The 105,603-nt window shown below is 36.6% G+C and overlaps 1 protein-coding gene across 1 annotated transcript; it reads right to left on the bottom strand.

Annotated features, from left to right (window-relative positions):
• Nucleotides 1–23,083: 23,083 nt before the first annotated feature.
• Nucleotides 23,084–105,331, bottom strand: xylt1 (xylosyltransferase I). The gene is made up of 11 exons (XM_051105680.1): nucleotides 104,975–105,331; nucleotides 64,159–64,681; nucleotides 57,661–57,833; nucleotides 54,712–54,914; nucleotides 48,339–48,419; nucleotides 47,986–48,202; nucleotides 46,054–46,230; nucleotides 41,894–42,159; nucleotides 36,897–37,092; nucleotides 33,212–33,545; nucleotides 23,084–29,653 (listed from the first exon to the last, which is right to left on the bottom strand). The coding sequence occupies exons 1-11, from the start codon at nucleotides 105,239–105,241 to the stop codon at nucleotides 29,331–29,333; spliced, it is 2,760 nt and encodes a 919-aa protein (XP_050961637.1). The 5' UTR covers nucleotides 105,242–105,331; the 3' UTR covers nucleotides 23,084–29,330.
• Nucleotides 105,332–105,603: the final 272 nt, after the last annotated feature.

The following is a 105,603-nucleotide window of genomic DNA, read 5'->3' as shown; positions in this document are numbered from 1 at the left end:
AAGGCATAGCCAGACGTGCAGTGCCCAGGCACACTCCCTTCCAGCCCATTTGTATCTATTCTACAGCCTGAGTTTGCAGCTGTAGCCAATGATTTTAAAGCGTGCGCGTGTGTTGGTGTGTGTGTGTATTTGAGGCAAATATAGGCCTCCCTCAACAAACATGTAGAAGTGCTTTTATGCTTGGATGAGCATCCTCACATATTTGACTTCCATATTGAATTTCATTTAACCTGATGAAAAAACAATCCATAAGCAAACAATGGGGCGCACTATTCAAACAGCTGGGTGGGTACACTAAGGACTCGGAGGGGATCCTATATGATCACATTGTAGCAGGAGGACAGCCATTACGTTTAGGATTGTTGGATAATTTAATTAAATTTAATTTCAATGCTAAATTTCAAAAGCTTAGCAAACTGAATTAAGGTATATAGATGACAACATTTTTTTTATTGCTGTTTTGAATGGTTTTAGAAGTTGTTACTGTAAAAGCCTAACTAATATTCAGCATGTGAATTGTTACTGTATAAGCCTAACTCTGCTTAGTGTCGTTGCTGAATCACCACTTCGGGTGTGCATTATTTTCTAAGAATTCAACAGACCATTGTCAGTTATTTCGCTTATACTACGGTTACCACACCTCAAGACATCGATCGGATGATATATTTCAAGGCATTCTTCCAGTTTTTGTCCTTAAAACGCTATTGTGAGTAGGATTAATTTCTTACGCAGCTTATCCAATGCCTCCATTGCTAATTCCAAAACGTCATTTTAGACCTAGTAACGGAGGTCTAGGTTTTAGGTTTTTATCCTGTTGTTTACTTTATTTGTTTGTTCAGTGTTGCTGTGGGTTTTGGTTTTTACTGTTTTTGGCTGTAAGGACCTTTGAAATAACTCAAAATGGTTTGGCGAAGTGATATGCGGTTAAGACCTGCCTGGAACTACCCTTATGAAAATAAACCATAGTTTTATTATGGTAAAAGTTTTTTTTTTGGTGAACTGATTACCATTTGTATAACCACACTTTTACTACAAATACCATGGATAAACTATGGTTAGTGTATCAAAACCATGGTTAATCTGTGGTTACCATATACTAGTTATTTGAAGTAAAACCATGGTAATTTTGGTAAGTGTAAACATTCGCCATGGGTTTCCATGAAATTAATTGCACACCTTAGAACGTTTGTCAGCCAATCAGATTGAGGCATTCAACGGCCCTGTAGTATAAGTGAAAATATATATACACTACCGCTCCTAAGTTTAGGGTCAGTAGGACTTTTCTTTTTAAAGTTTTTAAAAAGGCGGCTGCATTTGTTTGATTAAAACAGTGTTGAGTGTAACTCCTGACTAAGTAATTAATTAACCTCTGTAATTTTATTACTTTTCCCTTTAAGAAGTAAAGTGATTACTCTTATTTTTCTGTAATTTAATTAAAGTTACTTCTTATGTATTTTAACTTAATACTGTGTATAGACTGTAGAACATTTATATACAATAAAACACAATAGTGGTTTAACATCAGAATTTAAAGTCTAACCTTAAAATATGCTTTTTATGTACCCTTCTCACTTTAAATACTTTGGTGAGTTAATAAGAGTATTGGTACAACTTTAGTGACCAGTTGGTTATTAGCATGACTATTACTGTGATATTGGCTGTTTATTATTGCTTAAAAAGCAAAACATATTAATGTCTTATTCTAGATCCTTAGTCCTACCGAATTCGTACCCAATTCTTAAACGCAATTGTCAACAACTACATTACGAAGTATTAACAAGCAGTAACTGTGGAAAAGTGTAGTTAGTTCATAGTTAATAGTTAGTTAATAGTGAGAATTGGACCCTAATCTAAAATATGACCAGAAGAATTTATGTAGTTATTTATTTGAAAGAATTAAAAGAAGTTTCATGTCTGTCATTTTACCATTCATTAACTTTGATATAGGATTTAAAAAGTAATTAGTAATAAGTAATTAAATACTTTTCAGAGAGAGAAATTTGGATGTTAAAAAGATGTAACTGGTAACTAGTATTTAAAGGAGAAGTCCACTTCCAAAACAGCAATTTACAGATAATGTACTCACCCCCTTGTCATCCAAGATGTTCATGTCTTTCTGTCTTCAGTCGTAAAGAAATTATGGTTTTTGAGGAAAACATCTCAGGATTTTTCTTCATATAATGGACTTTAATTGTGCCCCCGATTTTAGTTAACTTGTTTCGAGTCTTCGGGTTTTTTGAGTCGTTCGTTCATCTTATGGGGCTGTCACGTGATGCTGATTTTGCTAAAATTAACGAAATGACTCGAAAAAAAAATTTGTTCATTTTGCTTAACGAGACTCAAAGGTCCGAGTCGGTAAAATGATCCGAACTTCCCATCACTACTACGAATCACGTCTAAGTTCATTGTCTGTGTACTCCGGCTAAAAAAGGCGAAAAAACTCCATCTTATTTTCTCCAACTTCAGATTTGTCCGATACGTTGTACCTTTTTGTTTGTCTTACTTGCACTTTCTTAGTCTTTGCACGTTCGCTTTGTAAACACTGGGTCTGTAGATCCGCCCACGTTCAGTGTGACCTTTCCACGTGATCTGGCATGCACGTCGTGAATGTGCATGCCAGAACCTGTGCTATAAAGTATACACATTTTTATTTTTCCAAAAAAAAAAATAACCGATCGTTTCACTAGATAAGATCCTTCTTCCTCCGCTGGGATCGTTTAGAGCCCTTTGAAGCTGCATTTAAACTACATTTTGGAAGTTCAAAATCGGGGGCACAATTGAAGTCCATTATATGAAGAAAAATCCTGAAATGTTTTCCTCAAAAACCATAATTTCTTTACGACTGAAGACAGAAAGACATGAACATCTTGGATGACAAGGGGGTGAGTAAATTATTTGTGAATTGTTGTTCTGGAAGTGGACTTCTCCTTTAATTATTTTTTAGAGTAACACTGGATTATAAGTACAGTGAAACATCAATTTTGTGAAATATAGTTCCAATTTAAAAAAAAAAAAAAACCTTTTTCCTGACTAGCTTCCGTTTGGGTGCTCTCGTGTTCCAGTCTCCGTTTAAATCCATGTTAAAACGGGGTAAAAACGGGGATCAATTGAATTAATTAAACTGAAACTTTTTCAGTATAATTGAATATAAAAATGTGTGCAGGGTTAATCTGTGCTGTTGTTGGCTGCCACAGTAACAGCAATAAACTTTAAGGAATTCCTGTACAGTACTTACTTTGCGCACCAGCAAATCTGTCCGTGTGCCTTGAATAAACATTGAAAAGAAAACGAGCATGGGTTAAAGCTCTTAAGTTAAAATACTGCGTGTGAAATAATAAAATAATCATCATCATTTTGTGGACAAAATCCCACGAACTACGCCCCGATCGGGAGCTGTAGCCTATATGTGGCATCCTCTGTTTTGAAAGCAGCTAACCTCGCGTCGCTTCATGTGATCTTTCCACTCATTAAACTATTCAGGGTGAGTTACTGCAAAAACATGGTCATTGCGACACTTTAAAGTGATGAAACTATGGCGCCATGACCAAAACATTTTTATAGGCTTAATATTATATATCGACTAGGAATATACGTTAATTTGACTAGAACATAGACATACAATTAATACTTTATTGTCTGTGGACTAGAAGGACTACAGACGAGAAATGTAAAGCACCGGTCAGACGAGACATCCGCTTTCAGGACAAAGGGGCGTATTGTATAATGTATTTTATTCGTGTTATGTCAAAGCTGAATTTTCAGCGTCATTACTCCAGTCTTCAGTGTCACGTGATCCTTCAGAAATCATTCTTCTAATATGCTGATTTGAGATTTAAGAAACATTTTTTTTTATTTTCAGTGTTGAAAACAGTTGTGCTGCTAAGTATTTTTGTCAAAACTGTGCTACATTTATTATTATTAGGATTCTTTGATGAACAGAAAGTTCAAAAGCAGCATTTATTTGAAACAGAACATCATAAATATCTGTCACTTTTACTCAATTTAATGCATCCTTGCTGAATAAAAGTATTAATAAAGTATAAAATGGCCCTGGCCCTGGCTTTAACTGTTTTCAAGTTGTTATTTTGCAAGAAGAACCAGTAACCATTTCTTATCATTATTGTCCCATCAATCAAAAGAAATATTACCCATATATGGTCTAAAGAACTGTGACAGCCATGCTACTAATCAGTTTTTGTGCAGGTCATGCTGGGGTTAGCAATAAGTTATCCATTATGCTGCCGCCATCCTGGTCAATATTTGAGTGCTTTGGCCTAAATCATGGAGGGAAATAGCATGCTGTTTTTAAAGTAGAGCTCCTTTGACCCCAGCAGTGAGATCCCATTCAGCAGGGCTTCTTTTCCTGTTGTGTTATGCTGATGCGATGACTTCCCTGGACTGCTGTTCCCGCATTTAATGCAGGTCTGAGATTGAGTCAGTCAGAGTGACAGAGGACTCATGGTTATCTCAGCCACCTGTCTCATAACGACACTGAGGGGAGCCTCATATGAGGCCCTGGCACAGCAGCAAGTAATTATGCTGCCATAACAGGTGACTTGTAGCAGATTGCGGCAGTGATGTGCCGTGTGTGCGCGCATGCATGCATGTGCAAATCTGTACTCTGTGGGGCAGGTGTTACAGTGGATCCTGGCTATGCTAGGCAAGCATTTTCTTTACAGACACAAGTCTGAAATAACTGGACGTAATGACCATTTTGTAGCACAGCTCTCTCTATATAGTTATTTTAACATAATACCAATATAATATGGTCACAGTTAGATCATCTGTCAGATTAATGCACCCTTTCAGAGAATTTAGATTTTTTTTCCCCTGAACTTTTGATAAACATGAGATAAAGCCCAATTGTTGTTTAAGTGGTCTAGAGAAGGTGATTTTATTCTACCTTAGATAAACTGTTACATAAATAGTCATAAAAAAAGATTAAAATAGCATTAAAATAAAATAATACAATAAATTACGCAATTGCTACAATAAAATGTATAAAAATAAAAATGATAGTTACTAAAATGAATTATATATATAATTAAACAATATAATCTAATTACTATTGAAATAAATAATTAAATAAGCAATTAAATGAAAACAAAAATATAAACGAATAATTAAATACTAATATATTTATTAAATGAAATGAAATAAATCTTAAATAAATATAAAATAAAATAATTATTACAAGAAAAAATAAATAAAAACAAGTATTAAATAATTAAAAATAAAAACAAATGATTAGTTTTGAAATAAAAAATATATAAAATAAGCTTTAAACAAAATACATAATTACTAAAAGATATTAAAAATAATTATTATTCAAATATTAGATATTAAAAATAATTATTAAAATGAACAATAACATAATATATTATCATAATTAGTAAAATAAACATTCAATTAAAGCATAAATTAGGAATTATAAAAAAGAATTAAGTAGTAAGATTATTGATAAAGAAATAAACATTAAATAAAATAGTTAGCCTTACAAGGAAAAAATATTAATAAAAACAATTTCAACAATTGAACAATTACAGATAATTAGATTATAAGTTAACGATTAAAAAACAAGTAATTGTTTTAAAATTATTAAAATATATACATATATAAGAATTAAATAAGCATTAAACACATATATACATAGTTATTAAAAGATTAAATAAATGATTAATGATAAATGATTAAAATGAGCATATACATAATAATATAATATAATATAATATAATATAATAGCCATTCAATTAAAGAATACAAATCTTAATTTTTAAAACAAATAATTACATAGTAAGATCATTACTAAATGAAATAATTCCATAAACATTAAATTAAACATATATATTACAAGAAAAATATTAGTAAAACAATTATTGCAAATAATTAAATACGTTTTAAAATAAGTTAACAATTTTAAAAAAAAATGTTTAAAAAACACCTAATAATTTTAAAAATAAATAGAAGAAATAAATAAGCATTAAACAAAAATGCACAATTACTAAAAGATATTAAAAATAATTATTAAAATATTAGATATAAAAAATTAAAAATTAAAAAATTAAAATGAACAATTACATAATAATAATTACAATAAATCATTTAAAACAATTATTAAAAACAAAATTAACAATAAAAAAACAAATGTTTTCAAATAAAAAATAAAATGATTACAACAATTTTTATAATATAATGTTTAATTTTTTGTATAAACTGCAGTTTTACTGTTTTAGTTTGCTATTGCCTTGCACTACTGCTTTGCTTCTGCATGTGGTGTAAAACAGAACATAAATATGAAATCCCTTTAAGCATATTCAGAATGATTAATTTTGTAGAAGTGCTATTCCTGGATCAGTTTTGCCTTCTGACACGTAATGTCTACAAGCAGAGACAGATGGAAGCTGATCCTAAATGTCTCAGGGCTCCTGCTGTCTGGCACTACGGGACTATAGGCAAGCAAAGGCCGTGATAGATTCCAGGCATGGGCTCAGCTGCTGTAGTCTGTGTTGTGTATTGATCATGGCTTTAATGCTTCTCCATCTGCCAGGTGATGATGGAGGTCCAGGGTGAAGGAAGCCGCAGTACGCTGCTATTTCTGCTGGATCGGGGCCCGCTGACGTCCCTGTCTAACCAGACCAGCCGTGTCCCAACATGCTCCCTTCCAAACTCACTGTGTGTGCTGCGCGAGATAGACCGCCCTTGTTCTTATTAAGGCAGTCGATGTGTTTTTGTGTGTGCGTTAGACTGCTGAGTCAATGGGATCTGTGGTTAGCCTGCGCTGCTTGATCCTGCTGTCTGCTTTGGAGGAGTGGAGTGTCACATAACTGTGTAGCGCAGGCCGTGCGGTCGGAAAACTGGCTACGCGAGGATCTATTGCACGGCAATTGAAAAGCGCTGTATATTCAGCTGCCTGAACTGGAACATTATTAACCATCAAGGACGAGTTTAGGAATGGGGGAAGGTGTCCCGAGCTATCTTTTTCTCATTATTGTTTACATTTGAATAATAGCAACTGTCAAGGTGACTGTCTTTACTCGGAGGAGCCTATTAAATTTTCTGATGGGCCGCCAAGATTGCAGGCTGTTCAATATGCATATTCCCGCTTATAGAATAAAGGTGAACTCGTGGGTTTCAAAGAAAAGGCCTGGAATCGCTCCCTGGGGCCCTGCGAATTGACGCCTTGTCCTTTCTTTTAATGATTAATATGTGATTAATTGAAAAGACTGTCATACCTGCCCTTCAGTGAGGTGCCACAACATTCTTAACATTCTTATTATTGATTGATCATTTTATATATGCCTTGCAATTTTTAGATGTCATTTAATTTATTATTAGTTATTGTTGTATTTATTTCGTTTTTTTTGGTACACTGTAAACAACAAAATTTGTTGAGTCAGCTTAAAATAATTTGTAACCTGGCTGCCTTCAAATTTTAAGTTCAGTCAACTCAAAAAAAGTTTATTCAACTTGAAATGTTAAATTATATCTAAGTGACAACTTAGATATTTGAGTTGAATCAACTTAAAATTTTAAGGCAGCTGGGTTACTTACCCATCTGTTAAGTTTAGCAAACACAAATATCTAAGTTGTCACTTAGTGTAATTTAACATTTCAAGTTGACTAAACTTATTTTAGTTGACTGAACTTAAAATTTGAAGGCAGCCAGGTTACAAATTATTTTAAGCTGACTCAACAAATTGTGTTTTTTATTTTTTACAGTGTAGGAGAGACATTGAAATCGATGTCGGGACATTTTTTGGGGGGGATGTTAAATTGTTTGGTTTAAAAGTTATTTAATTTCGCAATGGCTGCACTCTTAAAAATAAAGGCGATGATGCCATAGAAGAACCTTTTTTGTCTAAATGGTTCCATAAAGAACCTTGGACATCTGAAGAACCTTTCTGTTTCATAAAGGTTCTTTATAACGAAAGAAGGTTCTTCAGATTATAAAAAAGGAAAGAAAGGGATGTGTCAGTAAAGAACCTTTGACTGAATGGTTCTTCGTGGAACCAAAAATGGTTGTTCTATGGCATCACTGTGAAGAACTTTTTAAAGCACCTTTATTTTTAACAGTGTACAAGCCAACAGTTTTGTTCATATTTTACTTATAATTTTAAATGACAGATGTCATATTTATTTTTTATTTTTTTTTTCTTTTGACACTTTTTCTGTGTTGACAGCAAAATGTTAAACTTTTTTTTTTTTGACAAGACAAATAAAAATAGGCTACAATTTTTGTACAACCATTTTTTTTCTCTGTAACACTTTTTCCCTTTTGTGTTGACAGCAAAATGTTAAACCAATTTTTTATCCTGACAAGACGAATAAAAAAAATAACATTTTTGTGCAGACTATATTTTTAATTATTATTTCTCTCTCTCAGTAGTGGAAATTAAAATTCTGGAGATTCTAGAAACAAGATTTAAATTTAGCAAGATCAGTCGGGTCGGGAAAAAATAATTCTGCACTGTAAAAAACAAAAAAAAACACAATTTGTTGAGTCAACTTAAAATTACCCTGCTGCCTTAAAATGTTAAGTTCAGTCAACTAAAATAAGTTTAGATAAGAACTTGAATATTTGAGTTGACTAAACAAAAAATTTGGTTTGTTAAACTTAAAAGCTGGGTTTGTTACCCAGCTGCCTTAAAATTTTAAGTTGAATCAACTCAAATATCCAAGTTGTCACTTAGTAAAACTTAACATTTCAAGTTGACTGAACAGTTAGAAAACAAATTATTTTAAGTTGACTCAACCATTTTTTTTTTTTTTTTTTTTTTTTTTACAGTGTGAGCAGACAGCGGGCAACAAAGAGTGCATATATAGTGGGAGCGGATAGGTGCGGAATATGACCTAGTGGGAGCGGGCGAGAGTGGGATTAAAAAACAGTCCTGTGCAGACCTCTACATCCAACTACAAAACACCTGCATCATTTACGAGACGTTATCGTTACAGCTGCTCGAGTATGGAGAAAATGGCAGACAGCATTTAACTGGCTGAGGGTGAAAATATGCTGATATGGGACAGTCAGTCAGTAGTTGTGGGCAGGACCTGAGCAGTGTGACGTCACACTTCACAAAAAATCTAAATGGCTTAATAATTGAGACTGTTTAGGTTTTTTGGGGATTAAAAAAAGGGAGGGATTTTTATCCACACACTGCTAAGACACATTTATATGCAAACACCATGTAAAGGTGAATTTTGCATCTGATGTCAAGATTTGATCAAAGACTTGATCAAAATGCTCTAACATCAGTTTTGAAACAATTCTGTTTGGCTGGCAGTTTCTTCCAGTGATGTTTGGGTGAAAATGGGAAGTTAATCACACACTGAAATTGGTTTAATCTAAAGTATATGTAGGCCAATATGTTTGATGTTCAATTTACATCAAATCAACATCATGTCAAATTTTTGACGTCAGTTTGATTTGCATATTTGACCTGTTTTATAGCGTCAATTTTGATGTCAATTTAAGGTCTTTTCAACATCAGTTGCCCACTGGGTTCATTTATACTTTTATTTAGCAAGGATGCATTAACATGATTACAGTGACAGTAAAGACATGTATTATGTTAATGTTCTTTTGAACTTTCTATTTATTGAAGAATCCTGAAACTAATTTCAACTAAAATATTAAGCAGCACAACTGTTTTCAACATTCATAATAATAATGATAATAAGAGGAAAGCAGCATATTAGAATGATTTCTGAAGGATGATGCGACACTGAAGACTGCTGAATATTCAGCTTTTTAAACTATATTAAAATAAAACGTAAAATAAAAAGTTAACTGAAATTTTAATAATATTTCAATTTCAACATTTTAATTTAATATAATAATTTTCAATATTTAAAATTTAAATTATTAAAATGATGAATTATAATGATTAAAATATCGTAGAGTAATGTCATGTTAAATGTATTATTACAAGTTTGTATTTTAAAACGACCAAATCTAAGTTTTGAGAATCAATGTGCACATTTGTACAATGTACAAGCCTATTTTACTTCAGTTAACAGGGTTGGAAACATTCAATGCATGATTTAACCACGCTAATGTAATCAGATCATCATAGCCCCTTTCACACATACTGTACAGTTTTTACTGGTACATAGCCGGTATAGGTACATATACCAATAAATTACCGTTAAATGGAAAGTTTACCCCAAAATGAAAATTCTGTCAATAATTATTCATCCTCATGTTGTTCCAAACCTGTAAGACCTTCGTTAATCTTCAGAACACAAATTAAGATATTTTTGATGAAATCTGAGAGATTTTTGACCCTACAACAACGCAACTGACACATTCAAGGTCAAGAAAGGTCGGAAGGACATTGACCAAATAATCCATGTGACATCAGTGGTTCAACTGTAATTTGTTGAATGAAGTCGTCGTTTTTGTTTTGTTTGTTTTTTTGCACACAAAAAGTATTCTTGTACCTTCATAAAATTACAGTTGAACCACTGATGTCACATGGACTATTTTAACGATATTCTTGGTACCTCTCTGAGTGCCATAATTTGTATTCTGAAGATGAACAAAGGTCTTATGGGTTTGGAACGACATGTGGGTGAGTAATTAATGACAGTATTTTAATTTTTTGGGTGAACTACTCCCTTAATTATCCTTTTCAAAAAAAACTGTAAATTTGTTCTGACAATTTACCGGCATGAGAAGTTGTAACATTACCAATAAATTACAGGTATGAGCACGTACAAGTTCAGAACACACTGACGTAAGACGTCTACTCTGGGCCAATCATAACATTCTGATGCAAATCAGCCAAAAGCATGAATGTGAACTTTTGACTCAAAAATAAAAACATCAACAAAAACACTGACCACGTATACCCCTCCATGTTTACAAACACAATAGGTTATTTCTGGTTAGTGATGTCACAGAATTTCCCGGTATTTTGGAACTGATGTGTGAATGGTGCTTTACCAGTAAAAAGACAGTGCATTTTTGTATTTACTGGTAAAGTTGTTTACTGGTATTTCTGTGTGAAATTACCTCATGTCTACCCACAATGACCTAGACCATGTTTTCTTGGATTTAGGTACTTTTCCAGTTGAGCCTATTCACAAAACAAGATACTTAATAGTATTGTGTCGCTGTGCCCCCTTGTCTAGGTGATCAGGATACAGGCTCCACAGGCTTCATCAGTAAGACTTCTATCAATATTGATTTTAGCGCCTCAGTAACTGTGGCTGTGGACGTCCTTGGCTGCATCTCCGTGCTGTTTGGAGCCGCTCAGGAGCAGGCAGATGACTGTACGTGGTCACGACGTCCCCTCAGTCTCAGAGGCTGATGATGGAGTGGATCCAGGTTCTGTACGAGCCCCAGGGACACCAGACTAATTCTGTGAGTCCCTCTGAATAATGACTGCGGGCACACGGGGTTGACTGAGAGGAATTGGAACATTTGCCAGTACTAGTTATATAGTACTGGGGCTGCACACTGCTACAAGGAGGGTTAATTACAAGCACATAGATAAAAGCTAATAAATCCAGCAACATAATGGAAGGAGCAAGGGACCAATCCCACCCCTCATTCATCTCCTGCCATTTAAAAGAGACTCGACTCAATGCGGTGAGAGTGAGAAGCCGTACAGCCGCTTTATGAGTTCAAAGGCGGGTTTGAAATAATCGTGACAGCGTGCGTAACTTCAAGGGCATTTTCTGTCAATCAGCTGCAGCCTGCAACATAATAAACTGTGGACTATGATGTCTTTCAAGCTGCAGACCAACACTTGCATCAGCATGAATCAATAAATCAGCTGTTGTCCAGTAAATCCTTCAGTGGCTGAATTAAGGGCCGTAACTTATGAACGCTTCATACTGAGCCAGCTGATGGATCTGTGTGTACCAGATGAGCACTGCAGCAGGTCAGTGCAAATCTAGTGTCGTTACAGTCCAGGCTGCTGGAGGCTGAGGTACTGCTCACATTTGGGCTGGTGTTTGTGATAAAAGGGCACTGCTGACTGGTTTTGACAAGAGGGACACAGGAAGTGTTAACTGCCTTGTGATGTGTTACACATTTAAAAAATTGTATGACAGAGAGCTCAAAATATAAAGGCAGCTGTATTTTTAATGTAATACACTACCAGTCAAACACTTTTTGAACAGTAAGATTTTTAATGTTTTTAAAGTCATCTCTTCTCTGCATTTATTTGATCCAAGGTACAGCAAAAACAGTACAATTCTGAAATATTTTTACTATTTAAAATAACTGCTTTCTATTTATGTCTATTTTAAAATGTAATTTATTCCTGTGATCAAAGCTGAATTTTCAGCATCATTACTCCGATCTTTCAGAAATCATTCTAATATGCTGATTGGCTGTTTAAGAAACATTATTATTATTATTATTATTATCAATATTTAAAACAGTTGAGTACATTTTTTTTTCAGGTTTCTTTGATGAATATAAAGATCCAAAGATCAGCATTTATCTGAATTTATTCAGAATTTTCTATTCATCAAAGAAAAAATATACTCAAAGGAAAAATTCTGCTCAGCTGTTTTCAGTAATAATAATAATAATAATAATAATAATAATAATACATATTTTTTGAGCAGCAAATCAGAATATTAAAATAATTTCTGAAGGCCCATGTGACTGCTAAAAATTCAGCTTTGAAATCACAGGAATAAATTACATTTTAAAATACATTCAAAGAGAAAACAGTTATTTTTTAAATAGCAAAAATATTTTAAAATGTTACTGTTTTTGCTTTACTTTGGATCAAATAAATGCAGGCTTGGTGAGCAGAAGAGATTTCTTTAAAAAACATTAAAATCTCTACTGTTTAAAAAATGTTTGACTGGAAGTTATTAATATAAATATATTAAACCTTACAAAAACAACATATGAAGAGTTCAGATGCAAAACCAGCTAAAAGCCATCTCGGTCAAAAATGAGGTAATGATACTGAGTGAATGCTCTTAACACATATTATACATCCATCAAATATTTTTACTTCAAACTTGCTAAAATTCCAGCCTCAGCCCAATCAGAAGTACCAGTACTTACATAGAAACCTATACAAAGTAGCCAGAAAGAAATGCTAATTGTAAAGAATTACGTCAGATTGATTTAGAGGCTTTTGCATCTGAACTCTTCATATATACATAAGCATTTAAAAGTTTGGGGGCGGTAAGATTTTGTAATTTTTTTTAAAGTGTCTTATGATGCATTTATTTGATCAAATATACAGTACAACATTACAATAAAAATACTGTAAGGTATTATTATTACCATTTAAAATAACTGTTTTCTATTTGCATATTTTAAAATGTAATTTATTCCTGTGATAGCAAAGCTGACCTTTCAGCATCATTACTCCAGTCTTTAGTGTCACATGATCCGTCAAAAGTCATTATAATATGCTGAAAATAGTAAGAATTGTTTCTTGAGCACCACATCAAAGTTGAAAACAGTTATGCTGCTTAATATTTTTGTGAAATATGCGATATATTTTTAGGATACTGTGACGAAAAAAAAAAGATAATAATAATAATAATAATTTATTTTAAAAAACTCTAAAATTAAAAATCTTAACTTTCAAATGTGATCAACTGCATTAAAGTATTTCATAAATAAATAAATAAATAAAATAAACTGACCCTTGTATACAGATACTGTATACAGATACATTACATTGAACACTGAAAATCTAATGCTCCTGATAGAATAAAATAATCACAAATAATCTGATGATTTCAGACCGTAAGGTAGACTAAAATTGATAAATTTGGTGAATATGAATTTAAAAAAAGGCAGCAGCTATTTAGCGACTTTAAGTGCAACTAGTGATAGATTCTATGTACACTAAGTGAAAATAGCATATTTTCTTAGTGATATGCTATTTAGTGCAAGTGGCAGATTGGCAGATATTTGCACCTTAGTACTGTAGTACATGACAAAACTTTATGAAATAATAATGTAATGAGTGTAAATTATAATTTTTATTAAAATTATTAAATGGATGCTGCCTTATTGGGACAATAAAGCCCTTCCTACACCTACCCTAACCCTAACTGATAAACACCCATGAGGCACTTTATTTTACACTTTGGGGTTATTTTTATCATTTTATTTAAGATAAATGCCTTTCTGATGTGATATGTGATGTATAAAGAGAAGAATGAGTTTGGCAAAAGGCGGATTCGAACTCGGGTCGATCGCGTCAAAAAGTCACTGCTATGTGTTTTACCACGTATGCCACCGCAGCTGTTCTTCAAAAGAGTTAAGGTCATTGCACACTGAGTCCGAAATTTTCGTATGTGTTTTTTGTTTTGTTTTTGTATTCGTCATCCTTTCCTATTTTCCTAAAATGTTTTCTGTGGATGCGAAAACATTTTTTATGTTATTTTATGTTTTTTATTGTTTTTAATGTTTCGGAGGCAGTGTGTAAATGCGATCGACACATTGTAAGGTCATATTTATTGTTTAATGTGCGAAAATTTCGTGCGAGAATTTCGTTATGCAAGAACTTTTAGGGTAATAGCCTTTGCCAGCAAGATCAAGAAACAATAATTACATTAAACTTACTTAAAGTGCACATTATCCTTCACAGACCCAGTATTACATTTTGTAAAATTGTATTTTTACATTCAGATTTTCTTACAGACGCCCTAGTTTTGCAGCCCCTATTGGGTTAGTGGATATAGTGGCCTCCTTCCATCACAGGCTCTGATGACACAACACATTTACATCTCATGTCATAAACTGGAACGCTTTGCATTTTACAAGGATTTACATTCAAAATGTATATGTGGAAAATGCATTATACAGCCATTATGCCACACCGAGACATCTGGCTGCAGGCTTTGCGACTCCATGGGGAGGTGCTGTGAGGCCTCCATTGAGAAACAGCAGAGCTTTTCCTATTTTCCTACAGTAATGAGCATTTCTGTACTTTCATTTTAAAAGTAGCAGTTTGGCTTAAGCAATCAGGCCCCCCCAAAAAGTCCCACTACGTCTTTTTCAAACTAGTGCCACTGTTTGACAAAATGCCAAAACTTGCAGAACAAGCTGCTTTTCTGAAATATATGTCGGTATAGTTTGCCGCCTTAACGCTCGTCTTTAGGTGGCATGTGATAAACGGAGGAGTTCTCAGTGTTGCTTCTCAGTGCTGTCAGAGCGAGGCACTGTGCTTAATACCTTGTTTAATATGCCAGCGCGCCAGTGTGTGCCCTGATATCACTCTAATTGATGCTGCCGTGCGATGCCACATTTGCTCTGTTGATAAATTGTTAAATAAGCAGGGCTCTCCGGCGCCCCCACCCCCCTCATCTCGGGCTTTGTTTGTGTGCCAAGCGAACGCTCTGCTCTGACAGGCGTTCTGCTGGGGGATTTGAGTTCGTGCATGGCTGGTCAACCTTATTTGTATTGTTTGTCACGAAGACACTGTTGTTCTAAGGCTCTGCAGGGAGTTTGTTCGGCCTCTATCTCCTCTCTGTCTTTTATCTCTCTATTCGCACACTTCCACAGAGCGCGCCGCCGGAGCTGAGATCCACTGTCTGTTGGCTCTGTGATGATATTGTTAGGGATTGCAGAATCGCATCCTAGAGCTGCGACTTTCATCCAAACCCTGAAAAAGGAGCGCAGAGACACTGAACATGGAGTACTCCGTCTCCATCGGGGCGGACGCGCTCGCATTGCACTTGGATTGTCGGTCGAGGTGGAAAGAGTCTCATTGTGCTTTGCTTAAGTGTTGGCTCAGTGAAGGGGATTATGGGGTTGCCCTGACTTCCTGTTGGCCCCTGAATGAAGTGAGACTGATTTCTTTTCCAGCTCTGTCTGTGTCTGTGCACTTCGAACACTTGAACAGTTCACTAACCTGTGACTAACACGAATGAAGTGTCTCAGTTTTCTTTGGGGTTGATCCTAAATGTCTTTTATTTGGTCACAAATTAAAATTTTTAATGCCAAATACAGGCCTCATTTGTCCTTTCCTTAAAATATAAAGGTTGCTATAGTAAATGGTGTGATAAAGTCAATAAATTGGCTTTTATATTCATAATTCACTAAAGGCAACCTGAAGAGAATTCAATTTAAAATTATTTTAATGTACTTTTCACAATAAATATATTCCAAAGCAGTTTTACAGTTGTCTGACAGCCTGGAGAGCACATAAATATGACAATCTTAATCAGTTTTCTCCACCAGTATAACTACACACAAATTACATAATATATAAACTAATTAGTATGATTATTATGGCAATTATGATATCATAAAGACAATAAAATTATTTTTCCCCAAAACTAAAAAAATGGATTTTATATTTTATCTGCACTGAAGCATAAAATAAAATAAAATAAATCCCTAAAACGAAATAATTGTATTTTATTTTTTATCTGCACTGATAAAATAATCCCTAAAACGAAATAATTGTATTTTATATTTTATCTGTACTGAAACTATATATATATATATATATATATATATATATTTTTTTTTTTTTAATTTTTTATTTTTTTTTTAACTAACTAGTTAGTATGATTATTATGGCAATTATGATATTATAAAGAAAAATTGGACTTTGTATTTTATCTATACTGAAGTAAAAATAATAATAAAAACATATAAAAACATTTCCCTAAACTAAATAATTGGATTTTATATTTTATCTGTACTGAAGCAAAATATTTATTTATTTATTTATTTATTGCCACAACAGCCTAGTTGTGTGAATTAGCTTGGTGAGGTCATCAATAATAATAATAATAATAATAATAATATATATATATATTAAATATATATAAATATATTAATTATATAAAATAAATAAAAAAATTATATAAAATAGAATAAAATAAATAAAATAAAATGGAAATTTCCCTAAAACTAAATAAGTGATTTTTTAATAAAATGGATTTTACATTTTATCTATACTGAAGTAAAAATAAAATACAATTTCCCTAAATTAAATAATTGGATTTTATATTTCATCTGTACTGAAGTAAAAATAAAATAAAAATTTCCCTAAACAAAATAATTGGGTTTTATATTTTGTCTGTACTGAAGCAAAATAAAATAAAATAAACCAAAATAATAAAATAAAATAAAATAAAATAAAATAAAATAAAATAGAAATTTCCCTAAAAGTAAAAAAATATGTTTTTATATTTTATCTTCACTGAAGCATAAAATAAAATAAAATAAAATAAAAATTTCCCTAAAACTAAATTATAATTATATAATTTAGCAATATATATATATATTTTTTTTTATTTATTTATATATATATATATATATATATATAATAAAATAAAATAGAAATTTCCCTAAAACTAAAAAGATTATTTTTATATTTTATCTGTACTCAAGCAAAATATAAAATAATAATAATAATAATAATAATAATAATAATAATAATAATAATATTTTCACTAAAACAAAATATCTGCATTTTATATTTTATCTGTACTCAAGCAAAATATAAAATAAATAAAAAAATCCCTAAAACTAAATTATTTTATTTTATTTTTTTATCTGTACTGAGGCAAAATATAAAATAAAACAAATTATAAAATTTAATTAAATGTGGAAAATATTGATTTTCTATAAAAAAATTTCAGTTAATTTTATTTGTAGTGTGCTTTTCACTGTGGGGTCCAAAGCCGTTTGTCAATCTTTCTTTTTCACTCAAAATGGAGCCCATTGTGAAATCCATGATTTTCTTCATCATCTGTTTTCACCACCCACAAATGAACATTATTTATATCCTAATTTAATTATATACAAATTATATTAAGCATGATAATATAATTAAATTATATAATTATATAAATTATATAATAATATAATATAATTTTTTTTCCCTTAAATGATTTTATATTTATATTCTTGCTGTACAAATTATTAAATTATTATCTGGAAAATACAAAATTTATCTGTATTATTTGTACTGTACTTTTTTACAATAAAAAATATCTACAAAGCAGTTTTTTTAGTTTAAAACTACATTTGATAAAAACATGGACCCTGAAAACCCCTGATTTAGGTGAATATGAACATCTTTGTTAATCTGATGTACCTACCACTACAATTACAAAACTAAACTAGAGCTGACGAGCTGAAATACACTTTGTAGTGGAAATGCCACAAGGACGAAATGAGCGATATCAGCCGGCACGGGTGAGTGACCTCCCTCTGGGCATGTGTGCACCTTGTTAGGACTCCCGCATGATTTTACATTACGTTATATGTGTTTCAGGCTACAGACAGAAACCCTTGCTAAACTACTTCCCCTAGAAAGCAAGTTTTTATTTTACTAAGCTGCAACAACTTTTAGACCTCCACTGAGTACAGACACCAAACGCGCCCAAACTTGTTCCGAAAAAGATTAAAACTAAAGCCTGTTCCCTTTAAGAGTCTCTCATTTCGAAGCAGCACAGCACCCTGATTGTGGATTTTGCTGTGGTAGAGCCTCTGAACTTCACTTCAAAGTCAGCAGACTGCTAGGTGATCAGAGATGTCAGGACTTCAAAGCTCCAGCACGTCTATGTAATAACGTCGTCTTTATTAAAACATCTTCTCCCAAATTTAAAAACACAGCACAACAGAGAGGCTGCTATTACTACAGAGATTATTAAGACCCTTTGTGGCTTCACAAACAGAGCTGCTCCAGATGCACCTAAAAACAAGCCACGCGCTTTGAGTATCAGGTCAAGTAAATTTAGCAAGTGGTCCCTGCACACAGGGAGGTGTGCGGTGTAAAGTGGTGTGTGCTTACTTGTTTGAGGTTTTTACACGGCAGCCTGAAAGCAATGGGCTCTCTGCTGGAGCAGACCCCTGAGAGGCCGTGCATTAGTGTGCTGTGTTGGTGCTGCACTCAGATGACCAAGACCTAATGGAGGTCCGGGAGCACGGCGGCACACGCTACGACGGGGCGTCTAGAGACACGTCCAGCTTAGCGCACATCAGTGCAGCCAGAGAGAAGAGCTCAGAAAAGGGGCTTGTGAGGGACACGCTGGCAATCTGTTGTGCTAAGTGGCCGTGTCCTCTGCTTCCACTGTGTACAAGAGAGAATAACATCATGATTCTTGGAAGTAGTGCAGATGCTCGAATGCTTTCTGAGAAAAGTCAATTCATGGAGTACACTTTAGCCTTGAACTTGAGAACATAAGACATGTGGAGATGTAACCATCAAGCAAAAGGATTAAGTATTACTATACATCTGAGTAAAATAGCGGTGTGATAGTACATGTATTCGTCACGGTTCGATGCATGCAGTCAGACAGTGAATACAGTCAGTCATAGGCAATCAGTCCAGAAAGGGGCACGCACAGTAATGCAACACTAACCGTCACAAGAAAGACCAGAGGAACAGACGATTTAAGCATCAACCCAAAATAAGAATGGCGAGTTCAAATGACACAAGTGCTTGAAGAGCTGCCTGTTTGTTTTAAATCAGCAGTACAGGACATTTTTGTTTAGAGAAGCGGCTATAAATCGGAACTGGTTATTAGTTTTATTTTGGCCGATCTCTATTCTAGAATTGCACGCAAACAGCATTGCAATCATTTCCCAAAATGTCATTTGTGTGGAATGTCTAGAAAGAGGAGAAACTTTTGTGCAGGCAGATCAAGCTCACTGTTCACAATGCTCGAAATACAGGAAGACAAATATGTATACAAAATATTTATATGAATGTGACTCAGACCTTCAAAAATATTTCAGTGGCATTTTCTTTTCCTTTATCTCCATATTATTAGTGATCAACCAATATTGATTTTTTTGATACCAATACATTATTTGCATGTTTATGTGCCCAATAACCAATATGCAGGACTAATATTTATTTACTGTTATAAAGTAAATGACTGAGTGAAGTCCATACTTCACTTTGTTTTTTTCTTCCTTTCAGTCATCTTTAAAAAAAGTGTTGAAAATAAGCTGTCTTCTGTGTTAAATTTAATCTTCGTATTACAAAAATAAAACATTTTATTTATAAAAAAGCATCAGCTGCAACACAAATAAATGTAGAATGTCTGATGTTTTAAAATGGAGAAAATAAATAAAGGATTCCAACAGGGGGGGACAATAAACATAACATTTCTCAAGAGCAATTTTTTACGGGGACACAAATAATACAGACAAAATTGTACTTGTAAGGATAGATATATGTACACAGCACGAAGACTGTTTAAATATGAGTTGGGTTCATAGGTTCACCACGCGGTCAGATTGTGATTATTAATTTATTTTGCGTCCTCGTAGTATTTTAGGTTTTCTGGGACTGAGGACGTATCTTATTTAAGCCGCAGCAAGCCCACTGATCTGCCACGTAACACCATATTGAGCAAAACCCTAGGGCTGGGAACCGATTCCAAAAAGAATCGATTCCTCGATTCCAAGGCATTGGGAATCGAGAGTCGATTCCAAAGGTTGGAATCAGTTCCGTCAGGGGGAATCGACTCCCCATTCAGAGCCGTTTTCAGTTCAACAAAGCTTATATATGGGCGCCTCTCAACGAACGACTGCATCAAACGAAGGCTGCACATCTCGGCTGCTGTCATCAGACGTCGCTGAACGTCGACTGACGAAAATAAACTGAATAAAGAGTCGGTACTGAGCACGTTTGAGGATGCAGCCTTCCGTTAACCACTTATTAATTTGCCTCTTACTTGCTAATAGATTATAAGTCTGATTCGTTTCCACGAAAAGGTTCTTTCGGATACATCGTTTTAATGAACCAGTTCAAAAATGATTCAGAAGTTATTTTAAGGTGGAACTGGCTGATATTGTCCACATGAGCGCTGCACAGCAGATCATGACGTGATCGAGGGTCTTGATCCTATTTCCATGTTAAATAAAATGCTATTTTTAACATTTCTATCAGCCTGTGATAATTCTGAAAGAAACCACTGAGAGCACAGATAAGTGGCGGAGACGAGAGCGCGCCTGACTGACAGATAAACCACGAGCTCTTATATCAATGTTGTTGTTAATGTTCTGGTGAACTATACACGTCTTGTTTCATTCTGGCAATAGACGCACGTACACTGCTGAGCTGTGGGCTATTACTAATTTCATGGACAATGCAGATAAAAATAATTTAAATACAGAAATATATGATAACTTTTTTCTTTTAAAAAAGCGTTCATATTATGAAAAGGTTACTTTCTAAGACATTTATATCCTACAGTCATGGCAAAATTAGGTTGCTACCATCTAAAAAAAAAACAAAAAATAGAATCGAAAAAGAATCGAAAACAACAGCGAGGAATCGATTCTTGGATTCAAATCCCATCGATTCCAGAACCAGGAATCAGACTCGATTCCAAAATTTGCGGAACCGCACAGCCCTACAAAACCCAACACAAGGGTAACTTATACGATCTGTCATTTTTTTAAAACAAACTGAAAATTTCTTTACTTTTTAACCTCAAATGCTCGTCTTGTCTCGTCTCTGTGATGTACGTGTCTGTGTAATCCGGGTCACTACAGTTAGGGTATATGGAAAAACTCCCGTCTCGTTTTCTTCTTCAACGTCAAAATCATCCTATATCGCTGTTTTACCGTTTTTTTGTAAAAGGCGTTTGATCTTTTCTGCATGTTCACTTTGTAAACACTGGGCTGGTTCTTCTGCAGCGATGTACGACAATTTTGAAGTTGGGAAAGAAAACGAGATGGGAGTTTTTCGATATACCCTAACTGTATTGACCATATTGAACCAAAAAAAAAAAAAAACAGTTTGAACAGACTAGCGTTTGAGGATAAAAAGTATAGAAATTGCCAATTTGTTTAGAAAACGACCAATGGTTTTGCTAGATACGACCCTTCTTCCTCGGCTGAGATCATTTAGAGCCATTTGAAGCTGCATTTAAACTACATTTTGAAAGTTCAAAATCGGGGGCACCATATCAGTCCATTATATGGAGAAAAATTCAGGAATGTTTTACTCAAGAAACATAATTTCTTATGGACTGAAGAAAGAAAGACATGAACATGTACAGTGTTTATGAAATAGAAATGTAATATGTAATTTAATGTGTCCTTGCTAATTAAAACTATTGATTTCTTTAAAAAAAAAAAAAAATTGATTTCAAACATTTGTAGATAGTGTATATTATTACATATTAAATAATTATACACAATTATGTTAATAGTATTAATTGGTATTTTTATATTATTTTAAAAAAAGGCTTTCTTTGGTAAGATATCATGTAATAAAGGCCATTATTTTTCTTATATATATAGTATTGTATTAGATTATAAATTATAAAAAAAGAAATTGTAATAATATAAAATTATACTTTTTAAAATAGCTACATAGCCTTTTTTCTTTTCCAATGATTGTTATTGCAAAATAAACCCCTTCAGGATGATACCTTTCCACCGCAAAGTTCCCGATAACCCTTTTGGGCGTTATTTTGGGGTGGTTTCAGCTGGTTGTACATCATCCCCTATGTGCCGCATGGTCTACATTCTTTCAGTGTTGCATGTTGTAGCATTTGCGACTGATGTAGTCATACACCACTGTTTTATCTCTCCATCTAGATTAAAAATCACACACATTGTTAAAGAAAGCATACAGGTACGTGCATCTTAAAGCGCCACTGCCAGGCTGCAGATGGAGGGTGAGGGTGGCAACAATTAACTACCCATATCAGTATCTATTTAGCCCTGCTGGATTATATCAGCACACACTGTCAAAACAGTGACAGACAGACTAAAATGGGTACAGCTGTGCTTCCAAGCTGCAGGTGAGACAGGTGTGTGCCGTGTAGCCGCTAATTAGACTGCCTTTTCCTATTCAGTAAGTCGGTGGAAGCAGCACAAGATCGATGGGCTAAAAGTGGCTCTTTGATCCCGGATAGAGGGATGCGGGGAGTCCTGAAATCAGCCTCTGGGGACCACACACAGCTTTAGGGACCCCGTCAGCACCAGATTCTCATCTCCACCCTCATGTCTTGTAGCGGCGTTAAAGTGCAGCGCTCCACATGTCAGCTGCCTTATCTACTGCAGATGTGACTGTCTTTAGAAGTAGAAACACCTTGCAGAAGTGGTTCTCCTGCCTTGTTACTGGAGTGATATTGAAGCACTGTGTCTGAACAGGAGAAATGAGATGACAAAGGTGTTTTTTTTATTCAAAAATTCAGTATGAAGAAAAGAACAGCAAAACCAAAAGAACATTGATACAGAAGGCATTTACAACAGCAGTTTTTTGGTTTCGTGAAGAAATGAAAGATACAGACATGACATGTTTGATGCTTACAGACACAAAGGTTGGGAACAACAGCTAAGGCACAGAGGTCCCCTCCGACTGAAGAGTTTAAATAAATTGTGCAACAGTTGCTCAACAAAACATTCCAGCACAGAGATCGGCAATCTGGCGTAAGATTCTCTGAAAGGCAAAAATGTTCATTAAGAGCCCGAACCACACACTCAGACTTGTACAGCCCTTCACAATCCCTTCACATGAAAATGTAGACGTTCTATACAGTGCCACTCAACACACCAAAACCTGACCCACTTCTGTTTAAAAACAAGGTTATTTACAATACTTTATGAACGTCAGTCCAATACAAAATACTTTACATTGTCATTCCTACCAAAATAGCTATAGTACAGAAGAGATGTCTGAGTGATGTGGTAATAAATATCATTTTAATGTGAACATTAGATTAGATACTTCTGTGAAAGTCATGTGAAAGAAAGAGGTATGTTGCTGTATTTGTGAGGTTAGATTCACCCACTGCAAAGATCTTAAAAGATAAAAAAAATCGCTGTTTTAAAGCCCAGTGACTTTAACTGCACTGACAAAAGTAACATTTTTCAAAAATCTTAAGGAAAAAAAAGTTGAAGCAGAAAGTAAATCATGACAGAATTTTCAGTTTTGCCTGAACTATGCCTTTAAAGGTGAAGTGTGCAATTTGTGTAGCAACAAACGTAACTGCAAATATTATTAGATGTGTTTGACGTCATGCGTACTTTGACAATTATGCCTTCGAAGTACTACAACAACATTTCGAAAGCAGTCTTCACAGTCTGTGCAGCTTCTCCAGAGCAGCTCCTGCATTCACCAATGAGAACAATGACGTGTTTCATATGTATTCTGACACCGTCAGTTGCTCATAAATCTGTTTTTGTAACAGTAGAAACTCTTTCATGTTATGTTAATGTTATATTGTGCAATGTTTATCAAAATAAAACTGATTTTAAAAAAATATATAGACGTCACTTTACTGTTTTTAATAGTGTAGGCTTATGTTGAACTTTTTTCTTGTACACAGGCTCTATATTAAGCATTACATGAAAATGTCTCCGTATTTGACAAATATTGCGTCTAATCCACTTCATCTGTAATAAACAACACAAACAGAGCAAGCAACTCTACAGTAAGCTAAATGTGTTTGACTTGACGTCTTTGTTTTTCCTTGACTACAAGCGGCAAATTTGAGTTTGAGCATCGTCTTATAATGTGTGCACACCAAATGCTCAGTTTACTTGCAGGTTGTTTTTCACGTCACTAGTTCAAATAAAAACATAAAAACAATAATAAAAAATCTGATACAACCGGACATGTCAAAGCTCTTCGTTGATTGGCTTGCATGACTACGTGTCATGTGAATTAAGGATGCGACGATTCTTTGATTCTATTCAAGTACTCGATTAAAAGTAATAGTCAATTAAAAGTTGTCAAGTAATTGGCAAAATACCGGAAGTGGCGCATTATACATATTAAACCCTTAAAAATCATAATAAAGCATAATGCTATTAAGAATTCACAAACGCTACAATTCAATTAAATAAATATATGCGGTGCAGGTTTAATATATGCGTTTTATTTACATGCATGTAGGTTATGTACTCAGCGGGCTCTGTTCACAGTAAATGCCACAAACTGTTATCGTTTACATGTGTGGAACGTTTCAAAGTTTGGGTTTATTATAACGTTCATCTGGGAATGGAACATACACAATTTCATCAGATTTGTAAGGTAAATAATTTATAAACCTTTGAAAACACAGGAGAGTACATCAATATCTTTCTCAATATGCTAACTGTTCATCGCAATTTCAAAATAAAAGTTTAAACTCTCATCTGAGTTTACTCGGATGTTTATTAAATGTATTTTAAATCATTGTAAAGGATACTGTTCTCTTAGGTCTATTTTTATCGCTACAAAAAAAAGTATAATTATCCAGAATAATTGACTGATTACTCAAATACCAAAATATTCATTAGTGACAGCCCTAATGTGAATTTTCCGCTCAAGCTGAAATTTGTAAACTTGCGTAGAACATGCGATTGAGGTGTATATCGCACAGTCGCATCTATTCGCATCTTTGCATTTGTGTGTAATCTACTCGCACAAATAATTAAATTCGCTTTTGGTGTAAACACACTATTAGGCCACACCCCATCTCCCACCATTCATAAACAAGAAGCCCCGCCCCAAACTCACGCCATTGTTTAAGCCAGACTCAAGCAGTTTAAGAAAAAACAGTGTTTGCACTCATTTGGAAGAATTTGCACACGAAATTGGAATAGGAGATTATCTGAACATGACACACTTCACCTTTAAGCGTAAAATGGTAATTAATACTATCCAGTGGCTGAATCCTCACTTACAGCCAAGATTGTAAGTCAGAAGTCAGTGAAATGTATGTGAGTAGATAATTTCATATAATTTCTCTTTTAAGAATATCAAATAATTTCCACTTTCACACGTACAGTACGGATGTAACACCACTTTAGACAAGCATTAGACGCTCTATTAAAAAATTTAAATAACAATGCATTCCCGCTTCGCATCCCGCTGGGAACGTATGAATGACAAGAGTGCTTTATTGAAAATTTAAGGTCGCATCCTCCTTTGGATCACATGACAGCAATGACATTTCGCTGTTTGCGCACCCCGGGCGGGACGCCACATCTCCGAGGACCAGATCACAATCAGATTGCATACAAAGTGATGTCTAGGCCAGGGTCACAGAGTCCCAGAGGAGACGCGCTCCTCAAATGAGAGAGTGCAACAAGCCACACTAGCCCAGTTTATAAATATGGAGTCGTACATTTGCAGTGTAGAAACATAAAAGCTTCGTAGAAATGGAGAAAACGTTGGTCCAATGCAAACTGTAGAGTCCAGCAAGCTTGCAATCTTCCTCACTAAAAATACATCTCAGTCAGATCTGAGAGGCCACCCTATCATTATTATGGATGTGAGTAATCTGGACGGGCCCAATCTGGAAAAAGTGACGTCCAAACGGCGTACGTGCAGAAAAAAACAGCTGAGCCCAGAAACTTGGTGAAACTGCACGGATGCTACCAACCAGTCCAGCCCATGTCCGTTTTTGTTCGTTTGAGCAATATATGGCAAAAGTACCAAACACTGGCTCGTATAAAAACACTAGAATAAAGAAAATGACAAGCAGCATGACTGGAGTCTCAGTTCTTGAGGTCGTTTAAGATCATTCATCCAGTTAGTTTCCCAATGAGCTCAACGTTTATGAAATGAACAGATGGACCTCAGGTGGAGTGGCAGAAAGGTCTTTACTGACGCCCGTACTAGTACCGCATCTTGTGTTTATATTTGTAATATGGTTGGGATGATAGCCTTTGTAAATAAAGGCAGCTTGTTTACAAAAGATATTGAATGAGCTGCAAAAACAGCATATAGACATTAGTCATTGACTAAAAAATATCTATTTCATTTATATAAACACATGAATAAATAGCCAACTTACAACCCAACTCAGCTACCCAGTACCTCTGCTCAGGGGAAAGGAAAAAATTATAAAACAATAAAAAGGCAAAGAAATTACAGATTTTTTCATGCTGTGCCAGCACAGCTGGCACCTTCCATTTCAAGTTTCGACAGCCTGAAGGGGAACAGCATACAGACAGAACGACACTTCAGACAGTCTCTGACTCCAGAGCTACTCGAGACACTCTCGCTTAAAGACTTGTGGCTCGGTATCATGCGAGTTTCAATTTCTCCACAGAATCCTATTCACCTTGGACCCTAAAGCAAACTAATTGTCTAAAACAACTTTGAGTACTCTATAGAACAATTCGGTGTTCAGTGAAGATTCAGTGAAGATGTGTTTTGTGAATCTGGTGGCAGAAAATGACAGTTTTCAAAAAGCAGTCTATGGAAGCCATGGAATAAAAGGTAAATTTGAGTTTATATTTCAAAATTCTGACTTTATTCTTGCAATTCTGAGATTATAACCTCACAATTCTGATAAGAATTCTCCCTTTTCCCCTCAGCTCAGAATCGTAAGTGTATTCTGGCTTTTTCTCCTCAGAATTGACATACTCGCTATTGTGAGTTAAAATCGAGTTATAAAGTCTAAATACGGAGATATAAATTTGCATTTGCAAGAAAAAAAGTAAAAATTGTGAGATAAAACAGGTAAATGGTTAAGTAAAACGTTATAAAAAGCTTAAATAGTATTTCATGCTGTAACTGTAGGGCTAATATAATATGTCTCCTATGAACTGCATATGTGAATATTATGTAGTTTTATTGTTTAAATCAATTTTGTGCTTTAAAAGTAGAGTAATCATAGCAGGTTTTGCCCATTCGCCCATTAGTCTGTCTTATTATATAAAAGTCTGTCCTATTTTATAAAAATGATTTGTATTCCGATTCTGACATCCAAAGACACAACAATACATTTTTTCCTTATTCCATCGATTTTTACCCATTTCCCTCCACTTTTTACCAGTGTTTTTCTGCCACCACAATGTGAGCACAGCTGCAAATGACGTAACTGTGACATCTACTCCAAACTGGTCTATTTGATGCCTGATTAAAAATGTTAGTAAAAATACAGAAACAAAATTTATAGCTAAACAATACTACTGTTCAAAGTTTGGGGTCAATATGATTTTAAGACAATAATGCTTTTATTCATTTAGGATTCATTAAATTGATTAAAAGAGACTGTAAATACTTCTATAATGTTATAAATTATTTATATTTTAAATTTTGTAATAATCGAAAAATCCTGACAAAATGCATCAAGTTTTCCACAAAAGTATTAAGCAGCACAGCCGTTTCTCAACACTGATGATAATAAAATAGAATGATTTCTGAAGGATCAAGAAGACTGAAGACTGGAGTAATGATGCTAAAAATTCAGCTTTGCATCACAGGAGTAAATTAGAAAAAAACAATTAAGTTGCTGTATTTCATAATATTACTGTTTTCATTTAAAAAAAAAAATTAATAAATGCATCCTTGGTAAGAATAAGAGATGTCTTTCGAAAAATATTACTGAAGTCAAACTTTTGAATGGTAGTATACATCAGGCTAAAAATGCTCAAATAAAACATTTCCTAATCTGTTTTCCAATCAGCTTCCAAGCTCTCTGGCCTGCTAGCGTTACATATATCTAGCCTGTAAGTCTGTTAGTTTAGCAAACCAGTAAATATTTATCCGCCCAGCTTAGCATACTGATAACTGATCAGCCTGCTAGCTTGACATACACTAGATGTTTGTACTTTTTATTATTTGTAGTTACCATTACCACAAAAGTATAACCAAAAAGGCCATTAATATACTGAAGAGGATAATGTGATGCATTTTTGAACAGGTATTACTAACTGCTACCTTTTTGCCTCCAAAGGTAATAGAATTCTGTGGAGGTTGGCGTCTTGCACGACACTGGATCACTTTTACTTGTCAAAAGCTCGGTTTTGATTAAAAACAGATGTTTTTCAACCAATAACTTATTAAAACTAAATAGGAGACTTTATTAGGGGAGTTCGAAGGCTTTAAATGCCTATTTGACTGCGTTTGATCCAGTGAAAGCCTTATAAAAATGGAAGTATTTTTCTGAAAACTAAAGAAACACACTATTTGTGCTACGCACAGTGATATACACTCTGAAACACTGGTTTTAATAAGGTAAAGGTTGAAAAACACTCCTATTATTTATGTTAGGTGCAAGTGTGGTTTTTTTTTTTTTTTTTAAATATAGAGGCTTACCATACAAACATCCCTTTTGGTCTTACAACCAGTGTTAAGGTCCATTCTGTGCTTAATATCCCAATCCCAGCAGGCAAAGCCTGCTGCTTCCAGTTGACAAATATTCAATCACAGTAATCAAAATAAATAAAATATAGAGAAGCCTGACAGCACTCACATCACAAGAGCACTCAAGAGTTTGAAAGGGCACACGTTTTAAAAAAAAATCTTTAAAAACTTCCCAGCGTACACTTTCGTGGCCCATGTCTTGAGTTTGAGAGAGGGCCGTTGTGCTCATACTCACATGAGCGGTGCTGGAAAATAAATAATAAAAACAAAATGACCTAATAAATGAAAAAAGGCGAGTCCTCAGGGCAGTGAATGCTGCTACCTGATTCGTCCGTTGGTTTTGGGTAGGCCCAGCTGGGACTTTGGGTCCGGGCTGAGAGAGCTCCACACCGTTTCCCTGCAAGTCTGCATGACCGGACAGCCACTGGGGCCCGTTGAACACACGTCCACAGCTGACCACACCTCGCCCACTAGACTGTCCACCCAGCGCTCCAGCTCGGACCCCGTAAGCTCCGCGTTGTGTTCGGCCGCTTCTACCTGACCCAGGTGGACCGGGATGTTGAGGATAGGGTTCAGCCCATGGAAACTCTGCTCCATGTAGCTGTTCTTGGCCGGCCCATTGTGCGTTTTTAAAGCATCCTCTGTGAGAGAGAAGAAAGAGTTTTTATTTTTCCATGAGGACGCACAAGGATTTAATGCAAGCGAAGCAAAACCTGGATTATGACTAAACTCGTTGGAACATTTTACATTTTTACACATGAAAAATAAGGAACAGTCTCCCTGATTTAAGTTTTTGGGAAAAAAGGAGATGACTCCAGGACTTTTCGCATTTTCTTCAGCTATGGGAGTTATAAAACAATGTTGTTGTAGAAGCGATTTGTGTTGAGCTGGTGGATGGGAGGTTATTGGCCATCTGTTGACGATATTAATATGATATTATACCCAATGTTATTTTAGAATTATTTATTTACTATTAAATTATTTTGAATTAGCTTGAGTTTGGAACAACATGAGGGTGAGTCATTAATGACAGAATTTTCATTTTTGGTTGAACTATCCCTTTAAGTTTTAGTTATTTTGTACATTTTTGTAGTCGTGTTTATTCGTTTTTCTGTTCGCAGACACATTTAATTGATCAATAATGACAGTAAAAACATTTCTGGTGACAAGACAAAAGATGCTTTATGGTGTAACTTAACATTTACTGACTAGTTTTAGTTTTCTACATTTGAGGTGATGAAATACAACTGTACAGTTGTGATTTAACAAAATCTCTATCAAAATAGAGATTAATCATTTTTTATTTTAATTCTTAAACACATTTACAAACATAAACTAGACCACTAGCCTGCATCACATCACCTAACATCAGACGGCTAAAAGCAGCTCATTTAGCTGTGAGGATGGACACGTCGGCCCTGGAGGTAAAGCTGTGAATTCCTCAGGCTCCTCACACTTCTCCCTCCAGCTGCCCTTCACAGATCACCCTCTGTGTCTCTTCCTGACCCCTCTCTCTCCAGGTTCGCCCACCTCCCTTCCAGAACATGCCATTTCATGCTCACAGGAAGTGCATGGATAGGCTGGCGTCGTCGCTTACAGTGAGCCGACCGACCTGGGCCGCATAAACACACTCCATAAACTTTTATTAGCTGTGGGTGCAGAGGCACGGCGAGCAAAAGGACTCGGTGCCTGCCGTAGACATTAATCATACGACAGTCCGGTAAATCACGTATGTTTATCACCCGCCCATTCCCACGCCGAACCGCAATCACAGGCTCTCCCTCATTAGGAGCGTTTTGAGGACAGATCTGCCGATGACCGCACACCACACTTATTTCGAAATGTCCCTAATGGGCTGGAGATACCGATCGCGGCCCCTGCACAGTAATCTTTTTGAGTTTACTCCAATGAAAGGTGACCCGGCGTGGTGTATTACTCATTCGTGACTGTGAGCCGGGGCTATATATAGGCAAGCGAGCGGCCCAGGCACAGAGCTAGACGTGAAGGCAGAAAGTGCCTTTGAAAGCGGGGGGGTGGGATGACCTGAAAGGTTGAGGCAGTTTAATATACAGTGTACCATAGTGTCAGACTGTGGTCTTCAAAAAAGCACCCAAAATGCAAGAGGATTAGTCATTAGATTGTGAGGAAGGAGCATTTCTCATTCTGCTTTAAATATACGAGCTTGCAAGGGCGCATAAATCAAAGCTTCAAAAGCAGAGCATTTTCTCCAGTGATTTTATATGCTACGATAGCCAGTTTAGACTGTTTTTTTCGTATTTTCTTCAACTCTGAGAGTTGACAAGAAAAAACAAGGTTGTTTGTTGTGGAAATGATTTATATTTGCCCTGTGAATTTTAAAGGGACAGTACACTCAAAAATAAAAATTCTGTCATTAACTACTCACCCTCATGTCCCATAAGTGCCGTGGTACTCTTGTGAATGCGTGTTGACTGTCATTTTTGTTTTCTTTGCACACAAAAAGTATTCTCGTAGCTTCATAACATTACGGTTGAACCACTGATTTAACATGGACTACTTTATCGATGTCCTTCCTACCTTTCTGGGCCTTGAACATGTCAGTTGCGTTGTTGTCTATGCAGGGTCAGAAAGCTCTCGAATTCATCAAAAATATCTTAATTTGTGCTCTGAAGATGAATGAAGATCCTACAGATTTGGAATGACATTTGAATTTTCATTTTTTTTGTGAACTATCCCTTTAAAGCTGATGTTTGTTAACTTAGATTGGCGAACATATTTAACATCCACATTAGCTTTAAGTTTCATTGGTGCTGAGTATGTTGAGCTCATGTTGGTGGATGGGAGGTTATCTATTGTTTTTATTTTGAGACTGAATGAGATTTACACATCATCTGAAAGCTGAATAAGGCCGAGATGCAACTACTTGAAAATGTGAAATCTGAGGTTGTAAAAAAAAAATCTAAATATTGAGAAAATCTTCTTAAAGTTGTCCAAATAAAGTTCTTAGCAATGCATATTACAAATCAAAAATTAAGTTTTGATATATTTATGGTAGGAAATTCACAAAATATCTTCATGGAACATGATCTTTACTTAGTATTCTAATGATTTTTGGCATAAAAGAAAAATTCATCATTTTGACATAATGTATATTTGGCTATTGCTACAAATATCCCTGTGCTACTTAAGTTTTATGGCCCAGGGTCACATATAGTATTATAGAATTATTATATATTGTGATGTATTTTGAATTAGCTATGATTTTTATATTTTCATTTTAGTTATTTTGTTATGCGTTTCTGCCATATTTTCTCTTTAGATTTCAGTTAATTTTTATTTTAATATTAATATTATTAGTATTATTTCTTCAACTTAAACTTATCTTATTTCAGTTAGTTGCAAAGGGAACCCTTTCAATTTATAAACATCGTTTTCCATCCAAGATTTTTATTTCAATTTAATTTCACAAATAACTGTTTTTAACAAATAATATTAAATTAAGTAGTTTAATATGAAATTAAACTACATTAAATTAAATAAAACCAGTATAATATTGAATAGTTTTAGTTTTTAATGAAAATAAGACCAAAATGGTGTAAAGAGCAACGTTAAAAACCTGAATTAATTTTAGGGAATTGTTTTGTTCAATGCTTCATTTAAACAAACAGGTTCAATGAATGACTGACAGAATCTATTGAGTCATCACAAAGTGTATTTTTGTCTTCTTTCTTTTTTATCCACCTTATTTTTCCTGCAAGACTGGCCCTTTTGTACATTCTATGTGTCTGGCTTCTTGTCTCATCTGCGTCTAGCTATTTTTAGCTGTACAAAACAACTCGTTTTGCTGCTTGATATTGCAGATTGGTGTGTCTTACCATATTATTTGAATGTATTATCTTAATTATGAACACACTGGTTTGTAGTGAAAACAGTTTTACAGTTTACTGCATGTTGTTATTCTTCTCGTTATTTCCCTATAGCAGCTAATCAACCAGAAGTCTCACCCAAATAAGGTGAACAAAATATGTTTTTAAATACATCTTTATCACTCTCTTCTCAATTAGGCTACATAAATTCTATCATGTCTCCCCAAACAAATTTCTTACACTGACGATTCTCACAGTTTGGAAACAGTTCCACTGACTCATCAAAAAGAACCAGTTCAAGTGAACGATTCGTTTGTGAATTCTGTCATCTTCAGTATACAGTGTAACTCTCACCTTGGCGTATAGGCAGGTGTTTGTGGTGGGTGAGGGGAGTGATCAGAAAGCGCGTCTCTGCCACAGGGCTCCAGTGGTGCAGCACACGTACGGTCCACATGCCGGGCCGCAAGGGCAGGTTCAGTGGAGGCCTGTAGTGAGTAAATTCAGCACTGGCGTCGATCAGGATGTCGTAGGTGGCGGCGATGACATTGGTGGGGTCGATCCACACCACAGTCACGGTCACATTTGACCCTTTCCCCCATTTCTGCATTCCCACAGGCTCGTCCATGGGTCCCATCAGATTGCCAAAGTTCCGGAATATCCTTTCCTTAGCATCCCAGTCTGTTCCAATCTGATGTTTGAGAGAATATGACAAAGAACAGAAAATGAATAAGAAAGTCAAGATTAGTATCCCCCCAGTCTTTTACCCTGATGTACCCTCACAGTGAATAAGGCTCAAGTACCTCTTTATTGACACAAACCAATGTTCATATTCACTCTGGATATCATTTAACATGAAAAGTAATGTTAGTAAAGTCAGTTTTAAATAACCGATTTGTGTAGATAAGACCCATAAAAGATCGTGCAGAGCCCTTTGAAGCTGTATTTAATCTGCAATTTGGACCTTTAACCCACTGGCCACCATTGAAGTCCACTATATGTGACCCTGGACCAAGAAACCAGTCTTAAGTAGCACTTATGCCAAAAATCATTAGGATATTAAGTAAAGATCCTGTTCCATGAAGATATTTTGTACTTATATAGATATTTTGATATTTCCTACTGTAAATATATCAAAACTCAATTTTTGATTAGTAATATGCACTGCTAAGAACTTCATATGGATAACTTGAAAGGCGATTTTCTCAATATTTTGATTTTTTTTTGCACCCTCAGATTCCAGATTTTCAAAGAGTTGCATCTTGGCCAAATTTTGTTCTAACAAACCATACATCAATGGAAAGCTTATTTATTCAGCTTTCAGATTATGTATAAATGTCATTTTCAAAAATTTGAACCTTATGACTGGTTTTGTGGTCCAGGGTCACATATGGATAATAAGCAGTAATTAGGATTTATTGAGGCAAAAGTTGTAGTTATAGTTAATTAAGTGTGAGAACTGAGCCATAAAATAAAATGTGACCTATATTAATATTGATTTTATATAATTTATTATGTATATTGTAAAAGCTTAACACTGTTTTCAACACGTTTCCATATGTTTAAGCAAAATCTTTTCAAGCACCCCTTGGAACCTGCCAGAGTACATATACCTTGGGGTACATATACCCCTGGTTGAGAATCACTGATCTAGAGTGAAGTTGGAGAGGCAGAAACAGTAAAAGTTAAGAAGAATGAAGGTAAGTGAGGCAGGAAGAGAACACTTGGGGGCTGTGAGACTGAGTGTGTCGTTCTCGATGCAGAGATGTGTCAGTTCACCCTCTCCAGACACTGCACCATTACTATGGAAGCTGTACAAACTTTCTGTATCCTTGAAATTCAATCCCCTAAAAAAAGCAGAATACCAGGATACCTAAGCTGTGTACATACCAGTGGCTCCCTAAGAGAGGCACATACAGCCAAATAAATTGCACAAGATCCCATCGTAAGTAAACAGATGGCACCAATTGGGACAGCCAGTACCAGCTGAGATGAGCATAATTGCATCCAACGATCAGCAGTGCCCAGTGTAATGTTTCTCCCACTGTGAGGTAATTTGACTTGTGGGATGGGGGGTGCTGGTGGCTTGGAGCCGTCTAATGCTAGCTCCCGCTGGCCACTCATAGAAACAACAGAATTTTATACCGAGGATGTGACCGACAGCGGGAGTCTCATTACGGTTGACCTGTCCCATATCCCCCCACAGCCGTGCCCGCACCTCAGTAAAACACGGCAAATCAATTTGATCATTCTGTTGGGAAGATGCCTGGGACCCAGCTGGACTTGGTTTAAGCACTTTACAGCTCTGCTGTCTTGTCTACGGGAGTCCCCCAAAGGACTGATGCTAGAAAATGACATCCAGAAAGGCTCCAAAAGTAACTTTTTGCCACACAGATGAATTAAAGGCATAGTTCACCCAGAAATGAAAATTACCCCATGATTTACTCATCCCTAAGCCATCCTAGGTGTATATGACTTTCTTCTTTCGGAATACATACAATCAACAAGTTAAAAGTTTAAGTTTTAAATATGGATATTTATCTTACAAAAGTGCATTGATTTGCTTCAGGAGGCCCTGGATCCATGTGGGACACTGTTTATGATGGATGGATGTGCTTTTCTGGACTTCTTTTGGACTATTGAAAAATAACACCCATTCACTGCCATTATAAAGCTTGGAAGAGCCAGGACATTTTTTTTAATATAACTCTGACTGTGTTCGCCTGAAAGAAGAAAGTCAAATACACTGACGATGGCTTGAGGGTGAGTGAATCATGGGGTAATTTTCATTTCTGGGTGAACTATCTAAATGTTTAAGAACATTTATTAGCCATAAATATACATATACATACATACTGAACACACAATATATGATATACACTATCTTTTAAAAAAACTGGTGTCTGTAAGTATATTTGGCGAAATATAACGATTTGAAAATGGAATCTGAGGGTGCAAAAAAATCTAAATAAACTGCAGAAAACTGCCTTTAAAGTTGTCCAAATTAAGTTCTTAGCGATGCATATGATTAATCACAAATTAAGTTTTGATATATTTACGGTAGGAAATTTTAAAAATACCTTCATAGAACATTATCTATACTTAATATCCTAAAAATTTTTGCCATTTTGACCCATTTGGCTATTGCTACAAACATACCCATGCTACTTATGACTGGTTTTGTGGTCCAGGGTCACATATTGCGAAATATTATAATAGATTATAATAACAGTTTTTTGCCATTTTAATATATTTTAAAACATAATGTATTCCTGTGATGACAAAGCTACATTTTCAGCAGCCATTACTCTATTTTTTTAATTTAAAAAAATATACATCTGAGAAATTCCGTACATCACAAAACAAAGATTATTTCTTCTTATTACTCACATTATTAGCAACACATATTAAACATTGAACATTTTTATTTTATTTAAAAATACAGCAGAGTGATTGTTCACTATTAATAGTATTGTAGTTAGAGATGTTCATATCCAGCTTCAAGTCATCTATCCGCATCTAACTCTTGTGTCTGAAGCCGAACATGTACCCTTGGCTTCCAACAGATAAACTGAGGGCAGTTCAGCGTGAAGTCATTATTTTATCCCCATACTCGTGGCAGACAAATCACTGATTACGCCAAAGGGCAAGATGACAGGTATGGCGCTGGCTGACAGCTAAATCAATGAAGAACGCCTGAATTATTGGTTGTTTAACGGAGTATGTCAAGCACAATGTGCAGCGGTGTAAGATTGCCAATAATATTCGTAGGTCAATTTTCTTAGCATTGCATACATTCTGAGGGTACTGCGGGGGCGCTTCTGCACCTATAGACTGCCAAGACAGTTTTACTGCAGTGAGACAGAACAAAATAAGCACTGTCCTAAAACTTTTATTTATGAAACACTGCATGTTGACAGTTTCTGTTCATGAATAAAAATGACCAACAGAAAGCACATAAATGCGCTACCCATCAACCCTTAACTATAAGAATATATCCAGCGTGTGTGTGTGTGTATTGTAATACTGTGAGTTTACTAACCTCTGCAAACTGCAGTCTGTTGAAGTTATTGGGTGGATTGGTGAACTTGAAGAACTGTTTAGGCATGACCCAAGTCTCAAGAGTTTCCAGTTTGCTGGTTGCCAGGTTGGTGGCATGATGCCTGACCAGGTATCCCTGGAACTCATCAGACAGGAAGTAGATGTGTACAGACACAGGATGTCCCATGGAAAAATACCTAAAGGCACAAAAGAAGTCATTTAACCCTCATTTAATAAACTCACAAAATTAACTTTTTTGCATTTTACATTTTTTTTTTTTTTTGCATATATTTGTTTTGGTGACTTAACATGAGGAATGTACCACATTAGATTTTTCCTTGTATACACTACTTTTCATTAGCTTGGGGTCTTTTGATTGAAAGTAGTACTTTATTCTTTAAGAACACATTAAATTGATCAAAGGTTAGAGTAAGGAGATTTAGGTAACACTTTATCTAAAGCCTTCATATATAACGCATTAGAAAATAGTTTAAATGCATGAATTATGCCTTGTAATGCACCTTATAATGCATTATATGATCCAATTAATAACTGTATTGTTACACCTTTAGAAAGTATTATGCATTAAAACACATGACAAACAAACCTTCAAATATTATAATTGCATTTTACCTTTGGTTATAACTGTAAATTAAAAATAATGTTTCCACAATAATACTACAATAATAATACGAGACTCGAGTAATGACCAAAAAAAAAAAAAAAGATATATATATATATATATATATATATATATATATACACACACATATAATTTTTTTGATATAAATTAAAAAATAACAAAAATAAAAAATAAAAATACAGCAAACACAATAAAAACATAAAATAACATAAAAAAATACATGATTTTTGAAAATGTAAAAACCCCCCGAGTTATCTGTTTTTGCAAATAAACTCTTCATATATACAGTATATACATAATAAAATATATTACAGTAGAAAAATAAAAATAGTTGATCAAATAAATGCCTTTTACACCCCGTCATCCAAGATATTCATGTCTTTCTTTCTTCAGTCGTAAAGCAATTATGTTTTTTTGAGGAAAACATACGAGGATTTTTCTCCATATAATGGACTGATATGGTGCCCCGAGTTTGTGCTTCCAAAATGCAGTTTAAATGCGGCTTCAAATGATCACAAATGCAGTTGTAAACGATCTCAGCTGAGAAAGAAGGGTCTTATCTAGCGAAATGATAGATTATTTTCATAAAAAATAATACAATTTAAATTTTTTTTAATGCCAAACGCTCGTCTTGTCTTGCTCTCGTTGAACTCCTGAATCCTGGAATGTTTTCCTCAAAGAACAATTTCTTTACGACTGAAGAAAGAAAGACATGAACATCTTGAATGACTAGGGAGCGAGTACATTATCTGTAAATTTTTGTTCTGGAAGTGAACTTCTCTTTTAAGACCAGTTATTCGACTAGTACTTGACTTTGACATTTCAAAGTTTCTTCTGGCTTTTGTTAACAAGCTCTTCACTGCAAAAAAAACAAAAAAAAAAAACTTCAGAGCAGCCAAACCAATAATTTTGTATTCTGAGTGAAGTTTATTCTCTCTAGACGTGGGGTTGTAAAGAGGTGAGTGAAGCGCTGGGCTGTGAGACACTGAGACAGACAGACAGAAGGAGGAGCAGCAGGAGTTGATAGAGACGCGGGCGGCCATGCGGAGCGGATGGCTGCTCTCACGGCGATCTCCACCCTGAGCTCCGTCGCCGCGCTCTCATCAGTATTCCAGCACAGGCTGGAGGTGCTCCATCCCAGCACCGCTTGCCTGACAAGCAGAACAGCAAATATTTACACCGGTGCGGCTGTCCCCCCCGCCTCCTCCCCCGTCCTCTGTCACCGCAGGAGGTGGGCAGCACGCAGGGACTAACAGAGCTGCTATTCAAGCGGCCCACCTCAGCCTCGCAGCGCTGATGTCACAGAGGGCTGCGAAAAACAGAGCGCTGCCTCACTCGCGGACCCCGAGCGGCACCACCCAACCCCCACCGACCGGCAACAACCGCCTCCTTGTGTTGACGAGTCCCTCTGCAGGGTCCAAATACTGTGGCTCACTTGTCTGAATGCACAGGCGCTCTCCTTGCACAGAAACAGCAGCGACGCCAGGCATTACTGCACTGATAAACACATAAACACAGCAGGCAGACTGACAAACTCTCTGTCCCTTATCCTCTCTCAGCTCTGTCCGTCCGGTTCTCTCTCTCTCTCTCTTCTCTATCTCGGTAATGACAGATGTTTGGACAGCTGAGGAACTTCAGATCTGCTGCAAGTGAGATCAAACAAAGCGGCGCATCCCTCAGCAGACACCACAAATGAGCGTGCACTTCTTTAGCTTTCAGAACAACCAGAATGCCAAAATACATGCGGTTGTAAACAAAACATAATTACTATGAAAAACCCACACTAACAAAAACATGGACACACACAAATGTTAGAGGAACAATTCACTTGAAAATGATTACATTTCGTTTTTAAACTACATAATTTATTTAGAGCAGTGACTGGTTGGATGGCAATCAGAAAGGATGATCTAGAGTCGCAGAAACAAGGAAAAAAACACATTATACTGAAATACAAAGTCAAAAGTAATGGGAGATTTTAATGGAGACATTTTAATGGGACTTAATGGAGTACAACAGTAATAAAATCAACTAATTATTGTTAAATTAAAATTAACAGTAAATTACACCCAATTGATAGTCAGAATGTAAAAACAGTGGGCTGAAAATGTATTAAATGAAATACCAATTCTTCAGCCAAAAATAATTATTTTATATCAAAATAATTGCAATTGGCTACTTTTTGGTAATTTACTACAAAAAAATAATTGCTGCAGTCTATTTAAAAGTATATAATTAATTCAAATGAATTATTATAACATGTAATATACGTATATAAAAATCAACCAACCAATTTTTAATATTAAAATTATGAAAAATTGGTTTGAATGAATGATTCAATGACTTAGGTCTACTCATAAATACTTCATTGTTTCATTACCAGGGTAAATTTAAGACTTTTTGAAGACCTTTTTAAGATCAACTAAAGAAAATTTAAGGAAAGAAAAATAGAAGGGAAAACAATACTAAGTATAGTTCGAGTTTTACTTTCACTTTCAAATTTGCATTCAGCTAATTTCAGCATCTAACAATTGTTTGTTTTTAGTTCGTTTCAGTTTTCTCTCTTTTCTTCACTTTCATTAAGTTTTAAGTAGCTTGTAAAAGCGTTGTGCGCATTTTACTTTCACTTTTAAATCAGCGGCTTTAACATAACGTAACAAACTTCTATTAAAAAAATAAATAAAAACACACCATGTTATATGCCTAATATAAAATAATAACTTATTCAAATCTTAAATAGATCTTAAAAACTGAAAATCAGTAAACACTATGTAACCAAATAAATAAGAAACGCAGAACGTTTATTAGCAGAATGAATAAGAAAGCTTGGAAGCACGGCATACACCTTGATGTAATAAAAAAAATTATAAATAAATAAAATTACACAGTTTAATTAAAATTCAGCAAACACCACAGAACCAAATAAATATGAAACTTCCACTATCACCTTAGACAAATGGCAGAAGTCAACAGGGGTTTCAAAATCCAAAATATTTTTTAAAACAAGCGCTTTTGCATTTCGTTTTGAAGCTCTTCTGCCATGGTCTTGTCTTTCTCACCTCTCTCTTCTTGTCAGTCAGCTTGACTCTCTTCAGGTGATTAATGAAATCTGACCTGTGATGCAACTGTCGTTCGGCACACTGCATTGAGCAGCTGCATTCAGTTTTAATTGCATTGTCTGTTCTCTAACTGAACTAAATGATTATTTATTAAGTTCTTCTTCGGGTGACTGACAGATGAAGCAGCACATACCGCCATCTACCGTGTACTGTTTAATGAATATTGAGCGACCTAAACCATGTAGCACAGAAATTACGCTTTCTCTTCACTTTAAAATGAAACACGAGGAAACAATTCGTCATGAAAATTAATGCCATGATCATACGAATTTAAGACTTGCTGCTCTGATTTAAGACCGATTTAAGACTTTTTTTAAGACCTGCGGAAACCCTGATTACTGAATGAATCAGCCTTTTTGAACAAATCTCTTGAATGAATGAATGACAAATAAATTTAAGTTACTTGTCACCACCTTTCGCCACACAAATGTTATTTGAACCGCAATTACTTTTAAAACGTGATTTGCTCTATTTTGATTGCTACCACAGACAAAGTATAAACTTTTATCCCAGTATTTCTGAGATGATATGAATGACTGTAAGACAGAAATTATTTTTTACAACATTTAATAGACACGGTAGACAAATAGACTAATTGCTGTCATGTAATAGACACAGACTAATTGTTATTTAGAAATGATATCGCTTGGGTGTTTGAATTGCGATCGCGGTCTTTTAACAATTAATTATGTGGCTCTACATGGCAGTACTGACATTATTGATTAAATGACCTATAATTTTCAAATCACTTTTTTAAAAAAATGACTAAAAATTTACTTCAATCAGGATGCAATCAAAAATGGCATCCAATCAGATTCTTTTTAATTTTTATGCAAATTCATCTGTCACTTGTTAGAAGCTAGCCAAATGATGTCAACTTGACATCCTTGAAAACTATGACTAAACCTACTGAGAGTAAAATAAGTTGAACTACATTAAAAACAGGTTCTTAAAACGGTTTGTGTCAACTATAATATGCAAGGAGTTATTAATTGGTCATTCAATTACCATCAACCAGTTAAAGTAGTCTCACGATTTCCAGTGTACAATCTGGGTCCTGACACCAACCCACTGATTTCCAGTAAGGTGCAAGCTGCTCTTTTCCATACAAAAAAAGTCAATGGCAAACCCCAAAGTCAAAACGATAAATTTAGATCATCTAAATGCAAACCTTAAAGCAAGTCCTGACAACTCATGTTGCACTTCAATGAAAAATACAATATACTAAGTACTGACCTGCAGCTGTTGTCACTGCTGTCACCCTGTAAAGAGTTGGCAGTCCGTGCCAGACCCAATCGGGCGAAGGCATGATAGTGAGTGAGATGTGCGTCGGACAGGCTGTGAATACCATCCGCTTCATCAAAAACATTCTCCCAGTAGGCCTTGAGACCCGGCGTGCCCTGGGGCAAACTCCCGAACAGGAAGCCATCCAGTTGATTCACTATCTCTTGATTTACACTGGCTTCAAACTTCCTTGCGAAGAATGTGGGCCTGGTGGTTTGCTGATGGAGACAAAGACAGAGAGAGAAAGACACAGAGAGCGTGAGTGTGAAGACAAAGAGACGCTGATAGACAAGACAGCCTGCTGAGACTGTGAGAAGCAGGAAGAGAAAGAGAGATAGTGACAGAGCGAAGCGACTGAAAACCGAAAAAGCGTGGCACACCATCCAGTGTGATGTGCTAGAAGGGGGAAAACGCTAAAAGAATCTGAAATGGAAATTCTCCAGAGATAATTGACAGCAAAACCTAAAAATCAAAGTGGCATATGTCTGGTATGAAACGGTGGTGTTGCTTTTTATTCACATCCACCTCGACTCCCAGCAGACTAACATGTGTAACATAAAACAGATAAGAAGAGGGACAACATCTGTAAAGAACTAAAAACATAAAAAAATCTTCATGCTTTAAATAGTTTTCAGGCAATATCAGACCCCTGACAGACATCTTTCAGGAGAACATCCTAGAAGATGGAAAAATCAAAACAATGAGTCATGAAAGAAATTAAGATTCTGTCATCATTTACTCATCCTCTTGTCTTTCAAACCTCATACGACTCTTTTTATTCAGTGCAACACTATAGAAAAAGTTCAGAAGAACTGAATGAGTATGATTTGTAAACAAATTATTTGAAGCGTTTATAGTCCTTAGTCAGAGTAGAATCATAATTCTGACAGGAATGAAAACGACTCTGTGAGGGAATAGAAGTGCAGTGCGTTCAATGGATTGTAGTGTTATTTAACAACATACCGACTATACAGCTGACAAAACGACTTTCTGAGAGCGATCAAAAACTCCCTAAAACAATGGTGAAAGCTGTAAGTTCTGAATAGTATGTGATCAAGAACTTTTATAGAGTGTGTGCCATTGTAAAAACATTGTAAAAAGTCAATATTGCACTGAACCTAAGGCCTACAGTGAACTAAATCAAATTAATCATTGGAAAGATTGGATTCAAAAGTCTGATTCTTGAACAAATCATTCAGACTGTTAAAGCTGCAGTCTGTAAGTTTTGCCCCTTTGTCGCAGTCTCTGTTTGAAACATGCAATTGCAGTTATTTACGTGGGTTAATATTTTGAGGTGTATGTGTGGGATGTCAGTTAATGCACCAGTGTTGATATTCACTGTACTTCTTAATACAGATACTATGTCTTGAAAATACGTCCAAAATAAGAGGTTTCACCAGAAAATGTCATCTGAACATCTTGCAGAATCTGCAAAATGTAAATTGTTTTACCAAAATAAGAGGGATCATACAAAATGCATGTTGTTTTTTATTCAGTACTGACCTGAATAAGATATTTTACACAAAAGACGTTTACATATAGTCCACAAGAGAAAATAATAGTTGAATTTATAAAAATGGCCCTGTTCAAAAGTTTACATTCCCTTGATTCTTAATACTGTGTTTGTCCTGAATAGTGAAACTGCCCGCTGTTCTTCAAAAAAATCCTTCAGGTCCCCCAAATTCTTTGGTTTTTCAGCATTTTGACAGCTAAGGGACTCATATGCAACTATTACAGAAGGTAAATTTGACTTATTTTGTCTTCTGGGGAACATACAGGTATCTTCTGTAGCACTGAAGGGCAGCACTGAATGAAAAATATATGATATTTAGGCAAAATAAAAAATGTACATGTCAAAAGTTTACATCCCCAGCTTAATGCATTGTGTTTCATTCTGGAGCATCAATGAGCATTTGAACCTTCTGTAATAGTTGCATATGAGTCCCTCAGTTGTCCTCAGTGTGAAAAGATGGATCTCAAAATCATACAGTCATTGCTGGAAAAGGTTCAAATAAATAAAAATGCTGAAAACCAAAGAAGCTGTGGGACCTGAAGGACTTTTCCTTCAGGTAGTTTAACTGTTCAGGACAAACAATGGACTCATGAACAACTATCACTAAACAAAAAACACAGCTGTGGATCATTCAGGTAACAACATAGTATTAAGAATCAAATGTATGTAAACTTTTAAACAGGGTCATTTTTATAAATTCAACTATTATTTTCTCTTGTGGACTAAAAAAGGTCAGTACTAAATAAATAATAACATGCATTTCGTATAATCCCAACATTTTGCAGATTCTACAAGGTGTATGTAAACTTTTGACTTTTGTTTATGTAAACTTGACTTTTGACTGTATCTGTAATCAGATGCACATGTAAAACCGGAATATAATTTAGTTTCAGTCACTGATATATGTTTCATTAACATCATGCACCGTTTAAAACTCTTTCCTCATGTATACAGATGTGATGCAAAGACGAATGACCCAAACCACTCAAAGTGGGTCTGGTTATGTACTTGCTCAACAATTGATTTTTTCAATAACAGTACAATTCCTTAAAATATTTCCTTTTGCACTCCAAAGAAAATTGAAAGTCATACAGGGTTGGAATGACAAAGGGTGAGTTAAATGAATTTTAATTTTTGGGTGAATTCTCCCTATAACAGATTTAGAAGGCAAAAAACATCTGAGAAAGAGAGAAAGCATGAGACATATAATAAAGTGATTTGGAGAGGCATGTCAAAGGAAGCTTTTTTATACGCTTTAGGCCTCTATAGGGTGAGGGGTGAGAAATGCTCAGATAAAAACCGAACTGCCACGACACATTTCAAGCCTCCCTTCCTCTCCCATTGTCCACTTCTTCAGAGCTGTCTGTGAGAAAGGAGGTATTGTCACAGAATAATTACTCAATACTCACTATGGGCATGCCTTCAGTGATAATGACCCGCTAAACGCTCGCAGACCCTTCCCCCAGCACAGGCCTGAATGAGTTAACCGCAGGCTTTGTGAAAGGACTCCATTATGTAGAGCAGTTGTGGCTGTAAACATTTAGCGATGCCCGGAATACGCCGATGATGGTGCTGGGTTTTCAACCCTCACTTAGAACAGGAAACACTAGTTATAAATACATCAGGGCCAAAATAACTTAAAAAAGGAAAAAAATGCTTATTTTGAATATATGAACATCAAGATCCACCATTGTGGTTAAATGGGGAAGGAGAAAAAAAACACGTGCCTTCATCAGCTGGTTGGTTTTAAAAAAGCAAGCAAGTGGCAAAAGCTGCCTGATGTGGCACACGGTGATGATGTCATGGTTTGGCACACAAGCCCACAGTAGGGAGTTTATGAGGAAACGGCCTGCCGAACAGACCGCTGCATGGTTTAATGCGAAACCACACGGCGAGCAACACGACATTGAGGAAAAATAGGTTGAGAGAGAAAATGCAAACTTGCAGTTCTGTTGCAGCAGAATGGAAAAAATAAAGCACAGCCAAGGCTGGGAATGACAACTTTAAAACTCATTTCGACCGGGCCTGTAGCTCCATTTACAGTAGAGAGAGTGAGTCACCGGGGTCGGGCATGACCACGTTAGGATTGACTCTGTACTGGAGGCTAATGAGAGACTTCCAGACCAAAAGTTGGGGGGGGAAGAGGGAATTGGCTACTGCGGTCAAGCTCCACAGCCTCATTCCACTATACTTGACTCACTACCAGAATCCTTTTGATGAGAGACCGCCTCGGAATTGATCCCTCATCGTCCTTTTCTGCCGGCCGGAGTTAATTACAGATCCCCTGTGCAGGCACGAGTTAGCAAGGCTTTCCTTTAGTTGAGTCTCATTGGATTTCTAATCACGATTGAAATCGCTACTGACTGGAGAGCTTGTCTCACACTATTAGGTGTTTGTTTAAGGTAAATTAAAGGCCTATTGTGCTTATTCAGACTAAACAGGACGCGGCGCGGGTCTCCTTCGGGCGTGAGGTCAGCGCTGTCACGGAAAAGGCTTTAAAAGTGTTTAACTAATGATCGGGTTCATTGAACTGTTCCTGTTAGCGCAGACTGCGCCGATCCAGTCGGACACCGAGAGGGGAAGGGTACGAGACGCTCACCTGGAAACGGGGCAGGTCTGAGGGCTTGAAGTCATTGGGCGAGCAGCCGCACCAGTCCACGATGTGCTTGTATTGGCACTTGCAGCCCAGCTTTCGATTCCAGTTAGTGATGCGAAGGTTGTTGTCCACCATGCTCTCGCAGTGCGGGCTGTTCTCCAGGACCGTGTGGAAGAACGACTGTGAAGACAGGGAGGAGGATGATAAATAGGAAGGGACGGTGAGAGGTGAAGAGAAAGAGGAGAAAATAGATGACTAAGAGGTTGAAACAGAATAATGACATCTGATAAAATGAAGATGGATGTCTAACAGAATGGCCCTGTCAGGAGGTCTAGTGTGTTAAATGTCTACATCAGTAAAAAAAGGGCCAATTGCCTTCTCAAGCCACAATATCCAATATCTCAGCGGTGAATAACTAGACCTAGACAGAGCGAAGAATCCAATTTCGCCACGGCACAGCAAAAGGCCCTTCATTAAAACTAACACATTGACAGAGTCATTTCAAATGAGCAAATACACAATGCAAATGAGCAAATAAAGCTATGCAAATTCATCTCGCTTTTCGGAAATTTACTCAATTTATCATCGTAAACTTCAAACTCATGAATAAGTTAGAAATATTAATGAAACGCCAATCTAGTGAATTAATGTAGCAGAATCCTTGGACTATTGTGCAATGCAAAGTCAGTTTTTAGAGGAAAAATACCTAAATATTTTCAAAAACAAGATGCATTTAATTCACAATCAACAGGAAGACAAAATGTGTGACCATGGACCACAAAACCAGTCATAAGTGTCAATTTTTTGAAATTAGGATTTATACATCACATGAAACCTTGATGTATGGTTTGTTAGGATAGGACAACATTTGAGATACAACTATTTGAAAATCTGAGGGTGCAAAAAAAAAAAAAAAAAAAAAAAAAATTATAATAATAAATAAATAAAACTTTTGAGAAAAGTTGTCCAAATTATGTTCTTAGCAATGCATATTACTAATTAAAAATTAAGTCTGGATATATTTACAGTAGGAAATTTACTAAATATCTTCATGGAACATGATCTTTACTTAATATCCTAATGATTTTTGGCATAAAAGAAAAATGTATAATTGTCATACAATGTATTGTTGGCTATTGCTCCAAATATATACCCGTGCTACTTATGACTGGTTTTGTGGTTTGGGGTTACATTTGTTTTCAGAGATTATAAGAATAATTTTTCTTAACCTATTTTTTTCTTGTTTTAAACTTAAACCCCACTTATAAATTTATTTAGATTTGTTCAAAATAAGAAAAAGACAACAATAATAAATGTGATGCAATATATTCTCTATATATTCTCCAAATACCTTATTCAGGCAAGTAAATTTCCATTGTTTAAAAGGGATAGTTTACCCAAAAATTAAAATAGTGGCATTATTTACTCACCCTCATGTTGTTCCAAGACCTTCGTTCATCTTCAGAACACAAATTAAGATATTTATTATGAAATTCGAGAGCTTTCTAACCCTGCATAGACAGAAACACAACTACCATGTTCAAGGCCCAGAAAGGTAGTCGTGAATGAGCATCAAAGTCTGACATGGAAGAAAATACTTTTTTTTTTTTTTTTTTAAACACAAAAAGTATTCTCATAGCTTTATAAAATTAAAACTTCTGAACCACTGATGTCACATGGACTATTTTAACAATGTCCTTACTACCTTTCTGGGCCTTAAACGTGTCTATGCAGGATCAGAAAGCTCTCGGATTTCATCAAAAATATCTTAATTTGTGTTCTGAAGATGAACGAAGGTCTTATGGGTTTGGAGCGTCAATTTTCATTTTTGGGTGAACTATCCCTTTAAGTAAGTTTACATATTTTTTTGCTGGAAAACAACACATTTTAACTTCTTTAGCATTAATTTATTTAGCATTATTTTGGTTGTCTCACCTCTGCAGGTAAGAGTGTGTACGCGTAGAAACGCTTCATGTTGGTCACAAGGTCATCTTGAGAGTTGATGACATACTCCACGAACATTCGGTTTAGCAGAAACCAGTCAGAGCCTCCATCCACGGATATGCCTTCTGGAATCTTCCTGTCTCCAAGCCGCCACATATGGGTGTCACACTCGAAGAAAAGCCGGTCCAAACCTTGTTTTCTGATGAATCTGTTGGCGATTATCAACAATGCAAATTACAAATTTATTTTTATCGGTTATAAAAGGCACCCTTCTGTGCGACTGGCGCGCGTTTGAGTGTCTTGGGCACCATAAGCCATCGGCGCGATCACACGTCAGCACTCACCGAGCGTTATCTCTCCCGTGGGACTTGATGAAATTCATATCTCTGTATTTGGACAGGAAGGCCACCAGCTGATCATTGGTCCTGAGGAGACAGTGAGAAAACGTTGGAAGGGAAAACAGCAAAACAAGTGAAAGAGAGAAAGAGTAACAGAGAGCTTGCTAATCAGGCTAATGAGCCACAGTGTAAATGAGCGCGGAGCACGAGGGATTCTGGGTGAGTCCAAGCTCACATAAAGAGCCAGATACAGCCCCTAATGCCAGCTGCCCTGTTTCACCGCCTGTCGCAGTGCATTGCCTGAACGTCTGTAGTCATTTTTCCCCAAACACATTGCTCTTTCACATTTGTTTTTTCCACTGCATGCCTCTGGTACAGAGGAAAGAACTTCACAATGAAGATAAAGAATAATAAAATCTTTACTTATCGCAATGAGAAAATTTGAAAAATGGCTTGCCCGACGGAACAGCAGTCATGGCTCACATTTTTGGGGATCAAACCAGCAACTTTTTGGTTACTAGCCTTGACTGCCAACAAGAATTTTATAGTAATTGCAAACATGGTCAATGAGAGACTTCAATTTTATATAAATTTTAACATTTTTTTTTAGAAAATGGCCAATTGTTTTGGTAGATAAGACTTATTCCTCGGCTGGGATCATGTAGAGCCCTCTGAAGCTGCATTGAAACTGCAATTTGGACCTTCAACCCGCTGATTCCCACTGAAGTCCACTATATGGAGAAAAATCCTTTTTGACTGACATAATTTGGTGTTCCCGGTCAAAAATGACCAGCTTTTTCAAAATGTTATGCAAGTTTCTCATCTAACCTTTCTGTTTGGAACAGATTGCAAATTTTTTGGTGTGGATAACTTCATCCAAAAATGGGGTGCATAAGATCAGATCACAAGGCCTTTGATCAGTCAGTTCCAAAAACAAATACAAAATGAATGTTAACTGAAAGACAAGTTGATAAAAAGATTGAATCCAATATTTGGTAATAATATAGCAAAACCAGAACTTTACAAGCAATTCTTTGTAGGCTGGTAGTCTCTAAGTTTTACCAATGCGCTGATTTTCGGGAAAAAGATTGGTTGCTTCTGAATTGATTGCAAAAATAAGTAAAGAGGAAAACTGTCCAAAAGAAGGCAACAAATGTTTGTTGGCAACCAAAGGGTTATAAATAGCCTAGGTGAATTTGTTGATGTTTGCATGTGATTTTTAGCTCCATAGTAAACGCACTGTCATCCCGTCATCACTTGCATGATGTCGTCTACACACCTACGGCTGCACGTGTCAATCACACACCTACTTTATCTCACACGTCTTCTAAGTTTCAAGACACTACATCATCCTGTGTGTTATACAGCCACATTAAATGTTTAACTGCTGTGGTAAAAAGATCAACACACAAATGCACTCTGACCCGCAGTGTCTTCCTGTTTGCCAAAGATCAGCATGGGAAACCCAGGGTGGCATTTGAAATGAAACCCTGCTCCAGTGCTCAGTGCATGTACAGCTGCCAGTCACTCCCTGCGCTGGCTAAACTCAGACCTCAGGCTATTAGAGTGCTGTATTCTGTAACCGAGCTACCAGCGAGATTTGAAATCTGACTGCAGTGCCGTCAAAACTCTGCAATAATAATGAGCATCAGTGCGAGTGGGAGGGAGCAGAAGAATGAGAGGGAGAGGGCATGTTTACGCTTAATTTTTGAGGTCTCTTCATGGTATGCAAATTTTCTCTAGGCATGGAATACTTGGATGGCCTGCTACAATTGCACAGAGTGCAACCAGAGCACACCATAAGGAATACTGTATACCATAACACAATGTGCCCAACTGGATCTCAGTGGTGATGAATGAACTGGAAGCAAATTATATCTTTTTTGAACCCCTTTATAAATCAGACTTTGAAAAATGTGGAAGCTCACTGATGCACCCAAATGAAATGAGATTCATTAAGAGCTGGGGGGTGAATGCTTCTGAATTTGAAGTTCAGGGTAAATTTAAATGATTGTGTCTTCTGGTAAACATGTAAGTATCTTTCATAGCTTCTGAAGGGCAGTAATAAATGAAAAAATATATGATATTTAGGCAAAATAAAAAAGTACACATCTTCATTCTGTTCAAAAGTTCAAAAAGTGTAAATGGTTCAAATACATGCTGAAAATGCTGAAAAATCAGAATTTGTGGGACATGAAGGATTTTTCTAAAGGACAGCAGGTAGTTCAGGACAAACAAGGGACTCATAAACAACTATCACTAAAAAAACTTTTGAATGGGGTCATTTTTTTTATAAATGTAACTATTATTTTTTGCTGTGGACTATACATAAACATCTTTTATGTTAATTCAGGTAAGTACTAAATAAAAAAGAACATGCATTTTGTATGATCCCTTTTATTTTGGTAAAATAATTAACATTTTGCAGATTGTACACAAGGGGCACAAGGTGTATGTAAACTTTTGACCTCAACTGTACTTTAAATAGAGTATATTTTGCATAGTACTTAGTAAGCTAGTATTTCATTCTGAAATGGTCTGTAAAGCTACTCCGTTCCAGAAGAGGGCATCATGGAGCCCATGTGACCACATGGGAAGAGGAGAACAACAGAGTCCAGACTCATTGTTTTCTCCTTTTCTCTCTTCATGAAAAGGCCATAAATACAGCTGCGCTGACTTAAAAACAGGGCCAGAGAAAAAGAGCAAGATGGTGCGGATAAATGGAAGAAAAGAGCCTGGCGCTCCTGACAAAGCCACTGTGTAACAGAGCCCTCCGCCCCTGGCGTCCAGGCTCGCCTATAGAGCACAGAGCTTTTTGTCAGCCCCTTTCACAGGCATCCATGCAGAAGGACGGACATCAGGAGGGAATTAGAGGGGAAAATAAGCAGCCAAGTCACCAGACGCAGGTACCGCACGTCCCTCGGCACCGCAGTCACGACATGTCGACAAAGCATTCTGCAAAAGGGCTGTGCACAGGTCTTTAGGAAGGCCAAGACTGAAGATGTCCCCCCGGGACCTCTAACACGCGCTGTCATCCGCAATTAGCAGGTAATGGCAGCAGCCGCTATGAAGCTGAGCGCAATCTGCAGTGTCATTAAAGTCAAGCGTCTGCAAACGCACTGAAGTCAGGCGTGATGAACATTGTGGATTTGGCTTTGTCTCCCTCTGTCTGTCTCTCACCTCACTTCCTGTCTCGTGCTCGCTTCCTCTGTCAAAGGCCATGGGTGCCAAGAGTGAGAAAAACATTCAATGTCAGGAAGATAACCCTTGAAGTCGGTCTAGCCAAACTGAGATTAGGTCTAATGGAGGCCAAACAGGCTTTGCCTTCTTGATCTATCAGTCTGTGCTCACTTCTGTCCAATCAGAGGAGATCTGTTGCACTGGCGTACAACAATCAGGTTCCAGAAATAAAAATACCATTCGTTTTCTTCATAGGGGAATAAATGATAACTTACAAACCTCTACAGACAGATTTACGATGAGCTATGAGAATGTTAAAGGATTAGTTCACTTTTTTAGAATAAAGATTTCCTTATAATATTCTCACTTCCATGTCATCCAAGATGTTCATGTCTTTTTTTTCTTCAGTCGAAAATAAATTATGTTTTTTGAGGAAAACATTCCAAGTTTTTTTTTCCATATAGCGGACTTCAAAGGGCTCTACACTATCCCAGCTGAGGAATAAGGGTCTTATCTAGCGAAACGATCTGTCATTTAAAAAAAAAAAAAAAAAAATTATATACTTTTTAACCACAAATGCTCATCTTGCACTAGCTCTGCATCAACAATGTAATCACATTCTTCATCTAAAGGGCGTCTGACATTTTTTGCACTTATGCTTTGTAAAAATTGATTGATATATAAATATTTTTTTTATTTTTATTTTTTTTAAAGAAAATGACCGATTGTTTTGCTAGATAAGACTCTTATTCCTTGGCTGGGATTGTGTAGAGCCATCTGATGCTGCATTGATAATGCAATTTGGACCTTCAACCCATTGATCCCCATTAAAGTCCACAATATGGAGAAAAATGCTGGAATGTTTTCCTCAAAAACCTTAAAGGGTTACTCAACCCCAAAATGAAAATTTTGTCATTAATCACTTACCCCCATGTCGTTCCAAACCTGTAAAAGCTTTGTTCATCTTTGGAACACAATGTAAGATATTTTGGATGAAAACCGCGAGGCTTGTGACTGTCCCACTGACTGCCAAGTAAAGACACTGTCAAGACCCAGAAAAGTATGAAAGTATGACGTGTCAAGAATACTTTTCGTACGCCGTTTTCGTTCAAATCTAAACGTAAATATACATAGAAAACGTATCCGTGTAGTGTGGCTGACACAGAACTGCATACGCAGTTTGCGTCCAGCGAATATTCTCCAAAATGACATTACAGTGACGTGGAGGAGACGAATTGTTGAATAAAATGTTTTTTTTTCTTTGCGTATAAAACGTATTCTCGTCGCTTCATAAAATTTAGATTGAACCACTGATGGCAGATGGACTATTTTGACCATGTCTTTCATACTTTTCAGGGTCTTGACAGTGGTATTTACTTGACAGTCAATGGGACAATCAAAAGCCTCACGGTTTTCATCCAAAATATCTTCCTTGTGTTCTGAAGAGGAACAAAGCTTTTACAGGTTTGGAACGACATGGGGGTAAGTGATTAATGACAACATTTTCATTTTGGGGTGGAGTAACCCTTTAATTTCTTTTTGACTAAAGAAAGACATGAACATCTTGGATGACACGGTGGTGAGAAAATTATCAGGAAATTTTTATTTACTTTGTACCTTTTGTACCCTTGTCTTTTTGTCCAATTTTCAGATGTTTCTTTGCTTCGAATCAAAGTTTGAAATGTTGTGACTCGCTTTGTAGTTGGTTGGTTTGATTCATATACCTGTTAAATGAAGACTTACAACTCTTAAAGACTTGAATGGGAAAAATGCTTCCAGAACCAAGGCCACTAAACAAGTGGACAGGCGCTGCTTCACTTTCTGAAAGCAAACCTTGATTAAGAGTACATAAGTATACTTACATAAATAAACTTTTTTTTCATGTTGTGGACTTAATGCTGTCTTCAACATTTCTTTTGTTGAGTTTATTTTCCTTAAAGCTTCCTCTCTGCTGACCTATGTTTCTGTTGATAGTGGACTGAGAAATAACTTTCCATCACCACGACCGGAGGAGCCGGATCGGACTCCTTAATGGACCGATTTGTCCTCATGTTTTAGAGAAATGGTGTTTCTGCACAGTATAATACAAATGATAGCAACTACATCACTGCACCACGCACACACACACTGACAGGCTACTTATAGCTCGCACCTGAACCCGACTCCCAGCTTGAGATGAAAAGAATCATTTTATTTTTCTTTGATGTTCTGCTTTAAAGGGGCTTTGGCTCATAGCTAACTTTCCTCTCCGGTCTGGAGGTGTGGCGTGCGACGGAGTGATAGAGAGGCAGGATTAACCTTGAACGGCTGCGCGGGACAGGCCAGAATTCATCACACGGCCGTATCGATCTCTAGCACCCTGATTTCTGAGGGCTGCAGAAAATGACATGGCTGTAATATTGATTGTAGCCGGGGGAGTTGCTGGGTTGCTCAACCTCTCATCCTGCTCTCATTATGGACTGAAGAGTTATGCACGCTAATGGCATTTATCATGGTGATAATTCAAATCTTTAGACTCCGTTCGGCTTACAGACAGAAATGCCACATTGAGTTACAGGTAATGTGATGAGATACTGGGGCATTTTATTTCTTTTTTTATTTGGAAAAGAAAATTCCTGGACTTTAAAAAGATGATAAATATATATATATATATATATATACACACAAACACACACGCACACACACATTTTTCTTTTTAATATAACTTGCATACCTTTCTGGTACAGCTCCTTCTAATATTCACAATGTATTTAATTAATCTCTTTATTTTACATAAATTAATTTAATTTCAGAGTCCCTCTAAGTTCAATATCGTCACGTTCCTTTTTTATTGTGTTGTGACTCTGTTGATATTAAATTGAGCTAATTCTGAATAAATAAGTACAATCTCCACAAGATGCTTAAATGTAATCCCTCAACAGTTCTATGAACCATCAAGCTTGTTGACACCAGATCAAACAGCCAATGGTGATCTCAATTACCCATAATCCCCTGCTAAACTAAATTGTGACATTGCTTGGAACTAATCTCCCAGCAGCCCACAGCTAAATGCTAGTCAGGTGTTAACTCAATTGTTCTCTGTGGCAACCAATAAACGTGAATCATTCCTGAGAGAAAACAATGACAAACCAAGCAATGCAAATGATATCAACAGAGTAATCAGTCAAAAGTGGAGTAATGCGAGATAATTATGACTCACCTGATTGGGTAATCAGCAGCACTCAGGTTGATGAAGAAATCCCAGGACCAATCTCGCATGGCCAGAAGGTCCTTCATGCTCTGCAGATACATGGTGAGCAGACTGGCACCACCCCATATCGTAGACATGCGCCACGGTGTGACCCGGACGTTGGGATACTGGCGAGCCAGAGTCAACATCTGCCTGTGCAGGTAGTTGGATCGCTGCGGGGGGAAAAAAGACAGGCACTGGTTAATTTGGAGTCTGAGAACTTTATCTAGGATCAGTCAGTCAAACGTGACCGGTGTTATTATGAGATAAACAAAGTCTGACCGTCCACTAAGGGCACCTTGTGGGGAAAAACTGATTGAATGAAGTGGATGAGGCTTTTTCAAACAGTCAGGTGGCACAGAGTTTCATGTAACGTGTGCATACTGCAACTAGGGGTGTGTGATAATGACAAAAAAAATGATATCTTGATATTTTCTGGACTTTTGCTGAAAACGATAATTACAGGATATTTTGCTGAGCATGTTATTGTGCTGGTACTTTGACAGGTTAGGATTGCTGTGGACAGCTGACTTCCAAAGCTTTAGATAGTCTTCATATTCTGTACGATGGTTAGTTTGTAGGAGTAACAGAAATTACCTTTTCCAATACGTTTAAATTGATTTTTACCTTTTACCATTATAAAGCCAATTTTTTGTAACCTAATTAAATATATGCATAATCTTTTGTGTCAAATTCCAAAATTTAATCAATAAATTCACTATAGTGCTGTTACCAATCAAATGAAATCCATATCAACTAAAGCCTAAGTTGCATTTAGATGCATTTACACAGACTGTTTAATTCAGGACATTAATGCAGTTACAAATGCATAAGTGTTTTCATGTTTAAAAGAAATGTTGAATACTGATATTCGAAATGATTTGGGGGGAAAAGAGGGAAATATGCTTTATATATAAACCTAAAATCACTAGTAGGTGGTGGGAAATCACTGCATGAGTGAGTCATTGAGTCATTCATTCAACCGATTCGTTCAAACAGCTGATCGATTCAGTAACGAAACACTGTTGTGTGTTGCTCAAAGACGCAAAACAGCTCTGCTGTGGCTTTGTTTGGAACTATTTTCATTGTCGAAATACAGCATAAATAAGAACTGCTGCATCCAAAATGTAAGTCAGTTAATATTAACCTCATATTATTGAGCTGTTAATCAAATCAATATCACTTTTGCAGTCATGCTGATATTTGGAGAAAAACTTCACTCTTCGTCTGATATTAACTATATCAGATTATATAAATTAGGCATGCACGACATTATCAGACCAATATCAGAATCAGCCGATAATGGCTTGAAATGAAAATATCGCCATTGGCCCGATATGAAAAAATAGGGCCAATATGTCTTGCCGATAAGAGAGATAACTCACATGTGCTCAGGGAGTTTTAATTCTGTAGGGGGGCTGTTGGCCTAGCTCTAATAAAAGACTGTATATATAATATTTTAGACTGTGTTTCTGATTAAATAACACAGTAACTGATCTCATAAAAAATCATGTGTGTTTTGATTTAAAGGTCAGCAGCTATAGCATATTACAAAAAATAAAAATAAAAATAAACATCACAAACATGACAATTGTAAATGAAAAAGATTTTTGAAATTTTCACAAAACTTTTTCACTTTAGATCATCTACAAATGTTAAATCTTAAAATAAATGTTAAGGTTACCACTGCATGTTTATTTATAGTTATTTTCAAAGCTTCAGTGTACTGTTATTATAAAAGAACTTGATTATTGTTTATTTAATTCTAACAAATAAGTTCTTGTAAAAACTATCCAAATTATTAAAAATAATTTGCTTTTAATTTCCACACAGGAGAGACTTGGTGTTGTTTTCAAACAAAAGGAAATATATCGGTATATACTCGATAATGTCAAATCACGAGTCGTTTAAACAACAATTACGATATTACCATACATTATATATATAGCACACCCCTAACTGTAACATTATCTTAATCAGTATATTTGTCTATATTTTTCAATTAATCTATGATGAACCAAAATCTAAGAAAATATATATCCAATATTGACTGAAAAAATAAAATCAGCCCCCAGACAAAACAGTACCAATATATTGTGCATTCCTAAAATTCCGTAAATATTATGCTCAAAAGAAGTATTTTTATTAGATATTTTACTAGAAAATACCTCACAAATGCTAAAAAATAGTTTTTTTTTGGCCAAAAAAGTGCTTTGATGAACTAGACAGATGCACTATGTTCTTCTAGAGATATACATGGAACAGACTTCGATTCATGGTGTGTTTTCTGTGTTATACCACCCCACCTTTAACTCCTCTCCTTTCCACTGCTCGTTTTATGGAGTCATAAAGCTTGTCTCCACGATGATGGACTGATTGAAAAGCAGCTCTTTATCCTGCTCTTTTGAAATTACAAGACAGCGTACTCACCCTACGCATTCCTGCCATAAATTCAAGTGGCTCATTAAGTGTATTTTTGTATGTGTGTAATTAAGGGAGGGGGGTAGCAGCATTATGCGTGTATGTGTGTGTGTTTGTGTGTGTGTGTGTGAACAAACAGCCTTTCATGTTCACACTCTATCACTTGCCAAGCTGTGAGAGTAAATGGTGTGAAAGACACTGAAGTATGGCTCTTTAATAATCTTCCATCAGGCTTTTGAAACAGCTTACTGAATGAATGGAGGGGTTGGAGCCCACTGTTTACCCAGCATGCCCCTCTCTTCCCATCCACTACTGCTCTTGGAGATGGTCAACTATTCACCCAGCAACAGATTAGTTAATAATTAAGTTCAAAAAGTTTAGATTTTATATATTTTATAACATATTAACAAGCCAACAACCCCTGCTGTTTAGTCATTTCAGAATATTCTCATCATTACAGATGATATTTATAAAACTGGATGGATGCTGAAGACATACCTGGTCCACATGAATGTAGTAGAAATGAGACGTGTGGTATATAGCCTTGAAGAGGCGCTGAACCTGGCGTGAGGCCCGTCCGTGGACCACCAACATGAAGGCTATCCGCACCGGTACCGCAGGCACAGTCTCCATAGAGTCGTCCTCCCATTGCACATTCATATTCACTTTGCCTGCGCAAACACAGACACACACACATTAACCACAATGGACTCAAGACTAACTTAGCCACATCTATACTTAAAACAGATTGTCAGTTGCCAGAAATAAGCTTAAGGGTAATATTTGTGCCCTGTAGCTGGTTTCCAGGGACATTTTTATGTTTATGGGGCCATAAAGTTTAATAACCATACACAAAACTGCAATTTATTCATTTCATTGATATGCACTTGCCATTCAAAAGTCTGGGATGATTTTTTTTTTATTTAAAAACAAACAAACAAACAAAAAACCAGAATAGTTTAATTCAGCAAGGATGCATTAAACTGATCAAAAGTGACAGTAAAACACTTACAATGTTACAACAGATATTTATTTTAAACAAATAATGTGTAACAGTCTGCACAAACATATTAATAACTTATTATAATAAAAAATATTAACCGTTTTCAACACTGATAATAATAATAATAATAAAAAAATGTTTATTGAACAGCAAATCAGCATATTAGAATGATTTCTGAAGGATCATGTGACACTGAAGACTGCAGTAATGATGTTGTAAATTCAGCTTTGCAATCACAGGAATATTATAAAGTAAAAGTACATTTTAGATTTTAAAAAATTACATAAAATACCTAAATAAAATACCTTAATAAAATAAAATGTTTCATGTACAAATTTTAAAAAATTGACCATTATGACTGGTTTTGTGGTTCAGGGTCACAAATTTGCAGGTTTTGGTCGATATTGTCACTGTTGGTTGGAGTTCAAAACGTTAGAGGCTAATGAGAGCTAAAATAAAGCTAAAGCATAGAAAACAAAACTTTCAATGATTTTAGAGCTCATTTACAGCCCGGTTTAATTTTAGCTACCAAGTCATTCTAAAGGTCACCATCTTTTGCCAACGTGATTACGGTCATTATTCACATCCCTAACTACAGGAATATAAAAGGGGCTTTGTTTATGGTAAGAACAGGACAAATTTGGGACAGACTCCTATCAATAAATACAGTCAATCAATCTCAAAAACTGACTGTGTGACGCAGTCATTGAGATGGAGAATATCCCTCCGTGGTCCAGCTGAAACAGATGAGTCTTTGTAACACTTAAACTGAGTTGAGGGTACCTCAATCCATCTGAGACACTGCTGTAACGCCGGAATCCAGAACCGCAGGGATCCACCACATGATCACCTATTGGCCTATAAGTGTTTCAGTGATACCATCTCCACAATGGCTGATATAAGACACCATCCCCGCCTTCCTTCAGACATACATCCAGCACTCACAAATAGCTTGGCGCAGACCACAAGGGCTGAGCCTTGGTCATTTGTGGCTTTCTAAAAATGCCCACAGAATAAATACGTGGCGGGCTGCCTCTCTCTCCATGTCATGGTATAGCCTGCCACTTCTAAAGAAGGGCAAGCTGAATTACTCATTACAGGCCACGAGGTTAATTTTAAATGCTCATATGAAATTACACTGAAGGCACTATGTTTTGGCGCAAGGCCATGCTGACTGAAGACATGGGCCATGAGGGGGTAATGACTATAATCTGAGAGCCGAGCCTGTCGTTACTGTCCCAAAGTGCACCGACCTCCCAGACCCTGTGATGAAGCCTCAACGGGGGCAGCAAAAGGCACCGCTCCTGGGCCTGAGGGGGAACCTGGCCGACCCTGGATGGGTGGAGGCCGGGAAAGACACGAAGGTCCTTTATTAAAGGCAGTTACACCATCTTAACCCCTCGGTGTCCTCTGTCTTTATGGGGTGGACAGGCCTGACCATCATCTGTCCCTGCGTTTCCTATGTGTTCTCAGTAAAACACTAGTTCTGCTCTCAGAGTATGTTAACATTTAGGAACAGAAGCAGAGTTGTGAGATTTCGCCTGAAGCAGTGAGCGTTTTCAAAGTTGGAGCATCTGTGTTGCCTCTCGCTACAAGATCTTTCCGATAGCACTTTATCACGAGCATGACACGCCAACGCCTCACAATGCAAGAATTCGCTGCAAGTTAAACACAGTATTATTACACTTTGTTATTTACCTTATTTTCCCCATAAGTGCGGGCGCGGCCGTTTGCAATTTAATGTGTTTTGCTTCCGGTGTTATTCACTTCCAGCTACTTTTAGCTGTACAAAACAGCTCGTTTTGCTCATTGATATTGCAAACTGGAGTTACCACATTTTTTTTAATGTATTATCTTAATTATGAACACTTTTTCCTGCAATTTGTTATTCTTCTGGCACATTCACAGAAAACGGCTTACTTCCACATTAAAAAAATAAGGTGGAAAAAAATGTAACACACTAAGAAGATAAAAGAAGGATAAAAATAAAACACAAGGATAAAAAGAAACACACTGGTGTTCAAAAGTTTGGGGTTGGTATGATTTTTTTAAATATTTTTGAAAGTAGTCTATAATGCTTAACAAGGCTGCATTCATTTGATCAAAAATATGGTCAACACTGTAATATGTAACAACTGTGATGGAAAGAACTAATATTATACAATATAATACAAATATTTTCATGGAAAACGTGATAGATCTTTTCAGGATTCTTTGATTAATAGAAAGTTAAAAAGCATTTTTTGGAAATGGAAATAATCCGTAATATTATAAAAGCAGAGCCCTATGAGTTCTGTGATGCTGAAAAAGTGGACAGAATTGCAGAATCCAGTCATAAAAATTGAATATACTGTGTAACGTGAAATGTCACAGATTTTGCCAAATTTTGGATAAATAAGGTCAAATCCAGTGTTATGGATTTATATGGACATATAAATGCTTAGAGAATGTATGTGTTACCAATATACCGAACCATCTGTTTATATTTTAATAAACTCTTGTTGATTGTGTCTAAACATCAGAAAAATAACAGTCTACGCACAAGTTTTCTATGTTAAAAAGGGGAAATAATCATGCGTTATGGATGTGACAAAAAAAAAAGAAAAAAAGGACACCGTTTTTGAGAGACTACATACTTTGTAGGATTTCTGCGAATTAAAATATACAAACCAGATGCAACAATACCCAACAAATAGAGAAGCAATGGCTCTTCACAACATATAATTATTACTTTATTTGAATTTTGATGTGTCTAATTATGAGGAATATGTACTGTTATGGATGTGACAAGCCTGAAAATAGCACTTACCAGACTATCATGCACTAAAAAAAAAAAATGCTTTTAAAACTTTAAGAGTGACCCCACATGGGTATTTGAACCACCAAATGTTGACATCTGTGCTATCAGTATAGTAAAAACCTTTGGTAAAAAAAAAAAAAAATTTCATGGTAAGGTTGACATTGGCATAGAATTACCCATAAATCAAAAGTTGGTCAGTACAGTGATATGGACTAGTGTCTATGACTATTAAACTGGAATATTCTGGAATATAAGAAAAAAAAAAAAAAAAAAAATTCACCAGAACTTATTTACCAGTAAATGCACAACACAGTATTTCTGAAAAATAAATAAATAAATAAACAAATAATAAAATAAAAAATACATTTTTAAACAATAAAATCAATTAATTAGGGATGCTTTTGATTATTAAAATTTAATGAAACCATTAAAATGGAATCCAGAAAATTCATCAAAAAAACAGAATTTGGCAAAAATAAAAGAGTTTGAGAGAAAACAATATTTTATATGACTTTAAAAATGTAATTTTTTGTTAAACATAATAAATTGCTGTTAAGTTTCAGTGTGAAAAAAGTGTGAAAAAAAGTTTCAAAATGAATTTCATAGGGCCCTATAAATGTTTACTATCACTTCTAATCAATTTAATGCATTTTTGCTGAATAAAAGTATTCTTTTTTTTTTTTTTTTTTGGAAAAATTGTACTGACCCCAACCTATTGAACAGTAGTGTATTTCGATCTCACAGAGCAGACTGGTTAGAAACATTGCTTGTTTAACTCTAGAAAATGCATTGTAATAACTGGACCGACCTGAAAAATATTTTCATAGAAGCCAGATTTTAGAAAAGTAATCTTTATAAACAGCTTTGGAAATTTCTCCATTCAAGTAACAAGCAGCCACTGAGTGTAGCACTCTCAGTTCTGTAAATCTATTCTGCAGATTTCCCTCAACAGTCAACAGTGTTTAAAATGCGCAGATTTCTTGTGGGACCTCATGACCGACAGCCTGGACCACATTTGAAACGCATTCATCCAACAATGTTAATTAAAAACCTGCCATTTGTTTCAAATTTCTGTTGCTTCTGCGCTAATTGCCACCACTGAGGCAAACCGCTCACGTGTTTGCCATCAAAGGCTTTGTCTGTTACCGCACAATGCAATTACAGTTTTATAAATACATACAAACAGCATCCTTGTGGTTTGTTCGGTCTACTGTACTTGCCGAAAATAGATGCATTCAAGCCCCACCCCACTCCCTTACAACCTCCGCATGTCCCAGACTCATGTCTCTGCGGTGATGTCCCTGTCATATCTGTCAAAACCCATTCTGCTTTCCGGAAGTTTCTCCGGGCAGAGGCTCTGAGCCCTGAGAAGATCTGTCACTGTTCTATTTGAACGCATCCACAGGCCTGATTTGTGTGCAGACGACTGTGCACTGCATAATTGCATGAATATGTTTTCTGTAGTCAGCTATGGGAGACGGAGAGGGGAAAAAAAAGACACCGTACAGCAATTACATCCGTCTAACCTTGTGCGGAAATCCAGAATCTCATTTCCAGCCTGTCTCTGATTGTAATTACAAGTGCTGAGAATGTCTGTTACCAGCCCTGTGACTCTTAATGTGCCACTTCCATAAACCTCAAAAGACAGGATGGCAATTAATTCAGGAAAACCATCATTATTTTAAGCATTATTTATCTTAAATTCCCATAAACTCCAGCTAATGTTTCCCTTCATGCCAGTGCAGGTTAATGATTGTAATCAGGCTTCACCCCAAAAGAAAACAATGACAATGAGTTAAAGACCTGACAAGGACAGTTTTCTCTCTTGTGGTGATGTATACTTCCTATTTAAACAAAGTTTGGCAAGAGAATATCAACCAGCTTGTCCATTATTTAAAAAAATAGGCTTAAGTTACGTCAAAGCCATGAACCAATTGAGTCGCAGAGGGCGCGTCATTCTCATTCTGGAGGACTGATTGGACAAAAATCTGTGTAGTGCAGGATGAGTCATCAATATTTTTTGTCCATTTTCCGGGGTAAGAAATGCTTTTAATAAATGTGTGTATCTAAAAGTCACAATGAATACTATATAGTGTTTTACCTCTTCTTTGGAGAAAAACTTTCGCAGCAACCCGTCAAAATAAAAGTTTGGTTTAACTTAAAGAAACCTACTGTAATAACACTACTACTACTACTAACAAAAATGTAATCCAGAAAATTATGCAAATGCAGATTTTGAGATAGATAGTTAGGGCCTTAAAAAGGTAATTTTTGTTAAACTTTGAATAAACTGCTGTTAAATTGTATACGTTTTATGATTTCAATTAATTAGACATGCTTTTTCTTTAATATTTTTTAATTTAGCCATTAAAACTAGAAAAAATCCTAGAAAAAAATTCTAGAAAATTAAAACAGAAAAAAAAAAAAAAAAGTCCCGGAATCCAGAAAATTTAAAGCAGAAAAAAGAAACTGCAGAAATCCTGAATCCTGAAAAATGGAATAAAGAAAAATGGTATTTGAAAAAAATAAAATAAAACGGATTTCATAGGTCCTGAGATTTTAAGAGATGTAGACATTGCACTCAAAAATGAATGCATGTTCCAGTCAAATTGTGGTTTATGCATACTAAAAAAATTATTGGAGAACACAGAATTTGGTATAAATAAAACAGAATTTGAACATTTTTTAGGGCCTTAAAAAGGTAATTTTTGTTAAACTTTTAATAAACTGCTGTTAAACTGTATAAGTTTCATGATTTCAATTAATTAGACATGCTTTTTGATTAATATTTTGTTTTAATTTAGCTATTAAAACTAGAAAAAAAGAGATGTAGACATTGCACTTAAAAATATATGCATGTTCCAGTCTAATTAATTGTGGTTTACGCAGACTAAATAAAGTCCGGCACACATCACCAAAGAGAAGTGTGTCATTTTGACAGGAATATCAAGTTTTAATATTTTGACTAAAAATGTAGATCAAAAATAATTTGAAATTAAACACTCGTTCACAATAAGATCAATCACATGCATTTCAAAAACGGCTGTAATTTTGTATTTCATGCGAACTTGATCATTTGCCCACTAGAAAATGTTTCAAAGCTAATAAACATGGATTAAAAGCCACAAAATCCCAATTTTGATTTTACGAGGTCTTTAACATCGAGTATGCAGCGTAAAGAGAGTCTACTCACCCTCCACGGGGCAGTAACGGGTGACCTTCTCAGGCATGAGCTGGCGTTCTTTGTGGCGGCAGTAAACCTCTGCTATCTGCTGCCGGCACTCCTTGGTCTTGGCTCGAGATAGGGCGGAGATAGCCTCTTTGCCGCTGATCTCGCATTTGGGTGGTTGATCGTACTTAATGTCGGCAGTGGGCGCGGCCGACCGCTTGGCCTGCTGAAGGTGGTGCCGGTGCTGCTGGGATTGATGTGGACGGAGGGTGGGATTGGCCCTCCGCTGGAGGTCGGTGCGTGTCTGATTGAAGCCACCTTTATTCTGTGCATACTGAATGACCTCGTTGGAGTGCTTGCTCAGGGTTTGCTGTGCATGCGCCTTCTCCAGAAGGCCTTGTTTGTGCTTGCCGGGCGCGTGTCTCTGTGTCTGCGAACGTGCCCCGAAATTACTGTTGTCTATATTCTCAAAGTCTTTGGGAACGGAGTTTTCATTGTTGCTGTCTACGCGGACTTTCTCCTTGGGCCGGTGCGAATAGTAGCCGTCCTGAAATATGAAGACAAAACAGACGAAATCAGTAGCTGATAAACAACATCAATGTCACCTCAATTACTGTTATAAGCAATCAGACATTCAATTGGTCCGGTTATGGCAGATTATGAACCGGACGTCTAACACATTACCAGACAACACCTTACTTCCGCACTGAAAAATAAAGTGGATATTCTGAGAAAATTACAATGTTTTCTGGCCTTAGAAGCTTTTAAATCTGTTGTTATTAGGACACTTAAAAAATATGATATGACCTGCTCTTTAAAGGAGTCACACAAAATATCAGAGACCTGGAGATGGGCTCTTTTGACTTGGGTCACTAAGCGATTTCCTATCAACCACATAGAACACCCTAGCAACTGCATATCAATACGCTAGCAGCCGTTCAGAACACCTTAGCAACCGCATACCAATGACCTGGCACCAACCTACAGCACTTCTCACAATTCAGAAAACATCTAGCTCCTTGTGTGCGCTAAAAAACTGCATATTCAGACAGGTGATACGAGTAATTTTATTGAGCAACAGTAAAACTATTCTGAAAGTATGTAACCTTATCTGACTTTAAACACACTGTAATTTACAGGGAGCATGGACCTGAGGTCATTTCTGATATTTTGCAGTTTCCTGCAAGTGTCACGGTTGATGAAATATTCCACTGGTAACAGAGTGTGCAACAGGAAGGAGGTTGCAGCCATGCCCTGAGTGCTGATATGATTGCAGGAGACATCTCTGTAGCTGCAAAAGCTTTAGGAGAGGATATGATCTCTGATATGACAGGACGACTATCTGCAAATGATTGTGCTTTTTATGTTATTATCTCTTTATATCTTTTGTTGACTCAGTTAGCAAGCCATACGCCCATTTCAGCTTGAACATACAAGTTAAACGCCAACTCAGTCTCGTACTGAAACTGAAGATGCTGATCATTGTGAAATTATTTTAAACGATTTTTCATTTGAAAAATTAATACTTTTATTCTGCCAGCATGCATTGAATAGATCAAAAGTGACACTGCAGTAGCACAACTGTTGATAATAAATGTTTTTTGAGCAGCAAATCAGCACGTCAGAATGATTTCTGAAGGATCATGCGACACTGAAGACTGGAGTAATGATGCTGAAAATTCAGCTTTGCCATCAAAGAAATAAATTACATTTTTAAGCACACTAATTTATGATAATGACATGATAATTTAATTCATATAGGCTAGTTTCTTGGCAATAGTGTTCACAGGATGCTGAATGTAAAATAAAGCTCATTAGAATGTGTAAAATTAATTTATGGTTCATATTTTTAAAATAATGATTAAAATCACTCGTGTTACATCTTAATCCTTGCAGTCGGATCAGTCTGCTGCCATATTGGTAACGCTAACAGTAATTTTCAGCCAATGCAAATACAACTCCTATTCACTTGAATAAGGAAAGGTCGGACATAACTGTTTGCAAACACTACAATTTCAAAAATTTCAAATCAACAGTACAACAATATTCAGACACCAACATGCACACTCATGAACAGCCATGTGTTTGGTTGTTTTAAAGGTGACATATCATGAAAATCTGACTTTTTCATGTTTAAGTTCTATAATTTGATCCCCAGTGCACCAACTCAAAAACATGAAAACCCAGATAACTTTGTTTTGGTATGCCTTTCTCTGTAAGCATGTGAAAAAACAACTGCTGATTTTGCTCCCCTCATGACGTTGTAAGGGGATCTTATTATAATATTATCGCCCCTTAATCTACACATTTACACCCATGGTGCCGCCATTTTGTTTCCTCAAGTGACAACGGTGTACCAGTTCTGACGCCATGGCAAACATTTGAGCAAAGTGGCTAACTGTTCTGTTTTTGGCCGCACAGACAAGCATAGAACACTGTTTAGAGTCGCAGCCTTAGAGGAGACAAGAGAGCAGTGGATTTATTGATTCATTTACTGTATATTATGCTGCTGCCACACAGATCTAATATAAAAATGCAAATTCTTTTCCAGCTGTTTACCTTCATAGACATAACCGTCTGTTTTTGTGCGTATTTGACAGTTTAAGCACAATAAGACATGAAAGAGAACTTAGTTTAGTACTCACATGCTGTGTGGCAGCCGCTTTCTGTGCGTTCGCTTCAGACGTGTGCACTCAGAAAACCGTATATCAGAAGTTTAAACTGATTTGGCTTTAAAAACACATGATTTCAGCATGACAGACATGATAATCAAAACTAGAAGTCGACCGATATTGGATTTTACCGATACCGATAACTAGGTTGGACCACACTGGCCAATACCGATTAATCGACCGATAGTTTTTAAAATGGATACTGAGCGGAAAATAAATAGTGCTCTACTATTTAAAAAAAAAAGTAGCCTACTGAACCATACTTTGTAAATGAATAAAAATATTATTATTAATTATATATTGATCATTACAGTTAGTTCATTGTTCATTAATGTTAACAAAAGCAACTAAACATTTTAAAATATATCAGTAAATGCTGAAATTAACACACTCTAGCAAGGAACAATACTTCTATTCTACAGCTTTTATCAATCTTAATGTTACCAGTGGACTCATATTGTAAAGTGTTACCATTACATCAACAATCAAACTAAAGATGGCCATCTTTAAATATCTACACAAAGGCCAAAGTACTGAAATTGCATACATATGGATATGGTGTACTTTCACAATTTAACTGCTTCTATTCTAGAACATCTGTGGTTATCTAATCAAAATATAAAAATATGTTAGTCACACAACAGGCAAAAGTGCAGAAGAACTCGCAGCTATCCGGTATCACACACACTGGACGCGTCGCGTTCAATTCAAGCAGTGGTCTACAAGACTTTATTTGATCACCAACAAGCAAAAGTATACTGTTGTCCTTTCTTCACTAATGCAGCATCTAGTCAACAAATTCATCGCTTAGTAATGACATGAAAACACACATTACAGTATACTGTACACACCGTTTCGTTGTCGATGTTTTAAATCCACCTTTGAAGTGTCCCGCTCTGTGCAGCGCGCAGTGTCATGTGTCTAAACAAACAGCACGTGCTGTCAGTGATTTACGCCACTAGAGGCCACTCCCCTGCTGTATAACAAAGACTATAGGGACTTTGCTGTATAATGACAACATTCTTAGCCGCTCCAGCAACGGACCCAACCCGGAAAAAAATATCGGCATGGATTTTTGCCGATAACCGATAGTTCAGCCAATCAACTATCAGTGCCGATTAATCAAAACCAAACAGATGTTTTTTTTTGTCAGAGTATCTCAGGTATGAGCTGTAAAGGCACAGCCTTATTCTAGAAAAGGGGGCGGCAGGCAGCAGCTAATATGCATTTAAAGAGACATGTAGCTTCCACTCAAAATAGGCATTTTAAAAATGATGTAATAAATTATCTGTGGGGTATTTTGAGCTTAAACTTCAGAGACACATTCTGGGGACACCTGAGACTTATATTTCATTTTGTAAAAAAGGGGAACAGGTCTTGGTTTACTCCAAGGCAGGATTACATAAGGGTCAGTACATCATATTGAGAGTTTGGATGTCTCTGCTTTATAAAACTTCTGACAGTGGTCGTTTTAACATTACAACCTCTTTGACATGTTACCACTAACTTTCCCACGCATCGCATCCCAGACTTCTCAAAAACTTCTCCTGTCATCTGTTCTTACATTTCCCTAACTCATTCTGTCCACCGATTACTGCGCCAGGCTTGAAGGATGCTGTAAGTAACAGAAGACGGCAAAAGAGACATTAATAAGAGGAAATGGAAACAAACAAAAAGGAAAAAAAAAAATCAAAGCGAAGGAGATGAGGACAGGAAGTAAGACGAAGCACTGCTGCAACTCTAATTTCCTTACCGTTATGGTGCAATTTGTCCACAAAGCATTTATTAAAGCTTGTTTGTGAACTCGCAGAGTGCATTATTTGTGAGGGGAAACTTTTGAAGACAAATCTCTGTCGCGTCACCCTCGCTTTGGCCCTCTAAAGGCTACCGTTTAGAGCAGACTCCACTCCCGTCTGCTCCTCCTCCTCCTCCACCAGGAGCTTTCAGGAGGAAATTACAGTGCCTTGGATTAATAGCCTGAGCAACCACAGGAGGTAAGTTAGGCTGCTGGAGAGAAGACTATCGATCGCTTGCAAAAATCTGTCATTTCCCAAGGTGCTCTGAGAGCCCTGCTCTGCACCGCTGAGCACCCTGGCAGTCGCAGGCCTTCTGTATTCTCTCTCAAGGGGAAGGAGGCTCCCCTCTCTCTTGCATCATCCATCACAGGAATGGTGGGAGTCGCACACTCGTTTATCAAGCACACTTTTATCTGGCTCTTTTTCCGCCTCTCTGATGGGGAAGAACATCACAGGCCACACACACATGAACACTAGAACTGGGCGGTATGATGGTATATGCTGTAAAAATGTGTCAGCTGGCAGAGATTCTGCTATATCGTCAACACTGCCGCGCAATTTAAACAATCTGAAAGGATACAAAAAAAAGGGGCCTCTAGTGTTCACAGCTTCACTGATTACAATAGGAGCGATTTGGTTTTAGTTTCCAGTGCAGTGTTTCTGGGTAGTTATGACTGCTGATATCAATAACAAAATATTTGAGAGAAGACGTCCTTTCAGTCAATGGCACGGCGGAGGGGAACGGTCCGCCACTGGAATGCTGCTTTGCCTGTTCTCTCAAAGCCTCATGTCAGAACTGTTTGACAACTATAGTTGTATGTAACTGTACACCTTAATGGTTTAAATGAATGAATAAGGTTTGAGGGAGAGTGCACACATGAAACGTAAAACCAAACAACACTCCCTTAATCTGTCCTGATTTTCTTCCAGCTTCACAGTCCAGCAGCTAATATGCGGATACCGTGGGAATAATAAAATACTACTTATGTATCTGATCTGTTCTGATCCAGGCTGACTGCATCTCACGATCCGTGCCTCAAAACCTCAAAACAAAGGAAAAAAAAAATAAAAAAGAAAATGAATAGAAAAAAAGTAGGCTTTTTGTATTGTAGCAATATTTTCATGACAGTTGATCACATTTACGCCCACAGTCCTGTCAAGAAAAAGACTAGAAAAGTCATGTAAATTAAAATCTTAAAGCGATAGTTCACCCAGAAATTAAAATTCTGTCATTAATTATGACCCTCATATCGTTCCAGTCCTGTAAGACCTTTGCTCATCTCCAGAACACAAATTAAGATATTTTTGATGAAATCCGAAAACTTTCTGACTTTACATAGACAGCAACGCAACTGACACGTTCAAGACCCAGAAAGGTAGTAAGGTCACCGTTAAAATAGTCCATGTGACATCAGTGATTCAACCCTAATTTTATAAGGCTGAAGACTGAGCCAAAGACTGACACTGAAGAGAAAAAACTGCTGAATAAAAATGTTATTTTTGTTTTCTCTGTTTTGTTTGTTTTTTTTTTTTAATGTAACAATATCAAAATCTTACAATACGATTTTGTACATTTTGTACATTTTAAAGTAAAGTAAATTATTCTATTTAATGCACTTTGAGAGTTCAAAATTAGGAGCTTCAACTCATGTTCTTAAAAAGTCAGTGAATTGACTTGTACCTTAAATTTAAAGGGGACTCAACCCTCTATTTATTTGTGGTATACTGTCTCAGTCTAAATTACATTCATACTGGTGTTTTAGGAAGCCAGACAAATTAGAATATAATAGCCATATATTAATGATAAAATGATGATGATAAAACAACTGCACTGTAAAATAAATGAAAGTTAATATTTCATAGATATATTATTGCTGCTTTACACTACGGTAGGGAAATTACAATACTTCTTTCCTGATTTCTACACTTAAAAGATATTTTGAATTTGGACTGCATTTAAACCGCTGAGCAATTCACACTGCACTTTTAAGCTTTTATTTTGACACAAAACTCCTGCTTCATTGAAAACAGGCTTACAAAAACAGGTCTCGATACAAATCTAGTGAAATGCTGTAATCAGTGTGAAAATAAAGCAAACTGGTGGCCGTTGCGTTCCCAAATGCGCGCTACACTCACAGCACATGCAATAAATGAGTTCCCAGCATTGATTGTGAAGGGAGCCATTAAAACACCGGATCACGAGCTGATCACCTGAAGTGCGCGCTTCGCTTTGAAACGTGCAGCGAAAACAGACTTGATGAAGGGATTAAGCCATATTGCACTTTTGGTTTTAGTTCATTTGACAGATACTGTGCCAAAGCATAATGGCCCAAAACACAACAATAAAGAAAATCTATGTTAGAATAAGATGTTTAAATATATTTTTAAAACTACACTTTTTGCCTGGAAGACATTGTTTCATGATCGAGATATCATGATATTGATAATATTGGTACATCCCTACTTTGTGGACAAAAAGTATTCTCATAACTTCTCAAAATTACAGTTGAACCACTGATGTCACATGGACTATTTTATTGATGTCCTTACTACCTTTCTGGGCCTTTGAATGTGTCAGTTATGTTGCTGTCTATGCATGGTCAGAAAGCTCTCAGATTTAGTCAAAAATACCATAATTTGTGTTCTGAAGATGAACAAAGGTCTTATGGGTTTGGAACGATATGATGGTAATTAATTAATGACAGAATTTTCATTTTTGGGTGAACTATACCTTTAAATGATGGCCATTTTTCTTAATGACACTGAATATTTTATAGGGTGGAAACTGAGAGAAAAATATTTTCAAAAATACTTAACTCGCATCTAGTAAATCAAGAAAAACAAATGGGGCCTTTGACTACTGCTGTGAACAAAGAGGGGCCCTGGAGTCAAAAAGGCTGAGAACCACAACTCTAACCTCAAGTATGAACAATAATATGAATGCTTTTCTTTCAGAATGCACCACTACTAATAACAATAATTAAAAAGCCATTCAAATTCAACATTCACATAAAAAATGGTCATCCACAACTCCCACAAGACATGTAGCAAGTACTAAAAAGCAAGCTATAAGTGGCCTGGATCCAAACGGCTGAATTGCGTCTCAGCAGAAACTTGTTGGACTAACAGCACTGGGACTGAATGGAAACACTGTTAGTCAACTATTAGGAGAGTCATAAATACTTCAGTCCTCTGTGAGGCTGACGCAAAAGGACGTCAGGAAACATTACATGACTCAGCCTAAAGCTACAAGATATGCGCTTTGACTGTGCAAAAAAATATGCATGGGGGACGGATGTGTGAGCTGATGCACATATGGATGTACGCGCTCATGCAAAGAAACTATGTGACTATGACTCAAGACAATGGGCCAGGAACTAAAATGTCACTTTCCATGAATAATCTTACAGTCTCTTACCAAATGTAACACCTCATCCTAACAAATTTGATAATGCAATAAGCATGCTTTGCTGATAAGGCATTTGTCCTAGGAAATGCAGGCCGCAAATCCAAAAATCACTTCTAATCACTGTTCATGCTATTTTTGACCATATGTAACACCTCAGTTTGCTTCACCCAGCAGAAGGTCGGCAAAGTTTACCTCACCCTGTGCCCCAGGGTTGCAGGGGTCACCTTCCTAGAGGCTGCCCTCTCGCTGACCTCTCAGCCTGGGTGGCTGTGCAGGGTCAGCGCTGAATGAGTCACAGAGAGCTGGGGGTGGGGAGACGGTCACATGTGCAGACTAGACACAGAAGGTGAGCCTGCGAGCTGGTTATAGTATGCGGGACGGGCGCTGAAACCCAACTCTGACCTTTCCTACACCACAGAGAGCAGTTCCATCAATCACTGTGACTGTATACAAGCTGCTCAATCAAACTGAACCGATGCCAGCGATCCACATCGAATCCTCATTCACAGAGTGTGTTTCTGAATCTTAATAAAAACAGCCACAGCTGACCTGTTTGTAAAGGTCAAACTCTGGACAAGAACAAAAGAACACTAGGGCTTTGTTTTGGAATAGCAGCGTAGTACATGCCGCACAGTAAATACTGCCAACAATGAGTAAAATTAATATGTGAAATCTAGATTATGCCACAATAAACAGTAGCACTTTTACTAGTCTTTTCAAATGAGTCATGAACGTGAATTAGGGTTGGTATTAGTCATAGGGTCAGAGATTCTGAAGGTCATTATGAGGGTAATGTGCCATTCAGTACTGAATAGGCAATATTAAATTAAATTCCCCAATTTTTAATTCATTTGAATCAGGTAGAATACAGGATGCACAACAGCAATTTAAATTTACAGAGGTAGAATAAAAAATTGAATTAAAGGATTAGTTCACTTCCAGATTAAAAATGTCCTGATAATTTACTCACCCCAATGTCATGTCTTTCTTTCTTTAGTCAAAAAGAAATTAAGGTTTTAGAGGAAAATATTCCAAGATTTTTCTCCATATAGTTGACTTCAATGGGGATCAACAGGTTGAATGTCCAAATTGCTGTTTCATTGCAGCTTCAAAGGGCTCTACACGATCCCAGCCGAGAAATAGGAGTCTTATCTAGCGAAACGATCTGTCATTTTCTATATATTGTATATTTTTGTGCATTTGAATCTTTTCAACAATGACTGCATGATCTTGAGATCCATCTTTTCACACGGAGGACAACTGAGGGACTCATATGCAACTACTACAGAAGGTTCAATCTCTCACTGATGCTCCTCAAGGAAAAATGATGCATTAAGAGCCGGGGGTGAAAACTTTTAAAAACAATGAAGATGTTTACATTTTTCTTATTTTGCTTAAATATCATGTTATTTTCATTTAGTACTGCCATTCAGAAGCTACAGAAGATACATGTTTCCCAGAAGACAAAATAAGTTAAATTTACCCTGATCTTCAAATTCAAAAAGTTTTCACCCCCCAGCTCTTAATGCATCGCATTTCCTTCTGAAGCATCAGTGAGGGTTTGAACCTTCTGTAACAGTTGCATATGAGTCCCTCAGTTGTCCTCAGTGTGAAAAGATGGATCTCAAAATCATACAGTCATTGTTGGAAAGGGTTGAAATACACAAGAATGCTGAAAAAACAAAGAATTTGTGGGACCTGAAGGATTTTTCTGAAGAACAGTGGGCAGTTTACTAAACAAAATCACTAAACAAAAAAACAGAGCTGTGGATCAATCAGGTAACAACACAGTATTAAGAATCAAGCATATGTAAACTTAAACAGGGTCATTTTTATCAACTATTATTTTCACTTGTGGACTATATGTAAACATCTTTTATGTGAAATATCTTATACCAAATAAAAAGATAACATGCATTTTGTATGATCCCTCTTATTTTGGTAAAATAATTAACATTTTGCAGATTCTGTAAACTTTTGACTTCAGCTGTAATATATATTTTCAATGTAATTTAAAAAACATGTATGGGTCAGACTGGAACAATGCTTCTTTTTCTAGAATGCCATTTCCTGATGAATTTAGAAATGGAATTCATGTCATTTAATACATTTCCTAAATTTTACTTCAAACTACAATTCCTGTGGGGTGTGGCCAGTGTAATTAAAATTCATATTCATTATGCATTCAGAAAATCTGCAAAAAACTAGATATTGGCCACCCGTCCAAAACTTCTTCCATACTGTCAAGGTGTTTATTTCTTGCCTCCATCACCTTGTGCTTCCTAAACCGAACTGAATTAAAATTGATTCGGATATTAGCTAGATTGAGTGAAAATTGCCTCTGGGCTTTCATCACCTCTGCAAACAGAACAGTTGTTCCTAACAATGAGGCAAACACCAAGGACAGACATAAAGAAAGAACTTCATGCATAACCTGGCCTTTCTTTCGAACAGCAGAAACCACAGAGGAAGTCGTCAATTGTTTGTCGAGTCAGACGTGCAGTCCAACAAGTATGCATGCAACCACACTTAAAAAAACATAACCTAGCAGTACAGTATTCGCAAATCTAGACATGTCGCCCTGCTCTTTCTCTCCCTCTTATATATAGTTTCGCTCTGAGCAATGTTCTTGTCCTGTGTGATTCAGTCTAATGAAGGGGCTGGTCCCGTAGCCTTAGTCTTGCTCACGGCTCTGAGTGGGCTACTGGGGAAAATAGTGAAAAGCGCTTCCACTAGAGATGACAAATAAGCCCAGCTCAGCCCCCCAAGCGGAGAAGAGCAGGTCTGCATGAGACACTCAGCGGACTGTCAGAGCTACAACACCTTTTTCTACACAGCCAACATGAGTCAGAGAGACCACAGCAAAGCCAGAACAAGGACATTACATTAGAGAAGACAGTTTATCTTAGAGAGAAAGTAGATGAGGCAGAAAGAAAAGATTTACAAGACGAGGCAGCAAACGGAAACAAACATGGGCACAAGAGGAAGAAGGTTTCTTCTTATGTGGTTCCTGGTCAATTAAAACTAGCAAACATGTAGTTTTTTTGCCTGCACATGTTTCTGAAACACATTCTGGAGAGAAACAGGATGTTCACTATGGAAAAATTTGAAATAGAATAATTTATTGCAATTGTCTGAATTATGAAAAAAGGCCACCACATAATAGAATGAAGCCAGACCAAATGAGAGCTTGCTAAAATAGTGCCTATCTCTATATTTGCTCATTGGTTAACATTATCCAATTACCTGCTTTTCAAAGGGAGAGCGAGTTATTACGTATGGATTGAAGACTGAAGACAAAACGCTGCTATTTGGAAAAACGCACACAATCAAACGTTCACAATAACCAAGAACAAGCGCTTAGCTCAGCTTCCATCGTATTTCCACCCTCTGTAATTTAAAGTCACTTAGTTACTTTCCACTATGCACCCAAAAACACTCAGATGAACCCATTTAGACTCCTGACAAACAGTCATGATGGATGGCGAACGTAACTAGTTCAAACTGTCTTTGATAACTAGCTATGAAACATGATCATAGGACTTCAAACGACGACTCCTCTGCATGGCAACTTCAATGTTTATGAAGCTTCTGAACTTGAAAGCACATACAGCTTTCTTTTCCAACATGTAAAGATCATCAGTCTTTGATCACGGCCTGCCACAACATGACTGATCATTTGTACCCAGAGCTATCACCTCACTACACTGAACAGTCACCGAAAAGCACCACTTCCTTGGTACGCTTGCTTAACTGACAAAAATTAACCTTATTTTAGGATTTATGATACAGAGCTACATAAAAGGCTCATTTTGAGATACAGAATGTTTAGTTTATGAAAAAAAACCCTACATTAATTCTTTTTAAAGCTATGATATAGACGTCATCATTAACAGATTAACATAACTAATACGAGGGCATGAGCTCTAATTGTTTGGGCATTAACAACAGTGCCTCAAGCATGAAGATTTACATTTGAACCTCTATCTGGTCTGTGATTTGTGCACTAAGCCGCCTTTCACAGCTGGTGGACTAAGCTCAGAATCATCAGTTTTGGATTCTCTGTGAGGAGTGCTGAGATTCCTCATAAGCCTCCGCTTGAGGCGCTTTGTGGCGTTTTTCCTATTGAACGCAGCCCCAAGCTCTCTGAGCACCTGTTGGCACGAGGCCTGATTGGCATCATCCTCTTCCCTCTGAAGCACAAGGCCCACAGCTCTCACCAGTGCAAATGAGCAAACATTAAGCCAGGCTTAGCCCGCTGCTTTAAGGTTTAAGGCCTCGGCTTTTGTATCAAGTGGTCAACAGTAATCCATTATGGTAGGGATTTCTGGCACTGTCTCAGAAAATGCTTTCCTAAGTCTGAGGGATACGGAGTCACGCAGCTCAACTAGTGAAAGCTGGCCCGTTTAAGAAGGTTTCCAGTTGCCAGCACCACATCTCGCCAGTCTTGCACATTCTGTTCTCGCTCGCTTTTAGTTCATGAGCTGGAATTTTAACAGAAATTGGAAAAAATTTACAGTAAGTTGAACTTGAATGATGAGATTTACTGAATTGTAATTCAAAGAAATTCAACAAGATTTTATTCTGAAAATGTAATTTCCTTCAATCTTGGTTAGTTAATTTATTAAAGGCTCAGTTATTTAAAAAAAAATCATGTCACTGCAAACCTGTATGCTTTTCTTTCTTCTGCAGAACACAAAAGAAAATATTTTGAAAAACCTCATTGGCTTCCACTATTTGGACAAAAGAAAAAACTTTTTAAAATATTTTCTGAAAGAAAGAAAGTCGTACGGGTTTGAAATGACATACGTGTGACATAAACAGATCAGTTTGGCCTATTTTGAACTATCTGGCCTATAAAGATTCAGTCAAGTCTTTGTGAACACTTTACCAAGTTCACAAAACATTCTTGCCATTTTTTCCTTTTTTCTAACTTGAGATAATTTTGCATTGCCAAGAACATTCTTATCCTTTTTCCTAAAAGGATAGTTTATCCAAAATTAAAAATTACACCATGATTTACATCCTCAAACCATCCTAGATGTATATGACTTTCTTCTTTCAGGTGAATACAACTGGAGATACATTTAAAATGTCCTGGCTCCTCCAAGCTTTATAATGGCAGTGAATAGGTGCTAAGATTTTAAAGTCCAATAAAGTGCCATCATAAAAAGTGCTCCACACGGCTCCAGGGAGTTAATAAAAGACTTCTGAAGCAAATCGATTCATTTGTGTAAAAAAAATATCAATATTTAAAACTTTATAAACAGTAATCTCTAGCTTCCGGTAACTGTCAAACGCATGTTGAAGAGAAAATGGCGTTCCAGGGGATGTCAAATGGGCAAATGTGGTGACAAACACGGAAGCTCATTTGAGAGAACAAAACAATGGTCACAAAGTACAAAATGAGGATTTGTAAAAAAAAAAAAAAAAAATGTTGGAAGACACTAGTTTTCCTTTGCTGTAAACAAAACTTGGTTGTCACGAGAATAGCATATTCTCACCAGAGCTTGCGCTACGCCAACGTCCTTTGTCATCCACTGGAACGCCACTCTCTCATGAACACATGACAGGTTGCCGGCACAGGAGATTACAGTTTAAAAGTTTTAAATATATACATATGTTTCTTACACACATCGATTTGCTTCAGAAGGCCTTAATTAACCCCCCGGAGCTGTGTGGAGCACTTTTTATGATGGATGGGTGCACTTTGTTGGACTTCAAAATCTCAACAGCCATTCACTGCCATTATAAAGCTTGTAAGAGCCGGGACATTTTTTAATATGACTCAGATTGTATTCATTTGAAAGTAACGCATATACACATAGGATGGCTTGAAGGCAAATAAATCATGAAGTAATTCTCATTTTAGGGGGAACTATCCCTTTAAGATTATTGTAAAGACAAAACTTAATTCCTACAATGAATGTGTTAAAAATATCTTAAAGTTAGCATAACTTCAACTCAAATATTATCCCATGGATATATATATACCGGTTCACATTTACAACTCTGCGTGTTTGCTGCGTAAAACCATCAATCGATTTTCAGATTGGTCTGAATGAAAATGCAAATTCATTCATTGTCACTAGCAGATGCTTTTGAAGGGTCAAAAATAGTGGTTTCCTCTATAGCGGCTGTACACAAAACAGCACTGCACTCACAAACGATGCTTTATCAGGCATTACAAGCATGATGAAATGGAAATTAAATAGAAATTTTCCTGAAGACAGTTGGTTTTCATCAGAAATGCACTAATATAAACACTAGTGCCACATTTTGATTGTGAAACATGCAGTGCTCATGTTTATTCAACAAAGCCTGTTAAAAAATTTATTTGGGGTGGTGAGTTTTGATATTGTGGCGGGCCACCACAAATAAATCAATGTATGGGAAACACTAATAAACCTCACAGTGACTAGTCCTAAACTCACATCAAGCTCTTCTTACTTTTCATGCAACACCAAAGCCACTCTTTAAATATATATTTCTAAACTTCTAAAGAAGGGCATTTGGGAACATTAATACAAGTTTCTTAGAATTTCTTTTAAGAAAAGTCTTTACTTCTTTCTTAAAGGGGTCATCGGATGCTCATTTTCCACAAGTTGATATGATTCTTTAGGGTCTTAATGAAAAGTCTATAACATACTTTGATTAAAAATTCTCAGTGGTAGTGTAAAACAACACTGTTTTTAGCTTCTCAAAATCAGCTCTTTTCACAGCAATCTGTTTTGTTGCATGTTGCTTTAAATGCTTATGATCTCTGCTCACCCCGCCCCTCTCTTCTGTGGGGTGACGAGCCGTCCTGTTTACTTTAGCCGCATTTAGCTGCATTTAACTTGCTAACTAGCATGTTATTAGGAAAGATTTTGCTCGATTTGCAAAGATGCATAAAAAACCTCTTATACTTACTTCTTCCACAAGTGAAGCTGGATCACAAACGGTTCGTACGCACAGACGCATTTATGTAGATCGGGGGGCACATTGCCTTAAAAAACAAAAGTAATCCTTTGCATCTTCAGCAGCTCAGATGTCAGGAGTAAATGACGACTGCCATGTTTATTATTACATCCAACAAAACACCTCAATCGCTTAGGAGACATTCTTGTCTTCCCCTGCTCCGGCGGTGAAACAATGGCGGTTGAACTGTTCACAGCTCACTCAGGGCAGGTCTAAGGTAAGATGGCCGTGTCAATCAACTATCGTAGGAGCGGCCTTGGTCTGTGTGACGTCACACAGCCAAGAAGCTGAGAATGGCTTGATTTCAAACAACATGTAAAAGTGAATTTTGCATCCGATGACCCCTTTAAGAAGATTTTCATGAATCCAGCCTCTGACGTGTATCAGAGAACAACATCAAATTTCACGCATCTTCTTTAGTCAAAACAAACAAACTACCACCTTTCCGTCAACAGGAAACCGTCGTTAATGAGGAGGGTAAAGCTTTGTAGGCAGAGTGTTTAAAGAGGCATACAAATGAGGCAGCGCTGCAATTAGAGAGAATCCACAATGGATGCGGCCACTCTCGGCTAAGGATTTCTTAATGAATGCTCAAGGTGCTGCTTGTGAGACAGATTGCTCGACATGTGGCCTCCTCGCATACGAAGTGGTCTGGGACTCGGGCCCCCAATGCCTTTACATAACCGCCCCTTTCACTCAGGGAAGCGTGGGAGAACTACAGCTTTGTGTGGGCGACGGGACCATGGGGCGTACGTGTAAAAAGCAGGTCTGTGTAGGAAGAACGATTGCTCGTTCATTCCGCTTGTGTAAATATGCTGAAACCCACCATGCTCAGAAATACCCTTCCGCGAACCCAAACCGAAAACGGCCCCACCCTGGCTATCCTTCACTTCTCTCAGCCACATGCACACTGGAACGGAATGTATTTTGGGCTAATCTCTTCGCTGATTGCTAATAGTAAGGTATATGCATGGAACAACCCAGTTTTGGACATAATGACAGCAGCAAGGTCAGCGCAAAAGGCGGTTTTCCAGGCCTGTTATTTGGGAGGCATCGACCAACAGTGCACTAAAATGTCTAGGCGGTTGTCTGTGGAATAAGAACATCAAACAGACTGCCAGAAGTTGACTGGCATAGCCCGTCTACACATCCCAGTGCCATGCTAACACCCCTAACTTTGCAAATGTGGAGTTTGGCTCGATCCGTTTATACACACATGGGACTTGATGGATGGCTTCTTTGCCAGTACGGCTCATTCGCACACACACACAAACAGAGTATCAATACACCATCTGTAATAGAAAACCCGAGAAGCACCAAAGCATTAATTGGCATACCATTCCATCCCGATTTCAAAGGCTCTGGCCAACGGCACAAGTCAGCAGGTCTCAATTTGATTTTTTGGTAACCCACAATGAAAGGGCACTTTTGTCTGAATGCAACGATCAAACTGCATTAGTTAGCAAATGAAAAAAATATATGGCAGCTGATAACATCAGTCCGGCCCTTTACTTTAATAGTTACTAATCTGGAGGAAACCAGCATGTGGGAAACTACAGTACCTTGTAAAATCTAATTACACAACAATGGCAGTCATTGTGTTGATTGCATAAAGCATGCTTCTATACAAATCATACAAACAAACCATTTCCTAATTATCCCCCATTAGGAGCTACTTTATAAAACCGTGCATTGATACAAAACAAGCAAACAAACGGTAAAAAAGAAGCCATATTATAATTAGAAGCTGTTGTAGTTATGCAAAAGAGAACAGAGGGTACATCCAAATTTCTCTGCTCCTCTGTGACAAGTCACTGTAGGCCTATATCTAAAAATATTTAATGACAATTATAGACTAGATGTGCGAGGAGGGAACCAATTTAGACAAACATTGGCAGCGTGTGCTCTACATCATTTGACGCAGAGCGGATGTCGATAAGAGAAAAATCAATGGCTAGAATAGTGATGCAACAGTCCTGTTAAGCATCGTGGTGCCCTTTCACGGGCAGCCGACCACTGCAACTGCATTCAATGCCAGCAGACGCTCAGAACACTTCCCTTCTGTTCATGACTCAGTACTTTCGCTGTTCGCTCTGCTCTGCTGCAACTGCAAAACAAAACAAGCTGTTTGAATATTCACACACTTTTCAGTCCGACTGAGAGTTCTGAGGTTTGTTGTTTGTCTGAAACAAAGCCATCTTTCCTTTTTCTTTTTTTTTTGGGTTCGTTTTCTTTACTTCTAACCATGATATATCTGCAAACATGCTCTGAATAAGTACCAACAACCTCTTTTCTCCATCTCCCTTAACAGATCTCATTTACATCCATCCATCACGGCGCAATTCCATCAGTGGATATCCAATTCTGATATTAACCCATGGCTGTTGTCCATGCATTAATGTGCCCTCAGATTGGAAACCAAATAATATTATCCACATCTGACGTCCCAGATCTGCATTTAATCCAAGCTCAGTCTGGCATTTGCTTAATTTATCCCTTTCAGGTCTCAGCAGTTTAATTCTCAGTATTCCCTCAAGAAGCCAAATACCTCTTGGCAGGCCATCCTTTTAAGTAAGAATAAAGTGATCTACCTGGTTTAAAAAAAAAAAAAAAAAGTTGAAAAAGCCTTGTATGCTTAAAGGGTAATTATGGAAGCCCATTTATGTCAATGAATAGGTAATTGCGACTAGGTGATTGTGTATCACGCAATTCTGACTTTTTTCTCACAATTGTGTGTCATAAACTTGTAATCTGCGAGTTATAAAGTCAGAATTGTGAGACATAAACTCACAATTCTGAGAAATTAAGTTGGAATTGCGGAATATAAACTCACAATTCAGACTTGTTTCCTAAGAATTGCGAGTTTATATTGTGCAATTGCAAGAAAAAAAGTCAGAATTGTGAGATACAAACTCGAGGAAAGTTTTTATCTTGAAATTCTGACTTTATTTCTGGCAAATGTGAGTTTATATCACGCAATTCTGAGGAAAAAAGTCAGAACTGTAAGTTTATTTCTCGCAATTCTGACTTCACGACTCGCAATTATGATTTTCTATCAGAAGTCTGAGCAAAAAAAGTCTGAATTTCGAATTTTTAATTACGCAGTTCTCAGGAAAAAGTCAGAATTGTAAGTTTATTTCTCGCAATTCTGTCTTTATGCCTCACAATTGTGATTTCATGTCAATTCTGACATGAATAGCGAGTTTGTATCATTTAATTCTGAGAAAAAAAGTCAGAATTCTTTGTTTATATCTCATAATTCTGACTTTATAACTCACAATTGGGAGTTTATATCACGCAATTCTGAGGAAAAAACTGTAAAAACTGTAAGTTTATTTCTCGCAATTCTCACTTTATGACTCGCAACTGTGATTTTGTCACAATTCTGAGCAAAACAAATCTGAATTGTGAGATAACTCGCAATATCCAGTGGCTAAAAAGGGCTTTCATAGGTAATATTGTGAACTATTACTACATTTTAAAATAACTGTTTTCTATTTTAATATATTTTCAAATGTAATGTATTGCTGTGATGCAAAGCTGAATTTTCAGCATCATTACGCCAATCTTCATTGTCATATAATTCTTCAGAAATCATTCTAATATGCTTATGTGGTGCTCAAGAAACAGTTCTAATTATTATCTGTTCACAACAGTTGTACTGCTTAATTTTTTTGCAGAAACCATGATACTTTTTTTCCAGGATTCTTTGTAAATCAGGATGAATGTAAAGTTAAGTTTAAAGAAATAAAAATCTTTCATAATATTATACATGTTGCTATTGCTATGTTTGATTAATTGAATGCATCACTGCTGAAAAAAAAAAAAAAACATTAATTTCTTAAGAATACAAAACAAAACAGCTTCAAACAGTAGTGTATTTTTCGGTTATATCCAGTCATGCATTTGAAGTGGATACAGCACAACTTTCACAAACAAAGTTCATGATGTAGTTGACCAGCAGTACCAGACCAATACCCTGTAATTTACACACTGTATTTTAACAAACTAGCCCAACCTGGTATCAAAGTACTGTTTGTTATGATTACCCTTCTGTTTACATATCTGTCCTGCCCAGCCAGAGCTGTGTAAATGTAGAAGGTAGCTGCAGGCTCCTATATAAACCTGCCCACCACTTGCCCACGCGCATCCAACCTTTCTACATTAAGCCAAGCACAACTAATCCTGATCTCTAACACCGCTGGCTTGAGACCGTGAACAGTTACATACATATGCAAATATTATTTTGCATGCTAGTATCAACCAGCTTGATCAAGAAATACCATTGTCAAACACATAATTGTGAATATTACAGCAACTTCACATAGTATAAAAAAACAAATGTTTCGTTTTTTAAAGAGCATTTATTTGAAATGTTTCAAGTATTTAATATAATTTTAATCCAAAAAATTTTTATTTAATTTGTTCATTTATTTTATAATCTTAATATATCCATCCATCAGGTATTGGCTATAACATGAAAACAATTACCGCCTCTTCAGACACTCTTATCTTCAGAACTGTTTACACAGAGGTCTTCAATTTGACTGTGCAGAAGAAAAATGAGAGGAATGGCTGTGCGAAAACGCTGAGATGTAGGGAACCGCGGTATCTTTAAGCTCTTAATTTGAAACAATGATGGGACATGGAGTGGAGAACCCCACTTCAAAGACTCAATGCGCCAATGTGCCTATTAAAACTTGAAAAGAATCTCATAAAAGGAGGGAAAGGCCTCACAAAATTTAGAAGAAGAGATTAGAACAACTCTTCACATGACACAGTCAGAGGGACTGCCAGAGTAAAAAAAAGCCATATTTACTTCTCACAGTAAGCGAGAGAGAGAGAGAGAGAGAGAGAGAGAGAGAGAGCTCTGAATGCAGAGGTGACGAATGACTGTGAAGAATTCAAGCAGAAAATGGATTCTCAGATTGGGGCTGAGCCTAACCCTTTGGCCCTCATATCAGGCTTTTCCTGAGCTCTTCTGACAGCTCTTCCACATGCTGCCAGTCTACTTCCACCCTAACACAGGCCAGCGTCATGTCAGCATCACATCAGCAGAGTTATCGCTATGTGAGTGCGTGTGTGTGATGCTTTCTACCATTGATCCTGTTACACCTGAACTTCTCTGTCTCTGTCTCTCGCTACAAGTTGTAGACACAGATGCAGGATTCCCTGCCTGCCTGGGAGCTGTTATGAAGTATTGATTTCCTTTACAGTATGTGGCTGTGGTCAGGGCTATGTGCTGAATGTGGTTGCATTGTACATCGCTGTGCTTGTGGGAGAAAGGGAAAAAAAAGAACAGTGGGGTTTATGGATGGGTCTGACAGTGTGACTACAGATGCAATCCCACAATGCACTTTCCTGCTGGCGTGAGGGATTTGTCACTGCGAACAAAGTATTAAAAAGCAGCAAGGTGGACATGTGCCATGGCAGTGCAACGGTATGGTTGGATGGCATATAACAAAAATATGTTTATGGCTTAGTAACATCAGGTCATTTCTACTGGGGAAATGATATTACAGAACAGTGGCGGAAATAGAACTTTGTAATCACATCCTTGTCCGAACTGAGGTTGGCAGCAAGCAAGCTTAAGGCATGTAGCATGAATTTGTTGCAAGGAAGAAGACACAAACAATTAAAAATAAAAATATGAATTATTCACAAAATACATGTAGATTTATTTTTTATTTCTTACTGCTAAAATGCATTTTGCCAATTTTTAAGAAAATAAAAGACAAATTCAATTAAAAAAATGCATTTTGCTCACTAGTTCTACGGGACTATTTTATATTCTTTATATAAATAAATTAAAATTGAACTGAATTGAAAATGTCTATATATTAAAAAACAATGCTGTTTCGTAAAAAAATGCTATAAACATACTTCCTAAAATTATTCATAGAATGACATGCAGATCTGCATTTTTATTTCTTACTGTTCACTAAAATTCATTTAGCATTTTAAGAGACGATTAGATGACTATTTATTAGCTGTATAGAACTATTTTGCTACAAAACATTCGTAGTATTGTAGAAAAAAATGCTATTTTGTAAAAAAATATATATATATATATATATATTATTCACAAAATTAAATGTAGATTTGCATTTTCATTTCTTACTGTTAAATGTATTTTGCAAATCTGAGAGAAAATGACAAGACAAATATAATTACAAAATATTTTGCTTGATAGTTCTACTGGACTACTGTATTTGAACAAAATTAATGAACAAATTATATACATGTGTATATATATATATATATATATATATGCTATAAAAATGATATAAATGTACTTCCTATAACAAACAAAACATGCTACAAAACTTTTGTAATATTGTAAAAAAAAAAAATAAATAAATAAAATAAAAATTGTAAAAAAATAAATTAATTTTATATATATCTATATACCCGCTTCCTATAAATATTTTCAGTTATTCCAAAAATTACATATTGTTAAAATGAATTGTGCAAATTTGAGAGAAAATGAAGACTTAATAGAAAAATAGAAAAGAATGCTGTTTTGTAAATGGTATAAAAAATGCTATAAACATACTTCATAAAAAAAACACAACATGCTACAAAACCTTTGTAATATTGCAAGAAAGTAAATAAAATTATATATATATATATATATAATACACACACAAATCCACTTCCTAAAATACTTAAAATTATTCAATAAAACTAAATGTAGGTTTGCATTTTTATTTCTTATTGTTAAAATGAATTTTTGCATTTTGTTCATTATCTGAACGCCACTATTTTATGTGCCATAAATAATCCGGATAAATGAATCCAGGCATTTTATGAATTCATTTGAACTGAAACTGACTTGTATTATTCTACAAAAAAATGCTGTTTTGAAAAATAAAACATGTTACAACCCCACTTGCATGATATCATCATCAAACATGCATTAAAATGTCTGAAAACCCCTGCACTGTTATATAAGATTGGTTAAATTGCACAGAAGTAACTCTAATTGCTTTTAGCAAAGTGGTAAAAAGTGTGCAACAAGGGTTTCGACGCTACTTGATGAGAGTGAAGCCCAAAGGGCAAAACAGAGGACCTGTAAAAGAGAAGTAGCCTCTCTCTCTCTCTTGGGCGGCAGAGCCTTGAAGTGGTGCAGCTGGAAAAAGTGTGTGACCGCATCACCAGATGATCTCTAGGGCTGTGGCCTTTTCTCTTGGCCAGAATCAGCATCCATTCAGACCCTATGGGATCAGTTAGCCAGTGCAGTGCTATTCATCAGACGACTAAATCCTTCCCATTACAGAGTGAGAGAGAGAAAACGGATGAGCGATATAGGCAGAGACAGAATTAGAATGTGAGAGAGAGAGAGAGAGAGAGAGAGAGAGAGAAAGCACACCAGGGGGAAAAGAATGATTAGGGAACTTTGAGGCAGCCATAGACTTTAATTACACTAACTACGCTGGTTTGGAGGGGAAGTGTTTTAATACCTCCATAAACTGCCCTAAAATGTTTCGCAGGCTATTCTGACACAGTCAGGCATCAGACTGCGGGCACAGTGGCAGGCTGGCGCAATCCTTCCACGTCGCCTCGGCGTTGAAGAGCAATAACAGCGGGCTGAGGTAGATTAGCAGCAAGACTTACACACTGGCCGACGTCCTTTTATGAGCGGCGCTGCCTTAATGTCATGGAGGCTGTAACCAACACTTACACTAAATCAACCTAAATAGAAACTTAAATGGCAAAGTGACTGAAAACTAATGTCAGAGAAAAAGGACGCAAAGATATGCAAATAACAGCTCTCAGGATAATTACGGTCATTTATTTGCCCCCTCCTATTGGCTCAAGGGTGGATTACAGAAGCATAGCTCGACTCTCAGAGCCAGTGCTTTGGCAGCCTTTCAGTCACCATTACTCAGTGGCGTGTCTCAATTGGATCTTTTCAGCGAGCTCAAGATCATCTGGGAGGCTCTTGCACTCACTCAAAGGCATCAGTGTACATGCGGATCAGCATGTGCATCATGTTCTTGGTGGTGCTTGTGCAATTACTAGGCCTGTGCGGTATGCTGTATGAAATCTCCACAACACAATGGACAAAAGTACTATTCTCCAAACCACCACATTTGATGTTTCCGTAGCTTAAACAGTACAGCTTAATGCTGACAATGTCAAGGTCTTGGGTTATATTCCCAAGGATAATGTAATGTAAGCAGTGTTGTTATTGTTAACTAAAACAGTGACAAAAATAATTAAAAACAATTTTTATTCTTTAAAAAAAAAGCTGAAATAACCATAAATATAAACTTTAAATATAAGATGAACAGCAAAACACAAGTTCAAGTACTAAAATTACAAAAACTGCAACTGCAAAACAAATAAGGGTAAGTAGAAATATTGTAAATAATAATAAATTAAAATAACCGCAACAAAAAACTAAAAAACATAAAACTACTGACATTAAAACACGATGAATCAAAATAAATTGTACAATAGCACATACATAGCATGCTCGCTAAAACTGCTTGCAAAATGAATGAATATAAATGAAAACGTACTGAATTTTTTTATGGACGTTCTTTTCAGACACTGAATAAAAAACATATTACGACTTTTTATATATATAAACTCATAATTGCACAAAATAAAGTCAGAATTGTGAGACAAAAACTCGCAATTCCAAATTTTTTCTTGCAAATGCGAGTTCATATCTCACAATTCTGACTTAACAACTCACAATTGTGTGTTATGAAGTGAAAATTGTGAGATATAAAGTTGCAATTCTGAAAAAAAGGTCACAATTGCGATATGCAATTCTTAGAAAAAAGTCAGAATTGTGAATTTATATCTTGCAATTCTGACATTATAACTCTCAACTGATTTTATATCACGCAATTCTGACTTTATTTCTCAGAATTGTGTTTATATCTCACAATTATGACTTTAGAATTTGCAATTTGCATTTGCGAGTTTACTTTTGAGTCAGACTACTGAGTCAGAATTGTGAGATAAAAAGTCACAATTACGCTTTTTGTAATATTTTATTTAGTAGTGGAATTGGGCTTCCATAAGAATATGTTCTAAACAAAATTAAACAAAAACAAAATTAAACAAAACTAAAGGAGAAGTTCACTTCCAAAACAAAAATTTAGAGATAATTTACTCACCCCCTTGTCATCCAATATGTTCATGTCTTTCTTTCTTCAGTCATAAAGAAATTATGTTTTTTCAACCTACCCTAACTGTATTGACCCGGATACAGAGTTCACGCAGAGCTAGACAAGCATTTGAGATCAAAAATTGAATAAATTGTATATATATATATATATATATATATATATATATATATTTTTTTTTTTTTTTTTTTTTTTTTTAAATAATCAGTCATTTCACTAGATAAGACCCATGGTTTAGAGCCCTTTGAAGCTGCATTGAAACTGCATTTTTTTGAAGTTCAAACTCACGGGCACCATTTAAGTCCACATTATGGAGAGAAATCCTAAAATGTTTTCCTCAAAAAACATAATTTCTTTATGACAGAAGTAAGAAAGACATGAACATCTTGGGTGACAACAGGGTGAGTAAATTATCTGTAAATTTTAGTTCTGGAAGTGAACTTCTCCTTTAAACCATTTTTATTTAATGGATGAAAAAACTTGCAAAACACTAATGGAGGGACCAGAGCCAGATCTCAGTATAGACTCTTTGCACAGTAGTCTACTAGACTACTCGGCGAACAAAAGTAAAAATCTAGCTTAAAATTGTAATTGACCATAAACCGACACCTCTCGGTTCAGGGGCACAATCCATCCGCTCTCAACTATGAAGAAGAGGAGGGCACAAGCAAAGTCAGAATAAGCCAATTCCCTCTGTTCATTAGTATTCTTTTCATTCAGCTATTCAACCTTTTCAGGTTGTGAATTTGGCCTTAAATGGATACCCCATTTCTCTTCTCTGGAGTTTCTAAAAGGGCACCCCAAAGTGAAAAAGTCGAACTGAGAGCCGTGCTTCAGTGGCTGGTCCGTCCCTGTACACCAGACACTTGACATTAAGCGGTCCTTTCTCCACAGCTTAAAACGAAGAAGCGCAGACCGTGTGGGAGGGTGATTCATAATCAGATGATTCACCTGTCCACCGAATCACACTCAAATCAAAAGACTGTCTCCCGAGAGGCGGACGCTTTACCAAGCTACCAACCACAAGTTATACGACTCGCAGCCAGACCTTTGACTAAATGACAAAAGGTTCGGTCCATGTTCTCGCTAAGAGCCGCCCACTTAGAAGGGATAAGTTGCATAAAGTAGCCAATATCAATTAATATGCTATACTGACTTGTTAAAATCAGCCGCTTTAAACGTTGTAATGAAAAATGGATATACATTCTGCAATCTGTTAACGATAATTTAAAAGTCTGGGGTTGCTAATGTTTTTTGAAAAAGTTACCAAGGCTGCATTTATTTGATCAAAAATACAGTAAAAACTGTAATATTGTGAAATATTATTACAAGTTAAAATAACCGTTTTCTATTTGAATATATTCTAAAATGTATCTAAAATTCTAAATTTATTCCTGTGAGAGCAAAGCTGAATTTTTAAAATCCATAAATTAATAGAAAGATCAAAAGAACAACATTGATTTGAAACTGAAATTGTTTGTAATATTACATTCTAAATGTCATTACAGTCATTTTTGCATACTTGCTCATCTGAGAAAGGCTGACATAAAAACATATAATTCAACTTTATTTGGAGTACTAATTTCTAAATATTAGCAAGTATTCAGCGAGTATGCAAAAAAGTATGCACAAAAATAGAATTATCCAATTACTCGATTAATCGTCAGAATAATCGTCCGATTACTCAATTTCCAAAATAATAATTAGTGACATCTTTTTTGCATACTTGCTGAATAAAAGCTTGTTGACATGCCATTTGAGAAATGCTGGCATAAAAAAAATTATAATTAAACTTTATTTGGAGTACTACTTGTACACTAGTGTTTTTCACTAGGATTTATGAGTGTCATTTACCAGTGTTGAGATAAACTTGGCGACAGCAACTCAATTAAATATCAAATAGGACCAAAACAGTTAAATTCAGATGATAACCAACATGGTACATTCTGCATATATTGTGCATCACTAACTTCAGTCCAATTAAAGCTTGCCAGACTGAGAAAGTTGCTTTCTAGGTTTGTGTGAAATATGCATCAGACAATCTGCAAACAAACTGCGAGTGGTCTGTGAACGTGCTGCTGTCTGAGGCAGAGATCGTAACACTCGTAAAAGAAACTGTAGTATCACTGGTTTATGCAGACAAAGAGTTAATAAAGACACACTAGCAACACACAAAGTATTCTCAAACCCTCCGGGATTGCTGAGGATTACGCCAGGGATTTGAGTAGACGCTGGATTAAGAGATTTTTTTTTTTAAAAAGGAGAAAATACACATAAATTGCAGTTCTCTCCTTGAACATGGAGAGCCTGCATTTAATCACTGCTGGAGACTGAGCCTGGAAGCTCGAGACGCTTCCCTGGTTGGCCTGTGACTCGAAGAGTGGGCTTGGGGACCTCCAGATCCTTGTCAGAAATCAATCGCAACCTTTGCACCCACTGCTTGTGCAAACAGTGATCAGAAATGCACAGACCAGATGTTTAGAAGGATTCACAGGGGGTTTGTCTAAAAGAGTGTGAACGGAAACCCTCTGTTCTGCCAGGACAAGTCGGGGGAGTCTAACCGTGGGTGGCAGAGGGAGTTTATTAGCATAACCTAGCCTGCAGACTAAAGGACATTCAGAGGCTCGGTGGGAATTCACACCAGCATGTGATATACTCGCATTCGCTCTCTCGCCGCTGAAAAAGAGAGAGGAAGAGTCACGTGATCGGGGCTGTGAAAGAGTCTGCGTCTTGGTCACATGCAGCCGACATGATTCACAAGCCCCAGCAGGCATTGCCTAGAATTATGCCCTTCCAGCGCACTTTAATTAGGTCTCCATTGCGGGATGCATATTGTATAATGGAATGGGTGAAATGACATCTGTGGCTGAAAAAGGTGGCGATTTGGGAGTGCTGGTTGGCTTGCACACAAAGCTATTTGTGATTATAATACAATAAGATAGCATTCTCCTCGTTTACCACGTTAAATTCACTGCCGACATCGACAAATGATTCTCCATCGGATACAGAAATGACAAGAGGATCATTAGCTTTGGCGTCGATGGAGTTTACAAAACGAAAATGAGATACGAGAGGACTCTCACAACTGAAGACGACCACAAACGAGGCCTTGAAAATTCACAGAGTGATTTAAATTCTCTGAATTTCACACTCGAGCATAAAACAACACCAGGCCTTATTCCCAGGGTGCCTCTCGCTATCTGCATAAGACAAAAACAAACAAACATGAAAACTAGTTTAAGATGCTTACCAATGGGATTTTTGTCTACTCTTGGGATTACGGATTTGAAGTATTTGTTATTGCATCTGCTAAAATCCGTGCCTGATATTAGGCCGTGTGTAATGAGGTTGTTGTAGAGTAGCGTGATTATCTGATGCCGGGTGGATTATGGGTGGCTGCTCGCTGGCGATGGATACACGGACGAGCCGGTCTGGCCCACGTTCAGCGCAGGAATGCAGTGGACGCAATATACACCGCGGACAGAAACAGACTGTGAGATCTATTCAGAGAGGAGACAGGAAGAGAGAGAGAGACGGACAGACATAACAAACTCGGAGACCTTGTGTACCGAGACCTTTCAACCTGTTTGAATAAAGCTGATCTTCTCTAGTTGAGTGTGTGTGTGTCTGTATGGCATATCGTTGAATGCCATGGGTGTGAATATAGTTGGACGTGTGGGAGTGTTTCTGAAGGGGGGTTTGGTGGTGTGGGGGAAATATAGACAGACTAAAGCCTCTTTCACAGAGATTCCGGAAAATACACGGAATTGTAATGCGCCTTGTGATTTGTCCTGGAACGGTTTGATTTTGGTTCATTCACACTGCCAGTGATTTTCCAGAATCGTGCGTTCACACGTGCATCCCGTAAAGTTGCGTGAGAGTAGGATGTGATGTGTACCGTTTCACTAAGCATATTTTTTGATCTCCCTTCAAAACACTTGGTAAAAGAGTGCGCTAACGTGTGATATTACTACGACACACCCTTCACGGACCTGCCTTTTGTTCACAAAGGGCTTGTTTCGGGACTGATTTTGGCAATGTTACTAGGTCTCCATCTTGGGATCATTCCCAGGATTAATCCTGGGAGGTGACAAAAATGCAACACAGGCAGTGGAATAGTAAAAACTTTTTTTAACTCGAGCACCGCGTTTTTATAATACCGTTTCATGCATGAGACGCTGCAAAGGACGCGAGTGCAACAGTCAAACGTGACCGTGTTTACATAGAAAAAACAATGGAAAATCAGCGCAATCGAATACAAAAAACCTGTGAAGAACTACTACTGTATGTCTGATATTTCATGTTTGCACCATGTTGACAGGCTGAAAGCTGCTGTTCATTGTTTTTACAGAAGATTTAGTTAAAGGGGTCATCGGATGCTAAGTTCACTTTTTCATGCTGTTTGAACATTAATGTGTGTTGGCAGTGTATGTACAAATCTACCCTATAATGATAAAAATCCATGTAGTGTTTTTAATTAATCTGTAAAAATAATATCCCCTTTTTCAAATCGAGCCATTCTCAGATGCCTGTCGGTGTGTCATCACACCCACAGAGGCCACTCCCACGATAGTTGATTGACATGAGCTCTTACCTCAGACCAGCTGTCACAGTCCAGTAACTTTCCTTGTTTTGATGCCGGAGCAGGGATGTAAATTAGGCAAGAATATCTCCGACTGAGCGATTGAGGTGTTGTGTTGCTGGATGTAATAATGAACATAGTGGTCGTCATTTACTCCCGACATCTGAGCCGCTGAAGATGCAGTAGATTAAGTTACATTTGTTTGTGAATGGAATGCGCCTCCCGATCTACATATATCTGTCTATGTTCGCGCGAATCATTCATGATCCCGCTTCACTTACAGCAGAAGTGTGTCTAAGTGTTTTTTTTATGAATCTTTGCGATCGCCTTTCCTTATAACGTGGTAGTTAGGAAGTTTAGCGGCTAAACGCCGCTAAATGCGGCTAAAGTAAACAAGATCGTCTTTCCAGCAGAGCTCATTTACATTTAAAGGAACAACCCCTTAGAATGAGATGATTTTTGCAGAGCTGATTTTGGCAAGGTAAAAAGGGTGTTGTTTTACAAAACCATTGAGAATTTTTAATCAAAGTATATTAGAGACTTTTCATTAAGACCCTAAAGAATCATATCAACTTGTGGAAAATGGGCATCCGATGACCCCTTTAATAATAGTCTACTGGTGTTATACCTTCAGTCAAGCATTTTCCTTCTATTATTTCTGAACACATCATATGTATAAGACACGTCTGTACAAGATGTAGTTGTAGTTCATGCATCTTTTCTGCAAAGATATTTAACAAGTGATTTGTTCAACACTTACATCATGTTGACAATTGTGGTGCAATTGGAATAGAATTTTCTTTAACTAGAGGGTTAAAAAAATAAAGTTTGATTCATTTTGTGTCTTTCTGTCAAGTTGACTAGTTAAAAAAAAAAAAAAAAAAAAAAAACAAGATTGAAATGTTTTTCCATATTGCCCAGCTCTAGTGTACTCCAAAACAATGACAAAATTCGCATTTAGAAGATACAAGCATGATATAAACATTTTGATGACATCACCCTGCACTTCAGCTTCTCATCAAACTTTCTGTCCAATCAAATGCTCTCTAGAATCTGAAGCGCCCCGCCCACATAAATAGACACTGAAGCTGCGACAATCACTTGTTCAGAGAATTTGTATTTTCTGTACGGTGAATGGCACTTAGTGCACTATATAGAGGAGAGGGAACAACTCAGAATGTAAATATGCATTCCTTTGGGGCGAATGAAAACTGGTTTCACTATGTGTCATGCGAACCACCAATAGAGCACACACAGTCTGCTCCAGTTTAGAGACACGGCAGCCCAGAGCAGATCATATGCACGAGTCTGCGCAGACCACAAAATGTATCGGACAAAATGTATTTGTATTCTACACAGAATGCTATATTTTATACCGATATGAATGAGATTGTGGCTGTCATAAGCTATCAAATGCGGCTTCACCTAGTTCAATGGCTGTGGCCCAAGTTGTAATATAAACAACATGCTACTGGCTGTTTAAAAAAGGGGACGGGGGTATATGATATGTCCCGCCCTGTCTTCCTGTTTTCTGAAATTACATCAACACAGAATAACGCTGCATGTTTCAAAGCACTTCAGTGGACCTTTAAAAAACTAAAATCATTCTTAAAGAAAATGACAAAAATCTAAATCATGATGATCTTCACAACAAACCTACATATTGCTAATAATAAAGCTGAATTAAACTGTAAAAAAAAAAAAAAAGGAAATAATTACTATCATGTTAGACTGATAAATGCCCTAATGGCCTATAATTCAATAATATTCTGTTTAAATAAATAAACCATTACAAACTAAAGACCAAAATCAACCAAAAAGTGAATTTAGGCATCATGGCATTATAATGTACAAAATGAAAAATGCATATTCATTTTGAGATTTTAAATATTACATTTAACAGTGTGGTTTAATTACAGTTTCACATTATAAATTGGGGGAAAATGTTGTTTTCAATTAATAAATAAAGCTAAATATATTCATACAGAACCTTTCAAACAGTTCAGTGCAAAGTGCTTTAGTGCAAACAAGCAGTGAGCAGAACTAGATTATAATAAATCAGTAAAATTTGATGAATTAAGAATGATCCATAACAAAATGTTGCTTAATCAAAATGGAATACATTTGTGTACTTATTTTTTCAATATTTTCCCTGTATGCCACTCAGCAGCAAATGCTTTGTCTATACCGATGCACAATTATTTGTCATGCTAATAAAGCACATAGACAGGCCGAGAGACAGGAAACCAGACAGAGAGCGAGAGAGAGCAACCTAAAAAGAGGGACAGAGGTAGTGGGGGTGGTGGGCTGTGCACTACCTGTCTGGATGGTGGTTGTAAAGCAGTCGGTAAATGCCAGAGTTTATTTTCCTTTAGCCGCAGCTGTAACACAAGCTTCATTCATGTGACTAACACACGGTTACACAGTCACACTGACACACCTCGACACTCACCGTCACACACCCTGACCAACGCTTTCCACTGCTCACACTGAACACATTCACATGAATACACAACCCCTCTCTTCATCTGCAGCGTCAACCGCTCGCCTCGACGACTCCTGCTCAACTGCCATCTTCAATCATCAATTTAACATTTAAATATTGAACTGTAACAAATACAGCATTAGTGCACTTACCCATGTGTTTGTATAGCAGTATATTTAACCAGGAAAGCAGTATTTATGTGTGTGTATATATTATAGGGATGCATAATATATCAGTACCATATTGGTTCTCGGCCTGTATCACATATTGATTTTTTTAACCTATTAGTATCAGTCGATTTTGTATATCTATAGTGTGTGTGGCCATATAATTTATATTTACATTCAGTTTGCCTCACTTAAAAGGATAGTTCACCCAAAAATGAAAATTCTGTCATTAATTACTCATTACTCATTGGTGTCTATGCAGGATCAGAAAGCTCTCAGATTTCATCAGAAATATCTTAATTTGTGTTCCAAAGATGAACGAAGGTCTTACGAGTTTGAAACGACATGAGTAATTAATGACAGAATTTTCATTTTTAAATGACTATTCTTTAAAAGTTAATCTTTAAAAAGAATTATTTAATAGTTATTTAAGAATTTAACACATCCACATATTTTATACTGTACATTATAATGTTCTGATGCCTTAATTCTAATGATGTCAAATGATTAACGATTAATCGCTTCCAACATAAAAGTTTTTCTTTATATATGTGTCTATACTGCGTGTTTATGATGTATATATAAATACACACACATACAGTATATATTTCAAAAATATTAACATGCATATATTTATATTAATATAAATGATACAAGTATTTTTAATATATAAACAACATATTTTTCTTAAATGTATACATGCATGTGTGTAAATATACACAGTACACACACATTATGCAAACAAAAATGTATTTTAGATGTGATTAATCGTGATTAATCATTTGACAGCACTACTCATTTGTCGAATAAGTGATTATAGTGTATTTTTAATTAATTTAGACAAAGGATTATTATTCTGGCCACAGCCTGAAACTAATTACTGGTTTCAGAAATCATTTGTAATATCAGTTCATCCCTAATATTATGCATATAATATATTATGTCACACAGGTCTCAAAAAAGAAAGTCAATGTAGACTTTAGACAAATGGCACTTCATCACCCCGCCCACTACTCAGAAAGCATCCTTTAGCCCCGCCCCCTTCCATTTCCACACAGTGAGTGAAAACAAAAAGATGCCAACAATGATAGGGGTGAGATGGAATTAAGGGGCTGGAGCAGCGTACTTAGCCAAGTTTGAATAGCGACCGACCACAGTTATGTTAATGGTAGCATTACGGTGCACCAATTTGCTGTTTTTCCAATATCTGTGACAGGCCACTATTGTGCTGTCAAGCTTACATAACAATTAGCTCACTTTTTATGGACATGTTTACAAAGGACATAAAGCACTGCTAGCAAAATATTCTACCCTAACACAATAGACATTCAGCCGTTTGAAAGCATTTTCAAGACGGTGGCTACGCCAGGAAAAGAAAGTCTTTATCACGGCGTTCGGTGTAAACTATAAAACTGGCCCGAGCGCTTGCTTTCTTTTTACTAGATGAAGTCATTGGCGAGGCAACGGGACCGAGCCCGCTCATTAAGAGAGCACATCATGGAATTGTTTCTGATAACCATCAGCTTAACACAGAGAAACAAATCAATAGGTGTTGGCTCGCTTCATTACGTAACAGTCGGAGAGAGAGATGAAAGTGCTCTGTTTGGTCTTTTCTGCTCTTGTGGAACGAAGGTAGCCTTATGAAAAAACATTCCACTTTGCCTCTAGCCTTCGAGAGCCGTGCAAAAACAACCTGGCTCAACTTTCCTGATTCGCCATCATCAATCTTTACAAGGTCTGAGATATACTTCCCTCCCTGTTTAAGAGCTAATGGAGAGGAGGAAATGCTAACAGGGCAGCTGTCCAACTGAAGCTGGGGCAAACGAGCACCCTGGGGCAACTTCTGATGATCAAGCAAAACAACGACCAGCCTGGATCAAATGTTGAGAGAGAGAGAGAGAGAGAGAAGGAGATGCAGAGAGAGAGGCAACAGAGACAGAGAGATGGCCTGTAAGCACTCAGGCATACTGACGGAGTGTGAGTCAGCACTGCACTGCACGGCGAGGAGAGGAGAGGATGGAACAACTCAATAACAGGAAAAGACTGAGAGAAAGACAATGTATCCACTACAGAGTTTCTGCTAAGAAAATTAGTTGCGTGACTGGGAATGACACAGCTGGCTGGACAAAAGCGGAAAAACGTATGTGTTTATTTGCATGGTAACATGATGGACTGTGTAGAGGTTGTGTAACAAACAATCATTATCTACTATACCGGCTGACTGAGTTGCGAAATTTCAATTAAATGCCAAAAAACAGTTAACCTAACAACTGTCTAACTCAGAAAGTAGCTAGTTAATACTTAAGGTGTGTTATCCAGGGGTCTTTAATCAGATGCTGGGGCCCAATAGGGCCCTCACCAAACTTCCAAGGGCCGCAGGATGACTTGAAGTCATTTAAAATGTTATATTAAAGGGACAGTTCACCCAAAAGTGAAAATGCTGTCATTGAGTACTCACCCTCATGACGTTCCAAACTCGTAAGACCTTTGTTCATCCTCAAAACACAAATTAAGATATTTTTGATGAAATCCAAGAGATTTCTGACCTTGCATAGACAGCAACGCAACTGACACGTTCAAATAATAATGATGCATTAAGCTTAGGTGCAATAAGCTTAGGAAAAATAAGAAAAATGTACACATCTTCATTCTGTTCAAAAGTTTTCACACCCTGACTCTTAATGAATCGTTTTTCCTTCTGAAGCATCAGTGAGTGTTTGAACCTTCTGTAATAGTTGCATATGAGTCCCTCAGTTGTCCTCAGTGTGAAAAGATGGATCTCAAAATCATACAGTCATTGTTGGAAATAGTTCAAATGCACAAAAATGCTGAAAAAACAAAGAAGTTGTGCGACCTGAATGATTTTGCAGCTTCTGCAAGGTGTATGTAAACTTTTGACCTCAACTGTAAACGCGTAACTTGTAAGACATCTTTTTTTTTAAAAAATAAATAAAAAACTGTCCACTCAACAACTCCTTTTTTTCTTTTATTGAAGAAAACAGTTTTTGAAACATATGTACTGTAATTATGAATTTCAAAAATTCACAATTAAATCTACAACACTCTATGAATCTTTACCCTCCTAGTTTCTGTGAATAAAAATGTTTGAAAACAAGCCAGACTTTGTCATTATTACAGGAGAAGTACCAGAGGAAATATGTGGCGGCAAATGAGGGGGCCTCCAAATATTGTCCTGAATAAAGGGGGACTCCGCATTAAATTATGTTATTAAAAAATGTCAAATTGGGTCACAAAATGTCACATTATTAACAGAATATGACTGATAAGCATCAGTCTGGTGCAACTGGTCAGTTCTATTTATTAATGCAAAAAATTGCTTTATTATTGTGTTACTGATAACAAAAGTAATTACGCTACATCATTACTTTGTACATCATGTACTTTGTACAGTGTTATTTTTGTTATTTTCTTAATGTCATTGTCTTATTTCTATCATTTTTCCTGTTAAAATGATGGACAATATTTGGAATTATCTGTGAATGTTATTAATATTCAGTAAATGGCAAAAAATGAAAAAAGTTTAAACAACTCTGACACCCTTAGCTGGGAATTTACTTAAATAAAACAAAAATTGGATTTGTCTGTTTTGCGTTACTTTGCCTGGGCATTGTGTCAACATTAAAAATCACACATATAAACCTACAAGCTTGGCTTTGTGATAACTTTACTAGTGAGGACTATGCTTTATAATTCGTAAGCTTTGTCTGCTATGGACTCTCTAGTGCTCTTGTGGGAAAGATCACTCCACATGCTACAGTGAGTGAGAAAGAGCCCCATAGGTGTGTGTGCGTGTGTTTATGTGGACACTTATGTCACCGTCGGTCCCCAGAGCCCCTCCCTCTGGGAACCCACCGCTAATTCAGGTGGTGACCGGTCGGCAGATAACGAGCACATTCACGTTCAGCACACACGCTGAGCACGACATACGAGATTGATCACCATCAAACCCGACTCCCCTCGCATCAGGAACGTCCTGCGGCGACAGGACGGTGTTTGAGCATGTGGGACCGGCTGACCTGAGGAGAATCAGAACATGCAGTAACAAGACAAATGTGGCGTTCTGCTCACCTGGTGTGCAGCGGCATCTGGCTAATGAGAGCGTGTTAAAGCAAATGAAGGAACTGCCATTTATTGCTGCATTAACACAGGCCCCAAAACACGCCAAGCACATGTGGAATTAACTTAATCGCCAACATCACAGGCCTTCACTGGCACGTTTTACCCAACTCTACATCTGCACACAGAAATCTTTCAATTAGTGAGGCTGACTAATTTATCTAGATTTTTTTCTTGTAGCACAGAAAGAGGAAGAAAGAAAAAAGTTATCTAAAACTTGAAATATAAATTAAATAGTAAAAATGTATATAAACATACATACTATATATATTGTAATAATAATAATAATAATAAAAATAATAATATTTTCTTAAAAATGTTTTAAAAATGAATACTTTTCTTACTATACAATATATTATATATACATTTTAAATTTTGTGTGTGTATATATATATATAATTTATATAATAATAATAAAGCAAATATAATATATTTATAATTTATAAAACATTATTACTATATATTATATAAATATATAAAATGATCTTATATCTATAAGGTTTTTTATAAATTAATACTTTTCTTACTATACAATATATTATATATACATTTTATATTTTGTGTGTATGTATATGTATATATAAAATATTATTTTTATAAAAAAATATATATTATTTATATAATAATAATATAAAAGTATAATATATATAAAAGTAATAGCACAATATAGTAAAATAATAATAAAACTAATATAAAACAATTATATTAATATTAATATATAAAATTGCATTACATCATATATTTATAATTTCTAATATATATTATAAAATGTAATTTTCTAAATATAAAATTCTAATTGCATTACATATTATGATAAAAATGATTATATATATATATATATATATATATATACATACATATATATATATATATATATATATATATATATATACATATACATATATATATATATATATACACACACACACCTTGTTATTTTACCTTAAGTATTAACTATTTATATATATATATATATATATATATATATATATATATATATATATACATATACATATACATATATATATATATACACACATACATACATATATATATATAAATTATTATTAATATATAATAATAGAATATACATAACATATACATACACATACATATAATAAACAGAATATATACATAAAACTGCATTATTTAATGTTTATATATCATTTATTAAAAATATTATTATTACATATCATATATACTTTTTAAATATATAAATAAAATAGTAATATAAAAGAGCATTAAAAAATATAATATATTTTAATATATGTAATATATTTAGAAATAATTTAGAATAAAATTATTATTAGTATTATATATGCAATTGTTATTTTAGAAACAAAATATTATTGTTTATAAAACAATGTTCTTTTTCTGGTTCAAGTTAATGCAAACATGGTTTAATGCTTTTCTATTTTAATTTTAGGCCAAGCTTTAATAACTGATGTTACATTTGGCCTTGGAAATTCTTTGCTTGGGTGGAACAAACGTATTTACTCACTCCAGTAAAGTATCCCCAAAAAGTTGCAACTAAAATGGACTCAAAAAAAGCCTGAGCCAGTTTTGCCATTTACAGAAAATCCCACATTTATCTGAGGTTTAATCCACTTCCCATTACGTACAGCCAACATCCCCATTTCCACAAGCAATGGAACTTCCAGTTTTAGTTTCAGGAAGGAATAAGCACAAGAAACCCAACAAGAAATCCAGAACTGAACAACCAAATAACATGCAAATGATGGGAACCAGCCGAAGCCTGACTTTTTGCACAGATTTCATCAAATATGTTAATCGAGACAAAACGTGAACACGCGAGAAACAGAAGATTCCTTTTCCTTCAACTCTTCAGTGTTTCCGCCGAGCGCGAGATTGCGTGTGGGCTTGGGTTAATGCCATGTTTAAGAAGGCAGCGCAGTGGCCCACGAGAGGTGAGAGGTCATCTGTGTCTCACATCTCTTTAATCAAAAAGGCTGAAGAGAAGACAATTTGAGCCGGCAGAGTTGTGACTGCGGTATTAAAGAGCGCTCGGCAGTTACACAAAGTGCACTACAAAAAGGGAATAGTCACTCCTCCGTCTATTTCACTCTCTCCGAGTCAACACAGGCCAGGTAGAGTGCAGCACTACAGCCCAAAAAAACGGACAACAAGCCTCACGCTGCTTTCCAGACAGACACAAACACACTAGACTCTGATTACCTGCACTGGCAAAAGCCAAAACAGACAAACAAATTAGCTGTGAGCAAATCCAATAGCGATGTGACTTTGGGATGAAGATTCGGACAAAATCAAGCCAAGAAGCATCTATTTCCTGTCTGTGGGACTTGGTTTAAGAGCCTTCAGGGGCTTCTGATGCAAGTTTCTAACTCTCGCTCTAGACTTCCCACCTCGCTCGTCTCAGGACGAGGATCGAGATAAACAGCTGAAACAATCGGGTGCCCGCTTTAATCCTCCGCCAATCCTGTTTGCCAGAATAAACAGCCCAAACAAATCCGAGAGCAGAACAGATATGGAAGAGCCGAGCGCGTACACGAGAGCACCTCATCAACTAAAGGTGACCGGCGCCGGGGTCAAGCCACACTCTCTATTATTATTGCTACCAGCCACGTTCGAACGAATCGAGCGGTGTAGGGCAGGCTTCAAGCAGGATGATGGCTCTACGGGGAGCATTTGGGAGCAGACGACACCGAAAGACGGACACACTTCACACTGCCGAGGCAGGATGGCATGGCGCCATTCTGCTGACATGCACACATTTACTGGACATTAACACTCCTGCCAAACTGCGACAAGTTGAAGGCAAAACTGTCTGAGAAGCAAGTCCTGCCGTCGATTAGTGCTGGAGGGATTATACCGTGCACTTTAGGCTGCGGGCTTAAATACGACCACAGAAGAATAGAATTATCACATTAGACACAGATAGAGCAACAAGTCTGCGGGGATATTAGCGAGAGACTAAATGAGACGGAACGTCGCTCCAGGCTCGCTGTAGTTTACATTACACCTGGATTAGGAACCTAAATTAACACCTCTGCAATTAAAAAGAACCGTGCCACATGGAAGCCAAATGGCGATGTTAGTATTAGCCTGCAGTGAAAATCTGTTCCAGCCTCCATGTTTTTACATTATCCAGATTCACATCAACACAATTAGGATGATTTTTTTCCTTCAGTGAGGAAAAAGCTGTTCAAACACAGCTATTGATGACAGAACGATTTCTAATTTGATTAGGCAAACCTATGTTTGAGAGAATTATGCTAATGAGATGATACATGATAATTAGTATCAATTAATTGTAAAAAACGAGGCAGGCTGACGGGGGAGTGCGGAGCTCTCACCGAGGTGAGGCGTTTAAGGTATTCTGTGAATTAATTAGAAACACTTTCATGTTTTATACACTCTGGCTGTGTATCAAAACCGAGAGAGATGCCTACCTAGGAGGCGTGTGCATCATAAATTTTAAATAACAAACATCAATACCCAAAAAATGCTAGCCGACTAGATTTTAAAACACAGCGATGGATGCATCCATCTGTACAGTTGCGGATTTCTGATCAAATAACTAAGCTGATACTTTGTAAAAAGAGGAAATTTAACTAGAAAGAGCTGTTTTAACGTATGTCACCTAATGTAGTCGGGTCACTGTTCGAAACGCAAGGCATGGAGGGTCTGTCAGCAAAGCTGCAGGTGAAGTCTGAGAGAAGGAGCATCATGTCCACACTGACAGCCCAGCATTTATGATATATATGTGACCCTGGACCACAAAACCAGTCTTAAGTAGCATGGGTATATTTGTAGCAACAGCCAAAAGTACATTGTATGGGTCAAAATTAACTATTTTTCTTTTAAACCAAAAATGATTAGGATATTAACTAAAAATCACGTTCCATGAAGATATTTTGTACATTTCCTACCGTAAATATATCAACATTTTTGATTACAAATGTGCATTGCTAAGAACTTCATTTGGACAACAAAGGTGATTTTCTCAATATTTTGATTTTTTTTGCACCCTCATATTCCAGATTTTCAAATAGCTGTATCTCAGCCAAATATTGTCCTATCCTAACAAAATTTTTTCATCTTTCATATGAGGTATACATCACAATTAAAAAATGGACTCTCATGACTGGTTTTGTTGTCCAGGGTCACTCATCATAAATTTTGCATCTTAAATTTTGAATAACTTAAACATCAATACCCAAAAATGCTGTGTAGGTATGGGGCCAACAAGATTTTAAGACACAATCATAGTGATAGATACATCCATCCATACAGTTCTGCTCTCAAGTAATGTGACAAACTGTCATCTGAACAAATTTTTGAACAGATTTTAAGAAGCTGTTACTCTCTAAAAATCAGAAATGTAACTATAAAGAGCTATTTTTAGCCAAACTGACCCTACTCTCACTCAAGTAACCTAATGTAGTCGGGTCACTGTCCGAAACGCAAGGCATGGATGGTCTGTCAGCAAAGCCGCAGGCGAAGTCTGAGAGCAGGAGCATCGTGTTCAGATAGACAGCCCAGCTTTTTGAGGCACAACCTGAATAGAGGACGTTCCAAATCCACAAAATCAATAGTAAAATATGTTGATTTTAAACTGCAGCTAAAGATTTTTTTTTCAAGGTGCGACTGAGCATTAGTGCTTGTCGTATCCTTGTTTGGAAAACAATTTAATTGTTGTTTTATTTGCCATATAAAGGATTATAAAATAACATATTATGAACTACAGTTTTAGAACAGATTTAAAAAAATACTGTTTTGAGCTGTCACAAATGTAGTGCAATAGCAATATTGCGACCTATGTTTCTCCAGAATGACCCAATCAGGTTATTTCAGTCTATATTTTGACTTAAATAACTGGCTTAATTTATGTTCTCGCATAAATTAAAAAATTTTACCTGACGAAACATTTGTATAGTTTTTATTATGAAATTCCTCAATAAAAGGATAGTCAAATACATTAATTATTGAATTAAATAAATATTTAATAAGAAAACATTTACGCATTTACACGATATCCACAGCGACGCAACCATATTATAGATCATACCTCCTTTCAGTCTTCATAAAGGTCATGAGGAGATCATTCCCAGCGCAAATCACCAACAATATGACATCGACATGATCTGCAAGCGACGCTTGAGAGCTAAACTCCCTATTCCGCCGATATACACAATTACAATGGCAACAACTTAATGGGAGTTTTAACGGAGAGCGATCCGTCACACGAGATGCTGAAGTATCCGACAAAACTGCATCTTTACTGTCACATTCTCAGCTGCGGATTATAGTCATGACAACGGGAGCTACATTTCAGCACATCATAAACAAAACATCCTGCCTGCGTTTGCGAGCGCAGAAACACCCCGAAACGCTGGGTCTGGGGATCAGGCATCATTTCCGAACACGAAACGGGCCCGTTATGACGGCGGCGGAGCACCCTGAGGAATGAATGGAGCGCGGTGAACGGGGAAATTCCGCCTTACCGGTTGCTGTTTATGTCGAATAGACGCTTTCCCCAGCGGCGGCTGGTGATGTCTCTTCTGGAAGCCGCTCTTCGGGTACTCGCTGTAGGCTTTGTTGATGCCGATTCGGTCCCTCTTCTCTCTGCCGTTGTCTTTTCGGTCTTCTCCCGTGTCCAGACTGCTGAAGTTCCATACGATGAGCGTTTGGACCAGCAGCACTGTCAGCGCGGCTATTAGCGCTGACCGCGATCGGCGAGCCAGCTTACGGGCACACAGACTGCCGAACATCTTCACCCTGAAGCGGCGAGGTGCCACTGCCGTGCGCCGACAGTCCGCTTTGTGGCTCAGCGTCGCGAGAGAAGCGTGGAGAGGGAGAGAGGGGGCGGTTGGCAAAACCTCCGCTGGAGGAGAGAGAGAGAGAGAGAGAGCGGATGAAATAGGGTCTGCGCCCCCTCGTGGTGACACATGTAAACTACAAGAGGACCATTGCATGAAATGGGCGTCTTTTCCATTTTGAAAATGCTTTTTTATCAACTTTAATAAATATTTTGTCAGAAAAACAATGGGTAAATTGTTGTGTTAGTTCATTACATTTTGTTATATGCTGAGATATAGCTGTGGCTTTAAAAATAGCAACAGGTTGATGAGAA

Source organism: Labeo rohita, chromosome 3 (genome assembly GCF_022985175.1).
Source record: "Labeo rohita strain BAU-BD-2019 chromosome 3, IGBB_LRoh.1.0, whole genome shotgun sequence".
Taxonomy (NCBI): Eukaryota; Metazoa; Chordata; class Actinopteri; order Cypriniformes; family Cyprinidae; genus Labeo; species Labeo rohita.
The sequence above is the reverse complement of the archived record's forward strand: the minus strand, read 5'-3'. Positions and strand labels throughout refer to the sequence as shown.

What these genes read in the sequence shown, in the direction of transcription:
- xylt1 (XM_051105680.1), bottom strand. Translation starts at nt 105,241, where the DNA reads ATGTTCGGCAGTCTGTGTGCCCGTAAGCTGGCTCGCCGATCGCGGTCA. An exon ending in CCGTTACTGCCCCGTGGAGG is followed by an intron (nt 57,834 to 64,158) that starts GTGAGTAGACTC and finishes GTGTTTGCGCAG; the next exon opens with GCAAAGTGAATATGAATGTG. An exon ending in ACTACATTCATGTGGACCAG is followed by an intron (nt 54,915 to 57,660) that starts GTATGTCTTCAG and finishes TTCCCCCCGCAG; the next exon opens with CGATCCAACTACCTGCACAG.